The sequence below is a fragment of the Coptis chinensis genome, chromosome 2 (assembly GCF_015680905.1).
Source record: "Coptis chinensis isolate HL-2020 chromosome 2, ASM1568090v1, whole genome shotgun sequence".
Lineage (NCBI taxonomy): Eukaryota > Viridiplantae > Streptophyta > Magnoliopsida > Ranunculales > Ranunculaceae > Coptis > Coptis chinensis.
Genome location: NC_141457.1, coordinates 88,681,233 through 88,825,411, shown reverse-complemented (window position 1 = coordinate 88,825,411; position 144,179 = coordinate 88,681,233). Strand labels below are relative to the sequence as shown.

At 37.1% G+C, this 144,179-nt stretch overlaps 7 protein-coding genes, 2 long non-coding RNA genes and 5 pseudogenes across 16 annotated transcripts; 9 read left to right on the top strand and 5 right to left on the bottom strand.

Moving 5' to 3' along the window:
• Positions 1–16,869: 16,869 nt before the first annotated feature.
• LOC147518705 (uncharacterized) lies at positions 16,870–24,731 on the bottom strand. Of its 4 annotated transcripts, XM_086590477.1 has the most exons (9): positions 24,525–24,657; positions 21,870–21,994; positions 20,117–20,252; positions 19,932–20,027; positions 19,305–19,392; positions 18,118–18,181; positions 17,905–17,971; positions 17,723–17,812; positions 16,870–17,094 (listed from the first exon to the last, which is right to left on the bottom strand). In XM_086590477.1, exons 3-9 carry the CDS (start codon positions 20,225–20,227, stop codon positions 17,047–17,049), a joined length of 564 nt encoding a protein of 187 aa, XP_086446603.1. In that variant the 5' UTR covers positions 20,228–20,252; positions 21,870–21,994; positions 24,525–24,657; the 3' UTR covers positions 16,870–17,046. The 4 variants fall into 4 exon arrangements, with proteins under 4 accessions (XP_086446603.1, XP_086446602.1, XP_086446604.1 ...); XM_086590476.1 differs by lacking the exon at positions 21,870–21,994 and having other exon boundaries at positions 24,525–24,731; XM_086590478.1 differs by lacking the exons at positions 21,870–21,994; positions 24,525–24,657 and adding an exon at positions 22,038–22,152.
• Positions 22,139–24,096, bottom strand: LOC147518706 (pentatricopeptide repeat-containing protein At1g74630 pseudogene; annotated as a pseudogene).
• A 7,246-nt stretch (positions 24,732–31,977) lies between the features above and the next one.
• On the top strand, positions 31,978–37,877 carry ASP1 (aspartate aminotransferase 1). Its single transcript, XM_086590475.1, has 10 exons — positions 31,978–32,347; positions 32,470–32,555; positions 32,951–33,157; positions 33,412–33,517; positions 33,622–33,726; positions 33,835–34,007; positions 36,551–36,710; positions 37,140–37,235; positions 37,342–37,436; positions 37,516–37,877. Exons 1-10 carry the CDS (start codon positions 32,168–32,170, stop codon positions 37,586–37,588), a joined length of 1,281 nt encoding a protein of 426 aa, XP_086446601.1. The 5' UTR covers positions 31,978–32,167; the 3' UTR covers positions 37,589–37,877.
• A 1,319-nt stretch (positions 37,878–39,196) lies between these two features.
• LOC147518703 (protein CHUP1, chloroplastic pseudogene) lies at positions 39,197–43,761 on the top strand (annotated as a pseudogene). Its single transcript, XR_015211863.1, has 3 exons — positions 39,197–40,490; positions 40,569–43,506; positions 43,583–43,761. The product of XR_015211863.1 is annotated as a protein CHUP1, chloroplastic pseudogene (transcript).
• On the top strand, positions 43,136–45,440 carry LOC147518702 (protein DYAD-like; annotated as a pseudogene).
• LOC147518701 (uncharacterized) lies at positions 45,439–46,499 on the top strand. Its single transcript, XR_015211862.1, has 2 exons — positions 45,439–45,559; positions 45,695–46,499. It is a non-coding gene; the product is annotated as an uncharacterized LOC147518701 (long non-coding RNA).
• Positions 46,500–49,409: 2,910 nt separating this feature from the next.
• LOC147518700 (uncharacterized) lies at positions 49,410–53,491 on the top strand. Its single transcript, XM_086593984.1, has 6 exons — positions 49,410–49,650; positions 49,839–50,071; positions 50,694–50,715; positions 50,853–51,593; positions 51,706–51,715; positions 51,814–53,491. The coding sequence occupies exons 1-6, from the start codon at positions 49,410–49,412 to the stop codon at positions 53,489–53,491; spliced, it is 2,925 nt and encodes a 974-aa protein (XP_086450110.1).
• Positions 53,492–72,391: 18,900 nt separating this feature from the next.
• Positions 72,392–75,512, bottom strand: LOC147518699 (sugar carrier protein C pseudogene; annotated as a pseudogene).
• An 11,651-nt stretch (positions 75,513–87,163) lies between these two features.
• Positions 87,164–92,555, bottom strand: LOC147518698 (ABC transporter G family member 1-like). 2 transcript variants are annotated; one of them, XM_086594801.1, is made up of 8 exons: positions 91,976–92,555; positions 91,741–91,820; positions 89,435–89,899; positions 89,255–89,341; positions 89,028–89,153; positions 88,734–88,925; positions 88,534–88,620; positions 87,164–88,122 (listed from the first exon to the last, which is right to left on the bottom strand). In XM_086594801.1, exons 1-8 carry the CDS (start codon positions 92,487–92,489, stop codon positions 87,445–87,447), a joined length of 2,229 nt encoding a protein of 742 aa, XP_086450927.1. In that variant the 5' UTR covers positions 92,490–92,555; the 3' UTR covers positions 87,164–87,444. The 2 variants fall into 2 exon arrangements, with proteins under 2 accessions (XP_086450927.1, XP_086450928.1); XM_086594802.1 differs by lacking the exon at positions 88,534–88,620.
• A 1,209-nt stretch (positions 92,556–93,764) lies between these two features.
• On the top strand, positions 93,765–96,839 carry LOC147518697 (uncharacterized). Its single transcript, XM_086593983.1, has 2 exons — positions 93,765–93,975; positions 96,208–96,839. Exon 2 carries the CDS (start codon positions 96,210–96,212, stop codon positions 96,837–96,839), a length of 630 nt encoding a protein of 209 aa, XP_086450109.1. The 5' UTR covers positions 93,765–93,975; positions 96,208–96,209.
• Positions 96,840–96,906: 67 nt separating this feature from the next.
• On the top strand, positions 96,907–99,012 carry LOC147518696 (protein MAINTENANCE OF MERISTEMS-like). The gene is made up of 4 exons (XM_086594800.1): positions 96,907–97,636; positions 97,721–97,888; positions 97,984–98,393; positions 98,537–99,012. The coding sequence occupies exons 1-2, from the start codon at positions 97,112–97,114 to the stop codon at positions 97,775–97,777; spliced, it is 582 nt and encodes a 193-aa protein (XP_086450926.1). The 5' UTR covers positions 96,907–97,111; the 3' UTR covers positions 97,778–97,888; positions 97,984–98,393; positions 98,537–99,012.
• A 7,487-nt stretch (positions 99,013–106,499) lies between these two features.
• On the top strand, positions 106,500–111,937 carry LOC147518695 (uncharacterized). Of its 3 annotated transcripts, none has more exons than XR_015211860.1 (10): positions 106,500–106,709; positions 106,807–106,887; positions 107,437–107,648; positions 107,760–107,971; positions 108,995–109,090; positions 109,190–109,257; positions 109,329–109,433; positions 109,930–110,145; positions 110,834–110,980; positions 111,515–111,937. It is a non-coding gene; the product is annotated as an uncharacterized LOC147518695 (long non-coding RNA). The 3 variants fall into 3 exon arrangements; XR_015211859.1 differs by lacking the exon at positions 107,437–107,648 and adding an exon at positions 108,649–108,832 and having other exon boundaries at positions 106,570–106,709; XR_015211861.1 differs by lacking the exon at positions 107,437–107,648 and having other exon boundaries at positions 106,570–106,709; positions 106,807–106,882; positions 109,329–109,553.
• Positions 111,938–125,936: 13,999 nt separating this feature from the next.
• Positions 125,937–132,452, top strand: LOC147518694 (putative pentatricopeptide repeat-containing protein At3g01580). The gene is made up of 3 exons (XM_086593982.1): positions 125,937–127,850; positions 131,735–132,222; positions 132,374–132,452. Exons 1-3 carry the CDS (start codon positions 125,937–125,939, stop codon positions 132,450–132,452), a joined length of 2,481 nt encoding a protein of 826 aa, XP_086450108.1.
• Positions 132,453–138,034: 5,582 nt separating this feature from the next.
• LOC147518693 (pentatricopeptide repeat-containing protein At1g56690, mitochondrial pseudogene) lies at positions 138,035–138,736 on the bottom strand (annotated as a pseudogene).
• Between the last annotated feature and the right edge of the window lie 5,443 nt (positions 138,737–144,179).

Here is a 144,179-nt window from a genome sequence, read left to right as displayed (position 1 = left end):
ACCGGAATCTGGTAACTGATTACTCTAAATCCTCGGGGCTATATTTTTGTCATTTTCTGGAGGAGTGTGACTACTTTAGGCTCTAGTTGATTGATTTTAATTTATTTTTTTGGTCTAGGCTTCAAGAATCAAGCAACGTCCGATTTATCTACATTGGGGCATGACTTCCCAATGGTTGTTATGTGGCTCGGGTTCAACCTTATGCGTGAATATAAATTGCAGTGCGGAAATTAAAATCCAAACAATCATGTAAGCATGCTTGAACACATAAGGTATCCTCTTACATGGGCTTCGAGGAGATTTAGAATTTGCCTCTCAAGCCTTGCTTACATGCTGCTTAAGGAGAAGGCGACGTTGGTTGGCGCGTGATCTGAGAATCATGCCTAACCGTTCAAGCGTTCCCTGTTTTAGTTACAAAAAAGGTCTACTTGAAAAACTCCAGATTGTGGGATTTTAATAATTAAACAACTTTGCATTCAAGGGCCCAAAACAAAAAAAGTAAACTAATAGATTAACTAATTAAACTAGATAAATTACATCGATTAACTAGAGTTAAACGTAATTAGAGTGTTGATTACCATGTTGATTCAAAGTGTGCGAGCGTATGATTCACGACTCGCCTCGCACACTTGAACTTCCGAAGGCAATGAAAACTCTAACTCTTGGTAAGTTTCAACTTCAACCAAGTGTTCCACTCACATCAATTTAAATAACTCATCAAAAACTCATTTTTTTCTTTTTTTTCTTTTTTTTTTTTTTTTTTTTTTTTTTTTTTTACAACAAAGCCCACTGCTTTATATTACTCTATTACAAAATCTGAGTTTCACAGTAAAACTACATGCTGAAAATGAATGAACTGTGAAGAAACGAGACATCATTGTGCTAAGGTGGCTAGGCGGTCGCGCTCCGGCTAGGGCGCGATCGGTTCCGACCAAGTACGTTCTTTTTCCAGCAAAAGCTTCAGCTTTTCTCCAGCATGTGGATCTCGAACCTGAATTTGCAAAGCAGTAGATCAATAATGAAAAAAAAACAAAATAAATCAACGAAAATTAGAAAAACAAGAAGAGTAAGGGTGAGAGTGATACTTCCCTCTTTAGATACTCAACCAAACATCCTTGTTCCTTCAATCCATGACAGCGGCGCCATTTGACGTTTGAGTATTAATTGTTGATGAGTATTTCAAAGTTGTTGAATGTGGTTCACCATAGATTGTTTAGAACTTGAATGGTTGGGAGTTTTAGAAGGAAGGAAGGTAGATTTCTTTAGTTTAGAACTTGTATTGGTTAACTCTATTGTATTGAGTAAGCTTGAAAAAACTAAGTTGTTTAAATTGTTGGAAACACAAACTTGAAAGAACTGAAATGATTGATTGAAAGAAAGAACAACAAAGAAAGAAATGATTGATTAAATGAAGAATAAAAAGTAAACAATTTGGTTGAAAATGAAGAACAAAAAAAGTAAAATGACTCTTGAAATGAAAATGACTAGAAAATAAATCCTACATGACACTAGAATATGTCGAGATGCTTTCTCTCTCCCTAAATTTTGGTTCTTATACCCCTACTTTTACAAAAGATTGATTTGCCCTTCTCCTCTATAATCAAGACACCTCTCATGTTGCTTTTGTTTTTGCTTTTTCCTTTTTTTCTTGATCAAGCTAAGTTTAGAGAAAGCATTGTCTTGTGTCAAGGACATCTATCTCTGGTTTTCTGAGTTAAGGATCGGACTTGACTTTCAGCTCTCTAGTTTGGAGTCTTTGACCTTTGACTTTGACTTTTTTAGTACTTTTTTATAGCAGCTTCGAGTCTTCATAATAAGCGTAAATAAGGCTCTTTTTGGTGCTAAGATACAGCTTTTATGATAAGTGGTATGAATTGCTCTGTAACCTAAAAAGGGCAATAAAAGCTATGAGTTGTTTTTTCATTATGCGTAAGAAAGGTTGTAATGCAGTAATATAAGGGTAATAAAACGCACATTTGGGAGCTGATCAAGAACCACCATAGTCAAATCAGTAGGGCAAACAGTGCATATCTATGCCATGGGAGTTTATGCATTACCTAGCATAATCAATGAAAGGATCGATAGACTAAATCGGGATTTCTAGTGGAATGTGACCACAAATTATATTTCTTGGCACACTAGGAGTTGGGAGAAACTATGCAAATCAAAGGCAAATAGAGGTTTAGGTTTTAGGAAAGCCAGAGAAATGAATTTGGCCATGTTGGCTAAACACAGTTAGAGACTTATTAAAGATGAGAATTCAATATGGTATAAAACTTTTAATAGTATTTATAAGTGGGATTGTTTTAATAACCAAGATGGCAAGAAGAAAAGACCATTATCTTTTTCTTGAGAGGTGTGATGTGAAGTATGAAAGCAGTAAAGGAAGGATTCATGTGGTTACTTGGTAATGGCTCTAGGATTAAAACTTTTTCTGAACCTTGGTTATCTTTTCTTAATAAACCTCTTATTTTAGAAAAACACCTAAACCCAAAAAGAGTCAATTAAACCTAAACCTCACTCGTAGAGTATCTGACCTATCTAGGGATAATGAGGAGGAATGGGACATTACTATAGGTTAAGAGAATGATTTCCTAACCTGATCTCTGATTGTATTAAAACCTTAATTATCAAACCAAATGCCATTGATAAAATCATTTGGTGGAAAGATAAGAAGAGAATTCTTATAGTCAAGTCTGCTTACAAGTTACTTGCCAAAGAATATAAGGAGGGTGAGAGCTCTAGAATGAATAAAAAGAGTATAAGGAGGATCTGGAAAATAAAAACTAGTGCAGCCACTCAACTCTTTACATGGAAAGCTTACATGGGAGGTCTACCCACTGGAGAAGTACTAATGCAGAAGAAGTTTGAGGGTGATGTAAGTTGTGTTTTCTGTGAAAGACACACTGAAACTGATTTCTACATTTTCTTTGGTTGTGAGTGGAGTAGAACACTATTGTATGGATCAAACATAAGTTTGAGGGTAGATGCAAATGAAAAAAAGGATATCAGATGTTGGCTAGATGATTTAATTAGCTGGGAGAGAGACAAGGATCTACAACTTCCAATACCTATGGTTTATGTATGATGCATGAAATTTGGAAAGCAAGAAACAAACTCAAGTTTGAAAGAAAGAGGAGTAGTGTCCAGGAGCTCTACACACTTGTGAATCAAACAGTCAAGATATTCATAGAAGCTTACACTGCAAAGAACAATCCATCCCCTAATGGCCAGGATCTTAGTCATGCCATAGACAATACTATAGATTTTAGCTTGAGCCATAGGGAGTTATACAGTAACAGGAACCTCATCTCTTTTGATGGAGCTTTTAACAGATGTGAGAATAAGGGGGCGTCGGCCACACTATGTAGAAGTCCAGATGGTAAATTACTCAGAGCAGCATACATGAAATTCAATTGCCAAACAATTATACAGGCAGAATGCTATGAAGCAGAAATCACAACTGTTCTAATTCAAAAGCTAAAGTCAGGGCCCTCTATAGTCTTGGGAGATAATCGTCAGTTGATGGAAGTGCTTGCAGGGAATGAGGAAAGATTAGGCTGGCAAGTTGAGGAACATGTAAAGAAAATCTTAGATTTATTTCAAGTTTGTAATATAAATAATGAGTCAAATATTGAGTTCTTTTGGATAAGACGTAACACCAATAGAGAGGCCCATGAACTGGCCAAGAGGGTAGCAAGATATGCAGGAATTGGACCTCCTCCAAATTGGGTTTTTGAGTATGTAAGTCCTCTTATTAGATTTTAAAGGAAGGGAAGGAAGTCAATTATCAAAAAAAAAAAAAAAACTGGCACCATGTCTCTAATTAAATGTTTTTGTTGTGTGAAGCAGCAATGTTTAGTATTGGACACTAGCAACACAACACACAAGCTCACTTGGAGGCTGAGAACTAAGTAACCAAATTCAAATTAGAGCTTACTAATAAGTTAACTTCTCAAAGCTCTCAGCTCTCTATCCGACCACTCGAACCCGTAATCACATTTTGTCCCAAGAGCTCAGTTCGTCCTCAGCTAATTTCATATTAAAAAAAAAATAAAAAAATAAAAAATGATTGATATGGATTCAGAATTTGGATATATTGAGCCGTCTAGATTTTTGTTTGATGAAATGCCTCAGAGAAGTGAGTCATCGTGGAGTACTACGCTTTTGGGTTATGTTCGAGCTGAATTGTATCTAAAGGCTGTTGAATTGTTTCACAAAATGTGGGTTAAAGGAATTGAGCAATAAACCAAATATAAAAAATATATATATTTTATTTAAAAGGGCATACAAGTCACTTTAGCACCAAAACAAACTTGGGAACAAATTTTTTTTATTTAAAAGGGTATACAAGTCACTTTAGCACCAAAACAAACTTGGGAACAAAGTTATCACTGGTTCAAAGTCGGGGCTTCTTACAACCTGAAACGATACCAAAGGCGCGTCTCATCAACCGAAACACCCCGATACTACTATCCCACGGTTCGTTCTTCTTCTTCTTTCCTTACTTGCTGCTGTGGTAGTTCTCTGTTCTTCATGCATTTCATTTAATCACGCACTGAAAATCTCTTATTGGGTTCTCATTTGCTCTGTTGTTCTTGAATGTTTGTAATGATCCTATTCTTAGTATCTTTTAGAGCTTTAATGCATTCTAACTCAGTTTCTTGACACAGTTTCAATCTTGTTTGTTGAATATGCAAGAACAAAAGTTAGTTTAACTCTGTTTCTTGCATTCCTAACATTTTCTTGAAAGTTTTGTTACGGAGTTCAGTTGTTCTTTTGCAATTTGGTTCAGTTTGTTGAAAATGTTCTTGAAAAACTTAGTTATGTTGATCATAATTGTGTTCGTTAACTTGTTCTTTGAAGTATATTGTTTTATGTTGTTGTTCAGAAATTTTGATGCTGAAAGTTTCTCGTGATATTCTGCTTTTGAATAGTGATTGTATGGTTTTCGTTTAGTTGATAGGAGATAGAATTTCTGATACTGTAATTTGAATCACATTGATCTTGTCTTGTTGTATTAATATTTTTCCCAGAATATTGAAGTTCTTGATGATGAAAGTTGGTTATCTTTGAATTTTTTGTTCTGAGAATCTTGAACATTGTTTTCCTGGTTCACAGAAATTGTTTCCATAAGGCTTAGAATCAAAAGAATTTTAATGTCATTGGTTGTTCTTTGTTTCTTATTTGGTTGAAAATCTGAAATGTTCTGTGCGTTTTGTTGGATATATTCTTAGTGGTACTTTTCATTATAAGAAACATTCAGTTGATTAGTTTATAGTTTCATTCATTTGTGTGTGTTGGGCTTAAAGAAATTTTCATTATTAAGAATCCTACAGGCATTTAGTCTTGAATCAAAGAGTATATTTTGAATCAGAAAGCTGAAGGAGCTATAATCTCTTTACTGCAACACCTTATGCTAGTTTCCACTAGATTGTTTTTTAGTTTTCCTTTTTCTTTCAAATGTCACTGATTGCAGAGTTCTTCCTACTCGAGGCTGATTCTCCTAGTGTCTGGAAAGAGGTGCTGAGAGGCTCTAGAGCTTATTTCTTTGTTTTTAAGGATGGATAGGTCACAGAGAGACCACAATTATGGAAGAGGACGCGGTAGACCGCCTACTAATAACAACACATCACAGAGAGACCACAATTATGGAAGAGGACGCGGTAGATCGCCCACAACATATTCTCAAGGGGCTGGTGGACCTTTACGTACTCAAAATACCAGTCCACGCCGCCGTTATGAACCCGGCGGCCCCAGGAGTCATCCTTACAGTTCTGTAGTTCGTACTACTGCCCACGTGGTGAATGCTCTAGGACATATTGACCAGAATAGTGTATCTGCATCCGAAATAACCACTCTACTGGTTGGTGCTCAGCAACGAAACAGTGGTCCTAACACTAACACACTTTCATGTCAGTTTGTTGCTGAACATAGGAACAACAATGTGGTATCTGAAGCACACTCCCAACAGGTTGGTCAGCATATATATAGGCAAGTCCCTGCGTCTGTAGAAGATTCACAACAGGATGTTGGTCAGCAATGGAACGGTATGATCTTGTACCTAGAAATTTCTTTTGTGGAATTTTACATTTGAAATCTTAAGTCTCTATACACACAACTTTTATGCCTTTTTTTCATGGCTACTTATGCTCGATTGGGTATTTGAAGGCCCAAGAGTGAGGTGTAATATCTGTGATGGTACTGCATGGGGTCAGGACGATGTGCAACGTGACTGTGGCCATTACTACAACTTGCGCTGTAATTCCATTTGCAGTCGTCCGCATTGCACCATATGCAGTCGTTCCGCAGCAAATAATGTACAAGCTTACACTCCTCCAGCAATATCTGCAGAAAATTTGAGCTGTATTATCTTGCCCCTTGAATATATATTACATGGATTTTTTAGATTGTTTTACTCTTAATGCATTATTACTTATGCTTGATTGGGTATATTTGCAGACCCGCCACTAAGTTGCAGCATGTGTCAAGATCCTGTGGGTCACGACTATCGGGTATTTAACTGTGGCCATATCTTCCACCCGTGGTGTATTCCTACCAATTATGGTGTTCTTCATTGCCCATGTGGTAATTGAACAGATTATGGAAACCCTCAGTGAACATTGTGGAGGATAAGAAAAGTCAAATGGTAATTGATGATCCATCTACTCTTTTCCCAATTTGAGGCCTACGACATAGATTTGAATGATGAGATAATGGAGGTTGCAGTTGGGCAATTCGGATTCCTGTGCACATGTACTAAATCTAGATCATAAAGATGATTTTACAACATGTCGATAATTTTCTCCTCAAAATTGAAACAGCATAAGAGAAATTATTCATAATGTAGCCAATGTTTTTTACCATTATTGATCCTGAAGGAGAATCTCATTGCATGCATCCCTTCTTCAAGGTAACTAATAAAATCATTAACGATTCTATTTCAGTTTCATGTATTTGGAATAATGCAGCATTGCAGCTGCTCTTGGTCCCCACATCATTTTATTATTCTTTCTATGCCTCTATCCATCGTATACAGGTACATGTTCATCTTTTTTGTTTCACACTTGATGGAAAATGAGTACCGTGAAATTTAAAAATAATGTTATATACACATCACCCCCTCAGTTGGCCAAAGTAATGGATGTAATGGTAGATACTTCGATGAAATTTTTATGCATGTATGTATCGAGTGGAGTGGAACTATAAGTCTATAATATGGTTTGTCGAAATTTTTGTATATTACAAAATTAGCAAATTAAAGACTCCTTAAGAAAAATGTTTAAAGGCTAAAGGGATGACAAGAAACTGTAAGACTGCCCTTTATTGCCTTATTATTGGGTGTTCTTTGTTTCGATTTGATCAAATCAGTCTGTCTATCAATGATCTTTCAAGGCTCTCAAGGTTTTCGTGAAATATTCCAATATTATTAGAGTTAACGACCTATAAATGAAACATATTTTCATTTTGTTCCAAAAATCTTCCAAAAATACAATCAAGTTTCAAAAGGAATGTCGTCAAATTATTTGGACAGCCTGTGCACTGTACAGTTAGATTCTTCACCAATATATTTTCTGCCAACGTGGACAAAAAAAAACCAAAATTTAAAACAAACACATGTTAAAACCAAAATTACATGTGACATCATAGGTACCATTAAGATTTGACTAAATCAATGACACATATTAATTAACACCTTCATCTTCTTGGCCTTCTTCCTAACCACTATCGTGTTGGGGTTTAATCCGATATCAATCGATCCCCACTACACAGATAATTTGTATTTGAACACACTTCTACTCCAGACAAATTCTAAATATCAACTATAACCAACCTAACATGCCCAACTCTCTAAACAACTATCAACAACAAATAATAATGTAAAGAAAAGAACAAGTATATCACAACACAAAGATATACCGTGGTTCGGCCAATGGTGCCTACTTCCACAAAAGTTAATCCTTTTATAAAATGGGAAGGAAAATTACAATCATTCCTTTCAGTCTCTCACCTTACTAGATCTTTTTACAGGCTTGTCTCTCTGTAAAGGTTATCTCTCAATCTTGATTACTTTCAAGATTGGGTTTTCTTTATCTGTTATGTGTATTTTCGTGTCTTGGATTTTGCCAAAAACCCAAACCTTATATTGCAAACTCACGGTTTCACAAAAATAGAAATTTTGTCGAAAATAGGCATGGGCGCGGGCGCGCTCTCGGCAAGGCCAATGTCGAGCGCGCACCCTCAAAACACTGTAAGTTGTCCACGGCATGGGCGCGGGTCATGCCTTGAGCAAGACTAATCTGAGCGCGTGCGCGCTCAGGCTTCTCCACGCAAGCTGAACTCCTTTTTCTCCTCATGTGAGGGATAACTCCAACAATCTCCCCCTCCCGAACAGTGAGAGGGGATACCTCCATGCAATTTCCAAATCAATAGGAGGAGTCTGCTGCTATTCCAGCAGTAGCACAGCAAACATCAAACTTACATTTCGGTAAGACTTTGGTCATCATTTCCGACCCGTTTTTGTCGGTATAGATCTTCTCAATACATAAATACTTGTCTTCAAGTACTTCTCTAATCCAATGATAACGCACGTGTATGTGCTTAGATCTAGAATGAAAACATGGATTCTTGCTCAAATGGATAGCGCTCTGACTATCACATAGGACTACAAATTGTTTCTGCTTTAACCCTAGTTCGTCGAAGAACCTCTTCATCCATAACATCTCTTTGCAACACTCAGTGACTGCAATATACTCAGCTTCTGTAGTGGAGAGGGCAACACACTTTTGTAACTTAGATTGCCAAGAAACTACTCCCCCTGCAAAAGTAACAAGATAACTAGAGGTGGACTTCATCAAGTCAACATCACCTACCATGTCTGCATCAGTGCAGCTTTCCAGTAAGGGCTTACTTCCACCAAAACACACACACGATTTGGAAGTGCCCTTGAGATATCTCAATATCCACTTAATACCTTCCCAATGCTCCTTACCCGGATTAGACAGAAATTGGCTTACAACACCAACGGCGAAAGCAATATCCGGTTTTGTACACACCATTGCATACATGAAGTTGCCCACTGCGGATGCATAAGGAATCTTTTCCATCTGACTCTGCTCATGCTCACCCTTTGGACACATCTCTTTGGTCATGAGGAATTGGCCACCAAGCCGGATTAACCGACCGGCCCGGGTTTTGATCCATGTTGAATCTCTTTAACACCTTCTCAATGTAGCTTTCTTGAGAAAGCCACAACTTCCCACTCTTTCTGTCATGAGTGATCCACATCCCAAGTATCTGCTTTGCTTGACCCAAATCCTTCGTCTCAAAGGACTTACTCAAGTCTTTCTTCAGCTTGGATATCTTGTTGATGTTCAGGCCAACTATCAACATATCATCCACATATAACAAGAGCACTATAAAATCCCCATCTGGAAGTTTCTAAACAAACACATAATGATCGGAAGTAAACTTCTTGTATCCTTGATTCGCCATAAAAGAATCAAACTTTATGTACCACTGTCTTGGTGCCTGCTTCCACCCGAACAAGCTCTTTATCAGCTTGCATACTAGGTGCTCCTTGCCTTTGACCTCAAACCCCTCTAGCTGGTCCATGTAGACATCTTATTCAAGGTCTCCATGAAGAAAAACTGTCTTAACATCTAGCTGTTCAACCTCCAGGTTCATACTTACGATCATACCTACTACCACCCGGATAGAAGTCATCTTCACTACAGGAGAGAAAATTTTATCAAAGTCAATACATTTCCTTTGACCAAATCCCTTCACAACAAGGCGATCTTTGTGTCTTGGGTGTGGATTATTCTCCTCATGCTTGACTTTGTAGATCCACTTATTCTTGAGAATTTTTCTTTCTTTCGGTTTCTCAACTAACTCATAAGTGTGATTCTTATGCAAAGAATCCATCTCATCATGCATTGCCTTCAACCACTTCTCTTTGTCTGTACCTTCAAGAGCCTCTTGATAGTACATAGGTTCTCCACCATCCGATAGTAGAATATGCGTATGTGGTGGATACCTGGTTGAAGCTTGTCTCTCTCTGTCTGACCTCTTTGCCCCATCTCGGGTGCCTTCGGGAGGATTCATACGCTTTCGGTGGTGGTTCATGCACTTCATCTGCATCTTCTATATCAATATAGGTTTTATCCCACCATGAGCAATAGGATTCTCATCATGAGCTTCAAGCCTATGGTTATCAACATTCTCAATGCCTTATGCACTTTCCACAGTAGGAACTTCTAGTTCTGAATCAACAAGATCATTAGTGAAAGCTTGTAGCTTCTCACCCTTTTCGAAATCTGCTATGGTTTGGTCTTCCAAGAACACAACATCTCCACTTCGGATTACCTTCTTGTTAATCGGATCATAGAGTTTGTAGCCAAACTTCTCATCCATATAACCCAGAAAAATGCATTGCTTGGCTTTGTCATCAACCTTGGATCTCTCATCCTTCGGAATATGTACAAATGCCCTGCACCCAAATACCCTCAAGTATCCATAATCAACATCTCTGCCTGACCATACTCTCTCTGGATAATCACTATTCAGAGGCTTTGACGGCCATAAGTTGATCACATGTACGGTTGTGCGCATTGCTTCTACCCAGTAACTTCTAGGTAGCTTAGAGTGAGACAACATGCATCTCATCCTCTCTACAATGGTACGATTCATCCTTTCGGCTATACCATTTTGCTGCGGAGTTTTGGGAACGGTCTGCTCATGACGAATCCCATAACTCTAGCAATACTCTTCAAACGGCCCAATATACTCACCCCTATTATCTGAGCGAATACATTTCAAAAGCTTCCCTGTCTCTCTTTCCACCATGCTATGGAATTTCTTAAACATGCCAAGTACTTCATCCTTGGTCTTCAGACTATATACCCATACCTTTCTCGACGCATCATCAATGAAGGTCACGAAGTATAAAGTTCCCCCGTGGGACTTCACTTTTATAGAACCACATAAGTCTGTGTGCACTAGCTCAAGGACATTGTCCTTTCTGTGAGACAAGAATCTTTGGAAAGACACCCTGTGTTGCTTTCCTATCAAACAATGAGTACATCTATTTAAATGTGTACTTTTGATGTCTGGCAAGGCCTTTTGCTTGGCAAGAACTTCCATGCCTTTTTCGCCCATATGACACAGTCTCTTGTGCCATAGTTCGGAGGAAGCTTATTCTTCTGCCGTATTTACTTCTGCTTTACACAGACTAGCATGTGTCTTGTAAAAAGCGCAAGTTTTCTTCCCTCTGGCTGCTACAATGGAACCTCTGCTAAGTTTCCAGACCTCGTTACCAAACGAGTTTACAAAGCCATCATCATCTAACTTCCCAGCGGAAATTAGGCTTAGCCGAATGTCAGGGATATGTCTTACATCCTTGAGTGTCAAGGTGAATCCGACATTGGTTTCTATATGAACATCCTCAATGCCTACAATCTTCGAGACTCCACTGCTGCCCATCTTCACTTCACCATATTTACCACAGCTGTAGGTAGTGAATAATCCTGTAAAGTCCTGAATTCATATTAAGGGTGAATTAGTAAAAGACACGTGAACCTTACGGACGATTATGTAAGTGGCCAGTCGGATAGACATTTAGCCTGACGTAACGTAAATTAATTTAACACCGACTGAGAAACCAAGTTAGTTAAGGAAAACCAATTGAAAAATTCTAAGGTTTCATATCATTAGTTACTTAGAATATACGAAGATCGAAAAAGAAGATAAATAATAAGTGGTAAAATAATTCGATACATAGTAAATTCGTGTGCGCATAACTAAATACTTGCATAGTCAATACGAGTCTGTTGCCTGTAACCCGGAAACTTTAGAACTCGACAAGTCATTTGACGACAGCTTAGTAATTACTGGATAACGTGTGCTAACTTAGACTGTTACACGCGAGAGCATGGGAGCAAGCCTTGATTGATAATAGCTAACAAAGTAAGGGTAGGATAGTCTTATTACAAAAACCTTGGCTAATACCCATAGAAATCACACCAAACTTATCACACCAAATTTCTTTTCTTCTCTATTTCGCCAACTTAGAACCCTAAGAGAGAGAAAACCCAATTCGCCCAATTTTCATTGATCCAAACCTAAGGTTTTCACACCTAATCCTTAGAAACACTAGATTCAAGTGTGAAGATTCAAATTTCTTGGAATTGCGTCATATCACAGTGAAAGGTGAGTTTAATTTCGTCTCAAATAGATATTTAGACTCACTTTTGATGGATTTGGGTGTATTGATGAAAATAATTGAACTGGGTGTGTTGAATTTCGACAGTAGCTAGTTGGTGAAGATAGAGTGGAGTGAAATTGGTGGAGCAGAAAGCTAAGGAGCTATTCTTACTGACTTGGTAAGAATTAATATATATTCACTCTATTTTAGAGAAGTTATGTTAGTTCTATACTTTGTTTAAGATCATGCTGATTAATGATTGAATGAGAAAGAACACCCACTTAGTTATTACTAGATTTAATGTGAATGGAAGGGTGTGGAATTTGTTTGTAGTTGGAGTTGGGAAAATTTTTAATCATTAGTGGAATTGATATGATTGGTGTTGGTATAAGGTCCTACAGTGGTTGTAAATGGACTGCAGAGACCTGTCGGAAGAATAGGCTAGAAATGACCTGTAACCGCTGTTAACTATAGTTAGAGGAAAAGTTGCTTGAAACCAAATTCTCAGCGTCGAGATTTCTTCTCAGCTTACGTTAGATAAGAATTTCTCGTTAGTTTTATAAATTCTAATAGCCTACTTATGTATATGATGTTATAGGAGTTAAATAAGAGGGGATTCGGTTGAGTGGGGCTTGAGGAGAACGGAACTGGCTAAGGTAGGAACTTACATACCAATATCTAGCATGCTTATTTTCATGCATGATTTGATTGGTTTAAATTGGTAAAAGATAGTTGCTTATCAACCATGTATATATATGTGATATTCATGTTTTTCATTCGTATTTTTCCTCGATAAAAACTAGATATATAGATAGCTTTTGAGTGAAAAATGAGTTTTGTGAAATCTGGGTAGTGGGGATTGTTTTCTTTCGTTAAAAGAGCAAAACTGGTTTTGGGAAGGGCTCTCGTCTCTGTCGCTTGTCTCAGTAAGGAGACAAAGAGATGGATTTTGTAATGTGGGTAAGGATTACCCGGGTGTTTGTAACTATGTGTGGGGTTCTGGATTGTTCCATGGATATAGTTCGTTGTTATTTTCTATGATTCGCCGTTTGGGAATCGTAGGTTGTCATTTAGTATGACTGGCCCGTTTGGGAGTCATAGGTTGTATTTAATCGATTGTTGGAAATCCAGGAACTCACACATACAAAACCAACAGTTTTAAAGGATAAAAAAAAAACTAAATATGTAATTATAGTATTTGGAAATAACCGGTAATACGAGTATATATTACTAAGCTTATCACGAGGGGGTTTAGAAAAGGAATTGTGAATTCCTATAAAGAATGAATTGTTGTCGCATTTTCGGAGACGGCAGTTCATTCTAGGATTACAACTGTGGTGTACACCTTTCGAGGTGGTGGGCCATCTTTAAAGGGATGCAGCACAGGATGTAGTTCGGGAATTCTTTTTCTACTTTTCTAGATAACCATGCTTGTACGTGTCACGCTATATGGTGGTTAACTTGTGTGAGGTTACATGTTACCTCAATGAGGTTTAGACGCGAGGAGTGAGAGTTTAGTCCACTCCTGGACGTGTGTCAGGATCCTGAGCAGTCTGCAGTCATCAAACGGTTAACCACCGTAAGTTAGGTGACAGCCCGTATGTGGGTCGTGGTCACAGGGCCCACCTGAGCCCTAAAAGCTTTGGGTTTTGTGTGTACGAACACAACAATGGCATTTCAGCTCCCTGCCGGTAAAATCAGGAAAACAACGGTGCATGGTTCACACTAGAAAGTACTGAACCGAGATATGTCTGGGATTGGGGCTGAGTACCCGGTCGTGCCACTTTTACCATTCTAATAGGATCGTGACGCCACAATAGTTGTATGATGATTGTGAAAACTCTATTTTGAATATTAATGAAGCATGCCGAAATGATTTCTGCTAGTTAATGATGTATTATATAGTCACGATATTTGGATATTATTATGGAAACCCTGCATGTTTTAAATGGTTGCTATAAGTAGACTATTTATTGGTTGTGTGTGTTTCTACTGGGCATAGTTGTTTTGCTCATCCTACATTAACATTTTCAGACGAACCAGTTGCGGAGGAGACTATCCCTACCACTAGTGAAGATGGTTATGGGGATTTGGGTGGTTTTCTTTATGTTTGACGAGGGACAGAGTCAAGTTATTTTGTTGTATAGGGCGAACCTAGCTCATTTTGTTGTATAGAGAGAGTATAGTTCATTTTTTGGTTGTATAGAGAGAGCTCAGTTCATTTTGATGTAATACTCGATGTATTTGAGTAACAGTTACACTTAAACATTTTGTGGATATATATATACATCATTGTTGTGTATAAAGTTGGTTTAATATAGATATGGTTGTTAGAAGGATGTAGTATATGATTCCAGGTTATGACAGGTTTTAAGTATACGAAATGTTGATTAAACAAAGGAAACTCCGCTGAAATTTCAATAGAATTATGATAGTGACTGCCTCGAGATTCATCTCCACGTTCTCGGGGCGTGACAAATCCCCTATGCGGTGTGACGTGATAAGATGCTCCTATATCTATCACCCACTATGTATCCTGGCATGAGGTACTAAGACAACACTCACCACAATCTGACACAATTCCTACTTCACTATGTGAAGCGATATCTGCGGAGTCTCTACCAGTGGTGCTTTCTTTCAACTCTAACTTGTCTTCATGTACAGTACTAGTCTTCTCATCCCTCTTCAATTCTATGCATTCATACTTGAAGTGGCCATGGATACCGCAATGTCTTCTCATCCCTCGTCAATTCTATGCATTCATACTTGAAGTGGCCATGGATACCGCAATGATTGCACGACAAGTCTTTCTTAGGAGGTCTGCTCGCGCTCCAAGATTTTCTTTTGTCATCACCTCTTGAATGAGATGGTTTTCTACTTTTGCCTCTCTCTTGCTTTTCTGTAACAAGGATCTCTGAGTGACAGGAGCTATTCTGTGCGTCCTTTCTTGTCTTCTCGTAGAGGTCTTCTAAAGTCTTCCATAGGCTCAAAGCTATGGTCTCTTGGGATACAAGACGGATTACATTGTTGTCAATCTGTTGTCTAATGCACTCAATCGCTTTTTCATCAAGCGTCTTCCAATCGGCATCGGATACTGTATCCGGTTTTACTCCTCTATTCTCAATGGGTTGTGTCAGGTCCTCGCAATAGAGCAAGTTTTCCATCCTGGCTTTCCACATAGTGCAGTTACCTCTATTCAGATTTGTCATGCGAGTGTTCACGGAATGGTCTATCTCTACAAGTTATTTAAACTCAAATCTTCTCTCAGGAATTTTGTCAAACACCTTCCGACCAAGATTTGGATAACACCATAGGTTAATCTAACCAAGGCTCTGATACCACTTGTTGGGGGTTTAATCCGATACCAATCGATCCCCACTGCACAGATAACTTGTATTTAAACACACTTCTAATGCAGACAAATTCTAAATATCAACTACAACCAACCTAACATGCCCAACTCTTTAAACAACTATCAACAACAAATAATAATGTAAAGAGAAGAACAAGCATACCACAATACAAAGATATACCGTGGTTCGGCCAATGGTGGCTACTTCCACAAGAGCTAATCCTTTTATAAAGTGGGAAGGAAGATTACAATCGCTCTTTTCAGTCTTTCACCTTACTAGATCACTCATCTCTCTTTACAGGTTTGTCTCTCTGTAAAGATTATCTCTCAATCTTGATTGCTTTCAAGATTGGGTTTTCTCTCTCTGTTCTGTGTATTTTCGTGTCTTGGGTTTTGCCAAAAATCCAAACCTTATATTGCAAACTCGTGGTTTCGCAAAAATAGAAATTCTGCCGAAAATAAGCATGGGCACGGGCGCGCTCTTGGCAAGGCCAATGTCGAGCATGTGCGCCCTCAAAACACTATAAGTTGTCCACGGTATGGGAGCGGGTCGCGCCTTGAGCAAGGCTAATTTGAGCGCGTGTACGTTTAGGCTTCTCCACTCAAGCTGAACTCCTTTTTCTCCGCATGTGAGAGATAACTCCAACATATTGTACCACCACCGTCCACCACCTCAAAACCCAAAAATTTTAACAAAACACCCAAAAACACCTTAAATTAACCTCACTTTGTACTCCACAATGTAATTTAACGCTCCAATCTCCGCAATGTAATTAACCTCATTGTAACTTAGTGAAAAACTATTTTTATTGTCACATTTGCATTGGGTTATTGTTTTTGGCTAATAAGAATGACAAATTGTTATTTCCCCTCAAAACTGTTTGCATTGGGCCTCTAATGCTCTCTGTGATGTATGCATCAAAACTTACAACGTGTTGTTTGGGTTTCCTGTGTCTAGCATTGGGCCATAATTAGCATCTTAGAGAAAAAGCTTTGCTATCGCATTATATTTCCGTGAACTATCAACTGTTAGACCTATATTAGCTCCAATATGTATGGCGTTGTTTATTTATTTACTTCTGGTAAAAATGGCCTGTACATCACTATGAAGGAAAAAATCGCAGGGAACGAGATAATCACTTTTCCTATATTCCAACATATAACGTCATTAGTTGGTGATATTTTGCCACATTTTCGGCCTCACTCTGATGAGGTTTGCCAAAGTTCTCTTGAGGCGGTAAGCCAGCTTCAAAGTAGTATAGTTTTAAGAGAACTAGCATTTGCAAGCTTTAGACAAAGTGACGCCATCAAAGAAACCAAATGATTCCCCTTCAAGGGAAAATAAATGTTCATTGCTTGTATTTGTTGTTACATTGGCATATACACTGAAACAAAGAAAAAAACAGAGGAACATACTACTTCAGAGTTCAGAGCACATGCTCCTCCGGATGCAAACTAGAAATCCCCAATTCCTTCTGTGAAGATACCCCTACACCCACCAAGAAATGGGGCCTAAACCATCGAAGTCAATTGACGCCTGCCAAAACACGTTAACATGGTTAGTTTTCAAGGCTTCACGCAGTATACAAATGGAACCCCGCGTTTGTTGTTTTGTTTGAAAAAAGTTTATTTTCATAAGCATGTCATAGTGAATCATGCAGTCCTTGGTTGAGTTGTGGAACTCCTGAGACTAACTTGAGCATCATCAAAATGATTGATTGAGTATTGAGTGGGGAAACAGTACATTGGTGACATGTACCCGACTACAAAGGATAAGACTATTGATGGTAAGTTAGTAACAATGATCAGACATTTGTCTCAAGATTTGTGCTTCTGGGGGGGGGGTTGAATTCTGATATAATGATATTTGACCAAAAAATGGCAAGAGTGAAAAGTAAAATCTTGTTTGGGTAGTCCCTCATAAGTCAAAACTAATAATGTATAAAGTGCAGGGTTGTTTCCTCTAAAATGATCACTATTTTCTCCAATATAATATTGTTTATGTTTTGTAAATTCAGCTTCAGGGAAACAATCTTTACAAGCAATTACCATTTTAAGCATTAGCAATAATACAAAGACAAACAAAAAATATTGTATTAGGCATTTAGGCTAACACAAGAAGCGTACAATAGTAATTCACATATATATGAATGTTGTGTACTTACTGTAATCACCATAGGAGCAAATGGCTTCGCATCTTTTTCTTGTTCAACTGGGATGGGAGGGTATCTAATGCTATTGACTTTGAAGCGAATCTGCAATTGTGCCACATAAGTTAATGCACACTCCTTTCCATATTCTGGTAAATTAAATTTCAATTTCAGAGAAAACAACACATAATTCAGACCTCATCTTCCTTTTCTATAGGAAGCTCAGTACCATTAAAATCCCAAGTCCATTTGCCATCTTCACCACTGCATTTTTCAGAAGAGCATGCATATGCATATTAAATGTATTTTTTTTTTTTTTTTTTTTTTTTTTTTTTGCAAGATTTTGTAACAGACCATAAACGAAATTGTATTGCAAAATCAACTGAACTTCAAGTTGCAGTGGTCCTTACAATTTGGATGGATTGGGCAAAAGATGGGCAGGTAAAGTTATGTCTTTGAAGAAACCAAGAGACACTGCCATAAAATGAAGTCACTGAACTATCAGAATGTAAATATGCATAGATGAAAACTATTCATTAAGAAATTCAAATACAACATATTCAACTAAAAGAGTCTCATTCTAAGGCGTTAAAATAATTTAAAGGTCAAGAAAACTCAAGATTAGACATGAAAAGAAAATTGCACCATTGAGTGAAAAATTGCCTAAACTTCATGCAAAGAGAAAACTCAACTACAATATTCAGCAACAAGAAAGCCATTTTCTACTATGAAAATGTTTACAATGAGAATTAGCTATTGTTATGGACGTGACTCAATTTTTAGCAGAAAAAAGTTTACTACCGCCTTCAAGATCTTTGAGCAAACACATAAAAAAGAAGCTCAAAGTTATAAAATTGGCATGTACATGAGTCTTCACAACTACTTGAAATGTGTCTTCTCCGAAAGCACGCTATTTGTATAAATATGTATAATGCAAAATTTCAAACTATAAGCTCTCTGCAACACATATGGTACCATGGAAGTTATCGCCAAGATCCTCCAAAGAAAATCCATATCAATACTTATATATCGAAATGTTTATCATTTATAGGTTTTAGTAGTATTTACAATCTTTTTAATGTGAAAAATGCGAAAAGGGGAACAAACTAGGGCAGTTCCCCGACCTTGAAGAATATAGAGTGCCCTGATATAACAATACTACAAAGACCCATTGGATCGGCCAACTAGAACCTAAAAACCAAACTAATATAAACTTAAGCAAAATGTGGATAAAGCACACTGCGTTCTCTCAATGGTGTCTATTAAAAAAACATATGCAAGTTGCAAGAGAGGGAGAAATATGTCAGTCTCGCTGAGAAAAAGATGTTTTAAGGCTTCTCTATAAAGCATACTCCATTCTCTCAATGGTGGCCATGAAATTGTTATATTGTTTATCCAATTGCTTTTTCAAGTATTGTATTTTCAAGAAAGTTTACAAACTTTATTTTAAGTCATAATATCTTTTATCTAGTACTTCCCTTTGATATTTGGAAAAACTAGACAAAATGAAAGGAAACACTATACATGTGTGTGGTGTGCGTGAGAGAGTCTACCACAAACTCCAAATGAAACAAGTGAAAGATCTTGTAGAACATACAACGTAATCCCTTAGCATCAGATTCTTCAACCTCTCCCGAAAGAACTTCTCCGACAAATGGACGAAACATAATCAACCTAAAATTTACCTGCCGTAGAGTACATGTACAAAAGTAAGCTAAAAAAAAAAAAAAAAAAACTTAGTAGGAATTTCTTGAGTCTTGTGGAAAGACACAATTATTTAAATATTTTTTTAGCAAGGAGAGGATATACAACATATTACCCTAGAAATGAAGGGGGCTTTACTCAAGTGGGTACCCGAGAACTTTACCCTTGGGAGACTCGAGTTTCAAAAATATGATTGCTTATGCCTTATGTTCAGGTAACTTGTTGTACTTGGGTCGTATCACTTTCCTCAGTGCCTTGTTGAGGAAGCAGTAGGAGGGACAGCACATCATGTGTGGGCTAAGGTGTGCAAACCTAATATCGAGACAACTTAGTTTCCATATAGATGCCCCCCACCCCTCGGATCTTACTATACTTCTTTTTTAAAGGAATTTCATTTCATCAATAATGAAAGGCTAATAAACCAGTTTCACTAAGCTGATTTACATCAACAACTATACATAACGAAAACAGGAAACACAAATAAACCTAACAAAGCAGAGAAATAGACGTAGATACACACCGTAAACGTTGAAGCACCATCTCCTGGAAATATGAACCCACCATCAATATTCCTAATATCGTAAACAGACACGCAAAGTCCCAAATTTGCGATTACCTTTCACCAAAACAATCACACACGATTTAGTTAAGCCAGTAGCAAACTCCAAGAACATGAAGGTAACATGAATTGATCATTAAAATTACCTTATCCAAAAACAGAGTCTCGAGCTCTCCTTTAATAGCTTGATCAAGAGGAAGATTAAGGAGATGAGGAGGCAGCCTCAAGGTGTGCTTAATTAGGCTAAGGAAGAACATTGGGCCTTTCGTTCAAAAATCAGAACTGAGAATCAAGTAAAGCATAACTTGTTAAAAGTGTTGTATTAAGGATGCCATAAAATAAAGTATTTTTTGACAAAACATAAACAGGGAACAGAAATACAAAACATAACTATCAAAATGTCATGCATTTAATAGAACTTCTTAAACACCAAGAAAAGCATATCCATGCAACTCACTCATCTGAAATAAGGATTTTTAGATGTGATTAATGGGGGCAAATGGACCCCAAACCCCCTTTTCTAAACATGCAATGGGATAACTAAATTCCCTCTATTTTGTTTGGGGAGAACATTCACGAGGAAAGTTTTTTTTTTGTTTTGAAAAGGATTAATAGGGTTAGGCAGACCCTTACGTGCATTGGAAGATTATAATCTTACATAAACTTCTCCTCTTACATCAACATGTAAAGAAAGCCTTGCTAAATCAGAACTGAGAGGAGGATAAAACTCTCATCAACATGAAAAGAAAGCCTTGCTAAATGATCAGCACTCTTGTTCACTTCTCGATACACGTGTGTATGTTACCTCCTGCAATTGATCTGCTGTGTGCTTTATGGCTGCCCGAAGGTTGCTGCAGTACCATGGGGCATTCTCCTGGCCTGTTAAGATACGGATAGACCCTTGTGAATCTGAACACACCAAAATCTTGTTAAAGCCGTGCTGTTGACATAGTTGTAGACCAACTTCAATTGCCATGAGCTCTTGGTATAATACCGATCTTTTGTTTCCACCTCCAGTGAATGTGAATATCACAATTCCATTATGGTCTACTGCTATACCACCATAGCCAACATACTGATCAGTCATGACTCACGAGGAAAGTTTCTTAGTAACTAACATGATTTCTAGGACTCTTACTCTTTCCGTCTCTTTCTATTTTCTCTGTTTAGGATACATTGAGAACAACAATAAACAAAAACCAGACTAATTTTAATTCCTGGATCAACATCTCTATCGTCACATAAACATCCACAATTGTGCTTATGCCCCACCGGCCCACCCCAAAACCGCGATCTTTCTGTATGCTATAGTAATAAAACAATCTTCTTCAACCGAAAGGAACAATTCATAATTCACAAACTAGAGCTCATTTTCAGAATCAAACAACAATCAATCAAAAGACAAGTAACTTTCTGACCAAAGATCACAGTCAAAAGCCCATGGAAGTTCTAACAGATAGATAAGTATCCCAACCAGAAACCATTTTTCTGCCCTCCCACCTATAATATAACCCCTGTTTTCTACCCATCTTGATCGAAACAACATGCTCTTAACCATTTATATAGAACGAAAACCAAAAACAAAATGACCGGGGATTGCTAAATTCTTTTCCAACTAGTAATATCGCATAAATGACTGTAAAAATTAAGTTGTAGTATAAAGGAAGACAAACTTTGATGAAGGTCCAGGAAAAATGGAGTTTAGCAATCTTATTAACAAAATAAAGAAGTCTGACTTCTAGAACATTGCGGATGAGCCATCTCATAACCACCACCTCGGTGTTCAGAAGCCTTTAACTAAATTTACTGCAGGATCCATCAAGTAGCACGAGCAATAGAAACAATAACAGTATTATTAAGAATGACAACGATAAACGAATCATAGTTGTGTCTCAAAACCTGAAGTTGTTAAAGAGGTTGACTCATAGGACCATCCATATCATATGCTCCTAAGAAAGTGCTTAAACTACCAAAGCTGGCTTGAACATGATCCTCAGAGAAAGAATTCGCAGAAAACGTTCTAACTATTAAAAAAGAACAAAAAAAGATTCTCAGACGGTGTATTACCTGTTTTGTGCTGTCGGTGCCGTTAGCACGATATTTTACATAGCTTTCAACTATCATTTCCTATAAAGGTTAAGAAATATATTGCACACCCCATCCTTGATGGTATAAAGCATGCTCAACTCAGACATTAGATGTAGGTCCAGCAGGCCAGCACACACCAATAGCTACATTCTAGGCTGCAGCTAGATGTAAAGAATTATGGGGGAATGCAAATGCAATTAACATGCAAGTGGGTATTACCAAAAGTCCCTACAAGTGCAAGACCCTCCAACGAAATGATGAAAGCGGTTACGATCCCTAACAATTATCTCCCGTTCATAGATGACAGATAAAAGTTTGAAGGTCAAATGGCAATCTTCACAGACTCGGAGATTCTTTACAATTCGAATTGGAAACCCAGGAGCAGTGCTCAAAAGTCCAAAAGCAAATGCCAGCTTCTCACTGTGATAAGCCAATGCATGTTCTTTTGCTTTATCATTCATATCTTGCAGTACTGAAAATATCAATGGTTTGTATCCCACGATATACAACCGATCAATCATCTCAGCCAACATTTCATATATCTCCTTTGACTTGGGGTGTGACCTATCACCTGCAATGAACTCATAAACCACATTATCAACTTCGATAGAACTACTCCCAGGAATCTTATGAATGTTTTTATCTCTCATCCTCCTCCTAACATTCACAACATCATCCCATTTCTTTCATGAGCTATTGAGCATACATATTTGACAATAGCACATAGTTTCCATCCATATGAGGTTCTAGTTCAAGAAGATTAACAATATCCTCTTCTGCTAATTCCATGTTCTTGTGAATTTTACATGCACTAAGGAAGGTCCGCCAAACAATGGCATCAAGAGCAAAGGGCATATTTCTAATAAGCTTTCTTGCCTCTCTGAGGTGTGCCATTCGACCCGACAGATCAACCATGCATCCATAGTGCTCAATCTTAGGAGTGACAACATATTTATCGTTCATTGATGTGAAGTGTGTCCAACCCCTATCAACAAGACCAACATGGCTGCATGCACTTAACACACCAATAAAGGTGATATCATTGGGTTTAATTCTTCCAGAAATCATCTTGACGAAGTGATCAAGTGCATGTTCCCCAAATCCATGATTAGCAAGTCCTATAATCACAGCACTCCAAGTGAAGAAGACATCTTTCACACCCATACCTATATCCCCACACTTTGCATACATGTCCACAAGAGAAGTCCCAAGTTTCACGTCAATCTCAACTTTATTTCTATCTATGTATTCATGGACAATCTTACCCATTCCTAATGCACCCAAGTCGCCACAGGCAAACAACACACTAACCATGGTCACTCTATCAGGTCTCGCATTGGCTGACTGCATATCATGAAATAGTATTAATGCTTCATTAGATTGCCTGCTTTTGGCATAGCCTGCAATCATCGAGCTCCAAGAAACCAAGTCTCTCTCAGAATTCATATCGAACAATTGCCTAGCAGTACCCACATCACCGCATGTTGCAAATCCATGAATCATGGTATTCCAAGAAACCAAATCCCTAGCTGGCATCTTATCAAATAACTGATGAGCTAAATCAACTTTCTCAATTCGAACACACTCAGCCAGCAAGACATTATATGAAACCATGTCCGGTTGATCCATTTCATCCAAAATATTTTTTGCAACGTCAACAGTACCAAGCTTCACATACATCTCAATAAGAGCCGTTTGCACAAACAAATTTGAAGCAAATCCAAGTTTAACAACATGGGTGTGTACCCTTCTACCACTTGTATAATCTACAGATCTCCCACACGCTTGAAGAACCAAAGAAAGGCTGAAACTATCAACAACAATACCATCTCGAAGCCGCATTTGGAAGAAAAGTGACAAAGACTCTTGGGGGTTTGGGACATTTAAGTAAGCTGGAATCATAGTATTCTATATAAAAGTATCTGGAGACTGAATTTCATCAAAAATAGACCGTGCATATTGCAAGTTCTTAAGCGACTAACAATAAAATATTTGGCGCAATAGCTTAGCTAAAATGAAATTATTTTCACTAAGAGAAGTTTTGGCGATGTAAGCATGGATTTGAATGAGATGATCAAATTTAGTTGATTCTTGGAGAAGGGACATGATTTTCTGCTCTATGGTTTTGGTCTGGTGGTTAAAAAGTCGAGACACGAACCTCATGTAAATTTAGTCAAGTTAACGCGATGGGGAATAACAGACAGGTTCAAACCTGTAAATTCAACAAAGAAGAAATACTCATTCTACTGTTCCCATTATGGAACGACCCCATTCCTACATAAGTCATTGGGTGTATGTATTTCTTATAAAAAAAAATGTCTTATAAGCATTTCTACAAACACATTCATACATTAAAACAACTTCTTATAAAAACACATACAAGCTAAAAAAACACAATGTATTCAATTCAAGTATTACGAGGAAAAAGAAAAAAAAATAAGTACTTGAATGAAAAATATTACTTACAGTTTGTTGAACGTAACACGTGAATGTCAACAGAGAATTCAATGAGGGTTGCGAGAAGTTTTTGAGACTTTTCCTTCTGCTTCTGCTTATTTTTCTACTTTTGAGTCGCTGCCAATTTTTCCCTCTTTAAAACCTGCACATGTCGTAAATATTCAGGAGATATTTCAAAATCTCATGAAAAGTGTCTACATATATAAATTTCATAATTTGTTCCGAAATATACTAGTGTACTGCTGTTAGGGGTGTTCACAGTTCGGTTCGGTCCGGTTTTAGATAAAATCTTGAGCCGAACCGGTAGTACTCGGTTCCTAAGAAATAAAACCGTGAACAAACCGATAGATCACAAAAACCGGGTGCAGACCAAACTTACGGTTCGGTTCGGTTAAAAAACCAATGCTTAGCCCCTTTTCCAAAATTACTTATTTACTGACATAAAACCTGATTTGCACCAAGCCCAATATTTGGTTAACAAACCAAGCCCATATATTTATAAACTTGTAATGTTATTATTGTTTCTAGTATGTGCGACGTGGGACTATAAATTTACCAGCTCAAGACTTTTATGCCCATATGCTTGTACAATTGACGTAGTATAAAATTTTGTGCTAATACACTTTGTTTAACTCTTCAACAGTTCAACTAGCTTAGAAGCTAGAACTTTGAGCTTTGTTTTGGTGAATGTGAAGTGCGACCAATATAATATACTCATCCTCTTGTCTACACGCTTGACCAACAAAGGTTAAATGGCAATGAGCTATATAGCTTTTTTTTTAAGAAAATTTATGTAACACAATTCTCCCCTGTACTCTGGCAGGTTTAACTGCTTAAGACAAACTTATAAAACACCATCATTCCCACGTCACAGAAATCATTGAGCTTGTCAGGCCAGACTCCTCAAAAGTCAAGTTACTAGCATAATCAAGACAATTTTGTGCACCAGGAATTGCATGATTGTCTTTGGGGGCACTGTCCATGAATGGTAGTAGGTCCTCCAGTAAACTATCTGGCTGAACCATTCCACTCCATGAACGCATCTCACAGGGAAAGATTCCAACTTGTAGTAAGTGCATACCTTCCTGCCTTGAGTAGACTCTTCATACACCTGCCAAAAGATGAAATTTGTACTAATAGTTTGAGCCACAGCTTCATTTGCCCATGTATCACGATTCAGCATATGGGAGCTGAACTCTTTAGGAGACTGAAGGTTTACAAGAAGCCACTTGTCCTGTGCAGAAGCAGCTTCCTTTGATCTCATGACATTAAGAGATCCTGTTGCTTCTTCCTGAAACAATCCAGTGTTGGTTAAATAACTAGCGGTAGTAACCTCCTTACCAAATCTCAGTTCCTAATAGTCTAGACGTGTATATGGATCACACACACACTATCATCATAGTATGAAAGATGACTTACTGATCAGCAGCTAACGTTCTGCCGTTGTCATTACGTAGTACTACACTCCTTTGGTTCAGTATGTTTACCTACTCCAACATTCCAACATGCCCCATCACTAAAGAATCACACCTTAGAATGAATTTGTTAAAATAAAAACAGCAAGAATCATATGAACATAAAACATAGTCCAATAAAATTCGATAAATTGATCTATTGGAACAAATGTAAAAACTCAATACTGTAAATCAGATTTCAAGAGTAACATGAATATCCACAAATAGCAAAACTAGTATTCCAATTCAAAAACATTTATAGAATTGAAAAATGAACAAAGGCCACATTTTATAACGTCAATTTAAGAATTAATCCACATTTCAATTACACAATTCCAATAAAATTTTACAATTCCAAATTCCTCACAACTCAATTCTAAACACAATCTCATCTACAACTTTTATAGATCTCATTAAGTTTCTTCTAGTCCCATCCAAATCTTTGGCAATTTCCTCTGTATCAAACCTTTATTCCTGAAAAAATAAAACCAATTCAAAATTTCACATCAAATTATTTAAAAAAAAAAAAAAAAAATTGAATTGAATTGCAAACATACAAAGGCACACCTACGTTTGTATTTCTCATTTTAATATTGTGATGCATTAAGGCAAAAGGTGGACGATACAGAGATGCAAGATTATCAATTGAAGGTTCGGCACTTTGCCCAGTCTCCCCGGACTCGGGACGCGTCTCATCTCCTCATTAAAATTTCGAAATGCAACCAACGAACTTGGCTAGTTTGATGAATATCCCATCCTCGCAGCTCTATACAACATAGGATCATCATATAAAATATCTCGCTTCACTGGTAAAGGAGCCCTCACTTCACCTCCATCCTTCCCTTCACATAAAACAACTGAATAGCTTCTTCCAGCTTCCAACTAGTAGTTGCATGAAGAAACTGTCTAGCAGTCTCGGAAGTTTGACACTTTGACCAACATCTATATAGCTAAGTACTAGGTGATGATGGAGAGTGGAGATGGAGAAGGTGAGCTGAACTGCTGAAGCCTCTTTTGGTGGAGAAGGATTAGAATAGTAGATCTAATCCAATTGTTGTACGTATAAAACTTAGGGTAAAGAACTAAATACAGTTCGGTTCGGTTTGTACCGGTTAACTGAGGTATGAAACCGAGAACCGCATCGACCCATTCGGTTTTCAATTTTAAGAACCGAGAACCGAACCGGGTCTACAAAGAACCGAAAATATTGGCCAGTTCGGTTCGGTTTCTCGGTTTCCAGTTTTTTATGAACACCCCTAACTGCCGTGCACTGGGGCACTGGGCGTGATTAGACATACAATTTCTACACATATGTGTTATGATGAATTGGTGCCTAAAAGCATCTCTAGGGGTAGTATAACCTGTCAAAATCTTCAAATTTGAAGAAATTTTTCGGAATTTCAACTATAGATGGCTTCAAATTCGGTCGCATCACATGTTCGTTCGCATTCTTGTTCGCAAATTTGACAATTTGGATGCGGATGCGGAGCGACATTGCAAATATCGCACCAATTTTTTTTTACTTTGACCAACACCATGTGCCAGTGGTATAATCGCGCGCCACTACTAATGTCGCGTGGGGTTTTTTTTTTAAACTTTTGGAATGGTTGCGTGCCACTCCTAATGTCGCGTGGGGGGTTTTTTTTTTTAACTTTTGGAATGGTTGCGTGCCACTTCTAATGTCGCGTGGGTTGTTTTGGAATTGTACATGTGACATTCCAACTGTTGCGCAATAGTGGTAATATCGTGTGGGTTGTGTTTTTGCTAATGAAATTTGCGACCACCTAGAGTTGGTCGAAATTTGTGACCAGATTCTCCAAATTTTTTCTTCAAATTTGAAGAGTACACTACCACCATCTAGATATACTCTGAGAGGATTTCTAGGTGGTAGTATAACCTCTCAAATTTTTCAAATTTGCTTCCAAAACTCAAAATTTTGCGGAAATCCAACTCTAAGTGGAAGCAAATTCGGTCGTATCACCTGTGTCACAGCCCGAATTTCTAAACAATTAAAAAAAATGAATATTTGAAATATAAATATCTCAAACATCACTTGGTTCAATTGTCTAAAAACCCAGGCTATGACAGGGTAGATGCAACACATGTCAAAACCTATAACCCACATCATAAACAATCTTAACCACAAATTCAATCTTCAAAATTCTCTTTATTACTTTATAAAAATCTATCTTCCGTCCCAATAAAATATCAACCAAACTCTCATAAATAAAATTTCCTCACTACCATGTTCTCATGCCATGAAAAAGTAAACTACGTTATTACATTCTTCCAATAAATAATCAGACCTAAACGAAAACTAATAGACTGCTCCAGGCAAGAATCCCAATCACACGCCGCGGTTCCACTGCCTTCCACCTATGTTCCCAAGAACACACCCACGTTGCCAAAACAAAGCAAACATGGGTCAGCAAATTGAATTTGTTGGTATGAGTAGACTAAATACATATAAACATTTCAAACTTTACTTATCCAACTAACACTTTAAATCTATCATAACCTAACCATTCTCAGCTTGGAAGACAAGTAATTCCGTCATCTCAACCGGCATAGTTTCTTCCCAAGCAAAACTTCCCTTTTTATTTACTTCCATTTTATTAACTCATTCTAATAACTCCTTTTAATATCTAAAATAATTGAATTACACTTACCGATGTCCGCCGCTGTATAAGGGTAGGACCGCGTCCCTGCACAAAATATTATTAAGTCCTACCCTCCTGCAAAAGAAAGTTAGAACTTGTATATATAACATATGTAGATATTCTACATGTATTCAAAGGTAAACCCAAGCACGCTCGTATAAACAAATCAATTTCTCTTGTCAATTAATCAATTACTTTTCTTATACACCCACCCTTTAGTGCCTACTCCACGATTTGCACTCCACACATTTGCCAAATCACACATTCCTCGTGCCTCTCTCCCACCGAATACCACAATATCATAGCCATCTCGGGCTTTCATACACATATTTCACGGCCTCTCTTTGGGCACAAAACTTCGAGGTCATTCATGGCACATTCAATGAATACCTTAGGTCATTCCCCGCCACATTCAATGAATACCTATCATATTACTAACGGGTCATTCATGGCACATTCAATGAATGCCCCGGGTCATTCTGCCACATTCAAGGAATACCCAATCCTACATTCCCCGTGACACTCAAGGAATACAACTAACCCAAAGGCGAATACCTTAGTTCCTCTTTAGAGGCCCCCACAATCGATCATTCATGGCACATTCAATGAATACCGGGTCATTCATGGCACATTCAATGAATACCCTTATATAACACTAACGGGCCATTTATGGCACATTCAATAAATGCCCACCTAACATATGACTTCATCGGTCATAAATCAAATTCCAAAACTTGAGTGGAGAGTTCTAAAAGGGTGCGGTAAGTTTTGTTTTACGCGATTATTGACTTTATTGCATAAATTATTTGAGGAGAACGTAGGAATATCTTGATTCAATTATTTTTGGTTTACGCGTTATTAATTTCATGAATGTATAAGTGTCATAACGTTGTGTATCGTAAAAGATTGACAAATCACAAAGCAGTAAATACACGTACACAAGTATATTTATAAAGGTCCTAGCCTAAGTCAAACATGCTAGTAGTCCTAGACTTATCCTAATAGACCTAATCATAATTTTAGGAAAAAGTCAACTTTTGGGTCAACTGGTCAAAGTCAACCCTGGTCAAAGTCAAAGTCAACTCTGGTCAACAGCCAACCTTGGTCAACCATGCCTAAACTCCAAAAGCCCAAAGTCAAAGGCCAAAGTCTAATACAAAAACCCATGAGTGAATATCCAAAAATCACTCAAGCCCACTTGCCTGATTCGGCCCAAGCCCAATCTAAACTTACTGTTCATAAATCATAACCTGACCCATTTGGATTTATAAAACCGGCCCACAAAATAACTTAAAACCGGCCCAACTCAAAACTAAAACTCGGCCTAAAGTCCAAAACTGAAACCGGCCCAAACCAAACCAATTTCGGCCCAAGGCCCAACCGAAATTCACTGTTCATCTTCTTCTCTTCTGCAGCCACCAAATCGACCACCGTCGACCTCCACTCGACCACCCAATACAACCCCACGGTTTTAATCCTTGTTACAAACCCTATCACATTAACAAAAGCAAAACCCCCATTCACTAACTCGATAACCAATCCTCAAAACTAGATCTACAATTTCGGACCGCCATTAAAGCTTGTTCCAAGCTCCAATCGACAGCCCCCACCAAATCCAACCTTCAACAACCAAACTCCATTCAAAACACCATCAAAACCAACTAAACAACACCAAAGTTTTAAAGGAAAACTGGGCGTTACTGGCCGCCGCCATTGATGAATTTTCCGAGCTTCAAACCGCCCCCAACAGCACTCAACCCACCAAACCGACATCAAATATTTAATCCCCCACATCAACCAACAATAATAACACAAACTACCAATTCAAAATGAAATAAAAACGCCCCCGCAGTATCACAGTATTTCAACCTCGCGCCCCATTAACGCACCTTCAAGTGTTAACAACCTCACCCAAACAACAAGAATACAACCTCAACCTGTAACCCCCGACGTCAATCCACAACTTTCCAAGCCACAATAAAGAAAATGAGTTCAAAACAGAGAAAACAAAGAACAGTGACGATTTCTATCTATTGGGCTTTAACTGCCCTTAACACCCATAAAGCTTGGACAGTAAATTCGTAATCTAAACAGACAAAAATTATAGTTTTAGTAGTGGTGAGAGATAAACTCTACTCACCTGTAGCGCTCTCCGATTATCATCCAGCTACCAGAAAAACTTTTCCTTTTCTTCTTTCAGCAAGATCCCATTTTTCTGTGTAAAACTATCGCTGTGTTTTTCCCCCAGAACTCTCGTGAGAAAACTCTATTATGTTTTCTTTTTGTTAAAAACAAAACCCCCGAAATAGGGAAGAAGGTTTATCCCATAAACCCACGTCTCCTATTTCCACTAACACTTATCCTATTTTATTTAATCTATTATCTATTAATATTATTATTAGGAAATTAAACGAATAAAAACACGGGGTGTTATAACCTGTCTAGCCGCATTATTGTTCACAAATTTGGGATTTGGGATGCGGATGCAGAGCGACAGTGGTAATGTTGCGCATCATTGCAAATATCTCTCCCATTTTGTTTTGACTTTGACTAGTACACCGTGCCAGTGGTACTGTCACGCGCCACTCCTAATGTCGCGTGAGTTTTTTTTTTTTTTTTTACTTTTTCAATTTGGGTGCTATATTGGGAATGTCGCGTGATTTTTTTTTTTCACTTTTTTCAACCTCGTGCGACAGTAGTATTTGCGCGTGGCATAGTGCGTGTGGTAGACCCTACAATCAAATTTGCAGTCGATATTTGCGACCATTTAGAATTGGTCAAAATTTGTGTCCAATTTTTTCAAATTTTGCCTTTAAATTTAAAAGAAATACTACCACCACCTAAATATACTCTAATATATATACACGTAAAAAAACAATTCTCTTATCGTTTTCAGCTGTCGTCCCAATTAAATCTTCAAACAGGAAGTGAAAGACTGATAGATACAATTATACAAAGAATAAAAAAACAAAAGGGTTGTTTAATAATTTATTGTATGAACTTAAGAAAGTCGAATACCTCGGGCCTCAGCTTGGACTAAAAACACTTTTTCAAAGGAGATTGTATTCTATGATTTATCTACGTAAGATCCAAACCATATAATTCTGTTATATACCTTCCTTATTATAAATTTATAATAAGGGCTGAGAGTTTATCGAAAGAAAAAAATAGTAAGAGCTGAGTTGAATTGGTATTAAGAACGACTTAGCCTAAAAAAAAGGTGACCAACTGATAGGATTCATGATTGAATTTGAATTTTGACTGCCAAAGTTGACCAAATATTATAGATCAAAGGCCCAAGCCCATGAACTGGTCCTAGAAACGTTCACCAAAAAACTGCTACGCGGCAAATGAGAATTGGGGAACAGTACTTTATCGCATTTATTCCGGGGACCATTCTATCTATCTATCTTCACTTCCAAGTTGCGAAAACAAGAATCAGGTGGCAGCATCACAACTAGGACTTTTTCATTTCTTTTCTTCTCTCTCAAACTGTCTTCTCCTCAAAACTCGAAAAACAAACAAACACTAAAAAGGGATGGCATCGAGACTAGCAACTAATAACCAAAGAATAATTATTGACCAAACCTCAAAACTTGGAACAAGGTTGATGTCATCATGGTGGCAAGGTATTCAACCAGCTGCTAAAGATCCAATTCTTGGTGTCTCTGAAGCTTTTTTAGCTGATCCTAGTCCAGATAAAGTTAATGTTGGAGTTGTAAGTTTTCTGGCTAGCTTGGGCGAGAAGTTTGTGTTTTTTTTGTATATTAGATCTCTTTTTTTTTTTTTTTTTTTTTTTTTTTTTTTTTGAGATTGGGTGTTTTTTTTATTATTTGAAAGGGTGCTTATAGAGATGATAATGGAAAACCAGTTGTTCTTGAATGTGTTAGAGAAGCTGAAAGAAGGATTGCTGGAAATCAGAATATGTAAGTGAGATCATTTTTTTTTTTTTTTGGTTATTGATCTATAATTGGAAAGTGGATTGTGTTATTTGATTGTTAATTAAACCATTTGGGGTTGTTGGAATTAGCTTGTAAGCAGTTTTTTTTGTACAACCCCAAACTTAGATTTTAGACAAGGATTTGAAATTGTTATCTCATTTTGACTTGCTTTGTGGTTTTTAAATGCATGTATGGTGAGTCTTATTAGTTGTGTTCTTAGTTGATGCCTTTGGAATCTTGACTGAAATGGAATGTGAAATTTAGAATATAATTATTGTGATTTAATTAGGAAAATAGAGATTAAATACATAAATGGAAAGAAAAAGATGAAGGGATGACATGTAACAATACTCTGATGCATTTGTTACTGTTTGTAACAGGGAGTATCTTCCCATGGGAGGAAGTGTGAAAATGGTTGAAGAAACATTGAAGCTAGCATATGGAGAGAATTCTGATTTTATCAAAGACAAACGAATTGCAGCCGTGCAAGCTCTTTCTGGGACTGGTGCTTGCCGACTTTTTGCAGATTTTCAGAAGCGCTTCCGGCCTGAGTCACAAATTTATATACCTGTGCCAACCTGGTCAAAGTGAGTGCCTGAAAAACTTGATGTACTTGGCTTATACAGTTATACTGCATGTACATTGTTAAAGGTTTGTAAATACCAAAAGATGTTTATGATAGTAATTTAGCTGTAAGTAAGCATTTTTCAAGAATAATCATGTGCAAACCTAGGGAGAGGCGCACTCCTTGCCAAATGTGATTGAAGACCTTAATATTGCACCTGATATTCTTTGGCCTATCTGTGACCTATTCAAGATTCTAACTGATGCATTGTCTTAGTCATCATAACATTTGGAGAGATGCTAATGTGCCTCAGAGGGTCTTCCATTACTACCATCCTGAGACAAAAGGGCTAGATTTTGCTGCATTGATGGATGATGTTAAGGTACATAAAACATATATAATAACCACCTACTTTACATTCTATTGAAAATTCTCCCATTTGATAATTTCTCCTTTGATTTGTTCTCCTATATCTTCTGTAAAAAGAATTCTCCGAATGGCTCTTTCTTTTTGCTTCACGCATGTGCTCACAATCCAACTGGAGTGGATCCTACAGAGGAGCAATGGAGAGAGATTTCATATCAGTTTAAGGTAGGGCATGCCAGCGGAACATGACTCATACTCGTTTTTATGTCTTTTTTCTTAAGAGTGAGAGGAAACTGTGGTTTATACACATATACTGTATGCTGTTAATTTCAGGTGAAAGGCCATTTCCCCTTCTTTGACATGGCATATCAAGGTTTTGCAAGTGGCGATCCTGAGAGGGATGCAAAATCCATCAGGATTTTTCTCGAGGATGGCCATTTGATCGGATGTGCCCAATCTTATGCAAAGAACATGGGACTTTATGGCCAAAGAGTTGGATGTCTCAGGTATATCTGCAATAATATATCGAGTCTTGAGTTCATCTACTAAATTATACGTTTCTCATTACTGTTAAATCGTATTGACTTCTTTATGAGGTCTTCACATTGTTTATGAGAACGACCATGGTCCAACGTGTTCTTCTGTGAGTTTTTTCTTGGGACATATGGATTTCAATTTAAGTTTAACATTGGGATTGAGATTGCGAAAAATTGGGCTGCGGCCTTTGCATGGATAGTTTAGACGTATAGGACAGGGCTACGCATATTGTAAATTAGTCTCTACTTTGTTGTGTTTATCCTGTGCACGCTGAAATAATGTTTGCATATGAAAAGAGAGAAAATAGAAAGATAGTTCGGAAGTCATAGTTTTCTCTTGTTCAGTGTTTTTGTTGCGTCTTTGGTGGTGTTTTGCTAATTGCTTTGCAAATACAGTTTGCACAGTGAAAATAACTACAAAACTCAAAGTTTGAGAGAGTTTGAGCTATCTTTTTGGATGGGGTTCGGAGAGTGTTGGGATGGTTTAAAGGGGATTTTTGTGGAAGCATGTATGTGGCCATACTCTCCCTCCATGTTGTTGGGATGGTTTAAAGGGGATTTTTGTGGAAGCATGTATGTGGCCATACTCTCCCTCCATGTTGCAGGACATGAATGAATAATTAAATAATATATATAAGTGATGTACGAACCAACTGGAATAGCATAGACCTACGCTGAGTACGTACTTTTTAGTCACTCTTTTGTTGGCTTCCAAAACTAAGGGGTCGTTTGTTTTTTGAGCCTCTCGAATCTTTGAATGATAAATCTTTGAATGACCCACCTTCGAATGCTAAATGCCGATTCTTTGAACTCGAAAAACATGTTTGTTTTCGTCGCCGAATGACACTGGCTCGAATCTTTGAATATAAATCATTTAGACAATTTTACCCTTGTTATCAATTTTACCTCGGGTCCAAATGTATGATTCAAACTCGGTGCAAGATCGGTGCTTTTGAATCAGTTTAGTTTTTACCTCTGTTCTAAAGCATAAAATTTTCATAAATTTTCAGGGGGGAAACCAAAAGAGCGTTCATCTCTTAACATTCTTGATTAAAGAGTGGAGTCATAGAAGAATAATTTTGATGTTTTCCATTCAAATTCTAACTATAGACCTTCTGCAATCAAAAAGTGAAATTAAGTATTAAACTATAAACTAAGGCCCAAAATATTGCCGATATATCCGATATATAGCCGATAAATAGCGTTTTTTTGGTACACCAACATCGATATATCCGATATATATCCACCGAATATTGAACCCTTTTTTTCCCGATATATATCGGAATTTCCGATATAACGATATATATCGACCGATATATTCGATATATCCGATATAAATTGTTGCCTTTGACTGATATTGTTGACTTTGACCGATATATCGACGATATTTCTGATATAATCGACGATATTTCGATATATCGATATACAAAACAAAATTTTGACTGGTCAACAAAAAAAAGAGATATTTTTGATATATATCGGTTTTTTAGTACACCAAAATATTCACCGAATTCGATATTTTGGGCCTTGCTATAAACATGTGCATTATCTACTAAAAAATAAATGTATGATCAGAAATTTTGAATGAAAGCCTGAGTTCAACGTTTCTTCCGAACTAACCCACCTATAGCAGAAAATTGGGTACCAATAACCTCTAATAAATTAGACCAAGGACCAAACCTTCAGTAATATTCCCAATTACTGATCCTCGTATGGCATATAAGTAATTAAGTAAACATAGATAAATGCAACAAGAAACAGAGCTGAAAAAAAGGGTCACTTACAGCGTTTCTTAATCCAACAAATAGTTTGCAAAAACAAGAACACCAAGAACTGTAAGATGAACCAAGCAGGTCAGTCATAAGGCGAATGGTCTGAGGCCCACTCATGTAGCCATGCCCATCTGAATTTCCATTCTTATTTGGGTAGAGAGCACATTACATAGATGCGGCATTTCTGTTTTTCATCTGTTCTCTCTATCTACAAACACCTATCACTACATATATTTCAGTCAAGTGAGTTGTTAAATGAAGAAGTTATGGAAATGGGTTTTGGGTTTTTGAGATGTGGGGGTCTATGGATTGTTGAAGGAAGTGGTTTTGAGGAGATCAATGGAGATTTTGTTGGCAGGTTGGTGTTCTTTGTTTCTTCATGACTAGTAATCCGTTGGAGAGAAGGAGTGGCGGTTGATTAGGGGCAAGAGAGGAAACAAGTGCTTCACGTTTCTCATTTTAGCATTCAGCAGCTGTGAGACCGCGGAACGCTGAAGACGATTTTGGCGCTGAACGCTTAAGACAATTTGGAAAACAAACAACTTTTGAGAACGCTGAACGCTGAAAACTTATGTTTCAGCGCCTCTGAACGCTGAAAAACCAAAAAACAAACAACCCCTAAAATGATATGTTGATGTCTGAAGTCTGGATAATGATAGGCTGCTTCATCTCATTTTGATTATTACCAATGGAGGAGATTTTTGTCATGCTTTCTAACAATGAGCTCCTTTTATTTTGCAGTGTCCTTTGTGAAGATGAAAAACAAGCGGTTGCTGTGAAGAGTCAATTGCAACAGCTTGCCAGACCTATGTACAGTAACCCGCCTGTCCATGGTGCTCTTATTGTGTCAGCCATCCTTAGTAGTCCGGACTTAAAGAGCCTGTGGCTGAAGGAAGTCAAGGTAACCCCTAAGTTCTAAGCGGTTCACAATATTATCTTAAATTCTTAATTGTTAACTATGATATTTTTTCTCAAGTGCAGTGAACATAAGCTGTTCTATTCACCTTTTAAGGATTTAATTTGGAATTTGGTCTATTTGTACTTGTTTGCCTGGCCAAGATATAGAAGGAGTAGATATGTAATTTCATTAAACACACCCTAAAGGAATTTCTTGCTGTACGAGCATGTGGTTCACAATTAATGTCTGTTAACTTTGAATAGGTACAACTCAACTGAAACCTTTTGAAGAAATGAACACATAGCCTCGTGGTACAATAGAGCGCCTCACCATAATAAGTTCAGAGTGACCTTAAAAAATTGAAAAAAGAAATTCTGAAAATTTTCTTTTTGAAAGAAAAGAGCTCTTAAAAGTATGTCTCCATCCAATCAGGTAATGGCTGATCGTATCATAGGAATGCGAACTTCACTGAAGGAAAATCTTGAAAAACTGGGCTCACCCCTATCTTGGGAGCATGTAACGAATCAGGTCTGTTGGTTCTCTAACCATGAATCTCTGATTTTTTTCAAGTAATTTCTAATACTTGAGGCCTACCCACCCGTAAGAAACTGACGATCTTATTTGTCTCAAACAGATTGGGATGTTTTGCTATAGTGGCATGACTCCCGAACAGGTGGATCGCTTGACAAGTGAATACCACATTTACATGACGCGTAATGGCCGCATCAGGTAAACCAAATTCATATTATTCTTATACACTGTTTTTCTATGGAGTCTATACTTTTATCACATGGTATAAAATTTGCAGTATGGCGGGAGTTACTACTGGGAATGTAGGATACTTGGCAAATGCCATCAATGAGGTTACAAAATCTGCATAAGAGGCTTGAAGTCGAGTGGAAGTCTTAGATATCGCCGGATGAGGTCTAGTTAGAAGCGGCTGACAGAAAAATATACAAGTTGTCAGAAAACAGGAAATCCTTTTTTTTTCTTACTTTTGGCCTCTCTTTTTTATTTTGTTTAACTTCATTGGGGTTGCCTAATAATTGAACGTAATTTTTGTCTTTCCAAATTATTGGGGGCATGGAGGAGACTGCAGAGTACGTGAGGGACTAAATAAACAATTATTTCGGGGGTGTGAATAATAAAGCCTTACCCATGTTTTGATCATATAGTGACTTGTATTCATTAATACCTTTTTGTTTGGAATGATCATGTGACTAGTTTAAGGCTTTAAGCTTGTTGGTATATAGTTTCAGTTGTGAAATTTAATCTATATATACTTGCCTTGGGAGTCACAGGTAAAGAAAGAAACAGAGTGCTAGGTGGCAAGAACAGGTACTAAAATCCCTACATCAAACAAACTCAGCCAAAAATAAATTTACACGAATAAATTATTGGGATAAAGGTTTTCATCTTTAATGTCTCTACACAAATTCGCCGACAAATGTCATATAAGCCAGATCTTTGCATCTCCATTGAACAATTTGACCCACCATTGTTAAATCTCTGTCAAAATATAAAGGCAATACATAGTACTTCGATTAAACGAGCTCATAAATTGGTAGAAATAACATGTTTATATTTATGTTTGGTTCGATGTCTTTACCTGCACAATCTAAGTACCAAAATACAAAACAGTGTTTGGTACCAAAATACAAATAGGCGGTTGCTGCAACAAGTTGCAATTATGTGCACTTATCTAAGTAGTTTCTATGGCATCCAATTGCAGCCAAAAAAATGAGTCCGAATTTGTGGACAGACTTGTCCACAAACAGCACATTTCTATTGGTTAAATCTATTTTCGGTCAGTTTAACAGTTTTTTTAGGCAGTAACACAGTTTTTTTGGGCAGCCACTCCACCAATTAGAAGCTGAGGTTTTGTGGACAGCAAACAGTTGCCTGTCCACAAACTTATTCTGTAAAAAAATTGTGAAAATGGTTGAAAACACAAAAGAGGTGGTTTCTCTCATATAAGATGTGAAAAAAAGAAGTGGGTTGATAATGTAACCAACTTTACATCCTTTTGCCTTGGGTTTACCAAGCACAAATAAATTGGAATGTTCGATACAATGCAATAAGATACAATACAATCACATGCCATTTGCAACTCGGTGCACTTAACCATTGCAACTCCGTGTAGTTAACCAAACAGAGCCTTAAGCGGTAGACTAAGGCCAAATACTAAGGTAGACAGTGTGGGAATCTCAAATTAGACGTGAATCAACAAATTTATTATAAAAAACACCTCGATGCAAAGATTGATACTGAGAGAGTCTGAAATTCCAAAGATTAAAGAAGAAAAAGAGCATAAAGAAAATGGGAATATGTAGTTAGGTAAGAAGTGAGAAACAGCCAAATTGGAAATTTTCATCTGAACTGATTCTTATCATCTCAATAAGGCCTACAAAGAAATGCCCAGCTTATTCACAATGGAGATAATACTCACAAAAAATTAGCATACCAGATTACAGGTTAGAAATTTTAAGGAGGATCTATATGGTGCGAAAATGTTAGCTCAAACAATTTAATATGAGATCTTTACCAAAAAAAAAACAATTTAATATGAGATGAAAATGTAGTTGTGTAAAGAAAGAGTGAAATTCCATTTTCTTTTGAACTCCCATGATCTCTTCAGTTTTCCAATGGGTATATTCGGTGAGACCTCTATAATCATGATTAAACCTCTATAATCACGATTAATTTAGTTTTTAGTTTACTCCAGTATCTCGGTTGTTTGACCACTCTTGAATTCATGATTTCAATTTTTCTATTAGATTACTTTTTAGAGTCCGGTTCCTCTATAACCAGCCCCATCTCGTATCTCAGACGCACACACACACATCTTGGAGCACACACACACATATTGAGGCACACACACATCTCGAATTTGAATGAACGGCGAGATAACACGGTTACAGAGATGATCTCTGTACCCGGTTGTAGAGATCTCGAGTCCTACTTTTTATTTGAGAACTTTAGAGTTCAAATAAGAAACTTCGGGACTACTTATCTATTTGGCAGGGAAAATATTTCATACAAAATCAAAGACTATGAATACAGAGTAGTTGAGAATGCTCCCAGTGACCCACATCAACCCCCTTGTTTTCTCTAAGACCGACACATAAGATTTTATAATAATTCGGCATAAAAAAGGAATTTTATGCCATTTTTTTTGCCGATTTCAATTGTTCGTAACCTAAAATAGATAAAAACCTCTTTTCATACTCTCTTTTCAATTCTTCAAAACACTCCCTCTTATTCTTCTCTTCTTCCAAAATTAAACTAATAAATTGTTTAAGATGACGAAGTTAAGTCTATGGAAGAGGTCAAAAAGGATGATAGAGTGATATCAAAATTACAGAAGATGTTGTTCTCTGGCAACACCTCTCAAATCTCTTTGTACCGAATTTCATTTTTGTTTCTGATATTCGAACTTACACTTCAAATTTATCTTCTTCTTATTCGGTGGCGTCATCATTTTCTTGGATTCATTTGAGATCTTTCAGGTATTGTTAACTCATTCGTCTTCATTGCATCATATATTTGATGTGACCGGAAAGAAATGGCCTTAGAACTAAAGATAATATAGTCATGGAGAGAAACAGAATGTGAAAACTGAACTTGACTTGCTTCTTCTGTATTTTGTACCATATTTATCGTGATTAAATTCTATGGTGAGCACTGAATTCAGAAAAAGGTGAACCATGCTTTGAACAACAATAGGATGAAGAAGACTGCAGGCAGCTTACAGATAATAATGTTAATCCAGAAAAGGGTCATGTAAGTATCTTCATGCAGTTGAATTATTTGAGTAAAGTGATTTCTTATTTATAATTGAAAAGCTTTTTACCTTTGCAGGGGGGTGAGGAAAAGGAAGAGGAAGAGGAAGAAGAGGTTAAAAGAATCAGCAGCATAATAAATCCGGCTTTGAGCAATAATCTTTCTCTCGAAGATGAAGAACTTATACCTGAATTTGAAGACTTCTTTTTTGGTGAGATTGAATTTCCATTACCAAATGACAAGTTTGACTTGAGAAGGGAAGCCCAGGTTGAGACAAATAGAATCTATGAAATTGAGATGGAAAAATATGCAAATGAACTTGAACGTTTACGTACCTGGTAAAAGAATTGGAAGAAAGGGAAGTGAAACTAGAAGGTGAGTTACTTGAATACTATGGTTTGAAGGAGCAGAAATCAGACATTGTGGAATTACAAAGGCAACTCAAGATCAAGACAGTTGAGATCAACATGCTGAATATCAACATTAATGCATTGCAAGCGGAGAGGAAGAAGCTTCAAGAAGAGATCGCAGAGGGAGCGGCAGCAAGAAAGGAGCTTGAGATGGCAAGGAAGGTACCTAGTAAAAGAATTGGAAGAAAGGGAAGTGAAACTCGAAGGTGAGTTACTCGAATACTATGGTCTGAAGGAGCAGGAATCAGATATTGTGGAATTACAAAGGCAACTCAAGATCAAGACAGTTGAGATCAACATGTTGAATATCAGCATTAATTCATTGCAAGCGGAGAGGAAGAAGCTTCAAGAAGAGATCGCAGAGGGAGCGGCAGCGAGAAAGGAGCTTGAGATGGCAAGGAACAGGATAAAGGAGCTGCAGAGGCAGATTCAGCTCGAGTCTAACCGAACTAAGGGCCAGTTGTTGATGCTTAAACAACAAGTTACTGGTCTTCAATCAAAGGAGTAGGAAGCATTTAAGATAGCTGAGCTTGAGAAGAAACTCAATTCTATGAGAGATTTAGAGGTAGCAGTTATGGAGCTTAAAAGGAAGAATAGAGAGCTTCAGCATGAGAAGAGGGAGTTGACAGTTAAACTGGGTACTGCTGAAGGTCGTGTGGCAGAACTCTCCAATGTGACAGAGGTAAATCTTAGTTATAATGGTTTAATACCAGAATATGATGGCATCACGGCCCCAGCATGTTCTAATTATTCAGTGTTTGATTAGTTTTAATTGAAATAACTTGAACTACAATTTGTGTAAAGTGACATGGTTGTCAGAGCAAGGGAGGAGGTCAACAATTTGAGGCATGCAAATGAAGATCTTTCGAAGCAGGTGGAAGGACTTCAAATGAACAGGTTCAGTGAAGTTGTCTATCGTTACTTTTTGGACCAATGATGCTATTCCGCCATGAAAATTGCTTTAAATTAGTTGATAAGTTGTGAGTTTGTGACATGTCATGATGATATTACAGAAGGATTTGTATTCCTTTAATTTTAAAAAAGGGGCAGGATAACTTCCCATAAATAGTGAATACCATCTTAACATCAAGTTGAATATTATCATTGAATCATCTATACTGCAATTTCAAGATGATGAACAATTTGCCTTCGATAAACTGCGAATTAGATATAGCGAATTCTATACTTGGACGAGGTCAAAAAGGATGATAGAGTGATGTCAAAATTACAGAAGATGTTGTTCTTCAAAATGATGAAAAGTCTCCTACAGATAGCTGTCAAGAAAGTGAAGAGAAAGCATCTGCTGGAGAAAAAACATCAACAGTGATTGATAAGACGATAAGGATGTTGTTATGAGTGAGGATCTTAAGGCCCTCTTTCAAAGGTTTGGAACCGTCAAGGTATTATTTTGAACAAATTCTTAATCATTTAGGTTCATTATGTTTTTTGCCTGAAACTTTTTATAACAATGTTGCCATGGCATTAAAGTGGCTAAATGGATTATACGTTGTCAAGGATAATTTTTGCATCCTTAATCACAAATCTAATCCAGTCAATGAGATGAAATCCAACAAATGTCCTTGCATGGAATGTATAATATTTGGCTGCGTGTCAACTGTCGAGGTAAGGTTCTCGCCAAATGTTCGATTCTATATTAAGTACAAATATGGCTGAGCAAGAAAATGAGGACTTCCTTATTGTTACATGAAAAGATTAAAGTATAGTATCATTTGCTCATTTGACTTCCTTATTTTTTAAGGAAGTGGGATATTTTTGTGGGGGCTGCTTTCCTATTATACTTGACTTGAATCCATCCTACAATACTACACTGATATATCCACAGTCCCTACTGAAGCTCAATTCATTTATGGCTCGCAAGAATGTATTACAAGTCGATCGGAGCCTTAACTTATTTTTCATTCCTTTTGAAGAAAACGACTCCAGCTTGAACATAGTTTTTTTTTAGATCATAGAACATAGTTACTCTATAGTACGAATCCTAGAGTTATTTTTAGCCAATCAATTAACTGATGTATCCATTCTATCTGCATGTAGCCATTTTAAGCGTGTGTGCCCTCATGATACATGACTAAGTCAAACATTAAATGACAGACTGTCCCTACTCCAAGTCAATGGCCCTCATAACTATTGGCTGCCTTCAGAATTCAGATCACCTTAAAACATGAAGAATGTCCATCTCCCATAAACAATCCCGTTGAATAAAAACCATATAAAATGGCGGTTTATTTGGATAGAATAACATCATTATTTCCTCCACCTCTTTTCTCACACTTCTCCAAAAAGTTGAACAACAACGTTAGTAGAAGTAGAAGAAGAAACACACGTGATTATTTAAAGGCAATGCCTGAAGATAATAATAAAACTGCTGCTTCACTCACTTCATTTAAACTAAACGAGTCTACTTTTATAGCTTCACTAATGCCTAAGAAAGAAATCGTTGCTGGTCGGTTTTTTTTCGAATCAAATCCTCAATTCGATGGTCGTGGTGTCATCATCGCGGTTTTCGATTCGGGTGTCGATCCAGCTGCAGATGGTTTAAAACTCACGTCAGATGGGAAACCCAAAATTCTAGACGTTCTCGATTGGTACATACATTAGAATCTTTTTTTTTTAATCATCTTACTTTGTTTTAGTATTAATAAAGAAATATTGTTGTTGAAGGTATGATTCACCAGACTTGCACAAAGGAAATGGATGCTTATGCAGGTTGCATGTATTACCACACCAATGAGTTTGATTTGTGTCGCAGAGAGCAGCAAGAGTTTGAGAACGCGTGCCCGTTACCTGTATGCTATCGTATTTTTATATTCCTTTGTTGCCAATAATATGTTTTGTTTTTTGATGCATTGGATATTAAACCACCATATCTATATTTGTGCTATACATTATGTGATTATGATGCAGATGGTTATGTTGTCTTGGTTGGATTTTAAATGTTCAAAAAGGCAGGGCATGGAGTTGCAAAAGCCTCCTCTAGGTAGAAGTGTTTGGCCTATCCCGGATCGTAGTTATGCCTGCAATGGTATTGAAAATGTGTCAGAATTGTTTTTTTTCATCTCCCGCATCTAAATCTCAGTATGTCAAATTATATATTGGGGAGCAATATCTCCCTGCTACAACATAGTTCTCATTTTTGTTACCTGACTAGATGCCATTTTCCTTTCTTTCTAATGTATCGGGCGAATCGGTGCAATTCAAACCGGGTTTCTTTTACTTAAATTGATCATAAATAAATGCCCTTAAAATTCGAACTCAACTTGAAGCCATTCGAGCGGTCATGGTTAGAATAAGAATAACAAAACAACATTAGTTCTTCTTCACTATCTCTACCAATATTTTAGAAATCATTTTGGAGGTTTACATTTGCTTACAGTAACCGAGTTTTGGATGACTAGAACGTGTATATCGGGTTTCCTAGCACACTCTCTGGCAAGCGTATATTTCAAGAATATGAATCGAGGGTGTAAATCTCCAAGGAAGAATCTTCCCCGACACGGATGAAGAGTTTGTTATGAGTTTGAAGTCGGCAAGAATACTTCTTATTAGACCGATTTCACCCAGACGAAGTTTGCAAATCGAAGACATCTAAGGAGTTTCGGTTGTTACCTTCGGCGGTTCGATGTCTCTTCTTCCGTGGTCAATGAAGATTTGAACAATGAAACTTCACTTAAAGGTCTGTGCTGGTCATCGCTAAACTGCTCTGGGTTGGTGCACTGGGGGGTTCGAAGAAAGGTGACGTACTTGGGGCGAAATAGTGAGAAGACCCACCCAGGAGTTACATATTTGCCAAGCCGAATCAAAGAAGAAGAGTATGTCAATACAGAATTGAAGACTGAAGTGGAAGCAAAGCGTAAGCAAGTCGAATTTTTGTCTAGAGTAATCAAAGAAGAGGAGGATGATAAAATGGATTTGAGGACTGAAGATGAAACAAAGCCTAAAAGTATAAAGAGAAAGCATGAAGGTGTAAAACTGAGCAAACCGTCCAAAGCAGCTAAATGTGTGGTAAAAAAAACCAGCAGAAGGGGTCTGTGAACAAGAACCGAAATTCTCTTACGGCAGGTGGACGAAGGAAAGGTGAGTTTGTTAATTAGCTTATCTAACTGTGAGTATTAGATTAGTTTTGGTGAAACTTAGTGTTTGATAAATTCTATTATCTTTTTATGTTAAAGGTACAAGAGTGGAGAGCTGTTGATGATGCAAATCCTAAAGAAAAAGGGAGCTGTTTTTGGGAAGCCAGTCCCACGGCAAACACTGAGGGTGGAGGCTAGGAAAGACATTGGGGATATTGGGTTTCTTGACCACTTACTGAAACATATGATTGGTAAGGTAGCACCTAATGGAGAAGACATGTTACGTAGGTGCACAATACGTAAGGAACAATGGTGTATCGGCTTTGAGAGTGCAGACTTGGTTAATGTTCGAAAAAAGAGTGGGGTGAAAAATCCTTACTAGAACCCCCACACGGATGGACTTTGGTGATAATCCTTCACAAGAACCGACCGCGGCTTTTTAGAGTTAAACCGCTAAAAGAGGAGATGGCCAACATTAGAAAGTAAATGACAGTACTAAATATAATAGGTGTGTTTCTTTCTTCTGACAATAGAACAAGTGTGTTTCTTTCTTCCAACAATAGAACAGGTGTGTTTCTTTCTTCCGACACATTTTTTTTCTCTTTCAATTTCAATTAGGGTTTGTTTTTTTTGTTTTTTTTTCCGAAGGAATCCAATCCACCTTTGATGATATTCTAATTAAAACTTTTCGTTGCTTCGAAAGTTGTTAAGGCTGATGCAAATGGTTGTATTACTGGAGCTTCAGGTTAGTGTTAGCATAAATTTATATGCAGATAATGTGTTTCTTAGTTGAATGTTAGATCATAGTTTTATGTCGAGGTCTTTATGTCACGTAGGATTCCTGTTTAAAGGTAGGATTATGCGTCATTGTCATTGGATTTTTGTGTACTCTATTCAAACAAGTCTTCCTTTGGAAACATCTTGACTTACTGAATTGAACTCTATCTCTTAGTTCTCAATTATGACTAATCATGGTATGTGAACAGAAAGAAAGGAAGAAAAAGTGGGATCTACCAGATTTTATTTCCTTTTGTTGCTGTTATAGGATTTGCTTTTGTCTATATGGATGATGAGCGAGATGCCGAGGATGCAATTTGAGGACTTGACAGGGCGGAATTTGGAAGACATGACTGGCGGCTTCGTGTTGAGTGGACAAAGGTATGTATGACGGGACAAATCAAGCCATCTGACGTGGGTTTGAATCAGGACACAGTGATACGTACATGGAGAAGTTCCAGTCAAGGAATCATCTGGAGAGGTGGTCGATGTATTAGAAGCTAACTACATTAGTAGTCGATCACAAAATGTTAATGACGAGCAACGCAAAAAGATTGACCAGCAGCATCTCATGAAATTTATTACATACCATGGACCTAATGTTTTTGAAATCTGTCCGTCTATACCAAATGCTGGAATAATTTACTGTATAAGTTTGTGTTAATGTGTATGTATCAGATATTGTTTACTTAAAGAGTGTTGGATGAATTTTAATCTTTGATTTATTGTCATTAGACTCATGTAGTTTGCACCATCTTCTTATGGTGAACTCCAATTTAGATCAATGCTTCAACTCACTACCAATCAATATCACAAACGTATACACTTGCTATTCCTTCAGCTAGCCAGCCTTCGTTGTCATCTGGAAGCCAAAGTGCACCAGTTGTTCCCGTTATGCAGCAGATAGGCCAGCAACCATCCCCGCTATGCAGCAGATAGGCCAGCAACCATCAGTTGTTGTTTCCTATCATATAGGATCTATTTATGTTAATATTCCTGTTTTATCTTGACAAAACTAGGAATTTGATTTTGTTTCACACTCTTTATTTAGATAAGTAGATAATCCAATAAATTAGTACAAATGTTAAGATTAAATTGGAAACGATCTTATTTAGATAACCTTTTTTACTATCCAAAACACACAAATTAAATAACGTTATCTTACTTGCATATAAATTTAACTCGAATGTCCAAGGATAAATTTAAGAAGTCTTATACAATTAGTTACAAATCTTATACAATTAAAAGTCTAAAGCTAACATAACACTAACAGTCTTAGAAGTCTATTACTACTATAACTGACAGATATTTGAGTGTTTATAAATCTTCTCCTCATCAGTTCATACCAAACAAAATCTCTCAGCAAAATCTCTCAGCAAAAGCTGTAAGCAAACTGTTTTTTCTGTCGCTCAATATCCTCTTTAGTGTCACATATCTTATGGTAAACAAACTGCCGAAGTAGTAGACTCCCCAATGCCCTTAGCACCTCCAAGAGTTGTAACACCCCAAGCACAGTTGACAATAGAAATAATTCCCCCAAACACCTGTGACTTGATCATTGCACTGATTATATCCTAAGACTGATTATATCCTAAGACTTCCAGTATAATATTTATACTAACACCATAAACCCCATCAGCAAGAAGGGCACTGGAAGCCAACCCAAACGTGAAACAAATCAGCGTCAAAATCGGCAAAGCAACACAACAAGCAATCACTCTCGGTATCACAAGGTAATCCACTGGGTCAGTACCAAGAACTCTCAATGTATCAGTCTGCTCCAAACCTGCATTGTTCCTAACTCGCTGCAAATGCACTCCTATCCCAAAGGTTCTTCGTCTGATTAAGTAAAGTCTTTGTCCAAGAAGACAATTTCTAAATCATTATCAGTTGTAGTGAATAAGATTGATATTCGTCTTGAGTTGAATCAACAGAGATGGTGGATGATTCCTGTCCTTCAGAGATATAAGAGGAGTTAAAGCTTTAGCCAAAGAGAGGAAGGGTTGTTCAGGTTTACCTTATGGATGATGAAAAAAGATATACCTCCAGAATTGCTCGGTTCAATAGACGATGTATTCTTGCACTGAAAAACAATAATGGTACTAAGTTTTAATTTTTATTATACACACTTGATAAATATTCTAACAAAATAAAATATTGAAGGGTCTAACCTTATGGGAATATATTGAAGGGTCTAACCTTAAGTGTCATAGAAGAATTATGATGTCTGCAAGTGCAAACAACAGCCATATAGAAGAAGTGCTAAAAGAGCATAGAAGAAGACATCCACAGCTAATGGAATGTCAAAGTCGCACTGGTATGTAACTTTCCAAATCAAAATATACTGTTTTTTATTCTCATTTGATTTTAAGATATTCTGTAGATGTAGGAAACTGATACTTATACTTTCCTTTATGCATTTATTACAGAGGAAGAAAATACAGAGACAAATTCTGTTATGGAGGAATTGATACACAGACAGGAATTAAATGAGCAACAGATCAATCATTTAACCAATTGTACTGGTATGAACTAACTTATTTTATAATAACAAAACAATTATAATCTACTTTCTACAAGAAATGGCTTAACTTTACCCTTTTTTGGTATAATTTTCAAACAGTCAATGTTGAATCTACAAAGGAACAAACTGCTAAAATAGCTCGCCTTAATCGAAGTTGTTTGTTGGCTTTAAAGAACATAATCGTTTGTTGGCATCCAAGGAACACAACTTGCATTCAAATATAGGTAAAATTGTATTCTATATTTGGTTGAGGATTAATTAAAGTTTTTGAAATTTGATAATTTTTATTACATAGGCCAAACAGGTACTTTGAATCTTACAGATGCTATGCGTCGTATAATGACTTCAATATCTCAAATCACAAATATCAGTGAAAGGAATAAACGTTTGCAAAAGCAAAAAAAAAATTCATCGTGATCTAAGCAAGTATACTAACAGTGATGGCATGTGTTTTCTTCTTCAATTCTGATATTTTATTCAGAATGTTTGTCCAATTCACTAATAATTTTTATATTTTAGGAGTTCATGACTTTGGACCACCAACTGAAGAGTGTATGTACTGTGGAGCAATTTTTTGGGAAGAAGAAAGAAACAACAAAGGAAAATCATCTGTTCCAACATTCTCTATATGTTGTGGAGAAGGAAAAGTTCAACTTCCACTATTTGAGGTTGCCCATGAGTTTTCAGAATAAGTGGGAAAAATCATCATAAAATTGGGTCACTTCTTCCCTTCGAAAATAAGTCTCCTCAATTTGCCCAGTTATATGTATACGAGACTCAAAATGAATTGAAGAATAGGATGCAAATATTCAATGAATATAATGAACTTCCTGATCCTGCAATTGTTGATGGATTGATCAAAATGTTTGATCAACACAATAAAGTTGTACAATCTTTTAGGATGGCTAGAGACAGATTTAAAGAAGATGAAATGATTGATGTCCGCCTAAGACTTATTAATTCTCGGCAGAGTGATGGAAGACAATAAAATCTGTCAACTGGCAATGAAGTTGTACCTTTAATCGAAGGAGATGGATTTAATGTTAATGATTTTAGGGACATATTTGTTGAAACTAGAGGAGGTTTGGAGAGAATAAATGAATTGCATCCTAAATTCATGGCTTTGCAATATCCTTTAATGTTTCCCCGTGGTGAAGATGGCTATAGACCTGGAATTCCTTATAGAAAACTTCCTAATAGTGAGGAAAATGAAGGAGTTTTTACTATAGATGATCATAAAAAAGATGCCATTACTATAAGACAATATTGGGCTTTTAGACTACAAAGGACACTAGAAAGTCGATTATTCTGGATAGGTGGACGTTTACGTCAAACAGTCATTGTTGATGGTTATACATGTATAGAAGATCAAAGAATGCGTTGGTATCGGACACACCAAGAAGAAATTAAGGTTGATTAATACAGCAATGTGATGGATGCAGTGGTCGCAATGTATATAAGTAATATTATTTAAATTTTAAATTTTATTTCCATTAGTTTATGATTTGTTTTAATCTATCAATAACCCGTTTTAAAATAAACACAGGTGATACTTCAGCAGCATCAATTGGTAAACGTTTGATCCTTCCATCAACATTTACAGGAGGCCCTAGATACATGATACAGACCTACCAAGATGCTATTGCCATATGTAGATGGGCAGGACCACCTGATCTTTTTATTACTGTGACTTGCAATCCAAATTGGAATGAAATTCTTAGTTATCTACAAAAAGACCCTGGACTATTGCCTAATGATGTTCCTGATGTTGTGTGTCGAGTATTCAAAATGAAGTTGGAGTGCATCATGAAAATATTACATTATGGAAATCATTTTGGCAGAGTCATTGTAGGTCATAATTACATACATTTTTATTATTTTTATTATTATTATTATTATAGAATAGATCATGTCTAGTAGGAGTATAAATTGAAGTAGAGCAAAACACTGCAAAATGTGAAACAACAGTTAATAATTCATAAATGTGGAAATCATGTTTGCTATTAACTGTAAAATGTAAATTTATGTGTTTAAAGATCCTATATTTAAACAAGGGAGAACACTTACAGATTTTCTTCTATATATGGTCTAACATATCTGCACTCAAACTTTTCTCTATTTAGAAGTAGTTGAGATATGTGTTTTTGATGGAAAACAGTGCATTGTGGCTAAGATAATATATAATCAAAGTTGAAGAAGAAAACCAGGGGCCGTGATGTTAGAAACCAAAGACGTAATGAAGAGGAGATGGGAGGAAAAAAGAAGGTGTTTTGTGGAATTTTTGAAAAAGTGAAAGCAGTTTTCTCTCCCACCCCAATATTAACAGAAAACTACTCAATTTTGTGTTGTGTCCAGGTGTCATTTACTTTGTTAATGTACTTTAGTACCCTTTTAAATTTAGTTTGTTAAGATTGATGATTATGGTTTGTCTCATTTTCTGAGTGATCCATCTATGTCACTTCTTAATAGGAAGATATATTTCTTACTTATTGATAAGATCATATACCTTTATAATTATTTAAAGATTGCTACTAAATAAATTTTTCTTTTTTATGTGCAGTATTGTACGTTATTGAATTTAAAAAACGAGGATTGCCACATGCTCACATTTTATTGTTTTTACATCCGGAAGATAAACCTAAAAGTGCTTTGGATATAGACAAGATGATATCAGCTGAATTGCCAGACAAAGCCAGTGAACCTCTATTGTATGATATTATAGTCCAAACAATGATTCATGGTTCGTGTGGTGAGAAGAAAAAGGGTTCTCCATGTATGGACACTAAGAAGAACAAATGTACAAGGAAATTTTCAAAGGATTTTTGCAGTGAAACGACATTTGATGAGAAAGGTTTTGCATTTTATGGAAGGCGAGATAATAAAAGAATTGCAATGGCGGGCCATCAAAATCCGGTTGAAATTGACAATCGGTGGGTTGTTCCTTACAACCCTGAACTTACCAAAGAATTTCAGTGTCACATCAATGTTGAACATTGTAACCGTTCACGGATGATTAAATACTTATTCAAGTACATTTCAAAAGGGCAAGATCGAGCTACAGGTATTGTTGAAGAAAATAATGTCTATGACAAAGATAACCAGAAGCGGGTCGTACATCAAGTTGATGAGATTAAGCACTATCTAGATTTCAGATATGTATCTGCATTAGAAGCAAGTTGGAGGATTTATGAATTTGACATCCAGTACAAAGATCCTTCTGTTGAAAGAATGAGTTTCCATCTTGAAAATCAGCAGAATATTGTTTTTCGTGCAAATGGGGATCCAGTTGAAATTGTTGCAAGTGAAAAAAGAAAAAAAACTATGTTCACTGAGTGGATGCGTATTAATGAAAAAGAACCGAGTGGAAAACATCTTACATATGTTGACTTCCCTTTAGAATTTGTGTGGGACAGAAATACAAAGGTCTCAATACATTACAATTTCCAAACAAAAATTTTTATTTGAAATTACATATAAATTTTTTATTTATTCATAACATACATGTTTGTTAATTTTTTCAGGGAATGGAAAAGAAGAAACCAAGGATTGAAGATTGGAAGAATATTATATGCTCAGCCAACACAAGGCGAAAGATACCATATGCGTATGCTTCTAAACATTGTAAAGGGAGCTAATTTTTTTGAAGAAATCAGAACTGTTAATGGTACTCTCTATGATGATTACAAGTCAGCTTGCCGTGCGCTTGGTCTTTTACAAGATGACAATGAATGGAAAGAAGCAGCTGAATGGTCTTCCAGTCCGTCATTATGCCAGTTATTTGTAACACTTTTAGTGTCTTGTGAGTTATCCAATGCTATTGATATGTGGGACTGCCATTGGGAGTTACTATCTGATGATATCTTAAGGGCTAATCCAAATTTATCTGAATCGGAACTGGAAAGGAAAACACTTCTTGAAGTTGAAATTCTAATGAACGAGAATGGGTGGAGTCTAAAAGATTATAAGTTTGATATCCCAGAAGCAGTTGAAGCTGAGAACAGAATGATACAAGAGGAACTAAATTATAATTGCAATTTACTTTCCTCACATTACTTACATCTTCATGGTGGATTGAATGTCGAACAAAAAGATGTTTTTGATGCTGTCATTAGCGCTATTGAAAGTAATGCTAGAAGTCTCTTCTTTGTATATGGAAGTGGAGGAACAGGAAAAACTTATCTATGGAATACAATAATTGCAAAGTTGCGCTCTAAAAGAAAAATAGTTCTACCTGTAGCATCATCAGGCGTAGCATCTCTTTTATCACCAGGTGGTCGAACTGCCCACTCGAGGTTCAAAATTCCCATTCGATCAGATGAATCTACAACTTGCAATGTCACAATAAAGATGCACTTGGAAAAACTCATTCAGAAAACAGATTTGGTCATATGGGATGAAGCACCAATGAGTAAGAAAAATGACTTTGAGTCTGTTGACAGGACATTTAGAGACATAATGTCTGTGATTGATAAAAGCTTGAAAGATAAACCATTTGGCGGGAAAACAGTTGTTTTGGGAGGTGACTTCAGGCAGACGCTTCCATTTATAGAAAAAGGCTCAAGAGAAGCTATTGTGTCAGCTTCGATAAACAGATCCTACTTATGGCATCACTTCAAGGTTTTTCGTCTTTCCATAAATATGCATTTGAGTAGAATAGATTCTACATCACCAAGTACCCAATCTGATGTAGAATTTAACAATTGGACATTAGCTATTGGTGAAGGAAAACTGCCCAGTCAATCATTATGCGAAGGGGAAGAACCGTCATGGATTAGAATACCTGAAGATCTAATTATTAGTTCTGAAGGAGATAGGATAGAAGAGATTGTAAATACTATTTATACTGAACTTTCAAGGAACTACAAAGATGTAGAATACTTGAGAAGTCGATGCATTCTGACACCTACAAATGCTTCTGCAGATGAGTTAAACAAATACGTTCTCTCATTAATTCCAGGTGAAATACATGAATACTTGAGTGCAGACACATTAAGTGCGGCATCTGATAAAATCGCAGATCAAGACATTTTGTATCCTACAGAGTTCCTTAACACTCTTCAAATATCAGGGATTGCAAATCATCAAATTCAACTAAAAGAGGGAGCTCCTATCATGCTTATTAGAAACATAAACCAGAGTAAGGGACTTTGCAATGGTACTCGAATGAAAGTGACAAAAATAACAGATTATGTCCCATAAGCAGAAATCATTACTGGAGTACGAAGTGGAGATGAACACACCATTCCTCGGATTGTGATGAAGTCAGAAAATAAAAATTGGCCTTTTGTCTTACGCCGAACGCAGTATCCAATAAAGCTTTGTTATTGTATGACAATTGTGTTAACCCAATTGTTACCCTTCAACCTCACATCCCCTCTCTCCTCCTTCTCTTCACTAAGGTCAGACTCTCCCCCTCTTGAACCTCTCAGCTGAACCCAATTGGGGCTGTGATAAATCACGCATTTATACACGTTTTGGTTTTCAGTTACTTATTTTCTTAAGTCCGAGGTCCACAGTCCAAAGTCCGAAGTCCAAAGACCTAAGTCCAAAGTCCAACGTCCGTGATAGGTCGACGCGTTTAGTCAAGTTACCTTACTCACGTGGGTTTGGTAGGATAGGTCGAGTAAGGGATCGTCCAAACCTTAGGGCTCGGATAGGTTCACAACTGGAATTACAACTTTTGGTGAGTAGGATTTTTAGGTTTCTTTTTAGTTGGTTTTAATTAAATTAACGGTAATGCAAATAATGTAAATTACTACGGCGATTATATGTAGGTAAACAAAAATAGAGAAACAGGGAGAGAGTTAGTCATACTCATGCGAGAATCATTTTTCAACAGTTTATATTACCACATCACTACATCTCTAATTCGTCTCGTTTTCGGAGACGACGTCGAGTATTGATCCCTAGTGCATGCCCACATCTCTAGGTCGCATTTCACTAGCATAAGGAGTTTCAATAATATCTCATCTCTGGTATATTATTTCAGCTCCTCGCTCGATTTCACATCATTTGGATTTTAATTGGAGAGTCGTTTGACACCGACATTTTGTCGCGAGACATTTTGGGTTGCGCGTGAGACTGTCCTGGAGCATCAGCAGTCCAACTTTGTACAGTCTCAGTCATTTTGGGATTGGATATCAAATCTAAGCCTAATTCCTAAGTAGTGACTCTAGAATATTAAAGAGTCAATCCGGATTTTTACACGAGCAGCATAACCCTCCCCCTGAGGGGGGGGGGATTAGCTTATGGTCATAGAAGGAATAATAAAACTTGTTGTATACATTAAGTAAATAAATGCAGGACAAGAATTAAACTAGAAGAGAAATGACTGTTATTAAGGGTAAAATAACTTACAGTATTTAAGCTGCTGGAATGGAAATGACAGAATGTAAGTACTGAAGAAATAAACTAACTAGGCGGAAGCTAAAGCATTAATATGCTGAAGGAGAAATAATGAAGGCGACCCCCTCATATATATAGGTTGGATGGCTTGTGAACCATTTAATTGAGTTTTGTTCAGTAGCTAATTGATTTCTTCAAAACTTTGAGAATCAAAGTTTTGTTTTGATTTGTTTTAATTTTTTGTCTTTTTGCTTTTTAAGTTTTTGTTTTGTAGCTCATTTCAATTCAAACCACCTGGTTTGAATTGGTACGTGTCTTCTCTCTTGCCAGGTGGTACCAAATTGAAACCATCCTTTGCCACCTGCCTATGCTGACTCGTCATGCCTTCTGGGCCCGCAGAGTGGATCCACTTAGTGTGTCCAGTGGCTGCGCCGATTTTGGCGTTTTTACGACTTTTTGTCCTTGCAGCAGAGTTAAATTCGCCGCCTCGTCGCTATGGCAGTTTCACTAGCCAACGCCGGCATCTAGATTTATCCGATTTGAGCTTCGGAAGTTTCTTTGCTTCTTTATATGTGGACTCGCTCGCGACCGGTTTTGTTCTTTTGGAAACTTCGGCTCTAGTCGCTCTGTTGGCTTCACGGGGTTGAGTGGGAAACTTCAAAATATTCAGATTCGTACTTGGCGGCTTCACTAGCCAACGCCGACATCTAGATTTATCCGATTTGAGCCGGAAGTTTGTCGCTTCTTTATATGTGGACCCGTTCGCGACCGGTTTTGTTCTTTTGGAAACTTCGGCTTTAGTCGGGGCTTTGTTGGGCTTCGCGGGGTTGAGTGGGAAACTTCAAATATTCAGTATTCCGCATTGCCGATGCATGTTTTATCATTATATTCATTTTAATCATGGAAACCTGCAAAAGTAATGAAAATATAATTATTACATGATTATTAAAACACATAATCGACCAAAATGCTATGTCTCGGGGTTTTAATATTAGTTTTGGGTGCTTATCACACCACCCCCTTAAACAAAGACTTTGCTTGTCCTCAAGCAAAGAAGAGACATTAAAACGATAAGTGGTAAAAATGTGTTGTCCTAAGCTAAATCTCATTTCAGCAGAGTGCGGTTGCATTGACCGTGATGCAACAAGGCCTTGAACCACTAGGAATTCCCTAGTGGACGAAGTTATAGCCTCGCGGAGAGTTTTCCGCAGAGAAGATACTCACAAACTTCATTTATACTAAAACGACTTAGTAACAAAGGCTTGTTTCCTTAATTAATCTCGTGTATCTAGACATCTCACCAGCAGTGGGAAACAAGGATTTTATTCTTTCAAATTCAAGTTAAGATACATACAATAATCGAAACATCTACGTATGAGCATGCATGCAAGTGATCTAATAATGAAATGTAACGGCAGGGGCGTTCCTGGATTTTTGGATAGCGTCCTTAAGTAGGTTCTCACAGGTATGTGTCGAAACACAATTTCTCTCTTATTTTTCCACTCAAGCTTTGCTATCTCCAGTGTGCAATGGGCATACGTTTCCTCACATACTCAATGACAGTTAGAGGAGCCGAGGTCGAGAAGTCACAACTACTACTTATTATCACACTATCCTATTCCTAATTGAGCTAGAGGTCTTTATTAGGTGTTATGGAGCTTAGGTGGTAGTGTAGAAGAAAATGGAATAGAAAATTCAAAAATGATAAGTATGAGAGAATAAGGTCTTCGAGATATTTATACTAGAGGATCCTTATTTTCTTTCCTGCTTCTAACATGGGTTTCCATACTTGGATTTTTCAAGCTTTTGTATTCCCTTTTGATTTGATTTTTTTTTTGGGGGGAATTCTAACTTTGACATTTCTTTTGATTTTTGGAAACATATTTCTATTTTTTTTTTTCTTTTCTTTTTTAAAACAAGTAACCCGATTTTGATTTGTGACAAGGTTTTTCTCTTCATTTTTCTGCACTTCATCCTATTTCTCATACTCATCATCTAGGTAGGCTTATTTATTTGTGGGTACTAGATGGGTAATGATTTTTTTTTTTTTTTTTTGGTGAAGTAGAAAGGATTAATGAAAGGTTCAGTGGGGCGACTAGCGGTAAATTTTTTTTTACAGGTGTGAATTTTTAGCTATATCGATCCAAAAAAGGCCTAAATTCTCGCCTAGGATTTGGGTAGTGATCAAGTAAGTAGACGTGTGAGCTTCTCTATTTGGAAGAACTACTCCTCTGTGTCATTACTCATATATCATACATTTTGAGGCTTTTGGTTAGATTATTACAGGATATGGAAACTAAGTTGTCTAACCGTGGGTCTTAGAAACTTACTGCTGTGTACATTTAATGATAGTCAGTGCATGAATGCTCATGAAAAGATGTAAAAACTATTGCATACGTATTAAATTAATTTTCTAAGAACAAGTCCTAATTTTGATGCTAGGGTGAGATTTCTAAATATTTTTCATCATAGAAAGAGAAACGAGAATTTGTCACTAAATACGTTTATTTAGACATTAAGTAACTATATACAACTATGCATGCCTAATTTTTGCAAAAGGTTCTCACCACCCTAAACAAGTCGGACATCGTGGTCCTCAAAGTGTTAAGAGGAAGAAAGAGTATACCCGAGAGGCTTTGAGCAAAAAAATAAAGTCGACATCTTCCACGTAAATTTATTGTAACACACTATATATTATACATCATAAAAGTAGAAGCACACTGTTAGAGTAGCACACTGTTAGGTTATTTATTTATTTCACATCAAAACGTAAAACAAATATGTACATGCATCAACTCACATTGCCCCAACCTTGAGGCGGGGATAGTCCCTCCTTGCCTCGTCCCCAGAGAAATGAAATGTCATTCCTTTGCATCCCGCCAATCTATCATAGATTTCCAGACTTCACTCCACTTCCTCTTCTTTGCATTGTCTAGATGAGCTATCATTTTATCATCATCAGGGAAAGAACAAACTTTCTTAAGATACCTTGCAGGGCGTCGCCATGTCCGAAATCGCAAAGAACGAATTATCTTGTTTGTTGGACACATAGAGTCGACCTTTACCCGGTCCTAGCCGAAAGGTGGCCGCGAACCGAGGGAAGTATCGTTCGCACTATCCCGCATGTCCGAATCGGCGGGGTGATATAGTGTTGCCGAAAAAGATCGAGCCTTCTTAAGATTCTCAATTACTAGTTCTCAGAATGTCGAAGGTGGTATGTTCTTCGGGCCAATGCATGGAATGTCTTACACGCTGACTTTGATGCAGTGGAAAAATGCCAATCCCCCATGATGTTCAGAAGAATAAATAACATGGCAGTTTCAACATTCATGGTCATACTGGCTAGTGGAATAGTGAAGTCCGGCCATCGGCCAGCTTCGGCACGTTCTTTGACGTGGGCAAGGCCATCGCCATATCGGGCAGCAAAATCTTCCCTAGAATAGTCATTAAGGTCATTCTCTATTATGTATTGAATGGGGAGATCTGGCTGAAGAGGAGGAAGGTCTAGAGCCATAGCCACTGTTGGCTCATAAAAAGCGTGTTGGGTGTTACCAATACGTAATGTAAAACCATTCAAAGGGAAACCCTGGACACTTGGTAGATCTTCCATGTGATCATAAAAATAAGTTGCCAAACCTGGGGAGTACGTCTGCTCCGGGTGTAGAATAAGAGAGTTCCAACCAACTCGAGTGATGTAGTCTCTGAAAAGATGTCCATATGCCGGAGAATTCAAAGAACGAAAGTGGAAAGATTGTTCGAATCATCTTTGGAGCTTCCATTGTAGAAGATGTGTGAAAAAAATGTGACTGTTTTAGACAAGGATAAACAAATATTAGAGTATGATGAGAATAATTAAGTAAAAAACAAATTACCATACCTAAAATTAAAAACTAAAAAGAAAATTATAAATAATATAAAATTGCAAAATTTAAATGGTTTCATTGGCCCAAGTAACGGCGAGGATCCTTTTGTGGGAGGGATCCGTTTATAAGATTTTCTATGCCGTTAATCCGCGGTAAATACTGCAAGGTAACATTTTGTTTTCTGCCCGTAAATCTCGTGGTTCTCCATTATGAGAGTGTGATTTGCCAAGAATTGGTTGTGGCGGCAAGAATTGTGCTTGTTCCTCTTCGCTTATTGTCCGCAGTCCCCAAATTCAAGAAGGCCGGTGATAATAATGTTCGACGTTTGAATAATGTCATCAGTCCTTGTTGAATTAAGCCGAAGCCCTTCCATGGGATTAAATACGTTGCATAATGCATTTTCAGTAAAGATGTTGTCGGTGGAACAATCTTCGTTTGTTCCCCGCGACCGACATGGTTCTTTTCAACGTCGGGGTTCTAGAATCCGTTCCTACATACTGAGTGAATGGTAAGAATGTTAGCTGTTCGAAGAGGTGTATGAGGAGAAGTACTAGAAAAACCCTAATGTATCATGATAAGTGTCACAATGGTTGGTAAAGGAGCTGCCTTTTTCCGCACGTCGCGATCGCGATTCTAGAGAAATTTAATAATGCAAAATCATTGCAGTTACTCGCAAGACCCGTGAGTAAATGGAGGAGGGTTTGGTTATTTCGAAGTCTTAGACGTGCCTAGGACATTATGAGCTACCCATTGGATCACAGATAATTGGTTCTTTTGTAAAGATCGGCGATAAACAATACAGTTTTTCCGGTTGTATTCGCCCGTGAAGGATAGTTGCAAACATCGATGCCGGATATTATCGAAAAGGTGAATCCCGGAAGGTGTACTCCTTGGTTTGTAATAGGAATTTGAAGTACCTCAGAGATGATTTCCATAGTCAATTCATGTTAAGATCCGTTAGTACGGACAAAGAATTGTCCGTTTTGGAAATAACCGCTTTTATAAAATAACAATACCAATTCTCTAGAATAAAATGCTTGCTTATGGTGTAAAAGAGGGTACCATCCTCGACGTAATATTTCAGGTGTAAAAAAGGATGAAAAAGACCATTTTGGAAATTTTCCATAAAAATTTTGCTCGGCAACTAAACTTCGAAAGTGAGGGCCATTAAAGATGGAGTGGTGAAAAATTATTTTTGAAAAAGGGAAGTTAAATTTTTGAGGTGTTTATCCTTGTTATAAATAGGCACCCATCCGAAAATGTAAAAGATACGCTTCGAGGTGTCAGTGGTAGTTAGACCACGTGTATCTTCTAAGATATGCAAAAGTGGGTGTAGTGTGGATGAGAAGAATGGGGCATGTGACAAGGAGTGCCCCTTTTTTTTTTTTTTTTTTTTTGAAAACGTAAGTAGAAGGACAAGGAAAATGTAGATATAACGATTACAATAAGATGTAAGAACGCATAAACGGTATGGAAACACAACACAATGATACGATGACTTAAATACAAACCTAAATGTTAGATAGAACTATATGCCACATTAACAACATGACTATAATAAAACAACCGAAAGCATGAAGACTTGAGTAGCATATTTAATCTGCTGCTGCTGCTCAAACTTTTCTAGTGCATCCATGAATCTTGAGATTGGAGTGATCTAAAACGGTTTTTAGAATAAGAAGTGTAGAGGGAAGAATATGAAATGAGTGAATATGGAGGAAGAGTTGAACTTATTTATAGAAAGAAAATTGTCGTTTTCTGACCGTTTTTTATGCGTTTTCATTATCGGTTTCTAAACGTTTTATAAAACGTTAGTTTACGTTAAAATTTGTTGTTTAAGTGCGACATTTAAAATATATATTTATATATATGTATATAATTTATTATTACCAATATATGTTCCTACCTATATACTATAATATTAGATGTAGCTAATATATCAAGATAGAAATATTTAGGAACCATCTACTATTAAGCTGGAAAATGCAAACACGTAAATAAAATATCTGATATAAATATTATACAAGACTAGAAAAAATAAATCTAGCTACTGATGATCCTCTCGGTGTTGTAGCGAGAATCCCGGGCCGCAGAAGAAGAACCGGGGAGTCCCGCTGACGTCGCGGCAAAGACGAGCTCCCCGTGGAGGCTAGCTGCTCCTAGATATCACCAAGAGTATCCATCACTTGAGCCTGAAACTGATGTTGGCTTGCCATGAACATTCGCTGGAACTGGTTCTGGCGAGTAAGCATATTGTCCTGAAATGCAGTCATGGAAGCTCTTATTTCCTGCTGGAATTCGCCCATCCTGTCTGTCATCGACTCGTGGCGAGTGGTCATATCTGTCCTTAACTCGCCCAAGGTACGTCTCATTGATACCTGGCGAGTGTACATGTCTCTCAGACCACTGTTCACAGCACGTAAGGCCTCTATGGGGTGGGTGATCTTACTCATGGCAGTCTCATCAAAGTAGGGTGGGTGAGAGGATCCTACGCTAGCGTGCTCGGCAGCCCTAGGTGCCGTGGGTTCCCAAGGGTCCTGTATGCATTTCTTGAAGACAAGCATATTCTCATATTGTGGTATAGGGAGTAGTGGGGTGGCGGACAGAAAACCCAGATTAATCATGACTTATGTTAGCATGTAGAACGGCAAGAGGGGTGACCTAAGAGTAGCATGTGTGATAATATCAAAAAGAAAGGTAACGATGCAGAAGTTACCCTTTCGCTCCTAGAGGATCCAGAGAAGGTGGAGGAAGGTCTTGTTGATGTCCGAAGGCTTCGAGGTGCCAATGACGTTCAGTCCCAGCCATTGAGTCACAAAATACCGGTTCCGGCGACCGAAAAGCCGATACGCCGCGCATTTCCGTCGATGTTGTACTCTCCTTCAATTAGCGCGTCGTCGAGCATTAGGTCGTAAAGTCCGTGGGTACACGGACTGCTCTGCCGAAGTCAAGACGTGGTTGACCCGAGGAGGAATGCCCGCGGATCCGGAGAGCAACACAGGTGTGACTTCGTGGTGCACACCTTTGACGGTGACCCAAAAATGGTCGCCATTAAAGCTCCCATTGTCGTAGAATTTCATCACCAAATCCTTGGAATAAAGCCCTCCATTGGCATATAACAAACTCTCCCATCCTCTAGAGTGAATTTCGTGATCAAAGAATGGAGCAAACATCCCGTTTTCAAACAAATTTCCAAAAAAAAATTCAACACAAATCCGCCTATTTCCGGCCATTACTAGTCTTAGAGAGAGGATGGCTATTGATTACTGATGAGGGAAAGAAATGGGATGTTCTGACGGAAGGAAAACTTGGTCGGAGATGTGGGGTCTCTGCGAGACCCGGTTTTTAGTAATGGCTGTTGTCGTCGCGCGAGACTAATTCGAGAGGGGCAAGATCCATTTTTAGGAAGAAGAATGGTGTAATTGCGGACGCGTGTTTTCCGGTTTTTGTGTTTAAATGGACCGAGAAATCGGTATTTTGGTTGGGCCAAAATTTTCCCGAAGTCCAAATCAAGCCTAAAGCCCGATTTAAACCTAAAAATCTAAATGCTTACCCACTTCGACTCGTTTGGACTCGAATTGATTTTAATGAGATACCAAACGATCGGCACGAAAAATGCTATCCAATTGTATGAGTCATTCTTGAAGGTCACAAGGTTTTTTTTTTTTTTTTTTTTAAAAGAAGGAGAGTGTTTTATTTATAAACAAAGGTTTTATTTATATACAAGGGAGATATATGTGAAAAACACTGGATGTCTAGGAGAGTCACCATCTTAAATCATAGACAACTGTCATGTCGGCTCTGGAGCGAACCCAATCCAGCCAGACTGTGGCTTTACCTTTATGTATTATGGGGTTAGGGGTAGGACGGTATTATCCTGGACCGTGCGCGCTACGGTCTAATAAAATTGCCCTTATTACATACGGCTATCCTCAAACCGCCCCAAGGGAACTCAAAGTAACCAATTCTAGGGTTGGTCTGGTGGAATCCTTTGCCCGTTTATGTTCCAAGTATGCGACATCCGAGGTTGGACACGAATCTCATGTGCAAAACTTAATGCAGAGGGAAAAGGCAACAATATAAACATATCTACAAGGTGAGTCTTTTAACGTTAGATCCTCAAGACAAGTCGAGTCTTTTAACGTCAGATTCTCAAGACGAATCGAGTCTTTTAACGTCAGATTCTCAAGACGAATCCCAACCTGTGGGAGAAACGGCGCAGCGACGAAGATTATCCTGTGCCGCTGGTGTTAGACAAAAGTATACCTTAAACTGGCTAGTATCGGATAGGAAGTCAGGGCCTAGACAGAAGGGTGTTTGGCAATGCATACACCAGCCCATCCTTCGCCAAGACGCCGTTTACGAGCAAAAAGAACTACGACCATTCCCTATTCGCGGATGAGTGAGACTTACACCAAATGATTAGCTGAAGTTCGCGAGGTAGAGAGTAGAAAAAGGGAAGAGAAGGAAGGAGGTGAAATTTTAGGTACCCATCATTTACCAAAAGTACGTTTGCTCATGTTGCGTAAGACATTTATACTTCGGTTCTGAAAAAGAGTTTTCGTGGACTAAGGGGGCGTTTGCAACCACACACTTCAAAGAACTTTGGAGGTCATAAGATAGAAGATGGCCCGCTACCAAAATGGTGTACCCTCTATAGAAACAAGATTGAGCACGCCAAACAAAACATCTAGTCGATGTATATCTTGGATTCGAAGAAGAGTCCGTTCAACATCCGGAGCGTAATTGTGGTAATGTTTTAGGCGTTGTCCATTGACTTGAAATTCACTGTTATCTTTTGGATTAAGCAAAGAGATTGCCCCATAATGTTTTCACAGGTGACACAATGAAAGGACCGCACCATCGTGTTTTCGATTTACCGGGGAAAGATGTGTAACTGGAGTTGTACAATAAAACTTTTTGGCCAATTTTGAAATCCTTACGCAAAATGTGCTTGTCGTGCACTATTTTCATATTAGCTTTGTAGGATTTCGAGAGATCATAAGCATCACTCCGAATCTCCTCCAGCTCATTTAATTGCAGTTTTCGCTTCTCGCCTGCCTCGATGATATTGTAATTAAGGCTTTTGATGGCCCAAAGGGCACGATGCTCAAGTTCAACTGGCAGATGACAAGGTTTTCCAAAACAACGCGGTAAGGAGACATCCCTATAGGTGTCTTAAATGTCGCTCGGTATGCCCACAAGGCATCCGATAAGCCGGAGAGACCGATCCTTTCTTGATGGGTTGTTGAGTTTTCTCGAATAGACTTTATCTCTCTGTTGGAGACTTCCACTTGGCCACTCGTTTGTGGGTGGTATGGAGTAGCAACCTTGTGAGTAACTCCATATTTCTTCATTAAAAACCCAAAAATTTTGTTACAAAAATGTGTACCCCCATCACTGATGATAGCTTTGGGAACACCAAAACGAGAGAAAATGTTTTCTTTCACAAATTTCACGACAGTCTTATGGTCATTTGAGCGACATGCGAGTGCCTCAATCCATTTGGACACATAGTCTACAGCGACTAAAATATATAGAAAACCTTGAGAAATAGGGAAGGGTCCCATAAAATCAATGCCCCAAACATCAAAAATTTCCACAATCAAGATAGGATTTAAGGGCATCATATTTCGTTTGGTAATTCGACCTAGGTGCTAACAACGAATGCAAGCTATGCAATGTTCGTGTGCATCGCGAAAAAGGGTAGGCCAGTAAAAACCACATTGTAACACCTTGGCCGCAGTTTTCTTTCCACTGAAATGACCTCCGCAAGATTGTTCATGGCAAAAGGATAATACGTCGGTGTGTTCCCAGTCGGGAATGCAGCGACGAATGAGTTGGTCGGAACAATACTTAAAGAGGTAGGGTTCATCCCAGAAATAACATTTTACAGTGGATAAGAAATTTTTATGATCAGGACGTGACCAAAAGGAGGGGACTTCCTCAAGAAACTAGGTAGTTAACGATATCCGTGTACCATGGAGATGAGAAAATAGAGTACACGATTCGATGCCGGGAAGGAATCACCGATAGCTTCGAGAATCACTATCGATGTCACCAACCAGCCTTGATAAATGGTCGGCTACACGACATTTTGGTTCCTTTTTGTCTTTGATTTCCGTGGTGAATTCTTGTAAGAGAAGGATCCAGCGGAACAATCGTTGTTTTGCGTCCTTTTTCACGAGTAAGTACCGAATTGCGGCATGGTCAGTATATACGATGGTCGATATTCCAACTAGGTAGGGGCGAAACTTATCCAAAGCATAGACAACAGCTAGGAACTCTTTATCAGTTGTGGTATAATTACGTTGAGCGTCGTTAAGAGTTTTACTAGCATAGTAAATGACAATGGGTTTGTCGTCACGTCGTTGGCCTAGCACGACACCAATAGCAAAGTCGCTAGCGTCACACATTAGTTCTAATAGTTGAGACCAATCAGGGGGTTGAATGATAGGAGCGGTAGTCAGAGCGGTTTTTAGAGTATCAAAAGCTTGTTTGCAATTGAAATTGAAGTCGAATAATCGCATCCTTAAGCAGGAGATTGGTTAGGGTCGAAAGCAACTTTAGAAAAATCCTGAATGAATCTTCAGAAAACCCAAAGTGACCTAAAAAGGCACGGATATCATTTAACTGCGACGTGGGAAAGGTAGCTTAAGAAATTTTAACAATTTTAGCTTTATCAACCTCTATCCCGTCTTTTGAAACAATATGACCTAGAACAAGTCCTTTGGTAACCATGAAATGACACTTCTCCTAATTGAGTACCAGATTTTTCTCTTCGCAACGCATTAATACTTTAGAAAGGTTGGATAAGCAGTCGTCAAAGGAATTTCCGTACATGGAAAAGTCGTCTATGAAGATTTCCATATAACGTTCCACCATATCACTAAAAATGTGAAGCATGCAGCGTTGGAAAGTGCCTAGGGCATTACAAAGGCCAAAAGGCATTCGTCTGTATGCAAAGGTTCCAAAGGGACACGTGAAAGTTGTCTTTTCTTGATCGGCGGGATCGATGACAATTTGGAAGTATCCGAAATAGCCATCAAGAAAACAGTAGTAAGCATGACCGGCTAAACGTTCTAGCATCTGGTCAATGAATGGGAGAGGGAAGTGATCTTTACGGGTTCTGGCATTAAGTTTGCGATAGTCAATGCAAATTCTCCATTTCAAAGGAATGCGAGTGGAGATGCACTCACCATTTTCATTTTGCACAACTTGAATGCCGGACTTTTTGGGAACAACATGGACATGACTAACCCAGTCACTATCAGAGATAGGGTATATGATTCCCGCATCAAGTAAAGGTAAAACTTCCTCTCTCACTACTTCCTTCATGGCGGGATTAAGGCGGCGTTGTGGTTCTCGCGATGTCTTTGTGCCGTCATCAAGATGTATGCGATGCGTGCATATGCTAGGGTCTATTCCCTTGATATCATCTAAGGACCATCCGATAGCGGAGCGGTGCTCACGAATGACATGAATCAAACGTGCCTCTTCGTCGGTAGTCAAGTGAGCAGAAATTATTATAGGGTGACTACCATCGAGAGAGGATGGCTTAGGGTTTGGAACTGCTTGGCCAGGGAGCACGCCTTTTTGACTTTTATCCTGAGCTAACAGCTGAAGAGACTGTTGGATAGAAGCTAGGATTTGATTCTGTTGATTCATGTATGTCAGAAAAGTTTCACCCGCTTTTATACCGTGGATTGTACCCAAAGGAGCGGCAGGAACTAGTTCACGGTTATTATTCACGGGTTGATTTTGGTAGCCATATCCTTGATTAGCGGGAACAAGGTTGCGGTTGTTTTGGAACCCTATATTTGCGTTGTTGGGAAAATTACTTTGCCCTTGCTGGAATTGTGGAGGATTTCCTTGACGATAGGAATTGTAGTTCGCGGGTGGTCGTACAGGAACGTTGTTGCCACCTGGAGGAGCTTGTTGTTGGACAGGGGGTGCCCAAGCTAAATTCGGATGTTGTCGCCAAGGTGCATTAGGGATGTTGAAAGCACAAGCCTCTTCAGAAGGTTGGGGAGGACACTCGTATACCAAAGGACAATAAGAATCGGCGTGCTCAGGACTTAAGCAAAGAGGGCATGGGGAAGCGTTGGCAGCCATGACCTGTTTGGGTTTTTGTTCATTTACTTGTACCGAAAGAGCATCGACCTTTTGTTTAGGGACTCGATTAGAGTTTTAATTCGGATCGGGTTTGACCTCGAACATAGACGTAACTTTGGTAGAGTGTCTTTAGAAGATCTAGAAGAATCAAGTGTTTCCGCGAATGGGTGCTTCGTGAGGCCGTTTCTCAAGAAAAGTGTATGCTTCATGGCGCCCTTGTCCATGAAACAACCGCCGTTCATGATATCTAATGTTTCCTTTTGATGGTCGAGAGACCATTAAAGAATGAACGGATTAATCTGTGGTGTCGAGTTGATGATGGGGACATTCGAGAAGTAAATCAAGAATCTGCTCCACGCTCAAAAGGATTCACCGGGGTGCCGGGCGAAAAGAATTGAATCTTTTGAAGCATTTATGTAGTTTTTTCTGAGTATAGAACTTTATCATGAATGCTTGAACAAGTTTGGCCCATGTGTCAATGGATTGCGGCGCTTTGTCCGGGCGAGCCAAACTGAAGCTTTATCGCCTAAGGTGAATGGAAACAACCTAAGCAAGACTTGTTCGTTGGTACGGGTCGGATGGCGGAAAGTGGTGACTACTTGTTGCATCCGACGAAGATGATTGTAACGATTTTTCATGGCCTAACCCATGGTAAGCGTGTAACAAACCGAAAATGTTTGGCGGAATACTTAAAATCACCTACAATCGCGATCGAAGTTTAATGCACGAGGAAGCGTGTCCTTCTGTAAGGCAAGATAGAAACCGAAAGGGTTTCTCGATTTGTGAGATTTTCCTCAGCCATAATTAAAGGAGATAATGGCAACGGAGATGTTTGACGAGGTTGATTTCTGAGGAGGGGACTATGTCTAGGAGATAACATAAACAGTTGTTTCTTGTATTTTCGATGATGATATGTAAGTTCTAATTCCTTATGTTTACCGGACCGTAGTCTCATACAAATATAAATTTTAATTTAAGGCTCATAAGGAAACTTAATAATGACCGGAGGTTTTAGAATTTAGGAAGGAGGGAGTTGAAACGCCTTCCGAAATTTGTTAACTTCGAAAGCAGGGAAGCTAGGATAACGTGTGAATATTCCAGCAGCCAGGTCACCTGAGAGAATTGAGGGAGGTTGTTCGTGCTAGCACGTTCCTTAATTAGGCAACCTCAATTTTTTTTCAAGTTTCCTAGGCACTGATGGAATCGGATGATGATTTATGATGGTGTATTATGCGGGGTGTTATTAAGATGATTTAGATGAAATTTTTAATTACTATGATTTTTTATTTTTTATTTATTTTATATTTTATATATATATATATTTTTGTTTACGTAATTAATGTATTATGGAGACGTGATTACGAAATATGCAATTAAAACGATAGATGCCAAAATAGAAACTAACTAACATATACTAGTTTACGCAGAAAGTCTACCCATGCAAATCTATATTACATATACGTGCAACTATATGTAAGTTATACGTGAGCTAGGGGAATGTCGAGAACGAACTCATGCAATTGAATACCGTGTACGTGAATTGATGTAACATACACATACAAAAATATTCTAAGCAGATGGTTTGACGCTACGCATATATCAAAATATATTTGAATCATATTGTGTTAACGTGAATATGTAATGACGAACCACCTTTACATGCAAGGAGTCCCCATGCCAACATACAAATATACGAGGTAAAACAGGTTATAGCAAATAATATCCTCGACAAAGTTTGAGGAGTTTAAGAGTTTGAAACCTGGTGTCCCACGATTCCTCGTATAGCGATCGACTAACTCCCGAGCTCACGCTTACTAGAAAAACAGGACCAGAGAGCCCAAAAGAGTATTGAAAAGGAAAGTGGCCTGTACCTGAAAACCGGAATGTTGATACTCCAGGTTAGTCTCGCGTGCTACTAATTCAGTCTCGTCCGAGACTCTTTTGTCTGTTTAGTACTTCAAATTCCTACAGAGTACTTAGACTGTGCTAATGAAAATAAACAAAACTTGGTTCACAGATATTTGTTAGTAGAAAAAGTTAAGGTAAACTGTTCCGTAACTTGTTAGTATTGTAACAGAAATGAAAATTAAAAAGATGAGGAGGTAGGGGAGGGGGTTTTTATGGATGTATTCCAATTATTACGTTAAGTCCATAGTCCTTCGGCGTGCAGCGGCGCCATTTGATAAATCACGCATTTATACACGTTTTGGTTTTCGCCATTTATTTTCTTAAGTCCAAGTCCAGTACCCAAAGTCCGAAGTCCAAATACCTAAGTCCAAAGTCCAAAGTCCAACGTCCGTATAGTCGTACGTTTTAGTCAAGTTACCTTACTCACGTGGGTTTGGTAGGATAGGTCGAGTAAGGGATCGTCCAACCCTTAGGGCTCGGATAGGTTCATAACTGGAATTACAACTTTTGGTGAGTATGATTTTTAGGTTTCTTTTTAGTTGGTTTTAATTAAATTAACGGTAATGCAAATAATGTAAATTACTACGGCGATTATATGTAGGTAAACAAAATAGAGAAACAGGGAGAAAGTTAGTCATACTCATGCGAGAATCATTTTTCAACAATTTATATTACCACATCACTACATCTCTAATTCGTCTCGTTTTCGGAGACGACGTCGAGTATTGATCCCTAGTGCATGCCCACATCTCTAGGTCGCATTTCACTAGCATAAGGAGTTTCAATAATATCACATCTCTGGTATATTATTTAAGCTCCTGGCTCGATTTCACATCAGCTGGACGAATTGGAGAGCCGCTTTTGACACTGCAGAAGTCGCTACAGATCGCCCCGAGCATCAATCCAACTTTGTGCGATCCTCAGTCATTTTGGGACTGGATATCAAATCTAAGCCTAATTCCTAAGTAGTGACTCTAGAATATTAAAGAGTCAATCCGATTTTACACGAAGCAACATAACCCTCCCGGGGGGATTAGCTCATGGTCATAGAAGGAATAATAAAACTTGTCAGATACATTAAGTAAATAAATGCAGGACAGAATTAAACTAGAAGAGAAATGACTGTTATTAAGGGTAAAATAACTTACAGTATTTAAGCTGCTGGAATGGAAATGACAGAATGTAAGTACTGAAGAAATAAACTAACTAGGCGGAAGCTAAAGCATTAATATGCTGAAGGAGAAATAATGAAGGCGACCCCCCTCATATATATAGGTTGGATGGCTTGTGAACCATTTAATTGAGTTTTGTTCGGTAGCTAATTGATTTCTTCAAAACTCTGGGTTTTGTTTTGATCTGTTTTAATTTTTTGTCTCTTTGCTTTTTAAGTTTTTGTTTTGTAGCTCATTTCAATTCAAACCACCTGGTTTGAATTGGTACGTGTCTTCTCTCTTGCCAGGTGGTACCAAATTGAAACCATCATTTGCCACCTGCCTATGCTGACTCGTCATGCCTTCTGGGCCCGCAGAGTGGATCCACTTAGTGTGTCCAGTGGCTGCGCCGATTTTGGCGTTTTTATGACTTTTTGTCCTTGCGCAGAGTTCGCCGCCCGTCGCTATGGTATGGCAGCCTTCAAGAGCCAACGCCGGCATCTAGATTTATCCGATTTGAGCTTCGGAAGTTTGTTGCTTCTTTATATGTGGACCCGTTCTGCACTGGTTTTGTTCTTTTGGAAACTTCGGCTCTGTTGGCTTCACGGGGGTTGAGTGGGAAACTTCAAATATTCTCAGATTATTCAGATTTGGCGGCTTCACTAGCCAACGCCGCATCTAGATTTATCCGATTTGAGCTTTGGAAGTTTGTCGCTTCTTTTATATGTAGACCCGCTTAAGACCGGGTTTTGTTCTTTTGGAAACTTCGGCTTTAGTCGGGCTTTGTTGGGCTTCACGGGGTTGAGTGGGAAACTTCAAATATTCCAAGATTCTGTACTTTGATGCATGTTTTATCATTATATTCATTTTAATTGCGGAAACCTGCAAAAGTTACAAAAATATAATTATTACATGATTATTAAACACATAATCGATCAAATGCCTTGTCTCTCGGGGTTTAATATTACAGTTTTGGGTGCTTATCAGGCTGCCTACGTACCCCCGACTTCCCGGGGGATCAAGCTGGCTCGTAGTTCTCCTCTTTCATCTCCTTCTTTTCACTGCCGCCTCCCTTCCCCTTTTTTCCTCCTCTCCTCCTTCCTCTTTAGGTCAAAACCCTTGGGCCTCTTTCTTTGGGCCCATCTCTTGGGCCCAGTACTATACGAGGCCCACTTGTCTCTCTCTCACTCCCCTTCAAATCATATGCTTATGCTTTTCTTTTTTCTCTCTGTGTACTCTTCCAACCTCTATACATGTGATGTTCGGGGTCATGTATATGGCTAATACAGATGCCCCCTCTTGGGTCCGTCGATGAAGACGGCACCCCCGAGAATACCTTGATTTGCAGCGCTCCAAAACTCAAACTAATATACCCAAGATGTGAGCTTTCTGGAAAAATCTCGGCAACATCTCTTCTGTATCTACAACATTTCATAAACATAATAACTTGTCATAACCTGAACATTTAATAAGCATATATCCAAACCAAATATAAAACCTCATGCATCAGTTGTAAACCCTACTACTGAAAGATATACTGATTCGTAGAACCCGCTACTTAACAACAACTCGACCACGACCAGTTAAGTTAAGTAACCAATCCTAGAATAAAAGGAAAACTATAAATATACAAACAACATCCCAGAAATCCTAATATACGACTTATACAATGCAACTAACATACATCTCCACGTTACCAAAATAAACTTAACAAAACCCTCTAACATTACATATTCCAAATACACCCATACACAAATGATGGATAAATGCCGGATCACTTGAGTAACAAACAAATGTCGACTAAACCAACTAAACAAATGAAGATATCTCTAATCTGGCCACCAGGTGGATGCAAATATGACTAGAAATAATGATCCCTATAGCAAAAAGAACATCTCAAATTGATTTTTGGGGTTATCTACATGCATTTCAATCATGTTTTGACACAAAGGCCCGCGGATCCTATCCCTCTCGAGGCTTCGGACACGAGGGTGCGGGATCGCTCTGCCTGCCCCACATGCACTGTTTGGACACGAGGGTCCGCGGATCCTATCCTGCTTGAGGCTTCGAACACGAGGGTCCGGGACAGCTCAGCTTGCCCCACACGCGCTGTTTGGACACGAGGGTCTGCAGATCCTATCCCGCTTGAGGCTTCGGACATGGGGGTCCGGGATAACTCTGCCTGCCCCACACGCGCTGTTTGGACACGAGGGTCCACGGATCCTATCCCGCTTGAGGCTTTCGACATGAGGGTCCAGGACAGCTCTACCTGCCCCACACGTGCTGTTTGGACACGAGGGTCCGGGACAGCTTTGTCTGCCCCACACGCACTGTTTGGACCCAAGGGTCCGCGGATCCTATCCCGCTTGAGGCTTCGGACACGAGGGTCCGGGACAGCTCTACCTGCCCCACACGCGCTATTTGGACACGAGGGTCGGCGGATCCTATCCCACTGCCATGGAGATGTTACCCGGGTTGCCCCCAAATTGAATATGGAGATATTGGGGGCTGCTGAGTTTGCCCGGGCCACTCCACTTGCCCCCAAGTTGCTTCTGGAGATGTTGGAGGCCGCTGAGTTTGCCCGGGCCACTCAGCTTGCCCCCAAGTTGACTATGGAGATGTTGGAGGCCGCTGAGTTTGCCCGGGCAACTCAGCTTGCCCCCAAGTTGAATATGGAGATGTTTCTCTTCCTCTGTAACCCTTTGTAACCTGAAACTTTCACATCTGATTTTCACACACATAACACGTGAGTTTTAACGAAGAACATTAATCCAGCACAAACATTTACATACAAATATAACAACGATCATACGCTCCAAATGGTGTACATTCTGTCTTACCCTGAGGTGTACAACCACTTTTTTCATTCATGGTCCGCGACATCCTAGAGTGAATAGGTTCGCGAAATACCAAATACCATGAGGTTTGGGGACAATCCCAATTCGTCCCCCCTTACATCTCTGCCAAGGACGGGGCAAGGCTTGCTTACCCCCCCGTGTAACTCTGGTTGACGGCCGAGTCACTACTCGTCCGTCTATTATATACATGACGGCAAAAGAAACGAGTTACCTGCTGCGGTGTATGTCTCTCCACCTTTTTTGTAATCCTCTTACCATCCGTGTTCGGACACTCGAAACCATTGATCTCCATCCCAACCTATTGGTCTCATCCTTTCTCTACCTCGAACTTTCTCATCGCAGATGTTGTCGAACACTCTTGCTCAAGCTCTACAATTGATTAAAAGTACCCCGGGTGAAGGTTGACGGTATGATAAGATGCCGGCACTGGGCTCGTAGCCGCGGATCTGCAGATGGAACTATTGACAGCGGTGGTGTTCCATTCTGTTTGGTAGCGCACAACATATCCAACTGCCCCAAATTCTATATTTACATGTGGGTTTGCGAATGGCTCCTCCCATCCGCCCTCATGCGTGTGTGCAAGCTCAGCTAAACTCAAGGCACACAACTTACTACATCATTGTCCTCATCTGTTGACCACCACCACAACAATGGACCGCATCCGAATTCAGAGAGAACTAGTCATTCAGACCTCTTGTATCCACCATCGAAACTGACTTCCGTACAATGGCAGCATATCAAGCGTACAATACTTGCATAACAACTTGTAGCACACCCTGCGAGGAAAATCAAATCTAATTATATTCTTTAAAATAAAGTTGAACTGAATAAAAGAAAGAGCCCACGCAGAAAGAGAAAACATATTTCAAAGCTACGGTGACATTATTTTCCACATAATTTGTTGGAAGGTGCTACTCCATATCAGCCGCATCTAGCTAACAAACTCAGCTTCACTGGGATGTGAACGCAGAGAGATATCTCCAGTTCACAGATAACACCCTTGTTTTGACAGCATCTCTAATAGTCACCGATGAGAGCATACGAAACAGAATGTCCTGTGGCAATTCACTACAAGCATCCCCCATGACGAGCAATTAACCTCACAGGCACAACAACAATTAATCTAGTTTTGTCTTCATCAATCACATAATAATAATCCACTCTTAACGCAATCTGCGCTCCTGATGTCTAAAAACCAAGAGAAACCAAAGAAGACGATAATGAACGGGAGAAGGATGGGCATGACCACAGAATATACAAGTCCAAGCAAGAAATACAATTGTATTTGGGGTTCAGCAGAAACAAAGTCCAAGGACCCTGGATCCATAGCCGGTTCCCTATCTCGTTCTATCTTCACTAAGAATGTATTCTTAAGGTGGAACATAACAAGTGGAACCAATCTAAGAATCTCTCCAGCAACTCCCGCCCAACCATCGACCATTATATATGTAATAAAGAAAGTGGCTTTCATTGGAATAGATACACCAACTGTTGTTGGAATCTCATTTGCAGACTACTTAATAAAATTATGGAGTTGCTGAAATGCAGTTCCAGTCACAATACCCCCGAGAAACACATTGACAAGTATAAATAGGTAATATTTTGCTGCTGATCTCTGATCTAAAGCTGATAACGACGTGTAACCTTCTATTTTGACCATGCAAATCCTGCAACATATATGCAAATACAAGTAACCACCAGTGCTGCATAACCGGATCCAATATTAGCAACACCATTAACTCCAAATTTCACCCAGATAAGAGCTCCAACAGCAAACTAGAAAATACACATTTGAGTTTCACCCTGAAGAAAAAGAAACCTTCTTCCTTTCCTGTCCGCAAGGTAAATGGAAACACAAGTAGCAGCCCCATTGACCAAACCAGTAATAACAGCAGACATAAGAGACACATTATTTCCAAAACCAAGAGTCTTGAATAGAACAGGAGCACAGAACATAATCACAATAATTCCAGTAATCTGTTGGAAGAATGGAATGAGAATGGCCATTGTTAAATGTGGTCTGTACTTCCTATTCTTTAGTAGCTTTCCCCAGGGATCTCCAACTTTCCTTGACGCTTCACTGGCAGCCAGAAGATCCCTATACTCTTCATCCACATCATTTGTACCACAAACTTTTAGAAGCAATGCTTTCGCCTTTTCAGGATCGTTTCTCTCAATAACAGAATTAGGCGTGTCAGGTAATACTAGAGCCCCAAGGAAGATAAATAAAGTAGGCACTCCAGCACCAGCTAAACTCACTCTCCATCCCCAACCACCCTTAATATTATCAGTGAAGTAGTTTATGATGTTAGCAGCCAGAATACCAATTGTGATACTCAATTGGAAACCATTATTTAGCGCACCACGATATTTGTAAGGAACCATGTCGGAGACGTAAAGTGGCACAGACTGATTTGAGAACCTAACACTAACACCAAGCAAAAGCCGGTCAACAATCAGCATAGCAACATTCTTAGCAGCACCATTGCTAATGGCACCAACCAAGAAAACTAAACCACCTAAAAGCATAGATAGTTTTCTACCAAATGTCCTTGTAACTTTTGAAGCCAAAATAGATGCTATCAAAGTAGCAAGGTATAGAGATGAAGTAACCAAAGTTAGAATCACATTGTCGAATCTACCGTATTGATTTGTCGATTTGTCGCCATTTCTTTCTGATATACCGATGGGCAAAACTTCTTTAGAAATGGTGCCATAGATGTAAATTCACTTGACCAATTTGCAAAAACACATATCTTTAGCTCGACTGGTAGAGATGTAAAAATAAGACGCAAGTGGATGACCAAGGTCAGGAGTTCGATTCCGCAGTTTTCAGTTTTAGCAGATTCCATTTCTCCAAATCTTGAGCCCGATGAATATGCATATCTCCATCTCCTGCTTTCACGATCCATAGCTCCGTTGTAAATAACCATACATTTAATCAGATCTGACGGCATACAATTTTACTAATTGTTCCCCACAGATGGCGCCATTGTGTTAACCCAATTGTTACCCTTCAAATGAGTTGCCTACGTACCCCCGACTTCCCAGGGGATCAAGCTAGTTCGTAGTTCTCCTCTTTCATCTCCTTCTTTTCACTGCCGCCTCCCCCTTCCCCTTTTTTCCTCCTCTCCTCCTTCTTTAGGTTAAAACCCTTGGGCCTCTTTCTTTGGGCCTAGTACCATACGATGCCCACTTGTCTCTCTCTCACTCCCCTTCAGATCATATGCCTATGCTTTTCTTTTTTCTCTCTGTGTACTCTTCCGACCTCTCTACATGTGATGTTCGGGGTCATGTATATGGCTAATACAACAACAAACAAAAGCCAAGGCCAAACTCTAAGCAATGTTAGAGTATATCTCAAAAATTCTGTATTCTCGCATGGACAGTTATATGTTGCAGTGTCACGTGTGACTTCACGCTCTGGCTTGAAGATTTTATTAAACAACAGAGAAGACAAATTGCATCAACATACCAAAAATATTGTCTTCCAAGAAGTCTTTAACAATCTTCCGTGACATTCTCTACTCCTCACTGTCATTGTAAGTTTTTTCTTATTTACCTTTCTCTATTATGTTGTTGATTGATTAATGAACCGCTACTTTTTCTTTTGTCTTCATCTACTTTTGGCGTTATTTCTGTAATACTGCTTCTCATTTGTTGCATATTATTTTTTGGAAACTCCTTTCACCAGTTGTAGTAAATATCCACCAGGCTTCTGATTTCTTCCAACTGGCTTACAACTCATACTGCCTTATGTCAGTAACAAGCTCCATGATCCCCACTTCAAATGTCCAATGATTACTGACACTAATGTTTATGTGTTATATATTGTAAGTTGTAACCATATCTTATATATCATGCCCAAAATCACTAAACATAGTAGGGAACTGTGGAAGTTTTATCGCCTAAACATTTCATCAGTATATCTCTGTGGTGCTAGATATTCTTCTAATATAATGCATTCATGTTGTAGAAAAGCACAGGTTAAATGAAGAGGACGCCTGGTACTTTTTCAGCCAAAGGGTGCGAAAATACAAAGAGGGGGATAGACCAGATCATGAGACTGGTAATGGATATTGGAAAGCCAGTGGATCCAAAAAAGAATTGATAGATCAAGATAAAAGAAAAGTTGGTCTTATGAGAGCTCTGGTCTATTATGAAGGGAAGAAAGTCAAGGATAATCCTGGGAAGAAAACAAATTGGATCATGGATGAGTTCTGGATTCCAGAATATCAAATACCTAAGAACAAGCAAAGCAATTGCATGAAGGTACCTTCTTAGCATTTTCTAACTATATTTCAACATAATATGATCTATACTATAGTTATGAATTCATGTTTATATTATGAAGGGAAGAAAGTCAAGGATAATCCTGGGAAGAAAACAGATTGGATCATGCATGAGTTCTGGATTCCAGAATATCAAATACCTGAGAACAAGCAAAGCAATTGCATGAAGGTACCTTCTCAGCATTTTCTAACTTTATTTCAACACAATATGATATGTAGTATAGTTATGAATTCATGTTTATCTGTTTTGAGCACTGCTCAACATTAAGCAAAAGACTTTAGAGCAATTGTATGACTGCCGCGTGAAATCCATGCTTATGCTCCCTTAGAAAACGTAAATATAGGAAACTCTAAAGTCCTTGCATACCGACCATCTCAATTCATGCACAATTCAATAATTTGTTTGTTTTTGCTGTTAGTTTCATTTCAATACTTATGCCATATGTCGCACATGAATGAATGTATATGTGACGCTTTGCTTCTTTCAAGTAGATTCATCTCTATCTACTAATTTTTATACATGCTATGCTATTGTTTCAATTCTCCAGCTAGATGATTGGGTATTATACAAAATACACTACAATAACACGAGAAACAAAATTAAAAGGCAAGAAGGAAGTGACAATGAAGATGATGTAGTTCAAGGCCAAGCTAAAGGTGAGGCAAAAGGAAAAGGCAAGAAATATATAGGAAGGAATGGAAAAAGGAGAAGGCAAGAAGGAAATGACAATGAAGACGATGTAGATAAAAGCCAAGCTGAAGTTGAAGGTAGGAGGAATAATCTAGAAAACTTAAAGGTTGACAGTGAATTTGCTACAAGCATAGAGGAAGCAATAGAACTCTTCGATGAATATTATATACCTGTTAGTTCTGTGGAAGATGTTCCTTTACCCCCAGTCTGCAACAACTTCTGGTCTCCAGAAGATTATGCTCACAATGACAATCAACAAATACAAGTCCCAGTTGGCAATATCTTAAATTCACTAGAAACTGGTAGCGGGTGATAGGGTTATATACTAAAAGCATTACTTTTGTATTAACTCGAATTCTTTATATTTTGAATGAAAATCATATGAGCAAATATTATGCATATTATATATGTTATTAGTTATATGCATGTGTCTAATACTTTATGTTGTAGATGATATGATGTGTGGTGACACACAGAAGATCAGATCATCAGTACCTTATAAAATATAAGTAAACATTCACAACCTAAATGGATTTGGACAAACCATTGGTATGGTTGTAGTATAATCTGGTATTAGTCTATTTTGACTATAGGATTACACTAGTACACTTTGTGTGTATTGAACAAGACCAAGTGAGGTTGTTTCTCTTTATATTGACTATATAAGAGAACAAACACTTATGTTATTATGGATGTTTGTCCTCTTAATCCGGATATAATAACGGGCACTTACGTGCATTGTACATTGCTTTAAATCATCAATGAGTGAGATTCATTTGTGAATCAACAAACTCGATGGATTGGGTAATGACATTGTATGTAAGGTGTGATGTTGATTATAGAAGGAATCCGTGACCCGCAAGAAGTCGGGTTGATGATGTCCTCTTGAGGAGCTCATAAGGATTGTCATGTAAACCCTGCAGGTGGATTTAATCCGACATGACAATGAGGTTGAGTGGTATTACTCAAGGACATAAGAAGTTGGTTGATGTAGTTATCAGTAACTTGACTTAATCAACGGACATTCGATATCTTAAATACGGGGAGATCCACAAGCATATAATATGGAGCCCATAAACGTAACACGTAATTTGGGATTAGGGCGGTAGTGCAACAATGACCTTTAGTAGAATAAGCCATTTGTTGACAGACTTGGGCTGTGTGTTCTGGGCGAACATGGGAAGCCCAAGCCCGTCAGGAGGCCCAACCCTAATTTCTCCTCATGATCCCTGTTGTAGCCTATAAAAACAAACTCTTCTCTTCTGGCCGAATTCACTATTCATTGGTTGAAAAAGAGAGGCAAGAAAAGTATATCTGAATTCGTTTCTAGCTTTGTGAGTGAGATAGGTCAAGAGAGAAAGAAGGGGGTTGGTAGATCGTTGCCCACACAACGTCCAATCTATTGATAGGAATACAACAGAAGATCAAGAGGTTGTTGGTTTCATAAATCTTAGATTCTCAGAGTTATCTTAGCTGATCTAAATATATGTTTTCTAATCAAAATCGTGAATCCCATTAATTCCGCTGTGCATGGTTTTCACGGTTTGTAGAAATTTACATTCTGAAATAACGGTTCCTACAGCGGAAGCGGAGTTGATTATAAAAGCCAAGAAATGTTTGCCAATATCGGTAATTCACAGGAAAATGGTCGTGGAAATGGTTTTAATTGTCACAACGCAGAAATGTATGATAACCAGTTTCTCAATATCCAGACTTCACAGGCAAATAGTGTTAAGTGTCATAGGACAAGAGTCAATGATGACCAGCAGTTTCGCAATGTCCATACTTAAGCATATGGTGGAGGCATAATAGTATATAGTTATAATAGTGTCCTTTTTATTATTCCTGTCTCATTTTCAATTATTTGCTTCATTTAAATTTTTGTATAGAGTCATTTCGAATTTTCCTATGAAACATTTCTTTAACATACTTTTACAACTCTGTTGGTGAACTAATATTATTTCATCTTTATCGAACATTACTCTTTCTTCTAATATATATATTCACTTCCAAGTAAAAATTAGGCCACCTCATTTGAGGGAATCAGGTGTTTGTTTTGACTTTATTTCCTACCTCTCTACAGTAAAACAAGAAGGTGGAAGCATTACACCAACTACAATAACTACCACAGCTGAAACTCAAGTAGCAACTCCAAAAGAAGAAACCACTACTTACAATGCAGGAGACGGAGAAGGAATTGCTGCTGTTGTTAGTGGCGGTGGTGGAGAAAGTAGGAGAAGATATAGAGGAGTAAGACAAAGGCCCTCGGGAAAATGGGCAGCAGAAATAAGAGATCCACACAAAGCAGCTAGAGTTTGGTTAGGTACATTTGATACAAATTGGTGAAGCAAACTGCGAGAGCTTATGATGAAGCCGCACTTAGGTTCGAGAGAAAATAGAGCAAAACAAAATTTCCCAAAAACGATAGGCTTTGACCGTCTTTTACCCGTTTAAGCCAAATGTGACCCATTTCATTGCCGATTCTCCAAAGACCCCTTTTATTCATTTACCGCCACATTTATTCATTGATATTTAATTACTTTCAATTGATAATATTTCATCGAGTTTGTTTCTCGCATTTCCTTTACATTTTATTCATAACAGAGGAACGTATGCCCATTAATTAGAAATTCTATACTTGGGGCTGCACCCTCAGAGAGCTATTGTTTTGTAGCTCACCAGTGAAAACGAAGGAACGACGTCTGATTGTACCTAGATATTATCCCAGAAGGGAAAAATCTTTTCTCCAGAACACTGCCTTTTTTGCTTAGACAACACTGATTCTTTTTCACTTGCAACATCTTCTAGACTAAATTTCCCACTGTTAGAAGTATAATTCCGAAAAAAAAAATGTTATCAAGACGTGCGAGGCACTGCAGAGAAGATTTCGCCCATCAGGGATAACGCTATGGTGCAACAGGATACACATCGTCTTCCTTCCAAGGTACAACGACAATACATCTATGAGGGTGAATTACCAAACACAAACTCTAACTCGAATAGCTTTATATGTTATCATATGAGTGAAATTTATATGAATGTGAGGGTATTGATGGAAGTATTGACAGTCAAAAACAATACATAGGAATGACAGTTTCAGCAATCGATTCGAAATATCATATGAGATGAGATGAGAAAGCATCATGATTATACCTCTTTCGGTGGAAGGAGTCTTTTCATAGGAGTACTGAACCATATATACATTTAACCGTAGGAAGGTGAAAAGGACCTGCATGAGGGGACTGACAATCCCACATGACTTGATGCATAAGTAGGAGCAAGACCTTCACATATATTAGTTGAATTTTAAGCACTTCCAAAGTTTATGGAAAAGTGATTAAGTTATCCAGTTTGGTTTTTTTTTTTATGGTAGTCCCTTTTTAATGTCTACCTTTTTTTTAGTTCCCACTTTTGATTTTCGTTACAATTATTCTAATATATTGTATGACTTTTCAGTCTTTAATCACCACAAGACCAATCTCATTTACAAAATCTTCTCTATTCACGTACTTTACTCTGAAGAAAATTTCATTTTTTTGGGATTTAATAATATGTAATTTATTTTAATCAATTTCTTTAATTTGGTTCACTTTAAATTCATTCTTAAAGATATATGTCTGCATAAATATTAAGCATCAATATGACTTTCACCAGTACAAATGCTATAGAAATATAAAGTTTATCTCAACTCACATACCTTTCTATGAATACATACCTTTGTGTAGGCTATTTCCTGCTTTTTCACATCAGTGTTAAGAAACAACCTTATCTTGCTTCATTGGTGGTTCAGATTCTTATGTTGAGTAGTTAGTACCCTTCATAATAGAGATAGTTACAAATATGATAAAAATGACACATCAAACAATGGAATTTAGAAACACTTTTCGTCACCAAATGAAAAAGTTCTAGATGGAGAGTTCAAGATTGCAGATTAGGAAGCATTGTAGGATCAGAAAAATAAAAATGGATTCTTCATAGAATTTTGATTTGACTTGCCAAAAACATAACAAGAACATGACCGACTTTAAGCTTAAAAAGAAGACCAGCCTGTGCTTACACAGACAAAAATCTTGACAAAAGAAGACCAGGAAGTAGCAAAAGAAACAGTCAAAATACCCGGAATCCACTAAAGATTTGTTCCAAATCGTGTGTTAACACACAACAAATCTGGGCACCTATCCCCTAGCTTTCGAACACGTTATCCCTCACAGGCTAATGTGAGAGAAGTCATTCAGTAGTAACAAGAATTGAGAATAACATTATTAGAAACTTAGATATATAAGGAAGCTATCATGGAGCACTACATTGTGTGTGTTTTGGTATTGAGGAGGTTGAACTGTAATATACTTACGGCAGAAAAACTAAAAGATGTTTTGCAAAATTATTTTTTCTGTTCTTTTTTTTATCCATAAAAAGTATTGAATTGATATATGTCTAAAAATAGTGCATCAACACCTAAGGAATTAGTCAGGAATTAGTAACTAGGACCAGACCCAGACACAGAAACTCTTACACCGTAGAACGACCCCCACCCACAAACCAGAAAATAGCAAAGGATAGCCCGAGAAAAAAAAACAAAAGAGCAACCAAAATACAAGGGAACAACAAGCAAAAATATAGATAGCTTCCAACATTGTCTTGCAACTAGGTTTTATGGACGTCCACAGCTCCCACGTTTACGACAGCGAATTATTTTGTCGGTCCTTCCACTGACCTTAGGAGAAGATCCCTGTCATAGCGCTAAGGTTGTCTGCAAAGAAATCGTCAAACCAGTCTCTCCGACACCTTCTCACCTTAGAAGCTTCAAACTCTCCCTCATGGATCAATATGCTGCTCCAATATATATGCCTCTCATTTTGTTCTACTCTGCCAGCGACGACAAAGTAATACAAACCCATAATGATAAACGATGTGACCGTTTAACGAAATCATTATTTGAGATCTTAACTCACTTTTACCAGTTAGGGGGTAGGATAAATGATAATAGATTTATCAACTGCAATGACGAGGGTGTTAACTTCTTCGAAGCTCGAATAAATGGTCAGCTCTCCCATCTTCTCAGCCATTTTCCTTCACAGGAGGAGCTGCCCGACCTATTACTTCCAAAAGATAACTTCTATGGAATGGGTCCAATGGCATTATTATCCATTCAAGTTAACCTGTTTGATTGCGGAGGGATTGCAGTTGGTGTGTGCATGCTTCATAAAGCATGTGATGGCTTTGCCTTGGGTTTATTTATCAATAACTGGGCAGCCATTACAAGGGAAGCAAATGAACTTCTTCCCACAAAACTAGGCGCGATGACAAGTACTCTTTTCCCTTACAAAGATGAACCACCTTTTGTACATCGACCCATGTCCTAATTACAACTCAAATCTATCATTAAAAAGAGACCTAACATAAATACAATTCCAAATTCAAAACTTACTTAAACAAACAAACTACTATTACCAAAAAAGATACCAAATCTAACGAAGTTATCATTAAAAAGAGACCTAACACAAATACAATTCTAAATTCAATAGAAGTTTACTAGTAATTGAGTTTCTTAAACAAACAAACTACTATTAGGACAATATATAACACATCAAGAAAACCTGAAAATTTTCCATCGACCTTTTCTCCTTTCCAAGATAAATTTTAAAGGTATTTGATTAGTTTTTAAAAATTAAATTATTTTCTTATTTTATGTTATTTATTCTTACTTTTATGAAATTGGTTATAGGTTAAGATTATGACAATTGAATATCATTCATTGAAAACGATCAACAAAGCAGATACTCCATGGAAAATTCAAGTTAGAGTTACCAGAAAGTGGAATGACCTATTCTTCAATGATCATGCACTTAAAAGCAACAACGTTTTACTAATGGATGAACAAGTTTTATTTAAATATTTATTTAACCCATATATATTATTATAAATTGTTCACCATATATTATTATAAATTATTCACTTATATATTATTAATTGTACAGGGTCATGAAATTCAAGCTACATATTCATTAAAATTAACAAAGAAGTTTGAAAAATTCATTCAAGATGACAATGTCCTAATCATTGAAAACTTCAAAGTGAAAGAGCCGTAAGAAAAATTCCGTATTGCAGCACATGAGTTCAAGCTTGAATTTGATGATAAAAAAATACTGAAATTAGCAAGCAATCAGGACGTTGAAATTCCAAAGGACCTTTTCTTCTTCACATCCTTCACAAATATTCATTCAAAAAAAAAAAATAACATTGTTTTGATAGGTAATACATTCATTGGAAATTTTCATGCTTACTAACGTATGGTGTGCATGTATACTCAATAGTCTTTTACATGCAACAGATGTGATAGGTGTGCTTATAAAAGTCAAGGAAATTGAAACGTTAGTTACCAAATCCAGCAGTGAAAGACAAAGACGAGACATTATACTTGCTGATACAAGGTATGTAAGAAACATGTTACAAAATTTATATATTTAAATAAGTCAATAATAGTATTTTATCCTACTTTTTAACTGCAGCAAATCTACCATGAGAATAACTTTATGGGGTAACACCATGGACCAAATTCCAGCTGATTTCATTAGATCACCCCATAAAAATTATGTCTTAATTGTTACATCAACATCATTCCAAAATTTTAGAGGTACATATCTCTTTCTCATCCAGATTCAAATAATTATATAAATATTGTAAATAAATAAAAATATTACTTTATGATTACAGGTGATTATCTCCAGTCGACATTTGCTACCAAGGTATATATAAATAAGAATATTCCTGAAGTTGCATCTTATTTGGAAAGGTAACATACAACTACTTTTCAGTCAATTATTAATTTATGTTTGTTCCTCCATTTTAACATATATTTTTATTTCAAAAAAAAAAATATGCAGAGCACAGCAAATCAAAACAGATGCACTTGAAAACGAACAAGACACCAGCAAGCAGCAGGTAAGCAACACAACAGAAGAATACCAAAGTTTAGCTGACATATTATTTCAAGAAAATGAGGTAACAACTAATGTTAATATACATCTTTGTTGTACAGTTTGTCCCTCCACTAGATCATAGACTACAATGTATTGTAAATGAGGATGTAAGTGGACAAATATATGTACGAAACGGTTGAATCAATACAGGTGGGGGTCTGCCTAACCCTAGCTTAATTTTTAAAAAAAAATATACATCTTTGTTATCTGAGTTTATCTTAAATTTATTGTTCTATAACAGGATAAATCACACATGTGCAAAATCAAAGGTTTCGAAAGTTTTCAATAATGAAAGAATGCCATGCATGTTACTATAAAGGTTGCCCAAGTTGTAAAAATAAGCTTGAAAAAATCAATTCGAGATATTGGTGCAAAAAGTGCAAAAACCATTCAGAATCTAAGCTCAGGTATCAATAAAGGATATCCTATAAGACAATTTTTACAAATATATCATATAAGGGATATGCAATCTTACATGTTTTTCTTTAATATGGAATGCACAGATACAAATTAAACTTTGAAATCTTAGATGACTTAAATTATGCAAGCACAGTAGCATTTGGGAAGACTGCAGAAGTAATGATCAAGCATACTGAAAAAGAAATTGATGCCATAGAAGATAAGGTATAATGGCAAATGAGAAATCTACAATTTTTACGATTATATATTGTTAACTTTCAAATTTGTAACAGGACAATGGAAACGAAGTGGTCAATTAGATTTTACAGAGTATAGTTGGAAAAGAATATTGCTTTCGCATTAAAGAATCTGCAAATAACAACAACTATAGCAGAAAAACGTACAATATTTTGTACGTCTCTACCATGAACACCAATGAAGAAGTAAATATACTTAAAGTTAAAGTAATATTTCAATTTTATAAATTTACATACTACTACTTCCAAACAAATTTTCAGGTATTGCAGCAGACTATACAATCAATAGCAAAGGAATCACAAATGGAAGAGTTTATAGAAAATGTACAATTAAAAATACATATATATGTAATTCTATACATTTAAAATTCAATTCATAATATCAAATTCTAATAATTTTGTTTCTTAATACCAGGAAGCAAGTACAGAGAAATGTGTTACAGCTATATCAACACCAAGTGATCTAACAGAAAAGGTATATTTCTTACTTCACAATAATAAATACATTAAAACCCATTTTTATAATACTAATGTACTGCTACTATTCATCTATATAGGAAGATACATCCAAAATTAAAAAGAATCGCAGCAACACCAATTGTCTTGCTTCCTGGTATTAAGAAACATACCTTTTAAATGTATATATATTAACAAATTGTGGTTCATGTTTTCATCACTAACTCGTTCTAATTTCATAACAAATTGTTTTAATTAAGTCTTAAAAACCCATTTTAATTTCTCAACAAATTATTTTAATTAAGTTTTAAAAACCTGTTTTTTAATTGGGAGAGAGATCCCGCCTGTTTTAATTTAAAAGTGTAATTCCCGTTTTTAATAGGAGAAGAATTTTCGTTTTAATTAGAAGTGTTAAAATTTTCTTTTTCAATAGGGGAGGAATTCCATTATAGTAGGAGAGGAATTCTCGTTTTAATAACAGTTGATGACGTGGAATTTTAAGAGCGCTAGAAAAATACCCGTTTTAATTTTCTAACAAATTGTTTTAAATTAAGTTTTAAAAACCCGTTTTTTCAATTGGGAGAGATATTCTGTTTTAATAGGAGAATGATTACCATTTTAATTAAATACGATAGATTTTCGCTTAATTTTCAATAGGGGAGAAATTATCATTTTATTAGGAGAAGGATTCCCGTTTTAATTAAAAGTGTTAGAATTTGTTTTAATAGGAAAAGAATTCTCGTTATAATAGAAGAGAAATTTCCGTTTTTCAAATAGGAGAGAAATTCTCGTCTTAATAGGAGATGACGTGGAATTTTAATAGAGCTAAAAAAATATCCCTTGTGGGAGTTTTAATATTAAGACTAGCTTGTAAGTCCATGCATATGCACCGACTCTTTTGAAAACATTTAGATTTTTTTTAGAAAATTGGGACTACCATTTTAGTCGTTAACCCGTTTTAATTTTCTAACAAATTGTTTTAAATAAAGTTTTAATTAAGTTTTAAAAACCTATTTTTTCAATTGGGAGAGATATCATGTTTTAATAGGAGAATAATTCCCATTTTAATTATATATGCTAGATTTTTCCTTTTTAATAGGGGAGGAATTCCCATTTTAATAGGAGAATGATTCCAACATTAATTAGAAGTGCTAGAATTTATTTTAATAGGAAAAGAATTTCCGTTATAATAGGAGAGGAATTCCCGTTGTAAAAAAATATTCCCGTTTTTTAAATAGAAAATAAATTTCCGTTTTAATAGGAGATGATGTGGAATTTTAATAGAGCTCAAAAAATACCCCTTGTGGGAGCTTTAATATTAAGATATAGATATAGACTAGCTAGGAGCTTATTTATTTCAACCATGGTTGAAGCTTTTAAGCTGCGTACATCATAGTACAAAATATCACGATATTTGTCGATATCTATCAAGATTTCATATAAAGATATATAAATATCACGATATGTTCCGAGATATATACAACTGTAAATATCGGCAATATTTCGACGATATTGGGGATATTTGGAGATATTTTGTGATATTTGGAGATATTTGGCAATATTTTGTGTATGTAACAATTTTATTTAATATATACCATTATATTTTAAATAAATATAAATAATGTATCATGATATATAAAGAAATATCCACAATATCTATGATATTTGTCGATATTTTGGATGTATCTATAATATTTGCATGTGAAACAATGTCAAATATCCCCAAAGAAGAGGATATATCTACGATACATATCGAGAAATTGAGTATCGATGAATACCCATATCTTGATATTTTGTACTATGGCGTACATAATAGCCAGAGAAACTACAGACCACTTCATTCATGTACTGGCGTAGACGAGGGATTCTCCATAATTGTTTTTCTTTGCTTGCTTGGATTTGACAGAAAACCTCTAATGATTGGCTTAACCTTTTCAGTAGTCTTTATAATGCCCAAAAACATAAGCCTATATAGCACCACCATCCCTAACAAAACAGAAAGATCAACCCATTTAGAGTAGCCCATTTGCATTTGCCACACATCTCTCAAAATTTCTTGACCACTGATGGTAGAAGCCCCTCCTATTTGGTTGCTAGGAAAAGTTTGACCTTCAAACTCATTCTTGTAGAATCCTTGATTCGCGTATTTATGGAATGCAATGTAGTACATTGGGTATTTCCAAAATGGATTGGGGAGGTCATTTGGCAATCGAAAAAATCCCCCATTTAACATCATAACGCCTTGAATTCCAGCTCCTGTAATAATACCCATGAGGAAGTCTGGTACGATGCTTGCAACGATCATCATTAAGCTCTCAACCAACATCATACATGCGAGTAGTACTAGAGCAAAGTACACAAAATGATCGATTCCCCTTTGAAGGCCAACAAGGAAATAAGCTATAGCTCCAGGAGCTATAGAAATTAGGAGCAAGTAGGGAATAGAAGAAAATGTATTGCCAAAGACGAAAGCAGCAACGCCATAGTGTCCATTTAATCTTTCGTGTCCGAAGATCTGATTTCAACAGAGAAAAATGCCACATAAGAACTTTTGTACATAAGTATTTGATCATACCAACCGCCAGGTATAATATTTTATATCAACATGTTTAGAAGTTTGTAATTAGTTTTAAACTGCGTCAGCTATACATGCCTTTGGAGGTTCTCAAATTCCATGGTGGATGCAACAAAGATGGGACATATGTAAGGGAAATTTGATTTACAGAAAGCTGACTCCAACTTGGGGAAGAAGCTAATTTCATAGAAGATCAAGGTTGCTAAACATTCAGTGAGTTTACAAAACAAGGAGCGCATAGTGTTCTTGCCCCCATGGATCACCCAAATGGGAGGTCCCTGAGCAGGTATATTATAGGTTTGATTGGCTTCTTATAATATTTATATACATGATATGTCTCAAGTCTAATACCTTCATGTCCTCTACGAAAGAAGGGAATCCCCCAATCGCCATAAAAGTCAAGAACGAGGCTACAAACACAAGCATTGATCCTCTAGCCTGGAAATTTAGAAATGGTTATGATTTTGAGATACTGCACCTTACTCTGAACACTAAGAAAAAAAAATCTACTATTCCATATAATTTGGTTCATTTTACAGCGAAAAGGATACCTGAATTGAGCCATAAGAATGACCAATATCATAAAAGATAGTTCCCACACATAGACATAGAGCAATGTAGATTGCAAAGCGTAGCCAATAGTAGCCTAGATCACGATACATATTCACAAAGGACCTTCCCGTAAGAACCATAGACTGGGCAATGAAGCTTGCTTGGCTGCCCTTCTCCAATAATCCCCCTCCCTACATTTTAAAAACATTAATTAGTTCGTCACTTGCTTCCATACATTAGGTGTCAGATGTTCACTAGAAATTGCAATAGCATATATGTGCCTTACATACTACCTTCTTATGTATCTCTGCTATTTTTTTACCAACTTGTTGGCAAATTTGAGATGACTTGTATGAATTCACAAGTGCGTTGATTGCTTCCTCAGTGGCTATCAACCTGCCATAGCCCTGTTCAATGTCCTGAAATAATTCAAGAAAGTTAAGTTTCAACTTTCAAGTAAATATAGCAAATAATCCAAGACAGAAGATTGTGCAATGTCTTAAATGAAATGAATTCTTACTTGATCAAAATCTTTGTTGATGGTTCTAAGGTAGTGATCTGATGGATTCCTCATAGTTGGGCATGGGAAACCATTCAATGAGAAAAACTACACAAATTTGAACAAGAAGTTGTATTTGTAAAAACATATCCAATTAATATGAAACTAAAGTAAGTGTGTAAGTTGGCCTAAAAGAATCACCTCCTCTGCTGCAGCAGCTGGACCAAAGTATACTGTTTTACCAGATGAGAACAAACAAAGATTGTGAAAGAGCTCAAAGACTTCACTACTAGGTTGATGGATTGATGCTATTACAGTTCTTCCATCTTGTTCAGCAAGACCTACAATTCTTTTCATGACATGATATGAAGCAGCACTATCCAATCCACTTGTAGGCTCATCTAAAAACAGAAGTTTCGGTCGCGTTAACATCTCTATGCAAATACTGACTCTTCTCTTTTGTCCCCCACTAATTCCTTTATTTCCCCATCCACCTATTCTTGTGTTCGTTGCATCTTGTAATCCCATTTCCTTTATTGTAGTATCTGCTCTTTTTCTCTTCTCTGATCTTGACATGGAATCAGGCAGTTGCAGTAGAGCTGAGTAGTAAACAGCTTCCCTTACTGTTAATGTTGTCATTAGCGTATCATCTTGAGTCACATAAGCCTGGTGAAAAAAAAAATCCAACAATAATAAATAAAAAACAATGACAGATTGACATCAATAGCGAATATTATACATTTATATATTGTATAAATGGTTCAATTTTTTTGAATATGACTGTAATAAGTTAGTGGAACAGAAACTGATTTAAATTGTTGATATGGCAATTATAGTGTCTATGCACTTATACTATACATGTTCTGGCCAAATATAATCAAACTAAGGTCCAATGGCATTGCTGGAACAAGAAACCGCTTTTCTCTTTGATTTGGACTTTACTCACCTGTGCTCATTCCCTAGTTTTAAACTCACGACATCTAAATTGTCGTGGCTAGATGTTGTAAATTTCAATAATTTTTTAACCCCTTTCAATTCTTTGGACACATACACCTTACACGCTTGAAGTATGCCATGTGTATTGTACGACTAGGTTTAAGCTATCAAATCTCTACTACTTATAAATAAGCGTGAGTGAGTTAGCCATTTGCGTTGTCTATCGGTTCTCCTCCTACTCATTTTTTTTGACATGTGTAAAGCAAAAAAAAATCAGTTCAAAAAAGTTTGACCTGTCTATCGGTCCGTCTATTTTGTGTTTTCTCTGCTCATTTCTGAACTTTTGTTTGTTTTTGCCGGGAAGTTTTGTTTGTTTTTGGGACACATGCTGTATGATTTCTAGTTAAATTAAAGAACAGAGTAATGCCAAATGGGGCCTAAATCAATAATTTTAACATTTATTGTATCTGGACCAGTTGATTTGTTCTAAATCCAATATCTCTAACCAGTCCTACTTTTCTTATATGTGTAGCAAGTTAGCCGAATAAGCTGTTTTCGCTGCCTCTTCTTAATTTTGCGACACCTGTTTTTTTTTTTTTTTTTTTTTAATGTTAACCGTTTTTTTTTTTTTTTGGCTACTATTAGTGATCTTGGACATACCCATAAAAATACTCCCGTACCCCATAATTAACTCAGTTTTTGCCATACCCCAATAACCGCTTCAATCCAATAATATCTTCCAAATTAATTTGAGATATTTCCAATAGAGATAAAGAAAGAGAAAAAACAAAAACACCATAGACTCATTCCAAAAGGAAACAACAAATAAAAAAAATTGAAAATAATACTATGGACCTTGAAGAATCTTTGTGTTACTACAACACACTACACAATAAGAGAACTTCTAATAAATGTAAAAGAATGCCCAAAAAACAAATTGTTTTTTTCCTTTTCTAGAAATTGCTTCAAATTTGATTTTTTTTTTTTCTTATTGCAATTATTTCTTCTTCATCATTGTAGAAGGGTTAAAGGAGTTTAGTAGAAATATATTAAATTGAAAATTTCTAAAGCGGAAAATGAGAAAGACAGCAAGGAGCTGCAATGAGGAAAAAATACATTAATGGCTGATGAGTGAGAGGAGGAGAAACACTAAATTCTACAATTTTATCTCTTTCTAATTCCTTTCATAAAAGAGAAAAAAAATGACAGAAAAAAAGGGAAATAAGTGCGAAGGGTTTGTGTTTGCTGGAAGGATAAACACTTTTGTTTTGTCTTTGATATACTTAATAAAAGAAAGGGTAATTTAGGAACCTAAATGTGTCTTAAACAATTTTATTTATTTATTTCAAAATTAGGATACCGAAATGTTTTTATGGGTATGTCCAAGATCACTCTTAATTAAACTGGATAAGAACTGTTTTTTTTTCCGATAATTTGAATGAGAACTGGTTGCTGTTGCCTTGTGCAAGCTTCTTGTGAACGTGGTTGACTTGGCAATTAGGCCATATATTTTGCTGCATAAAAGTTAAAGCTACACTAGAAAGAAAAAAAGACAATAATAATTTCCTCACCGAAGTCCCAAAAGTTAGTCCTTGTCTATGGCCATTTACAAGGATCTGACCTGATTGCCTTGTTTTTGAATCTAATCTCCCTGCAATCAGTAAGTGTTTTTAAAATTAGCTTTCATTAAAACTTTTAAAAGATACAAAAGATGAGATAAAATGTGTGGTGTAATATTACAAATGCAGGATATTCGTTGCCATGAACTCGTAAGTCGTAAAGTGCTGTAAATGTAAAAGCTATTACCTGCCAAGGCATCAAGAAGTGTCGATTTTCCGCAACCAGAAGGACCCATTATAGCCAAGACCTCACCGGGTTGCGCATACCCGGTGAGCCCTTCAAGAATTGAACGACTTCCATTTTTTCCAGCTGAAACTGTCACACATAGATCCTCCCATGTCAAGTGCACACTATCACTTTGCGAACGCAGTCCACCTGCATCATATTGTATATAATTTGCTTGTCTTGTATTCATGAGACTAACTGTCTCAGACCCAATAGGACTGTTAATTTTATTGCCAATCTGAAAAGATGGTGCGTCTGGAATACTTTCAGGTTGAGTTTGAGTACGGTAGTGAGGAAGAGGAGGTGAAGTGAAACTACTAAATGGGAATGATGTTTGATTTTGAGAGGGTATGTTATGTGCTGCTTGTGAGTTGAAGCTATTCAGCTCTAGATCATCATTTTTCACCCTAGGTGGTGATCTTGTTGGGCTTGGAGAAGGGGTCCATCTAGGCACATTAACAGATGGTGAATCCATGATGAGGTTTCAGGATTTCTTGCAAATATATTGTATAAGCTTGCCAGCTTGGGGAGGCTTGCATTGATGGATAAGAGGTGTTAATGGGCATGCGTTTATATAGAGGGAATTTGAGATTACTGCTGCTGCCAAATTATTTGAATATCGGGAGTATACGGAATGAGAAGTAGGACCCCACATTTAAAGCTTTGTCCAAGTCCAAACATTGGGATAGCAAGTAGAATTTTTTTGGCATGTTCCGAGTATACGCATCCAATTACTGCCGTTCTCCTCTCAAGAACTCTTACAATCTTACCATAATATATTATGCTTCTGCCAAATTTGTTTTGGTTTCGAGGGGATAATAGCATCCACGGTTAGAGAATTGAGGCCAAAATCTAAAATCTAGTCAACAAAGATGCAATCAATTGGTTTGGGTTGTGCAGGTGAACGATAAATTGCGAGCCCAAATATCTCAAATTCTTAACTAATAACCGGCGGTTGTCGAGAATTTGGTGATCACATTCATAACTTATGTTTGAGTATTGATGGTCGCTTTATATATTGATCATAATGCAATAATGCAATATACAGCTCTAAGTTGTATGATAACAATAGCCAAAATCGTTTAAATAAATTCCATGTGTCCAATAACCTACCAGTTTTCCTTCAGAAACAGTGATCCATTGCCAATAATCAAGTAATTTGCCATGAGTTTTATTTAGATATATTAATTGCAACCTTTCTCTTATATTCAGTCACATTACCAACATACTATTTTGGTTCACAAGTCACAACTGAGTGGCTCTAGTGAGGTTAATAGTATTTTTTTAAAAAAAAAATTAACGTGAGGTTAATAGTATTAGTTGCTCTTGGCATGACTTTAGTCACCAGATCATGGGGTGGGAGCGGGAGCGGAATCGTGAGAGCGCCCAAGTTGGGAAGCTTTGTAATCTCGAGCGCGGATTAAATATTATACATAATACATTATATTTAATTTAAATAAGGATTAATCACATATATTTGTGAAAAAAATCCCAAATGATTAAGGGTCCTGTTACTGCCAGACTCCAATTTGTGTTGGGTAGACCCCGAGTTGGGCCGGGGTCTGCCCATTGTGTTGGGCACAATTTGGACTCGACCACCCCAACCAAATATCCAAGAAACCGGAAAACCGGCTACCACCATTATCCTTCAAACCCTCTTCACGATTTCTCTCACCAAAATCAAATTTCTCTCACCAAAATCAAACCCATAAAATCAAACTCGCGATTTCTGTTTTAATTACTACTCGATCTCGATCAAACCCACCATTAGTGAGTTTCAATTACTAATCAAACCCACCAATTAGCTGATCAAACCCACCAATTAGCTATCTTTCAATTACTGCTCGATCTCGATCACTGCTCGATCTCGATCAATTAGTGCTTTCAAATCAATTGGTGGTTTCAATTACTGCTCGATCTCGATCTCGATCCCAAGCTCTTCTATCAATACCAATTTCAAAGTGAGTTTTTTCATACATTGTAGTTTGTTCATACATTGTAGTTTGAGTGTTCGAGGTGTTTGTTTATACATTGTACATTGTATTTGGTTGGTTCATACAAGTCAAAAAACAATACCGTAGTTCACACCTATTAGATATATTTTTGCAAGAACCGTTACTGGAAGACTATAGTTGGTGAGACTGTTGATGAGTCTGGAGGGTTGTTTGTTAGTTATGATAATCCGAGCTGGATTGAACCTTGTTCGGAATCTACTAGGTTTATAGATGATGATGATGATGAGAGAGTTGAGTTGAGAAGGAAGGTTTCTACTGAGTTTTGGTCTGATTCCAGTAGCGATGAGTCAACTGTTATCATGTCTTTTAATAATCTGTAACTTGGCAGCTACTTGTTTGAAAACTGCTCTTAAGTTTCACATGTTTGGATATGTTCAATTTGTTCCAGTAATTTTTGGTTATATGCGTGCCCGTTTGTTTGTGTTTTTCTCTACTGCTAGGACTTATAAGATATTAAGATAGTAGACTATGCTAAGAAGAGCTATGCTTCTTGGAGGAACTTTAGTTGTAGGTTATAACTTAATATCAGTGAGGTTCTTAGAGTGTTTTACTACCTTGCTTGATTGAACCACCGATGCGGATGATTGTTGAGTACAGTTATATGTTGTTACGTGGACCATTTGGCTGGAAACTGGAAAAAAAAAGTAGCGATTTAGATTTTAGAGCATATTATCTGTAGTTGAAAATGTAGACTATGGGGTTGCGTCTCTCACCTTCCTACTATTAGAAAACTGAGATTTGATTATATTGTAACTTAATAGGAAGTTGCTGTACAATAACTTCTGGTTTGTGGTATGGTTTGTTACACTATGCTGACTTCCTAAACGGAGAAGAAAGTTGAGGCTTTGTTGTTGACTTTAAATTTGATTATGTTCACTCATTTATATGATTGTTATTATTGTTTCTCATGATTTTGTCAAACACAAAACTTTATAGAGCTTGTTCTTCTAGTCCATAAGTTAGAATGTATATATGTCCAATTTTGATTTTGACTCCTGTAAGTTTTACATTTCACAAAATATTTTTGTTTAATAGTGGCGTTGTAAACTTGATATTGGCTTTCATACCTCCTTTTTCTAACCATTCCATTCGACATCTCCTATCTTCTCTTGTTCCTTGTTAACTAAGCAATTTACTGATAAACACTTACAAGTTTATCACTTCCTTGGCCACTATGAGTTCCTCTACTTTCTTGATCACTGCCATGGGTTCCTTCACTTCCTTGGCTACTATGGGATCCCACTTCCTTGGCTACCATAGCTTCCTTTACTTCCTCGGCTACCTCGACATTGTCAATTATCTTGGGTGGTAACTTATACTCGAGTTGTATCTTGACTTCAGGGTTGTCGAATGCTGAAAATGGATAAGTCCGGTAAAGACCGGCCAATCCCTTGAAAGCAATCCTTCCATCGACAGGATTGTCGATAGACATTTCATTCAAACTAACCCAGATTAACATCTCCTTTATCTTGACACACCACCAATTTCGATCTTATACTTATCAACATAGGCAGTGATCGTACCATATATGGCTGTCTTCCAATCTTCTCAAACTTGTGTTCTATTTTATTCTTTTGCTTTAGACATACAAAGCCGATTATCTTCCATGTAACCATATTCTAGTATGTCTCTCAATGGAAGGAGGCTAGTGGGCAGTCCCACTTCCTTGAGCAAGAACTTGCTTCTCTCTTTTCCTTCCTCATCTCCAAAGCAAAGGTCAGTCTTGGCTCTCATTTCTTCTGTGATCACAACCATTTTCTCTCTCTTTCTCTGCTGAGTGTGTTTAGAATGAAAAGGAGATGTTGTTTGTGGGGCACCAAGGGGGTGTTAATATAATGGAGAAGTTGCAAGTTTGGACTACTTTCTCAAAAGAACTACCAGTCTACCACATCAAACTTTCTTTGTTAATTGTTGGTGATGAAGCAAACAAGTAAAATTAAAAGAGAAGGCTTCAGTATTTGTAGACTATGTTTGGCCATAGAATTAGAGGAAGCTATGGATATGCATGTTTTAGACTTTAGTTAGTGAACTCCAAAGTTAATAAACACTTACAAGTTGAATGTCTTAGTATTAGAAGTTGTGCATTTGCTTGTTAGTATTAGAAGTTGTGAATTTGCTTGTTAATAAACAATTTGAATTAGTTGAATGTCTTATTTTTAACTCCTATTTATTTTGTAGCAATGCCTCGAACAAAGAATGTGAATGTGAAGAATGTAGCAAAAAGTGTTTTCACGGGTGCTAAGAAGTTGTTAGGTGGGGGGAGTAGTAGTTCGGGTCGTGAGGAGCCTGAGAAAAAGAGAGAAAGGGCAACAACCACCTCGGCATCAGTTCGTAGAGGAGATCGGAAAGCGGATGATCCCAGTAATGTAGTAAGTGGTGTAGAGTTAGGAAATCAAAAGAGAAGAAAGCAGACAGTTCTGAGTGATGTAGATGTAGATGTAGATTTAGATTTAGATGAAGATATAGATGTAGATGTAGATGATGTAAATATGGATCGTGGGAAGAGTGTAGCTGTAGATGATGGTGAAGAAGATGATAGTGAAGAAGATGACGAAGAGGGTGTTGATGATGCAGAAGAGGAGGACGCGGAGGATGAGGAGGAGGAGGATGATGATGACGAGGAAGTCCTTGAAGTCCCTATACCTGTACCTCCAGTGAATATTGTGAGAAAGTTCAACAATGACTTGGAGTTCCAGAGAGGTGTTTATGGAGGTGGCCCTCGTGTGTCACATCTGTTATATGACTATGTGGTGCACGTGGCTCACGATATTTGGGAAGGGCAGGTAATATTATTATATATTGTCTATTAGTATTTAAATTTTGTATTACGAAACCTTGTGTATACATTAATACTAAGTTTTTGTTGTTTTAGGCGGAGCGAGGGGTGTTGAAGTGTCATGGGCACCTAAACAAGTTGGTACAATGGGATATCGTCGGAGAGTGTTCAGACTGTTCTAATTTTCATGTGGAGCTTCAAAGGACCGGCTTATGTGCTCTGGTCTTAGGTGTATATAGGCATCAGGATCCTGTGTTGGTCTCTGCGTTTGTGGAGAGGTGGCATCCAGAGACCAACACGTTTCATATGCCGTGGAGTGAGATGACAATCACGTTGGACGATGTTTCCCAACTCTTAGGAGTTCCGATTAGAGGCAAAGTAGTGACTGGGGACACTGATTTGACCCTGGAACAGACAAAAAGACTCCTCCACCGAGGTCTTGGCATACCCATGGACAAGATAGATGCGGAGATGAAATCCAATAAGTTCACTTCCAAAGTTAGGATGGATTTCTTGATGAAGCAGTTTGCTGGGAAGGTGACGGATGAAGATTTACGGGATGAAAATGGGGTTGTTGTGAAGAAAGCGTCAACCCAAAAAGAGTTGCGGTTTGCTGTGAGAGCTTATTTGTTGTTTTTCTTTGGATGTACCGCCTTCATCGACACGTCTGGAACTGCAGTTCCCGTTTGTTATCTGAGACTGCTTATGAAATTTGCCGAGATCAGAGACTACGTGTGGGGTGCAGCCTTACTGGCTTACTTGTACAGGGGTCTTGGGACTGCCACAAGTGCCAAGGTGAAGGGTGTTTCAGGCTATTTCACTCTCCTACAGGTATTATTATTTTTTCTTTTTTTCTTTTCAATGTCAATTTTATCTATCTATTACAATATTAACTGGGTGTCTATATTAATCTAGGCATGGATTTATGAGTACTTCCCGGTGTTCAGGCCATTCCCAAACGATGAATATTAGTTGAGCATGTCGCGTACTCATAAGTACTTAGTTACTCAGTCTTTTTATGCTAGCACAACAGCTGCATTGAAGCATACCCGAGCGATGATTGATAATATGACTTGTACCGATGTAAGCATTTTTGTATATAAATAGTTTTATTTATTAATTGATATTATTAGTATGTGGTTAATGATTAATTTCCTCGATCATATGCTATTTGATAGGTTGAATGGTATCCCTATGCTGAAGTCCGAGCTATACGGCCGGTGGATGAAATAGCATTTTTCGAGGGATTTATATGCTTTCTTGATAATGTCGAGCAGTACAATGTTTCGAGGGTTGTGCATCAGTTGGGTCATATGCAGTTTGTACCTTCAGATCCCCCAAAACCAAAGACCTCGACGCGAACTACTTCCGGACGCGGGTACGTGTGAAATTTAATGTTGTGTCTTCCTATTGGAGTAAATGGCAGAATCACTTGATACAACTTGAACATCGAGGACCCATTCCGTCTTATCCATGGGAGTGTGTTAGTAGATACATGAGTTGGTACGAAAACAATAGTCATATTCGAATGATAAACCCTGATCATCTTAATCTTTACTCCCTACAGAGTCTTCCATATCATAATCTGGTGAGTTAATACTTTACAACGTTAGTTTTTTTTGTTTTTTATTTTGTTTTGTTTTGTTTTGTTTTGTTTTGTTTTGTTTTGTTTTGGTATTTTATAAATGTAAATGTATATATTAATGTAGTTTTTCGTTTTAATTTTGACAGCACCCCGTCGTTGATGAAATTTCTCGTTTGCTCAATCAAGGCCTGCAATTGGGTGGGACTGCGATTCCAGACAATGCACGGAACGAGTTCATGGAGGCATACAATTTGACCCGGTGCAAGTTCATTGGCGGACGATATCGTTAAGGAGCATTGGATTTAGCAATGTTGAATTTGGTTAGTTTAGGGTTTACTGTGTTGAGCATTGGCAGTCTTGTTGGAAGTCTTGTTGGAAATGTGTTATAGAGCCAATCTTTTATATTCTGTAGCTTACCTCTTTTTATCTTGTGTTGGAAGATAACTTACTCTTGTGTTGGAAGAGAATGATGTAACTTACTCTTGCTAGTTATGTTAAACTAAGTTCTAATTATTTACTGGTTATTTATGCGAATGGTTTGTTTGTCAGTTCTTAATCTTATGTTTAGTTTCCTCATAGAGTTCTGAAAATTTCTTCAAGGATGGCAGTGATTTGTTCATCACTGAATTGAACCCGTTTACAGAGATTACCAGATATGACATTTCTTGTGTTGAGTCCTCCGTCTTTGTTATTGTCAAATTTTTGGAATATCTTCTTCACTTTCTCCACTCTCATTTCTCTTATGCCATGTATAAAACATTGATCAATTGCCAAACCACGAAACATTTATTTTTTTGCCAAAACACGAAACAACACGCAACATCTGTTTTTTTGCCAAAAAATGACTTTGTTGTTTTTTTGCCTCTTGGACGGTGTGCCCACACCATCCAAGAGGCAAAAAAACAGCAAAGTCATTTTTTTTTCCAAGTTTTAGTCTCAAACGACATGGCCACACCGTTTGAGACTAAGTCCAAATGGTGTGGCCACACCGTTCAAATGCCAAAAAAACAGAGAAATCTTTTTGCCAAGTTCAAATCTCAAACGACATGGCCACACCGTTTGGGGCCTAGTCCAAACGGTGTGGCCATGTCGTTTCAGACTAATTACAAACGACATGGCCACGCCGTTTGGGACCTAGTTCAAACGGTGTGGCCACACCGTTCAAGTGGCAAAAAAACAGCGAAGTCGTTTTTTTTTCCAAGTTTTAGTCTCAAACGACATGGCCACACCGTTTGAGACTACGTCCAAACAGTGTGGCCACACCGTTCAAGTGCCAAAAAAACAGAGAAATCTTTTTGCCAAAAGTCATTTTTTCTAAAATCAAACAAACATACATACATCCATACAATTAATTCGACAAAAAAATACCATCAAATTTAAGAAAATTGTATCAAAAACCAAATTACAATTCCAACCACATGAACATTAATTACATAGACTTATTCCTAGTTAACATCTATTATTGGTATTTCGGACCCATCATTAGTGTGCTCGTCTTCCAATACTAAATTGGAAATGTTCAATGCCGTAAATTGTGCTTGTCTTGCTTGTAATGCAGTATCCCAACTAGCTGCAATTAAGTGTCGAGCTCTACGCCATCTTCGCATCGGTTTTGGAACCGGACAATCATCAACAAGTTCAACATGGACAAAATGACATCCCTGTACGTAAGCGGTACCCAACACTTTCTTTACTCTCTCAGGATTTGCTTGGGTTCTCAGTGGCAAAATAAGATGGCAGTACATACTTCCTAAATGTACGAGGACGACATTAAATCTCGAAGCAAATAGATATCCAACCAAAGGGCATGCTCATCCACTTACGAGGGGTGCCCAACCGCATTCATGGGAAATTGTAGGTTTCACGTACCTAATCTCACTGTGAGTGTACAATGTACAGTATAGGGGGAGGTTGTCATTAAGTTCTTGTAACAACTCATTTCTCATCCACGACCACTCTTCCTGACTTCTTCCTAGTGCAATGCACATTGCTCTATACCCGCAATTGTCATCACCCACAGGGTCATCCACTTTAACAATATATTTGTGCAGTTCTTTTGGAATGTCCAAACCGTAATGTCTCGGCTCCCTTAGGATGCCAATGTCTAACTTTTGAGGTGATTTTTTAGAAGAGTTATTCCGTGGTGTGGTTGTTTTAGGTGGTAAAGGTGATTTTTGAGAAGAGTTATTTTGTGGTGTGGTTGTTTTAGGTGGTAAAGGTGACTTTTGAGAAGAGTTATTCCGTGGTGTGGTTTTTTTTTGTGGCAAAGGTGGTTTCGGAGAAGACTTCTCTGCAGGTGGGTTTGGAGTAGCGTATTTCGATGGTGTGGGTGTTTTATGAGAAGGCTTGGAATTTGGCGTACATTCCGATTGTTGCGATGAGACCCACTCTTCATGCTCACGTTGGGAATGTTCAAAACCAGATGAATCTGGCTTTGAAGAGTTCTCATCCTCAGTTGGAAGCTTTCTCTTGCAGCTACCCTTAGGCAGACCTTTGGTTTTCGCCTCCTCATGAGGTGGTTCTAGCCATATAGTTTCTGGCACAGCAATCTCCATAAGTTTTCTAACCATAACCCTCTGCTCTTCTTCAGAAGCCATTTCATACCTTTTCATAAACATATCCATCGAAGGTCTTCAATCGGGACCAACACCCACCGACACACTTGGAAAAACAGACAGAGTTTTCCAAAAGGGATCGATAGCACTCAAAGATATGGAACGTTCTTGCTTTGAAGTTCAATGATTTCGTGAGCACATGACAATCCATGACTGGTGTGCAAATAACACCCACAAATGAACTCAGAGTCTTTAGAAGCACGGCTTACACGGGTATCTAGTTCTTCATAAAGCAAGTCCAAACATTTTCTTGAGACCAGGTTTCTGAGTTCACGAAATAAAGGAATCCGGTGGTGGTGCTGGGTTACAATCAGACTCTTCTCGAACGTACCTCTAATCTCAGACAGCTGGATCTCTAAAATCGGGTGGATCAAGTAAAACATACTTAGAAAATCATGTCTCTTTGTGTTTCCTAGAACACGTTTCACCTGAGCATGAGACCCTTCGACTCTATTGGTCGTTGTACTCCCAAAGTGAATGTGTTGATCTGTCCAACAACATACGAATCGATCCTTGTAAGGCCACCAAGTCTCTCGCAGATAACTAACAAAATTGGAGTACTCAACCCTATAATGTTTTTCCAAAGCAGCAATTCTACGGTTGAAGATATCCTCAGTCCTCAATTTCACTACAGTGTTCCACGAGAACTGGCCTTTATCTACTAGTTCTGTGGTGGGAAAAAAATCATTGCATTTCTAAAGGACGCACATAGAGATATGCCATCTACAGAGATGCTTGTGCGAGTCAGGAAACACAATATCAGCAGCACTCATCAAGGCCAAGTCCCCGGCCGACACCGCGATCACGGATGACCTTTCTTCACCCAAAGAAACCGTTAAACCGTATTAAAGCCCACTCATAGTCTATCGCTGTTTTGATTTGGAGCAACACTTGACAGACCGTGAAAGACTTCCAGGTTGAAGTCACCCCCACAAACTGTACAAAAGGCCACCGATACTTATTGGTTTTGTAGGTCGCGTCTATGATGAATACTTTTGGAATAGTCCGAGCCATTTTAACACTGTCCGGATGGGCCCATAACAATCCCGTTATCTCATCCGTATTCATATCCTCTCTCACCTCCTCGAAATAATGGTTTTCTGCTAACAACTCACGAAATCTCTGCATTTGCGAGCGACCGTTCATATCCAATGTCCTCACCTTGTGCCTGGCATTGTAGACTTGATATATGTTAGATAGGTTATCAGGAAACCTATGTCTGATGGACTTCAAAACTTCTTTAGGCTTAACTCCATTTTGAGTCATCTCTGACAAGAACTCGAATTGTGGAACAGTCAGTCGAGTAGCAAATGCATGTCCTTCAAGGGTGTTCGCTAATGGATGGTTGTGAACACCATTAAGAACGACAATTTTCCAACTATCGACAGTGCCGCGTTGGAAAATACATCTTAACTTAAATGGACATCCACGTTTCATGGTTCCCGTATTTCTCTTATTAACTTTCTTTGCTTTTTTGCGTGAAGCGATACGCCGAACTCTCGCAATCTAAATCCAGCCTTGGTACTCGGTTCCCGTTAGCATTCTGCGACTTCCCAATTACCACAACCACATTACATTGTTTTCCCCGAGCAGTTGCCCAACCAATTACGTCACTACGTGTATGAAATACCTAAAGATATGAAAGAAAACAACAATCAATAAACTAATATAATTTTATTTAGAAAATAAAAACAAGTGAAAACAATGCCTACTATGTACCTCTTCCGTAGTAAATATTTCTGTTGTATCAATTGAAAGCGGTTGAACATCATCCACGTCATTCGAGTTTCCAGAGTTCTCGAAACGCACCGAAGAATCCTAAATAAAGAACAGTTGTTAATTGATGTTTGGCTTAAGTACCAAATGCCACAAACGACATGGCCACACCATTTGGACTAGGTCCCAAACGGTGTGGCCATGTCGTTTGAGATTTGAACTTGGAAAAAAGACTTGTCTTTTTTGCCACTTGAGCGGTGTGGCCACACCGTTTGGACTTAGTCTCAAATGACATGGCCACACCGTCCGTTCAAGTGGCAAAAACGGACAAGTCTTTTTCCAAGTTCAAATCTCAACGACATGGCCACACCGTTTGGGGGACCTAGTCCAAACCATGTGGCCATGTCGCTTTTAGACTAACTTCAAAGCGGTGTGGCCACACCGTTCAAGTCGCAAAAAAAACAGACAAATCGTTTTTTCCAAATTCAAATCCCAAACGACATGGCCACATCGTTTTGGACACAGTCCAGATGGTGTGACGAGACTGTTTGGTATGAAATACAAACGACCTAGCCGCGTCGTTTAATTACTACATGCATAATTATTACATGCATGTATAATTACTACATGCATAATTATTACACGTATAATCACTGTACACATCAATAATTCCTACATGCATAATTATTACATGTATAATCACTGTACACATCAATAATTCCTACATGCAAAATTATTACATGCATAATTACTACATGTATAATTATTACATGTATAATCACTATACACATCAATAATTCCTACATGCATAATTATTACATGCATAATTACTACATTCATAATTACGTTTAATTTAGATTTACCTTATTCTTATTAAATGCATCATCATCCATTCCTCTATTTTCTTCACTTTGAACTTGTTCTACATTTTCTTCTTGAATGGGGTCACTTGGAACTTGTTCTATATTTTCTTCTTGAATGGGGTCATGATGCATTACATTTTCTTCGTCATCTTCATGTTCTAAAATGGGGTTGGGCTCTTCTATTAGTGTTTAGTGTTAGGGTTTAAGGGTTTAAGAGTTTAAGGGTTTATGGTTTTTGATGGTGGAAGAGAAGAGAATAGAAGAGAAGGGCTGAAAAGGTTGCAACAAGTCAAATTCACTTTGGTTTGTGGTCTGCCCAACACAAAATAACTTTTGGGACCAATGGCACATTTTTGTAATAAGTGTTTTAGTTTTTGGGGTCTGCCCAACACAATATGGGGTCCGACAGTAACAAGTACCATGATTAATCACATATCTTATTTTTTGGTTAAAAAGGTCATTTTGAAATGAATATGTGATTAAGTCACAAGGAAATAAGGAATAAAAACAAAAAAAAGTAAAACCGTGTAGACGTGTAGTGAAAGTGTGAAGCACTGAAACTCCCTAGTCCCACCAAAGTTTCTTATACCAAGAAAACCATTTTTACTGTTTAAACAAGAAAATAGTCCAGAGGACCAATTTGGGAAAAAAGTAACTCTAGAGGACACTGTTTTTTGTGAGTAGCTCACAACGACAAATTTTGAGGAAAAATAACTCACAAATCCCTTATTTCAAAATTAGGAACCCTCAAAGACAAAATAAGTTGGCCCGGCCTTTTTACTTTTTTTAAATGCCAGTTATACCCTTCCGTGAAAATAACCCTCAAGGACAAATGGCCTGGATTTAAAATAAATATTTTCCAATTTTACCATTTCTGTTATGTTACTATGAACAATGAGTGTTCATACCTTCTGCTGGTGTATGAACAATGATTGTTCATATCCAAATAGGTGAATGTACCTTATACAATATATTAATGTATAAACATTGAATGTTCATACCAAAAGGACTATGAACATTCAATGTTGAATGTTCATATCCAATTAATGTTCATACCCAAAGGACTATGAACATCGAATGTTCATACCCAATTAATGACTATAAACATTGAATGTTCATACCCAATCAATGTTCATACCCAAAGGACTATGAACATTGAATGTTCATACCCAAGGAATGTTCATACTAAATACATCGGGTCGTTTCGTTTGGGACGGGACATTAATTATTTCGCGTCAGGGGTATACTTACATTTTATCTACCCAATCCGTTTTTTATTTCACGTCAAGGGTATACTTGACCTTTCATCTACCCGGTCCTTGTGAGTTACGAAAAAAAAGGGTGTCCTTGAAAGTTACTTTTTCGGCAGTTTTGTCCTTGAGAGTCACTCCCTGAAAAATAAAAACCAGTTTAATTAAAACTGCTGTTTTCTCTTTCTGAAACCAAGCTAAATTCTCCCTCTTTTCCAGTATTGTAACAATATATCCCATGAGTGCATAACTAAATTTAAAGTTTGAAGTTATTTCAGCCGCTATATTTTCCTTTCAATGAAGCGATTTGAGATGGGTTTCAAGATCGAACTCGATCTATTGTGAAATCTATTTCGGATTTCATACTCTTTAGTGCAAATTGAAGCAATTCATGTGTGGGCATCCGTTATCACCATGTGGGTTATTGCATTTGTGTTTGTTTGGGAAGATTTTGACTATTCACATGAGATGCAAGAAACAAAGAGCACGATTTACAAATTGTGAGAGCACGGTTTTGTGTCTAGAGCGCGAATTTAGAGCGAGATCGGTGAGGGTGTACCACAGTTTCTGTGACTAAGGGTGCGCATGACACTGTTATTCTCCGTGAATAACATCAATGATCGAACAGGAGATACTTACGTGAGTTGTGAGTTGTGACTTGTTTTTTTTTTGGTGAATTGTGACTTGTGTCTTGATCAATTACTCTCCTTCAGAATTGGACTAAAAAGGGAGAGGATTGCTAGTGCCTATACTTTTATAGGGCAGGACCATCCTAAAATTAGACTAAAAAGATAGAGGATTGCTAGCGTCCTATACTTTTATAGGGGTAGGACCACCCTACCTCCATACGAAAAAAGGGTGACCAGTTACTTGCAAATTTAAAAGAACTAAAAGTCTAAAACCTACGACTCTCTCAAATGAGTCCGAGTTCTTAGCAAGTTCTCCATACAACCCATCTTCAACCTCTCCACTATAAGTAAGGTTATTTGAGGTCTTAAGCAGTGTAAATTGATGAGAGACCTGTAAAGGATGTATTTGGTTTGTCCTTACAAGTGTAGGCTGATTCTGGGGGATAGGATTATCGATTGGATTTGACCGAGTTCGTATGGACAAATTGCCTACGTATCAAATTTTCTCTATTGGGGGAGACTTGAATCATGTCAGACATAGTTCCTCCTCTTATTTATATAAGTGAGAGTGTTTGCGCCTCCTCTCCCACGTCCGGTCAAGTTCTGGACTTGATGGCCTTTAAGGAGCCATAAAGACGTATTGTGGTAAAATAATGGCGTGCCACTAGTAGAAAAAAGGTTTTTTGTAACTGTTTTAAAATGTTATTTGTGACTGTTCTGTTCAAAACGGTCACAAATGGCAGAAAAGGGTTTTTGTGATTGTTTTAAAAAGTTTTAGGTGATATATTTTTTGGAAACAGTCACAAATGGTTTTTTTTTAAAGAAGGTGTATATGTGTGGAGAACTATTTGTGACTATTTCACTAAAATAGTTATCTATTATCCCACCCTTAAGTGACCGTTTGATCCATTATTTGGAACCAAATAGTTTTTGGTCAACTCCACTAAAAAACAACTAATTCGAAACACGACACACCCACGTTCATTCTCAACTCCCAGTGTCTCCCGCTTCCTTTCTTAAAAATCTCTAAGTACATAAATGAGAAAAAAATAAACACTTCGCGAGATTCCTTCAAACTCTTTAAGTACAAAAAAAAAAAAAAAAAAAAAAAACACTTTGCGACTCTCTCTTCACTCCTTCTCAACCTAAAACAATTCCTCACGGATCTCTCTTTACTCATTCTCGACCTAAAACAATTTCAGCGTTCATTACCTCTCCAAAATTCAGTGCAGTAATTGAAGACAAGGTTAGTTCTTTCTCTCTCTTCGATTTTGAACTTGTTGCACTATTTTTTTTTTTTTTTTTTTTTTTGAGTTCTATGCCAATATTTTTTTTTGGAACAGGGGAATTTCAATTGATTGTGATTAGGATTTCTACGCGTTCACACCTTTCTCAAACGACAATATCTAGTTAATTCAAGTAAGGTATGAGTTTTCATTTGATTTTTTTTTACAATTTGTGTTTTATTCCCGATTTGATAATGCCGTTAGTTTTGCTTTTGCTTTGTAATATGTTTTCTTTATAAATTGTAAAGTGTGAAATATGTGAAATTGAATGGCCTGTAGAACAAAGGTCCATAGTATGTGTACCATTTGAATTCCATGTTTCTTTAGTAGTTTGATTATAGAAATGCAAAATAATTAGTGGTGAATTCTCATGCCGTTGACTTGTATGAAGATGTCTACACAAGTTGACATCCAGTCAAATTTGGGTGGGAAAGAAGAAGTTTGTACTTCGTACTTCAGATCTGGATGTTGAACTGATCTGTTTCTATTAACAGTATGTATATGAATGCTTAGTCAAATTTTAAGTTGTGGTTGCTTGCATACTTTCTTCACTGCTCTGAAGTCGCATGGATTTTTTTTTGTAAAATTAGAAAATATGATTATTAAAGAGATGGGCTTCCTATTACTTAGTTATGGGACAATATTGTGAGTTGTGACACCAAACATTTATGCACTTAAATTGTGCAGGTTACTTTTTCAACTGTGATAAGATTTCTTGACTTGATTATTATGGAAGAGGATGATTTAGTTGATCTATCAAGCGGGAAAAAGAAAAAACGATCCACGAAAAAACAAAGTGCTAACATGTATCAAAATCTGTTTTACAAATGGGGGAGTCGAATATATTTTCTTGGTTCTCTCCTCGATGTGTTGCTATTGAAGAAAGATATAGAGAATAGGTTTATCTCTGCGACCATTTTTGAATTAGCTAGAGTTATTCAATTATCGCATGAATGTGATTTGTGGTCTGGAAATGTGTCAATGGAAACATATTGGTCTGTGAATTGCAGGACCGCTCTTATGTACAGGGCCCCTATTCAAGCTTCTCAGTAAAATTTGTAAGAATGAGTGCCTTCTTGGGCTTGTTGAGCAAGATGAGAAGTGGTTGGGAGCCTCATCCGGCGCTTATGAAACTAATATAAGTACAATCTGTTCCATCCAACAGACAGTGTTATCAGCACTTAAGGATATCACTGCTTCTCTGTTTTCTGACATTCTGAAGGTTTGCTCTCTGTTTGAGTTTCATGTATCATTTTGGATAGAGTTAGAATAAGTTTATTTTCCTTTTGTTGTTGTTTGTTTTGGATCAGTAAAATAGAGTCAAATATTGTTAATCTCACTAAGAAGAGGTTGTGATGTCCAAGATGGAGACAGGAAAAAAGAAGGAAGAACTTAACATAAGAAATATATAGTTAATCCAGTGAAAATTCTGGCCACATGACACACTGCCCATTAGGGTGTCTCATCTAAAGACAAAGTTCCCGTATGGTGTGTTTTTCATCCTCCCAACCCTTTGACTGAAATGATGACCTCCTCCAAAGACAGCGATTTGCTACCAAATATGTCCTGTTTCTTCCTAACCAGAGGCATCACGTGAAAGAAAATGGGATAGTGTTACACAATCTGCTAGCCTCAATTTATGAACTCACTGGACTGAAGTTGCTAATAAATCCTTCACTAAGCAGGAGGTCCTAAAACACCATACTGATAGACAAACTTACACCACACCTCCCAAGAGCAGCTAGAATGAGTGAGAGTATGGTTAACTCTCCACCAGATATACGCACTGAAACTCCTGAAAGCAACAACAACTATAATAAGTTTCTTGGTTTAAGTTTCCATTATTTGTATATAAATTCTGTTTATCTCAATAGATGATAATGTTATTTTTTTTTTCAGGATGTCATTCTTGAGAACTATGATATAAAATTATTACTTGAATGTGCACGTGCTACCAAGGATGCAGTAACTCACAATCATATATTCTCTTTGTTTTCTTCTATTGCAAAAATCAACCCTGACAAAAGTCTTAGACCATATCATCGGTATCTTTACTGTCATTGGGAAATCGGTTGCTAAACAGGTCGGAATTGTTTCAGTTTAACTTTTGTATGTTTCTTGTACCTGTTGGTACAAGGTGTTTTATGCTTAGTGGACAATTAGCTGGACTTTTTTTTTGATATGTTTTCGATATGTCATTGTTCCTTCCACTTCTCTGGAAACTAAATGAGAACTAATTCTTCAGACTGATGGTCATTCACAACGAGTGTTCGAAGATCTGATATCCACAATTGTACCGTGTTGGTTATCCAAAGCAAACAACATAGATAACCTGCTTCAGGTACTTGCTAATGCTTAATTGTTTTGATAAGGACCGTTCTGTTGGGGATCATAGGTTTTGACTCCCGAATTTCTGCTGATTCTTGATATATCATAATAGATTTTTGTAGATGTGTTACCTGAAGTTGCTGAGCATAGAAGACTGACAATTATAGTATACTTATTGAGGTATTGCTAGTGGGATATGTTGTTTCATACTTGCTAAACTCTTAACTTAAGCTGACATGATGAACTTACAGGACGCTTGGAGAGAGAACCAGCTTGGCTTCAGTGCTTGTTCGATCTACTTATTTAATCGGTGGTGACAAGGAGAAGTAATTCTGCTTCTGATGAAACTATACATAGTGAGTGGGAGTATAAGTTCACCATGCAAGTATGCAACCAGTATTCTTGCATGATATGGCTTCCTTCTCTGGTTACACTCCTCAAACGAGTGCAAATTTGTTATCAATCTCAAAATCAAGGTCCAGAGTTATTGTTTGTTATGCAATTTGTACTGCATAAGTTGCAAGACACCGAATTAATTTTCAAACTTGAGTCACGGGAAGATTCTGTCGAAATTCATGTTTTTTTTGCTCTAAACTTTGTGCACATGTTATTACTGTTGTAGAGCTTTCTTATATCTAAATAGGGAATGATGCAACTCTCTTAGCTAACTGTTGATATCTAGCTTTATATTCCCCTAAAGTGCTTGTTACCACTTCTTTCTGACATCAGAATGCTGGGCTACTAAAGAAGTTTCACATATCAGAATGTTGTATATTCCCCTAAAGTGCTTGTTACCCCTAAAGTGTCACTTGGTTTTCAACCTAATTTCTATTGTCTATTTAAATTTTGTAGAAGTCACTTGGGGCACTAATGGAGCAAGTTGTCTCGCACTTCCAACTTGTTCATGTCAGTAACAAGCTACTAAGTGTTCCCCTTGTTGTCCAAAAAGAACTTAAGACTTGCATCCACTCCATATTGAAGACAATTACCAAGAGAATGCTCCCGTCATCGTTCTTTGAAGGCACAATTCTGTTGCTGGGGCATGCAAATGGAAGTTTTACAAAGAAGGTGAAGAGTTATTCAGGATTTCTATTTAGTGCAACTTAAACTATTCAGATAATCACATTAATTGTTGGTCAATCTATTCATGTCATACTGGTGTATCCTTTTAAAGATCTGTTTCTTGGGACAAAATTTTCCCTCTATGGATTTTGAATTATGTTATGTGTAAGAAGATAGAATACTTTATATTGTCGTACACACCCACCCTATATATTTATTTGGAGTAAAGGTTGAGTCTACAAATATGTATTGTATGTGAGATGATGACTCTTTCTGGACCTCTCAATATCTGATATCTAAACAAAAAAAGCTCCATGTCTGTTCTTGAGTTTCGCTTGATATTCTACTACACAGATAACAATTGGATTTCAGTAACCATGAAAAGTGTGAAGTCGGGTTTGGAAACCTATAACTTTATCTTCTTTTTGGGTAATGGATTTGAAAGATTCAAAGATTAAGGGGATGTTCATTTATGGGAAGAAGGAATGGGTTTTGTTTGTATGGTTTGAATTCATTAAATTTCTGTTTGAAATGGTTGACAAGTTCCTTTGTAGAATGTTTAACGATATCATTTTTCTTTGTTAGTTTGCATCCTGTACTTTGTTTAGAGATTACATTAAACTATTACTTTGTCTTTTTGAACTGTATATACAAATGTAAAATACAATTACCACTATTTTGATTTTATCTTCAGGGTATACACTAACAGTCGAATGTACTGATAGAAAACTAATTTGCTCAACTCAATTGCGAACGATGACTGCTTCTTGGCTGACAGTTGATAAATGCATTCGTTCCTTTTCCAATTTTACTGAGGAAACGTTGAAACCTCCTCCCAAAGGTAAGTTCCTTATTGCCTTTTACTCGCCTATCCGTATAGAGTATAGTTTTTAATAATATGATAGATTGGGGCAACGGCCTCATTCTAGATGTATAGTTTATGGTATAGTTTTATTTCCCAAAGCTTGCGAGTTTCTTCTCAAAGCTTGCTTTGTCTCTTGGAGATGCTTTTACTTTAAAGCTTGAGAAAAGGTCCTTTTATTGCTTCAATTCCTCATATTGTTCCCTCATAGTTTTTTCCACATGCCAATTTTTTATTCTGATGTCTGTTCTTCACATACATTGATCATGGATGTCATGCAAGCCGTATGTATGATGTATCACCACACTAATTAGGTCCTGTTGCTATTTAGATATTTCTTTTCAAGGTTCATACGTATAGTTCAGTTAGTTGTCATGCTTATACTTACCACATAGGTTTTAGTTCCATCTTAGTATTGCACAAAACCAGCTACGGAAAAAGGGGTAGAAAATATTGTTTTTTTGTGTCTTTACTTCTTTCTTGACCGTTATCCTATCTGTTGCAATAGAACAGATAAACTGCAATCAGGGAATGGTTCGGTATTACCTACTCAAGAAAATTCATTTCGAAAGAGGCGTACGTGTCTTTTTGTGTAGTGGAACTACGTTAATTCCAAGCTTTTCCTCTCATTGTGGATTGATACCATTAACGGCAAAGGCGAAAGAGAATGCTTTGAAGGACCAAGAGGCTGATGAGTGTTACTTGAAATTTAATGGATCATATTCAGATATGTAGTTTATTCAGGTGTGTAGCTAATTGCAGGTCCCCAATTTTGGGGGTTTTTTATATATATTCACGTTTTTCTTTTATTTTTATAATAATAATAATAATAAACAATATATACATATTACGGTTTTACCCAAACCGTCATGACTAATGGTACTTTTTATGATCGTTACAAAAGATGAATGCATAACAGTTTATTTAAAGCTGTCACTAATGATATGATTTGTTGTGATGGTTTTTGAGCAGTTGTTACTATTTTTTTTTACAGTTTTCTAGTTTTATCCCCTCAGAACTTACATGAAATTAGCTTTTTTACCCCCCAAGTTCTTTTCATCTAGAGGGTTACCCCTTTTTTTTTTTTTTTCATCTAGAGGTTTACCCTCCTAAGATCACACCACATCCAAGTCAATTGTTATCTTTTTGGTCAATGCATATAAAAAGACTTTATTGTCTTTTGCCATTTTAATAGTTTTCTAGTTTTACCCCCCCCCCAGTTTTTTCATCTAGAGGTTTACCCTCCTAAGATCACACCACATCCAAGTCAATTGTTATCTTTTTGGTCAATGCATACAAAAAGACTTTATTGCCTTTTGCCATTTTAATAGTTTTCTAGCTTTACCCCCCCCCATCTAGAGGTTTAACCCCCTCCCCGGTTTTTCATCTAGAGGTTTACCCTCCTAAGATCACACCACATCCAAGTCAATTGTTATCTTTTTGGTCAATGCATATAAAAAGATTTTATTGTCTTTTGCCATTTTAATAGTTTTCTAGCTTTACCCCCCCCCCAGTTTTTTCATCTAGAGGTTTACCCTCCTAAGATCACACCACATCCAAGTCAATTGTTATCTTTTTGGTCAATGCATATAAAAAGACTTTATTGCCTTTTGCCATTTTAATAGTTTTCTAGCTTTACCCCTTAAGAATTTAGGCCAATTAGTTTTACCCCCCCCCCCAGTTCTTTCATTTAAAGGTTTACTCTCCAGAACTTAGGCCAATTAACTTTTACCCCCAGGTTTTTTTCATCTAAAGGTTACCCTCCATAACTTAGGCCAATTAGTTTTATCCCCCTAGTTCTTTCATTTAAAGATTTATCCTTCGCCCTCTCAGAGACCCACAACACGTCAAAGTCAACTGAGTTTGACCGTAATGTTTTTGGTCAAGACAAATAAAAAGATTCTAATTCCCTTTTCTAGGTATAATTACATAAATACCCTTTTCTAGGTATAATGTGATTTTTACAAATACAAAATTGGAATTCAAATCATCTAGGACACATGTTACGATCTTGTGAACTATATCCGACGGCTATACACCATCACTACAATCTAGGGGTGCAAACGGATAGGTTCGGATATGGTTGTATCCGAATTCAAATCCGAAAATTTATATCGATATTTGAACCCGTATTCGAATCCGATGAATATTAAAAAATTTATTCGAATCTGATTTCGAATATCGGATAATATCCGATCCGAAAATTAAAATTAATTAAAATTTTATTTGCTTTGAATAATTCATTTTACCACTATAAAAACTAGTATAAATATATATATTTATCATTTATTATTATTATTTTGTTATTACAATTTTATATTATTAGTTTATGATTTTATATAATATTTTATATAATAAAAAAATAAAAAAAATAAATTATATATTTTATATATTTTGTTATATACCAATTCTTATCAAATGATATCCACACCCTTAGAGTGGTGTATGGTTGTCGAATAGAGTTCACAAGATCATGACATGTGTTATAGATGATTTGAATTATAATTTTGTATTTGCCAAAGTCACATGATATTTATGTAATTATACCTAGAAAAGGGTATTAGAGTCTTTTCATTTGTCTTGACCAAAAACATTACGGTCAAACTCAGTTGACTTGGATGTGTTGTGGTCTTGGGGTAAAATCTCTAAATGAAAGAAGAACTAGGGGGGTAAAGCTAATTGGCCTAAATTCTGGGGTAAACCTCTAGATGAAAGAACCTGAGGAAATAAAGCTAATTGGTCTAAGTTAGGGGGGTTAAAACTAGAAAACTATTAAAAGGGCAAAATGCAATAAAGTCTTTTTTACATGCATTGACCAAAAAAGATAATAAATTGACTTAGATGATGTGTGATCTTGGAGGTAAACCTCTAGATGAAAGAACTGGGGGTCAAGTTAGAAAACTTTTTTTTTTATGATTTTATGACAGTTAAAAAGGATGAATGCATAGCCGTTTATTTAAAACCGTCAGGGGGTCAAGTTAGAAAACTGTTTTTTTTTTTTTTTTTTAATGATTTTATGACAGTTAAAAAGGATGAATGCATAGCCGTTTATTTAAAACCGTCACAAATGATAAGATTTTTTGTGACGGTTTTTGAGTAGTTGTTACCGTTTTTTATGGTAGAGAGAGACTAGTCTGGAACAAATATTTGTGATGGTTTTGGGGAAAAAAAATGACCCCCATTCCGTTACGGTTTTGGAAAAAAAAAAAGTGACGAAAGATTTTTTGTCACTGTTTTTAACAGTGATATAAAGCCTTTTTTCTTATAGTGTGCGCACCTGCAGTTCCGGTCTTTAAGGTGACAGCCAGGCCATACGTTACTAGTCGTTGGGGTGCTGGCTAATGTAAGCGTTCTGGATGTGGACGTTCTGGGAGAAGAGCGTGCAGGGTGCTAATGAGGTCGCTTAACCTGCATGAACTGATCATCAACAACCTGGACGTGTGGATGAGTGTGATCGTCCAGGTGTGTTGGACACGTGCTTAATTATTCACTGGAAGTATATATTACTCCCTCACAAGACCTTTTTTATCCCTTATGATGACATTCTATATGAGAACAAAATTTTTACTACTAACTTGTTGAATGCTAGACCTTAACATTCGTGAGAGTGAGAGAAGAAGAAATATTGGATTTGGAGAAGAATTTTAATTTGAAACAAGATTCAACGTGAGATAATTTGATGTATACTTTTAGAAGCATGAGATTCTATTATATTCATGCAAGTAAACTGATGTACTCTAATATTGTCCGGCCTTATCACTTTCCATATTGAAAGAAATCTCTCCAAAAATCAATGTGTACATAGAGAATGGTCAAGTACTTAAGTCTAATTAAACTAGGCTTTTATACTATCTAACAATAAACAATAAGAATATCCAAAATATAACAAAAAAAATAAGAAATATATGAAAATGCACATTATTTAGGATATTTGAGGCATTTTCAAATTTGAGGCCTTAGGTGGTTGCCTAACTAGTCTAAGGGTTGAGCTGGCACTGCTATAAGTCACTGTCAACACCTGTCCCCCGTCAGTTAAATTAGATGACCGGATTTTGTTGGACGGTGGCTGGTGTAGTGGGTAGCCGCTTTGGTGGTGGACGACACATTCGGTTAGATGCTAGAAGGAAATGAGTTGACTCAGTGTGTTTTAGTTGGAACCATTTGAATAGGTGAACATGTCACTCTTTTTTGTTTCTAGTGGGGTAGGATGGTCCTATCCCATAAAAAGGCAGGACGCTATCAATCCTCAAAAAAGGAATACTGTATGATAGGGTGACATAAATGTCGTCTGTTGATCTGAACCACACACTTACTGTAATCAATGTTTGAAAAACCGAACTACTAATTGAACCGATTTTTTGTTCAATTCGGTCTGACAGGTTCTTATTTATCTAGTAAGTTTTGATATGGATTGCATAATTTTTAGACTTAATTGAAACAAAAATCAGTTTATAGGAAAATCAATTTACCGAAACCAGTTCATAGGAAAATCAGTTTATATGTTAAAAACAAAAATTGAAAGTATTCTAGCACTAGTTTGGCTTGGCAGGTTGGTCTGGTGATTGCATTTTCTGGTAAGGTGTTGAGTTCACAATAATTCTACACTAACATAGATAAACTGACATAGTTGACCGACACAGTGACGTGGCATGTAACATCAATGATGCACTAGGAAAAACCACAACTGCAACCTACGTTGTTAATATCGGTTTTCGGAACTAATCGGTCACAGGGTGAGATAAAATTAATCGGTTAATCGGTGATTTAATCGCAATTAATCGAGTGGATATAATTACATTTTTATTTATATACTGATAGAGTATCTATTTACTTACTAGAAAGTAGACCTGTGTATACGCACAAACTCTTTTAAAAACTTACTTAATAATCATAACTATACATATAAATTTTTTCTAACAAATCATGATTCATGTTTTCGTCGCTAATCTGTTTTAATTTCTTAAAAAAATATTTTAATCAAGTCTAAAAACCCGTTTTAATTTATCAACAAATTGCTTTAATTAAGTTTTAAAAACTCATTTTTTAATTGGGGAAGAGATCTCGTTTTAGTTTAAAAGTGTGATTCTCGTTTTGATTAGAAGTACTATAATTTATCTTTTCAATAGGTGAGAAATTTCCATTTTAATAAGAGTTGATGACGTGAAATTTTAAGAGAGCTATAAAAATATCCCTTGTGGGCTCTTTTAAAAACTTGCTCAACAATCATGTATATATATATATATGCCCGATCTTAGAAGTACATACTTATTTTAAAGTTAAAATAAGTACGTAAGTAAAACATTACCTAGAAAATAAATTCAATTCTAATTTTTTGTGGGTATTACCTACATACTATAAAGATCAACTCCACAAAATTTGAGCTCATTTGAAAATCTCTAACCTAGCTAAAAATTGTTGTCATTTTAAAAAAAAAATCTAACGGTCCAGAAAATAGTATTTTTACAATCATCTTTTGCCTAAGTTAGAGATTTCCAAAAGAGTTAAAATTTTGTAGAGATGATGTTTATGGTGAGTAGATGATATCCACAAAAAATTAGGTTTGAATTCATTTTCTAGGTAAAGTTTTACTTACGTACTTATTTTAACTTAAAATAAGTATGTACTTCTAAAATCCTATATATATATATATCGGTTTGTCTAGGGTGCCACTCTTAGAGTGCCACCCTTATCTCACTCTCCTCTTGAGCCGTCGGATCCGACCTCTAGATCTGAAGATCTAATTTACTCATAAAACCGATATTTCAAAATTTGATTGTATTTCAAAATAAAAAAAACGAAAAATAACAAAAAATTTGGTGTTTTTCTTCTTCTTCTCGAGAACTTCTTCTTCTCTGAGAAATCAAGTTCTCTCTCTCTCGGCAATCCTTCTCAACTTCTCAAAAAAAAAAAAAAAAAACAGATCTACCAAAAAAAAAGAGGGATCGACTATTATTAAAACCCAATTCCTTCGCCATTAACGACCACCTGAGCTCTCTGAACTTCACTCTGTCTCGAGTTCCAATTAAGGTATACTTCCATTAACACACTTTATTCTCACTCACTTCACTTCACCACCGCGCGCAAACTCGTTATGTTGTGTTGTGCATTCTGGTTCCTATTTTCGTTGTCTTTGTTTTTAATTTTTTTCGCTTGTTAACTGTATAGTCTCTACTTCTAAGTAGCGAGACATTCCTTCTGCGTTATGAATTGACCCAATACGCGGGTTTGTTATGTAGGTGGTAATGTATCGTGTGTGTGATGGTAATGTGGTATAATCTGTATGGCTAGCTCATAAATATTCATGTATGAAGAATATACAACTTTGAGTGCCTTGGAATATTTTCTAGGCTCGTCAGTTTAAATCTCAAATTTAGTTTTCATACCTGTTTGTAAAACGAAGAAAAAAAGAAAAATGGTGGCTGCCATTAGCATATTAGTATACTGTTTTGAACTCTGTCAGAGTTCGGTGAACTCTGTCTGAGTTTTGAACTCTTTCAGAGTTCGGTGAACTCTGTCGTATTCTTCATGCCGTATTCTGTCAGAGTTTTGAACTCTGATAGAGTTCGGTGAACTCTATCAGAGTTTTGAACTCTGTCGTATTCTTCATGCCGTATTCTGTCAGAGTTTTGAACTCTGTCAGAGTTTTAAATTCTGTCAGAGTTCTAAATTCTGTCAGAGTTCGGTGAATTCTGTCAGAGTTTTGAATTCTGTCAGAGTTTTGAACTCTGTCAGAGTTCGGTGAATTCTGTCAGTGTTTTGAACTCTGTCAGAGTTTTAAATTCTGTCAGAGTTCTAAATTCTGTCAGAGTTCGGTGAATTCTGTCAGAGTTTTGAATTCTGTCAGAGTTTTGAACTCTGTCAGAGTTCTAAATTCTGTCAGAGTTCGGTGAACTCTGTCAGAGTTTTAAATTCTGTCAGAGTTTTGAATTGTCGAGTTTTGAACTCTCGTCGAGTTCGGTGAATTGTCGAGTTTTGAACTCTGTCGAGTTTTAAATTTCGTCGAGTTCGGTGAATTTCGTCGAGTTTTGAATTTGTCGAGTTTTGAACTCTGTCGAGTTCTAAATTCGTCGAGTTCGGTGAACTCTCGTCGAGTTTTAAATCTGTCGAGTTTTGAATTTCGTCGAGTTTTGAACTCTGTCGAGTTCGGTGAATTGTCGAGTTTTGAACTCTTCGAGTTTTGAATTGTCGAGTTCGGCTAACTCGTCGAGTTCGTTGAACTAGCATATTCGGTGAACTCGGTCGAGTTTTGAACTCTGTTAAAGTTTTGAACTAGCATATTCTCGTTTAACTTTTGTTTGTTCATTTGTTTTTAATGTTATTGGTTTAGGGTTCCATAGTTATTACATATTCAAGTGATTTTACATTTGCATATTTTGATATTTTTTAAATTTTTCCTTCTACAGTGAAATTCGATCTATAAATGAGGTGCCCTTATTGTGGAAGCTCAGTTCTTAATAGAGTCTCGAATACCCAAATGAATCTGGACGATCTTTACGTTTTGCGAAAAAATGACAAACGCGTTTGCCTAAGGATAAGAAATGTAGGTATTTTAAGTGGGTGGATGAAGAAAATAATTGTGGAAGCTCGTCGTCGTTGAATATAAATGAGAGTCGAGCTCCCACATTTTCCCCAACTGAGAGTCGAGCTTCTATTTGCACAAGGAGGATAACGACCGATTCGGAAATTCACTCAATCGAATGTTAATATTTAAGTTGTTGTTGGTGCATCTTCTCTTAGCGGGTTTGTGTATTATCAAGGGTGGTTAAGGTGTTATTGGCTTAAGTTGCTTTGGATGTCGTGGTGGCGTTGTCGATGATGAGTTATCCTAAGTTGCTTTGGATGTAGCTTCACAATAATTGCTTTGGATTACAGTTATGTGCAAAAATTTTACAGTTATGTTTTAGGAAGAAGGTCTTCTTGCATTGGTACAATGGCGAAGGAATGAATGAGATGGAATTTCTCGAGAGGCTGAAGTATCAACAATATCAAGATGCGATTGTTGAAGAAGAAGTAGATTATGAAGGCGATGCGCTAAAGTTTTTCATGAAAAAATTGTGCTCAAATTCAATTGTGCTTGATTATAAATAAGGTTGATGAGTGAAGTTTTTCATGTATTTGTCTTGTGGTCAGTACTTTATATATACCGAGAGTGAGAAATAGAAATTTCATATATTATGAATTTCATGTATCAACTGTGGCCTTCAAGATAAAACTATAAAGCGATCTTGAACTATAAGTGGCTTATTTAGTTATTTTCACTCTTTTGGCTTGTTTACAGCTAAGTCAAATATTTTGCAAAATGGAAGAAACCGAAAAACTAATCGACCTTGGGGATAACTTATTTTCCCCTTGGAATGGATTCCAATAATTTGATTGCTCAATGTATGTTACAAACCTATCAAACACCTTCAACAATCAAATGTGTCTGTTTGGACTTTGTCCCAAACGGTGTGGCCATGCCGTTTGGACTTAGTCCCAAATGGTGTGGCCATGCAGTTTGGGACTAAGTCCAAACGGTATGGTTATGCCGTTAACCTTAGTATACCAAGCGGTGTGGCCATGCAGTTTGGGACTAAGTCCAAACGGTGTGACCATGCCGTTTGGCCTTAGTACCAAACGGTGTGGCCATGCAGTTTGGGACTAAGTCCAAACGGTGTGGCCATGCCGTTTGGGACAAAGTCAAACAGAACACGCCATTTTTTGCAAGTTCAAATCCAAGCGATATGGCCACACCCGTTTGGACTTAGTCCCAAACGGCATGGCCACACCGTTTGGGACTAAGTCCAAACGGTGTGGCCATATCGTTTGGATTTGAACTTGGATAAAAAAAATGGCGTGTCTGTATGGACTTTGTCCCAAACGGCATGGCCACACCGTTTCTTCGTACAAAAATCTCAAATCCAAAATGATTAGGCATTGAGAATGATTAGTTTCAAAGTTCGAAAGTGATGATAACACATTATCAACCAAGAACGGTCCTGTCTAGGATTTTGCACACATTTGCGTTCTCTAATTTATAGTGTAGGAGGCATTTTATACATATGTGAGAAATGGTCATGTTTTTGTCTCACTTCTGCCTCAAATCTTTGTATTTTCTTATGCTTCTCTTTCTTATTTTCGTAATCATTAATTGTGTATAAGCTACTACGAAAGTAAAAAGATAGAGGAACACACACATACGCTCAGATGTATAAAGTAAAATATAATGCAACACTGACGAAAGGGTATTTTCAGACGAGCTACAAGAAGTTTAAAGTTCGGCACTAAAGTCTTGATAATAATATATAGGGGAATCATTTGGAGATTGGATGAACAGAGTGTGTTGAAGACTTTAAACCAAGATTGTTGCTCATCAATGACCAACTCTGACAGGCAAAATAAAAACTCTGTGTTGCTGTTTCACAGTTTCAAAACTCTGACAGGCAAAATAAAATACAACAGTACCCTAGCAACTTCCTCACGGCAAACCAAAATAACTCAGAAGAGTGATCCGATAGAAATTTATGTACATGAATTCTCCGGAAGAAAATTACACATCGATCATATAACTAAGGGCCTCGGTGATGTTCCATGCTCATAGAGGAAGCGCCCATTCTAACGGATGTTCAACAAAAGTAGGATTGTGGACTGCTCTTGCCAAATATTTCATCATGCCCATTGCGCCTCTACTCCCTTTCTTGTACCTTATGCTCCAACTCCTCTAATCGAACCTTTGTTTTGGACTTACGTTGTTTCACTCTCCAAAGATTGATCTGAATAGAGGTCTTTTTCCCTAGAAAGTTTATCTATTTCATCATCTAGTGTGCTCTTTCTGAATCCTCGACCCTTGAGGATGAGAATGACTAATGAATAGGCTTCCTTCTATGAATGTTCTTAAGCAAATGCTTCGATCCTTTATGAAATCCTCATTAGCAAACTCCCATTTCTCTGGATCAACTTTTGAAACCCCCGATACATACAAATGCAAATACATTTACAAACCACCGATTTCATTATTAGTTTCAACTTACAAACATTAAGTCAACAAGTTGACACTCTTAATTAGAAAAATGGTTGTATTGGACTTAATTTTAGAAAACAGCCATTGACAAAGGTCCATAGTGATCATGCGAGAAAGAAATGTGAAACCAAAGCAGAGAGTACCAAACTAAAAAGACTTGAGCAAGAAGCTCCAACACAATTCTGAGACTACAAACAACTTGATATCAACTTGATATCCTTCTATTCCTTTTGCTTAGATAAACAGATTCGAGGAAGAATTTTTGCAAAAACATTGCCGGTGGTGTTGCGGTACAATAGCACCAGGATTGGCAGAGGATGAGACATCAAACTGGAACACTTCAGTGCGCATACCAGAACTAAATATTGGCCCTGCGAAAAAGGAACAACCACTTATTAGATTGTAAACACTAATATAGTGTAGTGAGGTTCCTTTATGATTCTCCAGCCCAACTTGGCATCCAAAACACATATCACAGAAGCAAGAAAAAGATCAAATATTTATTTGATTGTGAGCATCAGACACAACACACACACATAATCAAACCATTAACGTCAATTTCTTTAAATTCAATGAGAATAGAAACGGGCAAGAGTACACTCGCATCCACGAACTGCGGTTAGTACAAAATATACCCCCAAAATCTAATTTTCACATAGTATAATCATCATTTCCTTCACAAATTAAATTTCACATAGTACCAAAAAAATTAACAGAAGGCAGATTGATGCGGTTAGTACAAAATATGTTAACAAAGTCCCAACTCCCAAGTAGGACAATTCAAGTTGGCTATGTTCCAATGATCGATATTACAACATAACAGCAAATCATATTAACAAGCGGCTTTATTACCTCTTGTCTACAAAAGATGATCGGTTTCATAGGCGAAGGGTCCTTCTCCGGTTTCTTTGCGATCAACCCATTTTTGTACTTCGAAGGACTCGTCATCAAGCACATCCTGCATTTGCCGTATGTCGTTAAGACATCTGAAGTTAGAGTTCACAAGTAATATGGAATGCTAACATGGATTAAGTAGTTATGTTTAACTCCTAAACACTTTTGGTTAAAGGTACATTTATCCGCATCAAGTGACTGCTTAAATGGTTACCCTGTCTAACATGCAGGTCCTATGATAGACACACGATTCCTCTAAGTCTCCAACAGAAGAAAAAAAAAACACCTTGTCCAAAATAGAGTGTATGCTCTCCATATAAAAGCACAAATCTCTTGGGTGAAAACTTGACAATTTTTCCATAGATCAGAAGCCTTATCTGACACAAGAATCAAATTGGACTACTCTAATTTTGTCTTTTAGTTAGTAGAAGTAAAGCTTAAATAATATACTGCAAGAAAGAGTACAAGCATGGATAGCACATTCTCTACTCTGCGGTCCCAAAGTGAAGGAGATCCTCACAAGAGATCTCAAAAAAATATGTTGATTTCGTTATTGCATATAAAAGATGATGAATTCAACAAAACTTAGAATTTTACTTGTTTCCAATCCAAAGATTGCAAAAACTGCAATGAAACTGATTTTGTTGATTTCAATGTGCTATAAATTTTTGACATTTCTACTGAATAAACATACAACAAATTTGAATTTCATACGAAACCACAAATTTTAATACATACCCAAGTTGTCGATTCTACCAAGCAAGTAAACTGGGTCATATTTAGAAGATTGAACACAGATACCAAAACCCAGTACCCTGTACAACATCTGGGACTGAATTGGAATTAGAAAATGGGAACAATATTACCTTTTTCCCTAAATCGAACAATTTGGGTGCTGGAAAATCGAACTAAATAGTTGGAATTGAGATGGAGAAAACCCAAACCCTTCGTTTTTTCGAGATGGAATTGAGATGGAATGGAAATCGAGTTTTTCGTTTTTGAAATAGTGCGAAATTTTGAAATTTCACAGTTTTTGAGTGAATTAGATTTGATGATCTTGAGGTGGGATCGGACGGCTGAGGAGAAGAGTGAGATAAGAGTGGCAGATTTAGAGTGGCACCCTAGACACATAGTTTCTAACAAATCGTGTTCATGTTTTAGTCGCTAACTCGTTTTAATTTCTCAACAAATTATTTTAATTAAGTTTTAAAAACCCGTTTTTTAACTCTGAGAGAGATACCGTTTTAATAAGAGAATGATTCATGTTTTAATAAGAGAATGATTTATGTTTTAATCAAAAGTGTTAGAATTTCTTTTTTCTAATAGATGAAGAATTTCCGTTTTAATAGGATAATGATTTCTGTTTTAATTAGAAGTGCCTAAAAAAAAAATTCAATAGAAGAGGAATTCCCGTTTTAATAGGAGATGATGATGTGGAATTTTAATAGAGCTCGAAAAATACCCCATATAGGAGCTTTAATATTAAGACTAGAAAGTAGACCCGTGCATACGCACCGGCTCTTTTAAAAATTTGCTCAACAATCATAACAAATCGTGATTCCTGTTTTCGTTGCTAATCTATTTTAATTTCCTAACAAATTATTTTAATCAAATCTTAAAAACCCGTTTTAATTTCTTAACAAATTGTTTTAATTATGTTTTAAAAACCCGTGTTTTTTAATTGGGGGAGGGATACCATTTTAATTTGGAAATAAAGAGTTTTTATGTTACTATTTGAGTTTTGGTTTTAAAAGGAAAGGAGATTCCCGTTTGAAGTTGGATTGTAAAAGGAAAGGAGTTTCCCGTTTTAAGCTAACTATTAAGTTGATGACGTAGAATTTTAATAGAGCTCGAAAAATACCCCTTGTGGGAGCTTTAATATTAAGATATAGATATATCAAGGTTCAAATTGACCAACGTGTCTCACGTCGTTATTACCGTCCAATTACTAGCTCATAACCCCATCTCAGCTGTTGGAATAGATTCTGACTTTCTTTTTTCTGTATCCGTTTGGTCATGTACTCAATTTTTTTTTTTCTTAAGCGACGTGATTTCAAATTTGCTGTGTGGGTCGGTTACTAGTATACAGTGGGGGATTTAGATCAAATATCAACAAAAATGAAGACCACCGTAATAACAAGTTAACAAAAAAAAAACTGCGTATTCCGAAGCATCTATACAGGTCCAATAACTACAGCTAGATAAATATTTTTGAATTTACAATATAATAACAAATACACAGAAATGCCAATTTCGAGGGCAATGATAAGTTCATATAAAAAGAAAAGGTATTGCAACTCTACTGAAAAAGCGTATTAGGAGCATGTTTATGACCTGCGCTAGAAACTCTTGCAGTACTCAAACTCAATACCTCTAGAATGTCATTCATTTTCTTACTATACAAAAAAAAATGTCTCAATTTTCATCAAGATTCAAGAGATATGTTAAACGTTTCTTACTTCTTATATACTCTTTTCCACAATGCGACATTTTCACACTTATGCATTATTACCATATCCTAATAATACCAACTCCAGCCACTTCTGCATCAAGAGTTTAACCATTCTAAGCCTAGAACTAAGAGACCAAAAATAATAATTCTAATATTTTTTAGATAATTACAACTTGCTCCAACCAAAAAAACACTAGCACCATTACTTCTACTTCGACCAACACTCAAAACAAGCATTCTAGCGCATTCTTCAAAATAAAATAGTAAACTATTCACATCATGAGATAATGCATTCTCATCTTCCTAAAATTATGGATTCAAGACCATTTAACTAAACAAACTAACATCACATTTAGTAGAAATCTACTTGAACTCTACTCTAACTCAAGTTTATAAACTATAAGCATACAAAGATCAAAAGACCATTTAACTAAACAAACTAACATCAACCCATAATTTTTAGTACCAGAAATTTCATAGTAATATGTACCAGACCCTTTATCAGTAAGAACTTCAATATGTAAAGAATGTTTTATCCTTCATTTGCGCAAGAGATACCAAGGAATATCAACTTATTAGCCCTAATCCGGTGCCCGTTGTACAACACCTATGCAAAGTAAAAATAATGAATCCCCAAAACAGTAGTGGGGTATCGGGAAAGATGATGGGGGGTATCGAGAGAGAGAGATGGGGGAGGGAGAGAGAAATTTTGAGCAGAGATAAGAATCGTAGTAGAGGCGAGAGAGAGAGAGAGAGAGATACATAAACCAACCAAATGACATTTTAGGCCATCCCCAAAGAACATTCGCTCCGCTCATCTCGCCTGCAAGCCTTTATTAAATTAGACCAGCGACTCTTTGATACTGGTAGGGTTCGAATTCCATACCTTTGGTATCATCACCCAAGGATTTTACCAACTTTGCTACTTACCACCTGTTGGCGTGCATTGTTATTGTTGTTGATAGTTTCCAAAATTTTGTAAACAACAAAACTAATTTAACTTCATTCTCGGCAATTGAGCATCTATCATAGCCTTGGTTCTCCTTAGGCTCTGAGGCTCTCGAACTTGAGCTGTACTGGCTGCGCACTTTGACCAACTCGACTAGGAGGAGTTGTGCCAGTGCACCATGGAGTATTGTGTCTTGCAATCCACAGGATCAAGACTTGTTTAAAAAATTGGTTGTATATGACTCCTCAAATCTCTCTATTTCAAACTTACCCGCCATGGAAATGGTATTTGAGCTTTACCCTCATTTCTCCTCTTTAAACCAAACAATATGAGCCCCTTTTCATCAATCACTCAACCCCTCAGAACCTCAATCTCACTCTTCACTTACTCATCACTTGCATCTTCAAACCAAAAACTCTTAAACCCATCAACCTACGAAAAACTACTCGAAAACTGTGTCGTAAACAAGAATCTAGTATTAGGTAAACTAATACATTCTAAAATTATAACAAAGGGATTAGAACAAGATTCTTACTTTGCAACTAAACTAATTAATCTTTACTCTAAGTGTGGAAACATCTCACTTGCCGAAACAGTTTCTAACCGTGTTTTGAATCGTAATGTATTTATTTTGAATGCTATGATAAGGGGGTACACCACAATTGGATTGTATCAAAAGGGATTGGATATTTTTTATCAGAAGAAGGAAGAAGGTCTTAAACTGGATTCTTATACTTTTTCGTGTGTGTTGAAAATGTGTGGTTTATTAGCTGATGTTCACCAAGGGAAGAAGATTCATAATATGGCTGTGGAATGTGGGTTGGAGTCGGATTTATTCGTTTCCAATGCTCTCATTGCCATGTTTGGAAAGTGTGGGAGTGTAATAGATGGAGAAAAAGTGTTTGAAAGAATGCGTAAACGAGATATTGTGTCATGGAATTCTATCATTTCTTTTTACATTGAGAATGGGTTTCATGGTAAAGCCATGGTTAAACTACAGGAGTTGGTCCAAAGCGGGTTGAGACCGGATCAAGTGACCATTGTAAGTTTTCTTTCAATATGCACTTCTGATATAACTGCTAGAGAAATACATGGATATATTTTGAGAAATGGACTTGAATGTATTTCTGAAATCTGTAATACTCTTATTTCTATGTATGGGAAGTTCGGTAGAATTGAAGAAGCCCGTAGAATCTTTAAGAAAACAATTAGACCTGATAATGTTGCGTGGAATGCTCTAATTTCTAGCTATGCTCAAAACGGTTATTTTGATGAAAGCATACAACTCCTACGGGACATGAAACATGGCGGGTTAAATGCAGATGTAGTTACATATTGTGGGATTGTTTCTTCTCTTGCTCAAAATAATATGCCTAATGATGCCGTTAGACTTTTCACTGAGATGTTGGATTTGGGATTGAAACCAGACGTTGTGACCTTAGCAAGCATCCTCCCAGCCATTTCTGATCTAATGTACCTTGCTTACTGTAAAGAAATTCATGGCTACTCCTATAGGAACAGATTAGAATCTGATAGAAGGGTTACAAATGCCCTCATATCTGTTTACAGCAAGTGTGGTTCAGTTCAATATGCAGCTTGTATCTTCACAGATGCTACGAACCGAGATGTAATTTCCTGGAGCTCAATGGTTGTTGGATATGTACAGAATGGCTATTTTTCAAAAGCACTTGGAACATTCGGGGAGATGCTTAGTGGTAAAATTCAACCAAATCCAGTTGCTGTGACAAGTATTCTATCTGCTTGTGCAGGTATCTCTGCTATACGACAAGGAAAAGAGGTTCATTTATGGGCATATAAGAATGATTTCGAATCTCATACCTTTGTTGGTAGTGCTCTAATTGATATGTACGCGAAATGTGGGAATATTGCGTACTCGCGGAGAGTGTTTGATCGGATCTCGGAGGAAGACTCTGTCATCTGTAACTCAATGATTTCAGGTTATGCTGACCATGGACTTGGGGAGAAGGCTCTTGAAATCTTCCACAGAGTGAAAGAGCCTGATCAAGTCAGTTTCATTGCAATTCTCTCAGCTTGTAACCACGGAGGCTTGGTTGATGAAGGAATCAAAATTTTTAATAGCATGAAAAACTTCGGTATCGTCCCCAGAGAAGGCCATTATGCGTGTATGGTGGACATATTAGGCAGATCAGGTCGTCTAGAAGAAGCTCTGGAATTAATCAGGACAATGCCAGTGAAAGCCACGATTGATGTCTGGGGGGCACTGCTTGGTGCATGCAAGACCCACTCTAATTTGGGAGTAGGCATTTATAGTGGAACCCAGTTAATGGGATTGAGCTGTGAGAACCCGGGTCACTATGTGATGTTATCAAACATATTGGCTGATTGTTACAGATGGGAAGAGGTGGAAGTGATGAGGAAAAAGATGAATGAGAGGGGAGTGAAAAAGGGAGCTGGTTATAGCTCGATTGAAGTGGACAAGAGAATCCATTCCTTTGTTGCCAATGAGAAAACACAACATCCAGAATGGGGGAGTCTGCTCAGGGTGCTGAGGAGGTTGAATGTACAAATGAAGGTGATGAGTTGACATCTCAAGCAATAGCCCTACTCATTGAGATGCAATAGTTCTATTCCTTTCATGGATGTCCACTTTATTTCATTTTTAATCATCCAAAAGAATGTGATTGGGTGGTTAAGGCAATTCAGTGAAGATATGCTTTCTGCTGAAAGCCTTATGAACGTGGAGGATGGAAAGTGTAAACGCTACTTAACAAGTCAGTTAAATAGATTGCTGAAATATCATATAGAATCCATTCTGAGATGGCGTTTTTGCAAGTTGCAACTTTGGATAAAACATGGCAAGGCAAGAATGATCATTCCATGAACGTCCCTCCCAACAGTCGGATGTGACAGAAACCTCTGCCAACAATATTACTACGACAACCTACCACTTATAGGAACTTCTCCCCTACATCATTAGCTTTTTGCTTCAAATATTCAAGGAACCACAGACCTAAAAGTTCTGAAAGCTACCAACTAACGGTTGTGTGGGTTAGATCATAAGATAGCTGCAACTTTGTATTATTTCCATTCAAACTCAACTCCTTAGCTTCAAGGTCGTCAGAGCAAAGATTGACCAAACAGAGATCTGGAAAAGGTCCTTAACAGACCTTCAAGGGTTCATGATACTGTGGATGAGGTTGATCAAGGGGATAGGTAGCACAATTGCAACAACTGAGTCTGCACTAATTTGGCTGTGTACTAGTTAAAACTTGATTGGAGGAAGGTTTACTTGAAGCAGATGTCCGCAGGCACAGTTTAGGACCCTGAGAGAAACGTCAATATTGATGGAATGAGACTCCACAAAAGCGTGTACCACATTTCCTGGATACCCAACAATCAGTTAAATAGAAATTATATAGTAGATGGTGAAGTTGTATAGATGTTGCCGCTCAGATGGACTTCAGATATTCCAAGTACTACAGAGAAGGACACAGTGGTGCAGTTGCTTTTTTGTCGAATGGCGAGAAGATTGAACTGGGTGTTATTTAAGTCCAGATTTTATTTCTAATGGGATAGAGTGCATGATTTCTCCGGGTACCCCTCCCCAGGTTTTGCTCAAAATAAAACAATGTGCAGACACTTGTAATCGACTACTCGTCTATTTTTCATTTTCAAATTCCTTTTTATGTACTAATACAATACGTCTTTCTGTGGGATCATAATCACAACTATGAGAAAGATGAAGTTGTATGCGTTAGCCATTAAAACTCCTCCCAAGATTGTGCAGGAGGATTTTATATTAGTTAAAGCAACATTTCTGTTCTGAAAGGAAGAAAGTAAAGAAATTCAATAGAATGAGTGTCCATGCTATATAAAACATTTAAAGAAAAAGTGAAGATTTAACCATAGATAGTTGAGGAGGACTCTTGAAGCATTTATCTATGCTATAAAATTTCCTTGCTTTCCTTAGATCATATCTCATAGAACTACATTTATGGAGATCATACTTAGATTCAAATTGTATATCTTAGTCTCACACTTTCATCTTTAAATCAAGATAGAGGCGCCCTTACAGCGTTACAGTTAATTGATAAATTTGGACAATATAAAAGATTTTCTCGTACTCAAGGGGGCAATATAATGTTACTGAACTCCTTTTTAGGCTGAAAAATAATTGCAAAGAAATTGGATTATCAAAGTGACAATGAAATTGATGGATATTCGTATGTTCACTTTCCAATGCAATATGTTTGGAACAACAATAATAAGGTTTGCGATATTTAATTTTACATATTACATGTTTATTTGTAAAAAAATTATTCATTAATATCTTCTCAAACATGTTCATATTTTCAATACCTCTTCAATTGTGACTCAAGCAATTACTATATTTTCAAATGTTCAGATATGGAAAAAGAAAAAGATAATTCCGTTTGGTAGAAACATATACTATACTGAGGAAATTCAAGGTAATAAAATTTATTTTTTAAACTTAAAATATGGATTCAAATTTATACATTTAATTTTATAGGTACAACAGGTCAGTACAACAATACAACGACTATCAGGTATCTGTTTGGATACATTAAACGAGGGACAAACAAAACAATTCTGAAAATCAAAGAGCTATTCGAAAACAAAGAAACAAACGATAAGGGAACATAGTAAGGAAGAAGGAAGAAGAAAAGGGAGCGACAAAAGAGCAGTACTTCAAAATAATGCCATCATTTTTTTATTTATTTGTGATCAATCTATCACATTTTCTACATAGAATTTTCCTTCTCAAAGCTGTTTTGTTTATTTTTCATATTTTATTTTATTGGTTTACACCTACTTGGCAATGTGTTTTGTTTAATTCTATTTTTGTTCTTTGGTTATGCCTATTTTGAGATCTTATATAATTAGACAATATATGTTGATTCAATACCATAACCAATGTCTTCTGATTCATTTTATGTGTGGGAAAATTAAACAAAAAATTATTACAGGTCAACTACATGGATAGTCTAGATGACGATGGAAATTGTAACGAAAGCACATTCATCAAGAGTGAATCTCCACTACAACATTATGCAATCACACTTGCACAGAAAAAAAATTGATATATCTATTAAATTAGAACAGAATCGATTGCACTACTGCACAATGAAGAAAAATACAATTCTCAAAGAAGACTACATCGGATTATCAAATGTGCAGGAAGATATATTCTCAAAAGAAAAGATGGAATATCTCAAGGCAATTATGAAGAGGGAATGAGAATAGTTTTTAGAATTAGTTTAGTTATTTTAATATTGTTAGTGAATATTTATTTGATCTAGCTTAAGTATCAACAACTTTATTATATCTCCTGATTATTTTTCACAATAGGAAGTCAAAGCAGAGAATAAATAGCCATAAAAAAACTATTACAAAATAAAAGGGTGGAAATGAGTTGATCAATACACTTACATTTCAATTCGACCAAATTCATTAGTTAAGGTCCACAACAAACATTCACTTTTCTCCATATCTCCATCCAACCAAAGCAAATTGAATATAAAGAGCAATATCTAAACCAATGCACAAGGAAATTATATACCAATACAAAAAAACAAAAATGGAAACTGAGATTGGTTTGCCAAATAAGCAAATCAATACACTTATATTTCAATAGCAGAGAAATTCGATGGCGAATCTCTTACAGAAGTTATGAGGCCTTCGATAGCAAGAATAAGGTACCGTGTCACCAGATTGCCATAATACATGATTCTACACATGCATCGGTTTACAAAGAACAATTTCTGGGTAGAAAAAACCCATACAATTGGTGAGTATTTACTATTTATCCTTCTTCCATATAATTAAGAAATGGATTGTCCTTAACCCTTGCCTTCCAAATTTGTTTAAGAATGTAGCTCTTTGTAAACTTCAAGATTATATTGCATTTTCTATCAAATTGCTTTCAAAAGTCCTTCAGCATAGAGAAGCATGCTACTACAATCCTACACAACGTTTAGCACATTTACTTAAATATTTTTTTTATACTTGACGACATTAAATGGAATTTTAAGAGATTGATCGACCATTAGTAATTTCGATCACTTCTAAAAATTAACTGTGAAATTATTTCATGCTGGCAAAGATCAGGTCATACTGTCATAGTGCGATACTCCATGTCATAGTATCATAATTGACATTACCTAATGCTCATGGACTTGACCTGCACCCCAGTGAAATTGTTGCAGTAATTCTGTTCTTTCTACATCTAATATATCACTGTAAAATTATGCAACACATGCCTGGCAAAATGTCTCAACTGATCTGAGTCCCACTCTTAACTTCTCGCGTACATGATCTAATTAATGGGTGAAAATGAGAGGATCAGTATGACATTTTAGTCTAAATATAAAATGAGCATTTCCGGTATGTTATTCAAACCCGAAAGTAAGTCTAATTGTTGTGTGCTTTTTGCAGGGTTTTCTTATCTCAGACTGGCAGGGTGTAGACAGGATTATCAACCCACCTCATGCAAACTATTCAGATTCTGTTATAGCTGCAATAGATGCCGGTATTGACATGGTCAGTTGCTCCTGCCTTATTTCATCATTATTTGGATTACACTGTTTGATGTTCTTTCAATTGGGAATTTATTTTTGCGTTTGGCATACTTTTCTTAGGAAATGCAAATTTATTGGGAGCAGTAGTACTCAGTCTTACACTACCTACTTTGCAGAGGCTTTGATTAATGAAGCAGATGCAGATAAAGGTGTTGTAGCCATCCATTCTGCAATGGGAGGAGGGACAAGCTTGAATATGTTCCTACGCCGCTTTCCCACACGATGCTTTGATGTTGGGATTTCAGAACAACATGCTGTAACATTTGCTATAGGATTGGCCTGTGAAAGCCTTAAACCTTTCTGTGCCATCTACTCATCATTTTTGCAGAGAGCTTATAAGCGGGGGTATTTTTCATTTTTAGTATTAGCTTATTCTTTAGACATGATGTTATTGCTAAATATGGAGTTAATCTCTAACGTAAAAAAATAAATATTGTAGCTTATAACTCACGACAATTGGATAAATAAGTGACTTTTACACTTAAGTTCCATACAGGTTGAATTTTACTACTTCCATTTTAGTCATTTCTATTCTTGCAGAACTTTTCTCATATGCAATCCTTCGTATGCCATGAGCATAAATTCATGAGTGTCGTCTTTGTGAATGCCATCAAACCTTTGTCCATAAGTAGTGATAGTGGAAGTGGCATATGTGTATGGAGTTTTGGCGTAGTTCTTGGACAGGAGCCACTAAAAAATGGTATGAGCAAAAAGATTGCCACTATAATAGGATTCATGCATTGGCTGTCTCTGGAACTGAACATCTCTATACAGGGATTGGCGATAAGTCAATTAAGGCATGGTCACTGCAGGTAGTTGGGAAAGGGGGTATACCTCCGTGTCAATTCAAACTGTATCAATACCTATGATTCATAGTTTCCACAGACCACTGATTTATTACTTTAGTCTATGACAACATCCTCAAACAACGCCAAAAGACTTAATAACTGGAGCTACTACAGAATAACATAAAATCAACATAACCTAGAAAATAATTTATCTGACTGAAACACACAAACTTGCAAAATATCAAGACATATTACAATTAAAAACGAAAAGAACAGCCATCCAAACACCAAAAAACTAACACCAACTTTCTAAAACTAACAAAACATCAGTTGGTCTTTCTTAAAAATATCCACAGCTAGCCCTTCAGCCTTCGACTTTCCTATCCATTTCTGTGTTTGCAATAGCGACACATTTGTCTTCCCAATCCATACTCTGACATTTTACTCCTAACGCAGATTAACTACTAAATCTGTCAAATCAAACATAAAATATTCAATTCAGCCAAAACAAAAATTAGGAGAAAAACAAAAAAAACGGCAAATAGGTGATATAAAAGGAACAACCTCTTCATCAGATTCATCCAAATCAATATACTTCGTAAGAACTTCAACTAAATATTCCATATAGTTCAAGAAACTTAATCCTTCAAAATTTTCCCTATAATACGCGCATAAATTATCTGCTTCATTATTTACCCAAAACATCTTTATAGCATACGAACGAACACCAACACTTCACAAAGAAAAAGAAAAAGAAAATAAAATAAAATAATAATAATAATAATAATAATAATAATAATAATAATAATAATAATAATAATAAAACATCAAATTAATAACATTATAAGTAAATAAATTACAAATGAAATAAATAAATAAAACTTACTCATCTAATATGTTCATTATCCTTAGAACTGACTGATGAGTTTCACTATTCGCGTAAATATTAGATTCACCACGGTATATACAACACCTCTTCTGCTTGATTTTTTTAATGAGATATTCAAAAAAACCAAAAATAGTAATGCACTCATAATTATATCGAGCATACGATTTTGTGAACCATTTGTCTTTTGGAGAACAAAAAAAATTACGAAATTTACAAGAACAATCTCTACAAAAAAAAAAAGAAAAGAAAAGAAAGAGAAATTAGTAATCATAACAAAAATAAACATTTAAACATAAAACAAAAATAACTCAACTTACACTTCCATTTTGATAAAATTGCAAGAAAACCTAAAAAAAAAATAGTACATTCAATATATCATGTATCAACATAAACACATACATTTAGTTTAGGATTTGAGAAAATGTTTTATGATGTTCATACATAAATATTCTAACACACACACATCATACCTTCAAATATACAAGTATTGGCATGTAGTAACAACTTACATATAGTTTTTTGAGAAATAAAACAAAACAATAAAAAAACGACCTTTACCAAAAAAATAAAAGAAAACCCTAGCTCCATTCAAGAAAAGTACTTGAAAAAGATCGAGATAGTGACTAACTAAACCTTCTTTGGTCAAGGATATACTGACGAGAAGAATAGAAGATAGAGGAAACCGGAAGAGAGACTCCCAACAATATTTGCATCAGACGACTAATGGGTTATCTACTGGGCTTTACTTGAGTTTTTTTGAAAAATAAACAATGAGGCCCAAACAATTTAAAAAGTCCAACAAATTAATTGACTATAGGCCCCATAATTTGCAGACTTTGAGCTTTTCACATTGTTCATACATTTTTTGCGCTGGATACGCTATTCGTTTTTACTATAAACTACTGTACAAATTTATACATGAACAAAAATTTCTTAATACATAATATGGGCCAAAGTTTGGGCGTTAATAAAATACATACATAATTAAAAAACTTTGGGCTTTTCACGTTCTTTGCACATTTTTTTAACTGGATACGCTGTTCGTTATCACTAGAAACTGCAGTGCAAGTTTATACATGAACAAAAAGTTATTAATAAATAATACTCTGACCAAACACGACTATGGCCAAAGTGTGGGTTTTTGTAAAATATATATCTAATTAGAAGACTTTGGGCTTTTAACGTTCTTTGTACATTTTTTTAACTCGATACACTGTTCATTTTCACTATAAACTACACATGCGTTGATAAATAATAGCAGCTAAATAATAGTTTGGGCTTTTAACGTTCTTTGTACATTTGGGGCTTTTGTACAATTTCAACTTACATGTACTTTCAAATATACTCTACATGCATATTCGTGATATAAGAATACCATCTCTTCCATTTTCGCTTCAGTCACTCATTTGTTGAGTTGATTGGGTCAATTATAAGGTATTTAAGTTTAGTTTGTATTCAATTTAGGGCAATCATCATTTGAATGAAAGATAACTCTTTCTCTCATCTTTGCTACATTTATTTAGTTCTTCACAATATCAATGATGCATACTTCTTCACCAGCCTTGTGCGCTTCAAAATTCGAAAACAAATAGCGACTCTCAACGAGCTGATCTTCCATTTGCATATAAATTAATCCTATGTCTTAGATTTCTTTGTTTTTTCTACATTTTTTAAACTGGATACAACGTTCATTTTCACTATAAACTACACATGCGTTGATAAATAGTAGTAGATAAATAATAGTTCAATTAATACAAATTTTTTCACTCCAATTTGTTGATTCTTCTTCCATTACAACTTAACGTTTCAGTATGTAAGTGCAAGTTTACACATGAACTAAAAGTTCTTATAATGACTTTCATAAAATACTTACATATTTAGAAAATGTCCAAGGTTCAACATATACAAAAAGTAAGCATCCAACATCAACTATGACATTTTTCTGGGCTTACCCTTGCAAAGATGCAATCACATTTTTTCTTCATGCTTTACAACTTCAATTTGATACACCTAATTAGAAAACTTTGGGCTTTTAACGTTCTTTCTACATTTTTTTAACTGGATACACCGTTCATTTTCACTATAAACTACACATGCGTTGATAAATAGTAATAGATAAATAATAGTTCAATTAATACAAATTTTTTCGTTCTAATTCATTGATTCTTCTTCCATCACAACTTAACGTTTCAGTATGTAAGTGCAAGTTTACACATGAACTAAAAGTTCTTATAATGACTTTCATAAAATACTTACATATTTAGAAAATGTCCAAGGTTCAACATATACAAAAAGTAAGCATCCAACATCAACTATGACATTTTTCTGGGCTTATCCTTGCAAAGATGCAATCACATTTTTTCTTCATGCTTTACAACTTCAATTTGATACACCTAATTAGAAAACTTTGGGCTTTTAACGTTCTTTCTACATTTTTTTAACTGGATACACCGTTCATTTTCACTATAAACTACACATGCGTTGATAAATAGTAATAGATAAATAATAGTTCAATTAATACAAATTTTTTCGTTCTAATTCATTGATTCTTTTTCCATCACAACTTAACGTTTCAGTATGTAAGTGCAAGTTTATACGTGAACTAAAAGTTCTTAATAGCTTTCATAAAATACATACATATTTAGAAAAAAAATTCAACCGTATATTGGACTATCAAGGTAGCAGGCCCGACCTTAGGTCGGGCTTAATGGCTAGTTAATTCCAAGAAATCTAATTATTATGAATAACATGAGCACTTGTTTTAGCCTTAAAATTCTTCATTCAGTATACATGATTAAATAAATGGTGGTTCTGCACTGAACCTTAGGGCAGTGGACAAATATATTCACAATCACACTAACACATTTAACCATACAAATCGGTCTGAATTCAGTTCTGTAAGTACTGAGCTTATGTACAATGAACATGGAATTGCCCCCTTGAGGGTCGAGAAAATCTTTTATATTGTCCAAATTTATCAATTAACTGTAACGCTGTAAGGGCGCCTCTATCTTGATTTAAAGATGAAAGTGTGAGACTATGATATACAATTTGAATCTAAGTATGATCTCCATAAATGTAGTTCTATGAGATATGATCTAAGGAAAGCAAGGAAATTTTATAGCATAGATAAATGCTTCAAGAGTCCTCCTCAACTATCTATGGTTAAATCTTCACTTTTTCTTTAAATGTTTTATATAGCATGGACACTCATTCTATTGAATTTCTTTACTTTCTTCCTTTCAGAACAGAAATGTTGCTTTAACTAATATAAAATCCTCCTGCACAATCTTGGGAGGAGTTTTAATGGCTAAAGCATACAACTTCATCTTTCTCATAGTTGTGATTATGATCCCACAGAAAGACGTATTGTATTAGTACATAAAAAGGAATTTGAAAATGAAAAATAGACGAGTAGTCGATTACAAGTGTCTGCACATTGTTTTATTTTGAGCAAAAACCTGGGGAGGGGTACCCGGAGAAATCATGCACTCTATCCCATTAGAAATAAAATCTGGACTTAAATAACACCCAGTTCAATCTTCTCGCCATTCGACAAAAAGCAACTGCACCACTGTGTCCTTCTCTGTAGTACTTGGAATATCTGAAGTCCATCTGAGCGGCAACATCTATACAACTTCACCATCTACTATATAATTTCTATTTAACTGATTGTTGGGTATCCAGGAAATGTGGTACACGCTTTTGTGGAGTCTCATTCCATCAATATTGACGTTTCTCTCAGGGTCCTAAACTGTGCCTGCGGACATCTGCTTCAAGTAAACCTTCCTCCAATCAAGTTTTAACTAGTACACAGCCAAATTAGTGCAGACTCAGTTGTTGCAATTGTGCTACCTATCCCCTTGATCAACCTCATCCACAGTATCATGAACCCTTGAAGGTCTGTTAAGGACCTTTTCCAGATCTCTGTTTGGTCAATCTTTGCTCTGACGACCTTGAAGCTAAGGAGTTGAGTTTGAATGGAAATAATACAAAGTTGCAGCTATCTTATGACGAACCCACACAACCGTTAGTTGGTAGCTTTCAGAACTTTTAGGTCTGTGGTTCCTTGAATATTTGAAGCAAAAAGCTAATGATGTAGGGGAGAAGTTCCTATAAGTGGTAGGTTGTCGTAGTAATATTGGCAGAGGTTTCTGTCACATCCGACTGTTGGGAGGGACGTTCATGGAATGATCATTCTTGCCTTGCCATGTTTTATCCAAAGTTGCAACTTGCAAAAACGCCATCTCAGAATGGATTCTATATGATATTTCAGCAATCTATTTAACTGACTTGTTAAGTAGCGTTTACACTTTCCATCCTCCACGTTCATAAGGCTTTCAGCAGAAAGCATATCTTCACTGAATTGCCTTAACCACCCAATCACATTCTTTTGGATGATTAAAAATGAAATAAAGTGGACATCCATGAAAGGAATAGAACTATTGCATCTCAATGAGTAGGGCTATTGCTTGAGATGTCAACTCATCACCTTCATTTGTACATTCAACCTCCTCAGCACCCTGAGCAGACTCCCCCATTCTGGATGTTGTGTTTTCTCATTGGCAACAAAGGAATGGATTCTCTTGTCCACTTCAATCGAGCTATAACCAGCTCCCTTTTTCACTCCCCTCTCATTCATCTTTTTCCTCATCACTTCCACCTCTTCCCATCTGTAACAATCAGCCAATATGTTTGATAACATCACATAGTGACCCGGGTTCTCACAGCTCAATCCCATTAACTGGGTTCCACTATAAATGCCTACTCCCAAATTAGAGTGGGTCTTGCATGCACCAAGCAGTGCCCCCCAGACATCAATCGTGGCTTTCACTGGCATTGTCCTGATTAATTCCAGAGCTTCTTCTAGACGACCTGATCTGCCTAATATGTCCACCATACACGCATAATGGCCTTCTCTGGGGACGATACCGAAGTTTTTCATGCTATTAAAAATTTTGATTCCTTCATCAACCAAGCCTCCGTGGTTACAAGCTGAGAGAATTGCAATGAAACTGACTTGATCAGGCTCTTTCACTCTGTGGAAGATTTCAAGAGCCTTCTCCCCAAGTCCATGGTCAGCATAACCTGAAATCATTGAGTTACAGATGACAGAGTCTTCCTCCGAGATCCGATCAAACACTCTCCGCGAGTACACAATATTCCCACATTTCGCGTACATATCAATTAGAGCACTATCGACATGTAGAAAGCTGTATTGTCTGTTTTATGTATAGAGCGCGACCCGCGCCTCAGATAAGGCGTGTATAGAAGCGCCTCGCCTCTCGGCGATGGGATATCGATAGATTGAGCGACCAGCTAGTCTCTAGCACAAACAGAGCGCGACCCGTGCCCCGTGTTTCTCAAGCCACCGACTGTTTTGTTTCTTATTTTGTAATCTCTATATAAACAAAATTGTAATCTCTTAGAATTCAATCAAGTAAATATACACTGAATTGAATTGAATCCTCTGGTCCTACATGATATCGGAGCCAAACTATTGAAATCCACTGCGTATTACAACCATTAATCAAACTATCCTTGAATCTTTGAATCTTAAACCCAAATTTTTTCCAAACCCTAAACCTAAAACCCAAATTTTTCGTTTTTTTCTGCAAGGGCCAAATCTGACAACAATTCTTTAAGCATCATTCATCACCACTACACCCCACAAGACAGCTCAGCATTCCCAAAAACTGTTCCATTAGATGAGTCCAACTATACCATCTGGGCTCCTCTCATGCGGATGCGGTTGGAGCAAGGGGAAAGCTTGGTTATTTGACTAGCGCAAAAGTTGAACCGCTTATGAATTCGTCCGAATATGAAGTTTAGGCAACAGATAATGAAATGGTAAAAAGCTGGCTTATTGATTCTATGGAGATTTCTCTTATGAACCGTTATATTCGTCTTCCTACTACAAAAGATATTTGGGAGGCTGTGGAGAAGACCTTCTATGATGACTCTGATGAAACTCGAATTTTTGAATTGAATACGAAGTGCTTTGAAGCGAAGTAGACTGGGAGACTTATTCCTTCATATTACAACGAATTGGTGGCTATGTTCCAGGAGATTGATCAGAGGGTGACCTCCCAGAATAACAGTGTTGAAGTTGTAGTCCATGAAACGTCTACGATGTTCATAATGCGTGTTCATATATTTTTACGTGGACTAGATCAGGAGTATGATCCGGTGCGTGGAGAGATCTTTCAGAAAGAACCTAAATTTTCCTTGGAACAAAGCTATGCTTACATTTGTAAAGTACAATCTGAGAAACAAGCTATGGGGCGCTTTGTATCAATTGAATCCTCTGTCTTGGCTGTTCATAGCAAGACAACTCCTCCAGGTTTTTCTGGTCCTCCACGCCATCCTAAAGGTAAATCAAATCCTTGAGCAGATAAAAAGTGTGGTGTTTGCAGAGATTTGGGTCATAGCAAGGAGAGATGTTATGAAGTGATTTGTTATCCCGATTTGTGGGACTTCTCGAAGAGGCTACGAAAGAATTTAAGCAAGGCCGCCATTGCTAATGTTGTGAATGGAGGTAATGCTTCGGCTAGTGTTGCGCAATCAGGTATGAATGGTAAGGTTATTTCGAATAGTACATGGATAATTGATTCAGGTGCATCTGACCATATGACAAATGACCCTAACCTTGTGAAATGTCTTAGAACTTCACCTCAGACCGCTGTTTCTACTGTTGATGGTACTCCAACTCCGGTTAGCGGAGAAGGGTCTATTGAGTTATCTAAAACCCTCACTCTTGAATCTGTCTTAGTTGTTCCATCCCTTGCCTATAACCTATTGTCTGTTTGTCAAATTATCCTTGCACTTGCATGTACTGTGACATTCTATCCATCTTTCTGTGTTTTTCAGGACATTCTAACTCGATAGATTCTTGGTTATGGTCTTAGAAAGGGGAAACTGTACTACCTAGATTTGACAGAAACTGGCGAGAAACAAAAGAATTTTATGGGGCAAGCTAATCAGGTCAATAGGGTCGAGAATGCAAAAGAAGTTGTGTGGTTATGACATCGTAGGTTAGGTCATTTATCTTGTAGTTATTTGAAGAGGTTTCAACCTCAGTTATTTTCAGTTGTTAGTGAGTCTGAGTTTCATTGTGACATTTGTGAACTGGCCAAGGGCCACCGTATTTCATATTCACCAAGTATTAATAGATGTCCTGTTCCTTTTATGAAAATTCATTCTGATGTTTGGGGTCCTGCCAAAGTTTTTTTTTTTTTTTTTTTACGGAGCTAGATATTATGTGACTTTTATTGATGATTGCACTTTCGCATGGCGTGGGTGTCGTTCTTGAAAAACAAAAGTGATGTATATGGGATGTTTACTGATTTTTACAAAATGGTGACGACGCAATATCAACAATCTATCAGGGTCTTTCAGTCTGATAATGGTGGAGAATTTGTGAATGGCCTTATATCTGAATTTTGCCAGTTAATTGGCATTCGTCATCAAACCTCCAATTCTGGTACCCCCCAACAAAATAACGGAAGAACAGGTAGTTGTTGGAGGTTGTTCGTGCTTCCTTGCTTGGCATGAATGTACCTCGATCCTATTGTGATGAAGTAGTGAAATCAGCAACCTATATTATCAACTATACTCCCTCATGGGTAATTGAGTTCCAGAATCCTTATCAGAAACTCCATACACTTTTGTCCATCCCATCTATGCCTAACTTGGAGCCTCGGGTGTTTGGATGTACAACTTATGTTCATATCCCACAACCAGAACGAAGTAAACTTGATCCTCGTGCGAAGAAGTGTATTTTTGTGGGTTATGTAGAGTTTCAGAAAGGGTATAGGTGTTATGATCCGATTACTGCCAAGATGTATATATCTCTTGATGTCTCATTCCATGAATCAGACCCGTATTACTCAAAGGGAGTTTCCTAGTCTTCCCTTTAGGGGGAGAGTGGCGGTGAAGGGAATCCTGATGTCTTTGGAGAATTTAAAACACTTGGAAGAAAGATTTAAAGTTCCTGAAGCAGAAATTTATCATGTAACAGTAGAGACAGAAGCACATGATCCGGATGTATCTAAAACTGTAGTACACGACATTTCCCCTTCTACATCAATAACTGAAGATCTCGATCAGAATGCTCCGCCTCAGGTACCTCCTATAACCTTTAATGAGTCTGTTGGGGTAGAAAGTCTTGAACCTAGACAATCACAAAGAGCTAGTAAGGGAGTTCCTAAGAAACAATATGAACCAGACATCAAAGCCAATGCTAAATACCCTATAGCTAACTCTATGTCTAACCATAGCCTTTCTGAAACCCATGCACTTGTCATAAATCAATTGTCTACTGTATCTATTCCTAGTAACGTGCAGGATGCTTTGAAAGATTCAAAATGGAAAAAAGCAATGAATGAAGAATTGGAAGCCCTTCAAAAGAATGTAACATGGGAGGTAGTTGATATGCTTGTTGGAATGAAGACTGTTGGATGTCATTGGGTGTTTACAGTGAAGCTTAATGCAGATGGAACTATTGATAGATATAAGGCGAGATTGGTTGCCAAGGGATACACACAGCGTTATAGAATTGATTATGAGGAGACTTTCGCACCTGTAGCGAAAATCAATACAGTCCGGATTTTAATTTCACTTGCAGCAAATAGAGATTGGTCCTTGCACCAGCTTGATGTGAAGAATGCACTCCTGAATGGGAACTTGGAGGAGGAAGTATACATGGATATGCCTCCAGGTGTGAAGAACCATCCCAAAGATGTTGGGAAGGTGTGTAAACTGAAAAAGGCTTTGTATGGCCTGAAACAGTCTCCAAGAGCTTGGTTTGGAAGACTTACGCAGTCAATGAAAGTTTTTGGGTACAAACAGAGCAATTCTGACCATACCTTGTTTATCAAACACAAGGATGGTAAGATTACAGCTCTAATTGTGAATGTTGATGACATGATCGTTACAGGAGATGATCTGAAGGAAATAAATGAATTGTAGAAGTATTTGTCGTGAAATGAAGGATCTAGGACAACTGAAGTATTTTCTGGGTATTGAAGTTGCAAGGTCTAAAAAAGGGATTTCACTCTCACAGAGGAAGTATGTCCTTGATTTGCTTGCTGAAACCGGGATGTTGGATTACAAACCGATGGAGACACCCATTGAGATGAATCACAGACTCGCCATTCATTATGACCAAATTCCTACTGATAAAAGCAGGTATCAACGTCTTGTAGGAAGGTTAATCTATCTCTCTCATACTAGACCTGATATTACTTATGTTGTGAGTGTGGTTAGTCAATTTATGCATTGTCTTAGTGAAGAACATATGGATGCAGTCTTTCGTATCCTGAAGTATTTGAAAAAAGCACCTGGCAAAGGTTTACTATTTGGAAAGTATGATGCATTAGATATTGTTGGATACACAGATGCAGATTAGGCTGGTGATAAAACTGATAGACGGTCTACATCAGGATATTTCACTTTTTGTCGGTGGAAATCTTGTAACTTGGCGTAGTAAGAAGCAGAAAGTTGTTGCCAGATCGAGTGCAGAAGCTGAATTTCGAGGTCTGGCACAAGGAGTATGTGAATTGTTATGGATCAGTACTGTCTTGATGGAATTGGGATTCGAGCTTCAAAAGTCTATGGATTTACATTATGATAATCAAGCTACCATTCAAATTGCACATAACCCAGTTCAGCATGATCGAACAAAGCATGTGGAGGTTGATTGTCATTTTATTAAAGAAAATCTTGACAGGAAGGTTATTCGTTTTCCGTTCGTAACCTCAGAGGAGCAATTAGCTGATGTTCTTACCAAAGGTGTATCCCACAAGGTGTTTGATAGCTCAGTTGTCAAGTTGGGTATGATTGACATCTATGCACCAACGTGAGGGGGAGTGTAGAAAGTTGTATTGTCTATTTTATGTATAGAGCGCGACCTGAGCTCAAATAAGGTGTGTATAGAGTGCACCCTGCGCCTCAGGCGTTCGGGATGTCCAGTAGATTGAGCGCGACCCGTGCTTGTCTCCAGCACAAACAGAGCGCGACCCGCACCCCGTGTTTCTCAAGCCACTGACTGTTTTGTTTCTTATTTTGTAACCTCTATATAAACCAAATTGTAATCTCTTAGAATTCAATCAAGTAAATATACACTGAATTGAATTGAATCCTCTGGTTCTACACGACAAAGGTATGAGATTCGAAACCATTCTTATATGCCCATAAATGAACCTCTTTTCCTTGTCGTATAGCAGAGATACCTACACAAGCAGATAGAATACTTGTCACAGCAACTGGATTTGGTTGAATTTTACCACTAAGCATCTCCCGAATGTTCCAAGTGCTTTTGAAAAATAGCCATTACGTACATATCCAACAACCATTGAGCTCCGTGAAATTACATCTCGGTTCGTAGCATCGTGAAGATACAAGCTGCATATTGAACTGAACCACACTTGTCTGTAAACAGATATGTGAGGGCATTTGTAACCCTTCTATCGATTCTAATCTGTTCCTATAGGAGTAGCCATGAATTTCTTTACATGTAAAGCAAGGTACATTAGATCGAGAAATGGCTGGGAGGATGCTTGCTAAAGGTCACAACGTCTGGTTTCAATCCCAAATCCAACATCTCGATTGAAAAGTCTAACGGC

Coding starts and splice junctions, on each gene's coding strand:
- ASP1 (XM_086590475.1), top strand. CDS start 32,168: ATGGCATCGAGACTAGCAACTAATAACCAAAGAATAATTATTGACCAA. Junction 33,518..33,621: donor CATTGATGGATGATGTTAAG/GTACATAAAACA, acceptor TTCTGTAAAAAG/AATTCTCCGAATGGCTCTTT. Junction 34,008..36,550: donor CAAAGAGTTGGATGTCTCAG/GTATATCTGCAA, acceptor TTTATTTTGCAG/TGTCCTTTGTGAAGATGAAA.
- LOC147518697 (XM_086593983.1), top strand. CDS start 96,210: ATGCCTCGAACAAAGAATGTGAATGTGAAGAATGTAGCAAAAAGTGTT.
- LOC147518694 (XM_086593982.1), top strand. CDS start 125,937: ATGATAAGGGGGTACACCACAATTGGATTGTATCAAAAGGGATTGGAT. Junction 127,851..131,734: donor GGTTGAATGTACAAATGAAG/GTGATGAGTTGA, acceptor TGCTTTTTGCAG/GGTTTTCTTATCTCAGACTG. Junction 132,223..132,373: donor CAGAGAGCTTATAAGCGGGG/GTATTTTTCATT, acceptor AGTTCCATACAG/GTTGAATTTTACTACTTCCA.
- LOC147518700 (XM_086593984.1), top strand. CDS start 49,410: ATGGCTTTGCAATATCCTTTAATGTTTCCCCGTGGTGAAGATGGCTAT. Junction 49,651..49,838: donor CATTGTTGATGGTTATACAT/GTATAGAAGATC, acceptor AAATAAACACAG/GTGATACTTCAGCAGCATCA. Junction 50,716..50,852: donor TGTTAAGATTGATGATTATG/GTTTGTCTCATT, acceptor TTTTATGTGCAG/TATTGTACGTTATTGAATTT.
- LOC147518705 (XM_086590476.1), bottom strand. CDS start 20,227: ATGTTCTTCCTTAGCCTAATTAAGCACACCTTGAGGCTGCCTCCTCAT. Junction 17,813..17,904: donor CTATAGAAAAGGAAGATGAG/GTCTGAATTATG, acceptor GCACAATTGCAG/ATTCGCTTCAAAGTCAATAG. Junction 17,095..17,722: donor TTGCTCCTATGGTGATTACA/GTAAGTACACAA, acceptor GTGTTTTGGCAG/GCGTCAATTGACTTCGATGG.
- LOC147518696 (XM_086594800.1), top strand. CDS start 97,112: ATGCCGTGGAGTGAGATGACAATCACGTTGGACGATGTTTCCCAACTC. Junction 97,637..97,720: donor GCTATTTCACTCTCCTACAG/GTATTATTATTT, acceptor ATATTAATCTAG/GCATGGATTTATGAGTACTT.
- LOC147518698 (XM_086594801.1), bottom strand. CDS start 92,489: ATGGATTCACCATCTGTTAATGTGCCTAGATGGACCCCTTCTCCAAGC. Junction 88,621..88,733: donor ATTCTTATGGCTCAATTCAG/GTATCCTTTTCG, acceptor CTAAATTTCCAG/GCTAGAGGATCAATGCTTGT. Junction 88,123..88,533: donor CTTTCGTAGAGGACATGAAG/GTATTAGACTTG, acceptor TGTTGAAATCAG/ATCTTCGGACACGAAAGATT.